A 144,179-nucleotide genomic window follows, 5' to 3' on the forward strand; every position below is an offset into this window, starting at 1 on the left:
TCATGCTTTGGGGCTGTTTCTCTGCAAAGGGGCCAGGACGACTGATCCGGGTACATGAAAGAATGAATGGGGCCATGTATCGTGAGATTTTGAGTGCAAACCTCCTTCCATCAGCAAGGGCATTGAAGATGAAACGTGGCTGGGTCTTTCAACATGACAATGATCCAAAAATCACACCGCCAGGGCAATGAAGGAATGGCTTTGTAAGAAGCATTTCAAGGTCCTGGAGTGGCCTAGCCAGTCTCCAGATCTCAACCCTATAGAAAACCTTTGGAGGGAGTTGAAAGTCCGTGTTGCCAAGCGAAAAGCCAAAAACATCACTGCTCTAGAGGAGATCTTCATGGAGGAATGGGCCAACATACCAACAACAGTGTGTGGCAACCTTGTGAAGACTTACAGAAAACGTTTGACCTCTGTCATTGCCAACAAAGGATATATTACAAAGTATTGAGATGAAATTTTGTTTCTGACCAAATACTTATTTTCCACCATAATATGCAAATAAAATGTTAAAAAAACAGACAATGTGATTTTCTGGATTTTTTTTTCTCAGTTTGTCTCCCATAGTCGAGGTCTACCTATGATGTAAATTTAAATTACAGGCGCCTCTCATCTTTTTAAGTGGTGGAACTTGCACTATTGCTGACTGACTAAATACTTTTTTGCCCCACTGTATATATATATATATATATATATATATATATATATATATATATATATATATATATATATATATATATATATAATGAAACCCGACTTTGGAGCGAAGATCGCCGACCTCCGACCCGATCCCACAGTGGGATCGGGTTTCACGAAACTCGACTTTGCCAAAAGTCGGCGACTTTTGAAATTGGCCTATCCGTTTCGCTCAACCCTAGTCATCACTCCTCAGGGGATAAACATGGAATCTGGTAAGATTCAAGCAATCCTGGATTGGCAAATTTTTATAGACGTTTCATACGAAATTTTTCTGAGATTGTCCGTCCCATCACTTCACTGACTAAGAAGGAGAGATCCTATAAGTGGTCTTCACAGGCTCAGGAGACTTTTGATCGCCTTAAGTCTTGTTTTACCTCAGCTCCGTTATTGATTCATCCAGACCCAGCACTTCCTTTCATCGTGGAGGTGGACTCTTCTGATTGGGCATTGGGAGCCATTCTCTCTCAAAGAACTGGAAAGAAGGCTCTGTTACATCCTTGTGCTTTCTTTTCTCGTAGACTTACCCCTGCAGAAAGGAACTACGACGTGGGAGATAAGGAACTCCTAGCGATTATTGCAGCCTTTAAGGAATGGAGACACCATCTGCAAGGGGCCACACAACAGATCGTAGTGCTGACCGATCATCGCAATCTAGAGTTTCTCAGATCTGCTATGTGTCTGTCTTCACGTCAGGCTCGGTGGAATTTATTCTTAAACCAATTTAACTTTATTATTTCGTACCGTCCAGGTTCACGTAATGGAAAGGCTGATGCTTTGTCCCGAATCCATTCTGCGGATTCTGTACCTGGAGCCCCATCCAAGACCATTCTATCGGATGACAACTTCATTGGAGTAATCCATGATTCCAATCTATGGACAGAGATCAAGGAGGCATATGATGGTGATGTATTGCTTGCTAACCCGCCTGTGGATATCAATCTTGCCTTTAAGGGAGGCTTGTGGTTCCGTGACCGACGTATCTACATTCCTGAGGCCGTACGTCTACAGATCCTCAAGTTTGTACATGACTCCAAGTTGGCTGGTCATTGTTCTGTCCCCACATAAATAATCTTTATTTTTATATAGCGCTAACATATTCCGCAGCGCTTTACTTTTTTTTTTTTTGTACACATTATCATCACTGTCCCCGATGGGGCTCACAATCTAAATTCCCTATCAGTATGTCTTTGGAATGTGGGAGGAAACCGGAGTGCCCGGAGAAAACCCACGCAAACACGGAGAGAACATACAAACTCTTTGCAGATGTTGTCAAGGGTGGGATTAGAACCCAGGACTCCAGCGTTGCAAGGCTGCAGTGCTAACCACTACGCCGCCCTTAGAGGTGGAGCCGCATATTCATTTCTGTAATGAGCGTGTCAGGACTCTGGATTTCCTGCTTCATTTGTGGTACTTTTCGCCCTTTTCCAAGATGGCGTCTGCTGCCTCGCTTCTGCTCATGTGATCCGCCTTCCCTGTCTTTATAACCCTGGTTCACATCCAACTCTTTGCTTGTGTATTCTGCTAGTATTCCTGGCTTGTGCTACAAGAGACTTTCCTCTTCAGATTCTCTGACTCCGCCTCCTCAGCAAACCTGCTCAGCTCTTAGTGGTCTTTGTGCTGCAAGCTGTTTTTGCCTGTGTCTATCTGCAATCTCCTCCTGCCTGCTAGGACACGTAAGCTCTGCCTGCTACAGCCAATCTAGTTTGGTATCCGCTGCCAGTTTGTCTGTTTCTGGACTCAAAGCTCTGCAATGCTTCTGGACTGTTTTCTAATGACTGCCAAACATAGTATGAACTGTGTCTGATTATCTGCTTCACCACTAAGGGAGCTACACCCATAAGACTTTGCCCGCAGCAGGGCTGCAATGAACTACTCCTAAGAAGGACCTCGTTTGCTATTTACTTGAACTGTTGTGCACATGCTGCAACCACGTTTATGCATATGAACACTGACTTTGCTTTTAATCAATTTTATGATCCAAAAATCAACATGTGCTAACTATACTATCAGATTCCATCAGTGTCATCAACTGCAATAAATTGCAATGAGACCGAAAAAGCACAGCATACTCATTATATATATAAATACTTATTTTATTAATTCCAAATATATTAAAATCTTAGACAAAAAATACAAAAAAAACAAAACTATCTCAGATAATGAGGGACCATAGGGTAACCATTCACATATAGCATATGATCCAAGCGTTATAAATATATTATCAAAATAGGCTATATAAATACCACATGTCAAACTATTCTATGCAAGCTGCCGATCAGCCTGGAAGGTATAGGAAATCTAATACCCAATAAATGACAGGATCCAGACTATTTGCAGCTTAAATATTACCTACTAGTGTGTCGAAAAAGGACACATATAAGGACTTGCTGCATGTCCACTTCCTGGTAGAGCCAGAGTATCGGTAATGCCAATAAAACAACGCTATACTTACATAGCTAAGTGAAGAGTCCCGGTCCCTCTAACCCTGACGCGCATTTCGTCCACACTTCTTCAGGGGGCGTGTCGGGGTAGAGGGAAGTCCGGTCTCTTATACTGCCCTGCATCCAATCAAAGTGCCGTCTAAAAAATTGCTGTGCCTCATGGTCATCATGGTGACCCGGCGCGCCGACTCGTTCCCCGGCCGCTGCTAAGTGACTCATCATCCTTGGTCAGGTCACCGATGACACACGTAGCAGCGTCAGCTGCCCACGTGTACCTCAGCTGACTAAGAAGACCGAAGATTTCCGAATCTGCGGCCGAAGAGAGCCGAGCCAGCGCGCACAACCTGAACGCCAATGAGCGCTGCAGAATCGCCGCAATAAAAGGACTCAGTAGGATAAGAAGGTAGCTATTAAAAACAAATAACGCATTCTGTGAACCAAACCTTTTGGCACAGATTATACAAATATTTAGCTACATATAAGTGTTATAATAATAATACAAATATATCCATTTAACTAGTGAATTCACAACAATACCATATATCCACAAATATTATTCTATATTACAGTACAATATACTAGTGCCTTACATACTATGCTATTACATATCATCAAATGTGCTCATTTATATAATAAATAACATATATACCGTATATACTCGAGTATAAGCCGAGATTTTCAGCCCATATTTTTGGGCTGAAAGTCCCCCTCTCGGCTTATACTCGAGTCATATACCCGGGGGTCGGCAGGTGAGGGGGAGCGGGGGTTGTGTAGTTATACTTACCTGCTGCGGCGCGGTCCCTGCAGTCCCTGGCTTCCCCGGCGCTGCAGATTCTCCCTTTACTGAGCGGTCACATGGCACCGCTCATTACAGAAATGAATAGGCGGCTCCACCTTCCATAGGGGAGGAGCCGCATATTCATTGCTGTAAATGATCGGTAACTGTGACCGCTCAATTACAGGAAGAAGCTGCAGCGCCGGGGAAGCAGGGACCGCGCCGGAACAGGTAAGGGGAGCGCAGCGCTGCGCGATATTTACCTGCTCCTCGCTCCGTCTGCAGCGTCCTCTAGCAGTGACGCTCAGGTTAGAGGGCGCGGTGACGTAGTCAGTGCGCGCCCTCTGCTGAGCGTCAGTGCTGGAGACGGAGCCGCACGAGGAGCAGGTAAATATTGAAAGCGCCGGCGTCCTGAGCAAGAGAGGTGAGTATGTGATTTTTTTTTTTTTTATTGCAGCACCAGCAGCAGCATTCTATATGGCACAGCATTATATGGAGCAACTATGGGGCAATAATCAACGGTGCAGAGCAATATATATGGGGCACAGCATTATATATGGAGCATCTATGGGGCCATAATCAACGGTACAGAACATTCTATATGGCACAGCATTATATGGAGCAACTATGGGGCAATAATCAACGGTGCAGAGCAATATATATGGGGCACAGCATTATATATGGAGCACCTATGGGGCCATAATCAACGGCAGGGCTGCCACTAGAAATTTCGGGGCCCCATACTGGCAAAATTTTCGGGGCCCCCTTGAGACTCCGCCCAGGCTCCACCCCAGCCCCGCCTCCAGGCTCCACCCCACGATCTGTCCACAGTCCCACCGCTCTCTCTTGGAAAAACTCCACTTCTCACCTATCACACATTAACAGTTCCCATCACCAGATCACACATATAGCCGGCAGCTTTTGTTTTGGCCAAAAGATTTTTTATGCCGCCACCATAACACAGTAGACACTTTTGGCCGGGCCCTACTCTACTGTAACCTATTAAATATTTGTTAAAATATGCAATACAATTTAGGTATATTTATATTTATTTTTCAATTTTTTAAATGACCAATAATATCACATACAAAGAACAAATACTGCTACACCATTACCAGACCACATATTACCACCACATAGTGACTGAATACTACAATTCTGATCAGTAATAAAAAAAAAAGCACCATACTATCACCATAAGTGCCATTATACACAGGAGATCTGTACTTAGTATGCAGTGTTTGTGTACAGATAATACAGTGATCACTAGTGAAATTATACACAGGAGCTCTGTATACAGTGTATAGTGTCAGTGTATAGGTAACACACTGACTTACCAGTGACGTCTCTAGGTTGAAGTCCTTCATCTTTCATCCAGCACAGACCGCCATCATTTCATCCAGCCAGGACTCGTTTCTGCAGGAAATAACACAGTTATCTCGAGCTCTGCTTGTAGAATACATTAATTAATTTTCCCAACTTCTACATTACACCACATGAAGAAAAAGAGGCGACATAGTATCACTCTACACAGTAACAGGATCGCCCCCTCATTTAAAACAGTATCCTCAAAAAATAAAATAAATACATCACTGCAGTAATAATATCCCTAAATTAGTCCCTATGGTAATAATATTCCCCATCCTGGCCCCGTGTGTCTCATTCCTGGCGTCAGCCATATGTTCTCCCATCCTGCCCTCATGAGTATCCATTCTGCCCCATATGATCTCCCCATCCTGACCCATTTGTCTCCATCATATCAATCCTGCCCCATGATCCTGCAAGATCTGTCTCCAATTCTGCCCCCAGTGTCTCCAATTCTTCCCCATCTGTCTCCAGTCATGCCCCCATGTCTTTCATCATACCCCGTATCTCCATTCTGCCCCTGTGTCCAGCATCTCCTCTGCCCCTGTGTCCAGCATCTCCTCTGCCCCTGTGTCCAGCATCTCCTCTGCCCCTGTGTCCAGCATCTCCTCTGCCCCTGTGTCCAGCATCTCCTCTGCCCCTGTGTCCAGCATCTCCTCTGCCCCTGTGTCCAGCATCTCCTCTGCCCCTGTGTCCAGCATCTCCTCTGCCCCTGTCTGTGTCCAGCATCTCCTCTGCCCCTGTGTGTCCAGCATCTCCTCTGCCCCTGTGTGTCCAGCATCTCCTCTGCCCCTGTGTGTCCAGCATCTCCTCTGCCCCTGTGTGTCCAGCATCTCCTCTGCCCCTGTCTGTGTCCAGCATCTCCTCTGCCCCTGTCTGTGTCTAGCATCTCCTCTGCCCCTGTCTGTGTCCAGCATCTCCTCTGCCCCTGTCTGTGTCCAGCATCTCCTCTGCCCCTGTCTGTGTCCAGCATCTCCTCTGCCCCTGTCTGTGTCCAGCATCTCCTCTGCCCCTGTCTGTGTCCAGCATCTCCTCTGCCCCTGTCTGTGTCCAGCATCTCCTCTGCCCCTGTCTGTGTCCAGCATCTCCTCTGCCCCTGTCTGTGTCCAGCATCTCCTCTGCCCCTGTCTGTGTCCAGCATCTCCTCTGCCCCTGTCTGTGTCCAGCATCTCCTCTGCCCCTGTCTGTGTCCAGCATCTCCTCTGCCCCTGTCTGTGTCCAGCATCTCCTCTGCCCCTGTCTGTGTCCAGCATCTCCTCTGCCCCTGTCTGTGTCCAGCATCTCCTCTGCCCCTGTGTGTCCAGCATCTCCTCTGCCCCTGTCTGTGTCCAGCATCTCCTCTGCCCCTGTCTGTGTCCAGCATCTCCTCTGCCCCTGTCTGTGTCCAGCATCTCCTCTGCCCCTGTCTGTGTCCAGCATCTCCTCTGCCCCTGTCTGTGTCCAGCATCTCCTCTGCCCCTGTCTGTGTCTGTCCAGCATCTCCTCTGCCCCTGTGTGTCCAGCATCTCCTCTGCCCCTGTGTGTCCAGCATCTCCTCTGCCCCTGTCTGTGTCCAGCATCTCCTCTGCCCCTGTCTGTGTCCAGCATCTCCTCTGCCCCTGTCTGTGTCCAGCATCTCCTCTGCCCCTGTCTGTGTCCAGCATCTCCTCTGCCCCTGTCTGTGTCCAGCATCTCCTCTGCCCCTGTCTGTGTCCAGCATCTCCTCTGCCCCTGTCTGTGTCCAGCATCTCCTCTGCCCCTGTCTGTGTCCAGCATCTCCTCTGCCCCTGTCTGTGTCCAGCATCTCCTCTGCCCCTGTGTCCAGCATCTCCTCTGCCCCTGTCTGTGTCTGTCCAGCATCTCCTCTGCCCCTGTGTGTCCAGCATCTCCTCTGCCCCTGTCTGTGTCCAGCATCTCCTCTGCCCCTGTCTGTGTCCAGCATCTCCTCTGCCCCTGTCTGTGTCCAGCATCTCCTCTGCCCCGGGCCCCCTCCCCTGGATCACCGCTACCAAAAAAAAAAAAAAATTCTTACCTTGCCATGCTCCCGCGGCGGGCGAAGCTCCTCCACGCAGGTGAAGGACGCACTCGCCGGCGGCTGACGATGACGTCAGACGCCGGCGAGGTGCGACTGCGCACTGCCGCCGTTCAAGTCAGCTGCCAGCCTCCGACTGGCTGGCGGCGACTGTTAACTATTGACGTGCGGGCACGGGCCCGCACGTCAATAGTGAGCCGCAGCGCCTCCAGGGGGGGCCCGGTGAGCAGATGAGACGGGGCCCGATGCGGGCCCCCTCTGCCCACCGGGCCCCATACGCCAGTCATGGCTGTCATGCCCTGATGGCGGCCCTGATCAACGGTGCAGAACATTCTATATGGGGCACAGCATTATATATGGAGCACCTATGGGGCCATAATCAACGGTGCAGAGCAATATATATGGGGCACAGCATTATATATGGAGCATCTATGGGGCCATAATCAACGGTGCAGAGCATTCTATATGGGGCACAGCATTATATATGGAGCATCTATGGGGCCATAATCAACGGTGCAGAACATTCTATATGGCACAGCTTTATGTGGAGCATCTATAGGCCATAATGAACGGTGCAGAACATTCTATATGGCACAGCTTTATATGGAGCATCTATGGGGCCATAATCAATGGTGCAGAGCAATATACCGTATATGGGGCACAGCTTTATAAGGAGCATCTATGGGGCCATAATCAATGGTGCAGAGCAATACATATGGGGCACAGCTTTATAAGGAGCATCTATGGCGCAATAATCAATGGTGCAGAGCAATATACCGTATATGGGGCACAGCTTTATAAGGAGCATCTATGGGGCCATAATCAATGGTGCAGAGCAATATATATGGGGCACAGTTTTATAAGGAGCATCTATGGGGCCATAATCAACGGTGCAGAGCAATATATATATGGCACAGCTTTCTATGGAGCATCTATGGGGCCATAATGAACGGTATAGAGCATTCTATATAGCACAGTTGCATATGGAGCATCTATGGGGCAATAATGAACGGTATGGAGCATTTATTTTTATTTTTGAAATTTACCAGTAGCTGCTGCATTTTCCACCCTAGGCTTATACTCGAGTCAATAAGTTTTCCCAGTTTTTTGTGGCAAAATTAGGGGGGTCGGCTTATACTCGGGTCGGCTTATACTCGAGTATATACGGTAATAGAAAAAATTACACATAATGTGAATATTAATTAATAAAAATTAACAAAAATTGATACAAAAAACAAACCCATACACTATAAATATACCACCCCTAGTATTCAAATTTAAATAACTACAATCTGATCCCACATAATGTTCTTTTCTGATATATAATTGATAGCAGCTTCACATCGGCAAACTTCCATTTCAGAGCAGACAAAAATATTTCTAAAAGAGACTAAACAAGAACAAAAATTAGCACATAATAACAATAATAACCACAAAGAACAAACCCTCTAAACCCCTAAAATATAAATAAAGAATAAAAACAAGGATAAAGATAAGACAATATAATACTATAAGATAGTTAAAGAAAGGCACTAAATCCAAAGCTTTCATTTAATCCTGCTGGGACTATAGTACCCAGTCTAAAAATCCATTTGCATTCCAGGTTGGCCAAAGTTTTGGCCAAGTCACCCCCTCGAGGCCCCATTTGTACTACAACGATGCCTTTAACTTTCAAAAAACTGGAGTCACTATTATGATACCGATAGAAATGTCGTGGTATGGTTTTGAGCTGAGATGGATCTTCACATTCCCTTGCTTTGTCGATGTCTCTGACGTGCTCTCTTATACGTATGCTTAGTTCACGAGTCGTTAGACCCACATACAGTTTGCCACATGGGCATTGGGCGCTATACACAACTCCTTTGGTGGAACACGTAATAAAGTGTTGTATCTTATATATACGCTTACCATCCGAATTGCAGAATTCCTTACTCTTCATAATATTGGCGCAACCTCTACAATGTCCACACGGAAAACAGCCATTTGTTTCCAACCACGTTTTACTCTTCTGTTTAGAGGGTTCATAGTGACTATGCACCAACAAGTCTTTTAAATTCTTTGATCTTCGGGCTGTAATTAGTGGGGTTGGCGGAAGACATTTCCTAAGGGTGGCATCAGATAGCAGGATGGGCCAGTGCTTGTTGATAATTTCTCTAAACTTTGCCCATTGACTATTGGACGTCGTGATAAGTCGGACCTGACCCCCTTCCTTGTCATTGATTTTCTTATTTTTATAGAGTAACTCATTTCTTGGGGTATGTTTAGCCCGATGATAGCTTTCTCTTATTATCTTCCTGCTATACCCCCTTTCCCTAAATCTCTCCTTTAGGGTCTTGGCCTGCTCCTCAAAGGAATAATCATCCGAGCATACCCTCTTTTCCTATCTCCACGACAGCACCCCTACGAGAGAGGGGATCCGCCCACCTTCTGGACAGGAACCTACAGGATTTAAAGGGGCGGTCCCCTTCATCACTCCAGTTTGGGTTCCTGTCCGGACGGCGGGAGCCTGCAGCAGCAGTCTTACCCGGGCCTCCATGCCTCTGCGTGGTATCTTTAAGGTACGGCAGAATCGGGGGCTCGGAAGCAGCGTCGGGGGTGTCCTGCGTGCAGACCCCCCCTCGTCTGGCCATATGGAGCGCGTCCCAGGAGTCGGGCAGTGCCGTCCTGGTCCGCAGTTGAGCGCGGTGTGCAGCATCCACACCGGCGCTGGTGAACCCGGAAGTAGTTAGTACACTTCCGGGGTAAGCCGGGGGAGGAGCGCTGCAGCGCTGTAAAAGAGCGACGCCTATGGTAGGAGGCGCGCAACCATGTCCTCAGTAGGGGACGCCGAGCACCCTCATGGAGAGGGAACGGAGCAGCGCAGTAAGAGCGGTAGCGGCCGCTCAAGGAGAAGCAGCAGCAGCGTGGTACGGAGGCAGCAGCGTGCGAGCGCCCCAGCGTCACATTTGGATCCCACTCCTCCAGAACCGGTATTCACAGAGTCAGCCTTAATGGTGAGTGTTAACTAAACACCTGGTGCTGATATGGTCTGTTATTTGTGCTTTGTTTTAGGGGGAAAAAAACAGCTAAATCTAAGCACAAGCAATGTGCTCTATGCATGACTCCAATGCCTGACAGTTATATCAAGAGGCTGTGTCAGGCTTGCATCTGTCAGACCTTAGAAGAGGAAGCTCCCCTTTGGTCATCAGACCTTAGAGCGGTCATCAGGGAGGAAATAAGTTATTCCCTTAGAGGCAGCCGAAAGGAAAGGTCGGGCAGGGACTTATCTCCAGGATCTAGCCTGTCCCTGCAAGAAGGGGAATGTTCCCCCTCCTCATCTCCATCCTCCTCAGATGAAGAGGGAAGGCCTTGTTTCTCGGTGGAGAACATGGACATGTTAGTTAAAGGAGTCCGAGCTACCATGGGTGTTGCAGAGAGCAAGGAACCAAGGTCCGCACAGGACATAATGTTTGCGGGCTTGTGCCAGAGGAGTCGTAAAGCATTCCCGGTCGTGGATACAGTGAAGTCCCTTATAAAGCGGGAATGGGATAAGCAGGATAAAGGTTTCCTGCCGTCATCAGCCAAGAGGAGATATCCCTTTGACGACAATGATCTGGCAGAATGGATGAAAGTCCCAAAAGTGGATGCAGCGGTGGCTTCTACGTCTAAAGCCGGTGCTTTGCCGCTGGAGGACGTGGGCCTTCTGAAAGATCCGTCAGATAGGAAGGCGGATATGTATTTGAAAAAAGTATGGGAGTCATCTGCAGGGGCGTTCAAACCTGCCATCTCTAGCACGTGTACAGCTAGATCCGTCATAGTGTGGATATCTCAGCTGGAGGAACAGCTAAAATCCAAGGTGCCCAGAGACAAGATGCTGAACTCCCTTTCGCAAATACGGGAAGGGGTGGCGTATTTAGCGGATGCATCGGCGGATTCTTTAAAATTAGCGGCAAGATCAGCAGGCTTCTCAAACGCTGCTCGCCGCGCCTTATGGCTTAAGACCTGGAAAGGAGATGCCCAGGCGAGAGCTAAACTGTGTACAATACCGTGTAGGGGTGAGTACCTGTTTGGCCCGGTATTGGATGATATCCTAGCTAAGGTGGAAGATAGGAAGAAAGGTTTTCCTAAAGCTTTTAATCCTACCTTTAGGAATACCTTCAGGAGACGCTTCCAATACCGAAGACCTTACCACAACCGAGACTGGGAACCAACAGACCCGAAAAAGAAAGGTTCGGACTTTAATGCCTCATCATCTTCCTCAAGAAGAAGAAGAAATTATCGCTAGTAAAGATCTTCCAGTAGGGGGCAGGTTAAAATATTTCTATGTGCAGTGGGCTAAAATAACTGTGAGTAATTGGGTTTTAGGTATAATTGGTTCAGGATTAAAATTAGAGTTTCGGTAAAAACCTTCTGATTTTTATATCTTAACTGCCCCTGATTCCTTAGACCAACAAAAGGCCCTTGAAAAAAGAGATCCATATGTTAAGACGGAAGGAAGTTATAGTGGAGGTTCCAAAACATCAGCAGGGGAAAGGGTTCTATTCCCCTTTATTTTTAATCTCCAAGCCAGATGGATCCTTTCGAACCATCATAAATTTCCGGAGATTGAACAAACATCTAGAGTATCATGCCTTTAAGATGGAATCTATTAAAACGGCGACTAAACTTCTTTTTCCCAGATGTTACATGACAGTCCTGGATTTAAAAGATGCGTATTACCATCTGCCCATTCACCAGGATCATCAAAAATTCCTCAGAATGGCGGTGCGCTTAAACGACCAGGTCAGACACTTTCAGTTTGCTGCAATGCCATTTGGTCTATCTATGGCGCCGAGGGTGTTTACTAAAGTCATGGCGGAAGTAATGGCCCACGTCAGAGAACAGGATACATTAATTGTACCCTACTTGGATGACTTCCTGGTAGTGGGAAATTCGTTTTTTCAGTGTAGTACTCGCCTAAATCATGTAATATCTTCCTTACAGGACTTGGGGTGGATAGTGAATATGGAAAAATCAAGATTGGAACCATTAACAACTCAGACCTTCCTGGGTATTCTGCTAGATTCGGAAGAGCAACAATGTTTCCTTCCGGAAGAAAAAAAGCAGAGGATTGTGCACAAAGTCAGTACGGTAACAAGGAGGCCAGATCTGACTTTGAGAGACGCTATGTCCCTTCTGGGATCTCTAACGTCTTGCATACCAGCCATCCAGTGGGCTCAATTCCACACTCGGGTGTTGCAGGCCCAAATCTTGGATGCAGAAAGGAGTCTTCAAGGGCAATTAGGCGGAAGACTCAGGTTGTCCGCCGCCACTCTACACAGTCTGAGATGGTGGTTAAACAGGAGACATTTAGGAAAAGGAGTACGCTGGAGTATAGTACCAGATAACACGGTCACAACCGATGCCAGTCCAATAGGTTGGGGAGCTCATATAGGAGATGTTTGGACTCAAGGGCAATGGTCTCTCTTAGAGGCTCAAGAGTCCTCGAATTGGAAAGAGCTCACGGCAGTAAAGAAGGCCTTACTCAGTTTGCTTCCATCTCTGCAGGATTCACATGTAAGAGTCCAGACAGACAACACAACAGTAGTGGCGTATCTCAACCATCATGGGGGTACAATGTCAAGATCCCTAATGAACACCGCCACAGACATACTCAAAGTAGCCGAAGCCCACTTTCGCTCTCTATCAGCCGTTCACATTTGGGGAGAGCTCAACACAGAGGCAGATTACCTCAGCCGTCATTCTCTAGGTCAGGGAGAATGGGTTCTGAATCGTCAGGTGTTCAAACAGATAGTAGACCTATGGGGGCTGCCCGTTATCGATCTACCGTATATACTCGAGTATAAGCCGACCCGAGTATAAGCCGACCCCCCTAATTTTGCCACAAAAAACTGGGAAAACTTATTGACTCGAGTATAAGCCTAGGGTGGAAATGCAGCATTTACCGGTGAATTTCAAAAATAAAAATAGATCATTATTTCCTCATAGCTGTGCCATATAGTGCTCTGCACCGTTCATTATTTCCCCATAGCTGTGCTCCATATAGTGCTCTGCACCGTTCATTGTGCCCCATAGCTGTGCCATATACGGTGCTCTGCACCGTTCATTGTGCCCCATTGCTGTGCCATATACAGTGCTCTGCACCGTTCATTGTGCCCCATTGCTGTGCCATATACGGTGCTCTGCACCGTTCATTGTGCCCCATTGCTGTGCCATATACAGTGCTCTGCACCGTTCATTGTGCCCCATTGCTGTGCCATATACGGTGCTCTGCACCGTTCATTGTGCCCCATTGCTGTGCCATATACGGTGCTCTGCACCGTTCATTGTGCCCCATATCTGTGCCCATATACGGTGCTCTGCACCGTTCATTGTGCCCCATAGAAATCTCTGCCGCCGCTGCTGCAATAAAAAAAAAAAACACATACTCACCTCCCTTGATTGCAGCTCCCGGCGTCTCGTTCCGGCGCCTCCATCTTCCCGGCGTCTCTGCTCTGACTGATCAGGCAGAGGGCGCCGCGCACACTGTATGCGTCATCGCGCCCTCTGCCTGAACAGTCAGAGCGCAGACGCCGGGAAGATGGAGGCGTCGGCCGGGAAGATGGAGCGGCGCCCGGAACGAGGACAGGTGAATATGCTATACTTACCTAGTCCTGGCGATCCTCGCGCTGTCCCTCTGCCTGGTCTTCGGTGCCGCAGCTCTTCCTGTCAGCGGTCACCGGCACCGCTGATTAGAGGAATGAATAGGCGGCTGCGCCCCTATGGGAGGTGGAGCCGCTTATTCATATCTCTAATGAGCGGTCCCACGTGACCGCTGAAGAGGGGAAGAAGCTGCAGCACAGAAGCCCGTGGGACGGCAGGGACAGCGCGAGGATCGCTGGGACTAGGTAAGTATACCTCAGCGCCCTCACCCCCTCACCCGCCGACCCTGCCACCCACATTGACTCGAGTATAAGCCGAGAGGGGCACTTTCAGCCCAAAAATTTGGGCTGAAAATCTCGGCTTATACTCGAGTATATACGGTATTTGCAACGAGAGAGAACAGACAGACCAGGAAGTTCGCTTCTCTTCAGGTGGCGGACAAGCCCTGTATAATAGACTCCCTTCAAATACACTGGGATTTCCCTCTGGCTTATGTGTTCCCCCCAATGTGTCTGATCCCTATAGTACTCAGGAAGATCAGGGAGGAGAGGGCGAGAGTGATCCTGATTGCCCCCTTTTGGCCCAGGAGGGCATGGTTCTCGTTACTCAGGGCAATGTCTGTGTCCGACCCCTGGGTACTGCCGACCAGCCTGGAACTTCTTTCTCAGGGTCCATTCCTTTACCCCAATGTGGAATCCCTGCATCTGACGGCATGGAATTTGAGAGGGAGTTGTTGAGGAGAAGAGGGTTTTCAGAGGCTCTCATATCTACCCTTTTAAATAGCCGGAAAGAGGTTACTACCAAAATCTATGCTAAAACTTGGAAAAAGTTCCTTGCCTTCTACCAAAATCCCTTTTCAGGCAAGGTTCCAATTCCGGCTATTCTGGAGTTTTTACAGAAGGGCCGAGAATTGGGCTTGGCGGTAAATACACTTAGAGTCCAAGTATCAGCTTTGGGGGCATTATATAACAGCGATGTGGCAGGAAATAGATGGGTTTCCCGATTTATTAGGGCCACTGAACGTAGTAACCCAGTGTTTATCCCTAGATTACCACCATGGGATTTAAATTTGGTTTTAGACGCCTTAACAGAACCCCCTTTGAGCCATTAGATTCTGTCTCCATAAAAAATTTAACTTTAAAAACAGCCTTCCTGGTAGCCCTGACCTCTGCTAGGAGAGTGAGTGATTTACAAGCTTTGTCGATAGATCCTCCTTATTTAATGGTCTTTCAAGATAGGGTAGTATTAAAACCAGACCCAGCATACCTACAAAAAGTAGCTTCCAAATTTCATAGGAGTCAAGAAATAATTTTACCATCTTTCTGTGACAATCCGATTTCAGCTGACGAGCAGAAATATCACATGTTAGATGTCAGAAGAACCCTATTAGAGTACCTACACATGACAGAACCATGGAGGCAGAGTAGGGCTCTGTTTGTTTCCTTTCAGAATCCAAGGAAAGTGTAACAAAAGCGTCTATCGCCAGATGGATAAGAGATGCCATATATCTTGCTTATACTGCTAAAGGCCAGACACCACCAGATGGCATCAGGGCCCACTCCACTCGAGCCATGGCCTCATCCTGGGCAGAAAGAGCGGACGTCTCCATAGACATAATATGTAAGGCGGCAACGTGGTCATCTCCTTCCACCTTTTATAGACATTATCGTCTTGACTTATCTTCAGAGGCCAATTTAGTTTTTGGCCGTACAGTACTTAGTGCTGTAGTCAGGGCCGCCATCAGGGCATTACAGCCGTGACTGGCGTAAGGGGCCCGGTGAGCAGAGGGGGCCCGCATCGGGCCCCCTCTTACCTGCTCACCGGGCCCCTACCGGCAGCCGCAGGCTGAACCGGGCCCTTAGCGGCGGCCGGCGCTGCAGCTGTACGCTATTGACATGCGGGCCCGCGCCCGCACGTCAATAGTTAACAGCCGCCAGCCGCAGCGTGCAGGTCGCCGGCGTCTGACGTCATTGTCAGTCGCCGGCGAGTGCACAGTGCAGCTGCGTGGAGAGATCAGGAGCGCGGCAGGTAAGTAGAACTTTTTTTTTTTCTATTAAGAGCGGAGAGCGGAGAGCGGCGATCGGGGGGGGGGGGGGGGGGGGAGGTTTGGGCAGAAGGCTGGACACAGGGGGGCAGAAGGCAGCTGGACACAGGGGGGCAGAAGGCAGCTGGACACAGAGGGGGCAGAAGGCAGCTGGACACAGGGGGGCAGTAAAGCTGGACACAGAGGGGGCAGTAAAGCTGGACACAGAGGGGGCAGAAGGCAGCTGGACACAGGGGGGCAGAAGGCAGCTGGACACAGAGGGGGCAGAAGGCAGCTGGACACAGGGGGGCAGTAAAGCTGGACACAGAGGGGGCAGAAGGCAGCTGGACACAGGGGGGCAGAAGGCAGCTGGACACAGAGGGGGCAGAAGGCAGCTGGACACAGGGGGGCAGAAGGCAGCTGGACACAGAGGGGGCAGAAGGCAGCTGGACACAGAGGGGGCAGAAGGCAGCTGGACACAGAGGGGGCAGAAGGCAGCTGGACACAGAGGGGGCAGAAGGCAGCTGGACACAGAGGGGGCAGAAGGCAGCTGGACACAGAGGGGGCAGAAGGCAGCTGGACACAGGGGGGGCAGAAGGCAGCTGGACACAGGGGGGCAGAAGGCAGCTGGACACAGGGGGGCAGAAGGCAGCTGGACACAGAGGGGGCAGAAGGCAGCTGGACACAGGGGGGCAGAAGGCAGCTGGAAACAGAGGGGGCAGAAGGCAGCTGGACACAGGGGGGCAGAAGGCAGCTGGACACGGGGGGCAGAAGGTTGGACACAGGGGGCAGTAAAGCTGGACACAGGGGGGGCAGAAGGCTGGACACAGAGGGGGCAGTAAAGCTGGACACAGGGGGCAGTAAAGCTGGACACAGAGGGGGCAGTAAATCTGGACACAGAGGGGGCAGTAAATCTGGACACAGAGGGGGCAGTAAATCTGGACACAGAGGGGGCAGTAAATCTGGACACAGAGGGGGCAGTAAATCTGGACACAGAGGGGGCAGTAAAGCTGGACACAGAGGGGGCAGTAAAGCTGAACACGGGGGGGGGCAGAAAGCTGGACACGGGGGGGGGGGCAGAAAGCTGGACACGGGGGGGCAGAAAGCTGGACACGGGGGGGCAGAAAGCTGGACACGGGGGGGCGGGGCAGAAAGCTGGACACGGGGGGGCAGAAAGCTGGACACATGGGGGGCAGAAAGCTGGACACATGGGGGGCAGAAAGCTGGACACGGGGCAGAGTGCTGGACAGAGATGGGGCAGAGTGCTGGACAGAGATGGGGCAGAGTGCTGGACAGAGATGGGGCAGAGTGCTGGACAGAGATGGGGCAGAGTGCTGGACAGAGATGGGGCAGAGTGCTGGACAGAGATGGGGCAGAGTGCTGGACAGAGATGGGGCAGAGTGCTGGACAGAGATGGGGCAGAGTGCTGGACAGAGATGGGGCAGAGTGCTGGACAGAGATGGGGCAGAGTGCTGGGCAGAGTGCTGGACAGAGATGGGGCAGAGTGCTGGACAGAGATGGGGCAGAGTGCTGGACAGAGATGGGGCAGAGTGCTGGACAGAGATGGGGCAGAGTGCTGGACAGAGATGGGGCAGAGTGCTGGACAGAGATGGGGCAGAGTGCTGGACAGAGATGGGGCAGAGTGCTGGACAGAGATGGTGCAGGATTGGAAACAGATGGGGCAGGATGGATACGATGGAGACAGATGGGGCAGGATGGGGAGATCATATGGGGTAGAATGGATACTCATGAGGGCAGGATGAGAGAACATATGGCTGGAGCCTGAAATGAGACACACGGTGGCCAGGATGGCGAATATTACCATAGGGGCTAATTAAGGGATATTATTATTGCAGTGATGTATTTATTTTATTTTTTGAGTATACTGTTTTAAATGGGGGGGCGGTCCTGTTACTGTGTAGAGTGATACTATGTTGCCTTCTTCATGTGGTGTAATGTAGAAGTTGGGAAAATTAAGTAATGTGTTCTACAAGCGGAACTCGAGATAACTGTTTTATTTCCTGCAGAGACGAGTCCTGGCTGGATAAAGTGATGGCGGTCTGTGCTGGATGAAAGATGAAGGACTTCACCTAGAGATGTCACTGGTGAGTCAGTGTTACCTATACACTTACACTATACACTGTATACTATATACAGAGGTCCTGTGTACAATGTCACCAGTGATCACTGTATTATCTATACATTATATACAGAGCTCCTGTGTGTAATGTCACCAGTGATCACTGTATTACCTGTACACAGACACTGCTTACTAATTACAGATCTCCTGTGCATAATGGCACTGATGGTGATAGTATTGTGGGGTTTTTTTGTATTACTGATCAGTATTGTAGTATTCAGTCATTGTTGGTAATATGTGGTCTGGTCATGATGTGGAGGTAATATGTGGTCTGGTCATGGTGTAGCGGTATTTGTTCCTTGTATTTTATATTATTCGATCACTGTGGTGGTAATATGTCATCTGGTCATAGTGCTGTGGTATTTGTTCCTTGTATGTAGTATTATAGGTCATTTTAAAAATTGAAAAATAAATAAAAATATACCTAAATTGTATTGCATATTTTAACAAATATTTAGTAGGTTACAGTAGAGTAGGGCCCGGCCAAAAGTGTCTACCTTGTTGTGGTGGCGGCTTAAAAAATCTTTTGGCCAAAACAAAAGCTGCCGGCTATATGTGTGATCTGGTGATGGGAACTGTTAATGTGTGATAGGTGAGAAGTGGAGATTTTCCGAGAGAGAGTGGTGGGACTGTGGACAGTTCGTGGGGTGGAGCCTGGAGGCGGGGCTGGGGTGGAGCCTGGGCGGAGTTTCAAGGGGGCCCCGAAAATTTTGCCAGTATGGGGCCCCGAAATTTCTAGTGGCAGCCCTGGCTGTAGTCCCTCCCAGGTGATTGATCTTTGAAAATCTCTCGTAGGGGTGCTGTCGTGGCGATAGGAAAACCGGTTTTTACGTACCGGTAATAGGATTTTACGGAGCCACGACAGCACCCGCACATTCCCCCCCCCCCCCCCCGTAGTTATTCACTGGTTTCTGCACCCTTTGGGGAAAGTGTGCTTGTTAAAAAAATCACTCTTTAGAAGGTGATGGTATTTAGTAATGTTTAAGTGTATATGTTTATGTACTAACTCAATGGTGGTGTCCCTTATACTCTGAAACACAAACTGGAGTGATGAGGGGGACCGCCCCTTTAAATCCTGTAGGTTCCTGTCCGGAAGGTGGGCGGATCCCCTCTCTCGTAGGGGTGCTGTCGTGGCTCCGTAAAATCCTATTACCGGTACGTAAAAACTGGTTTAGCCTTAAGAATTGACCTGTGGGTATACCTCTTATAGTGGAGCCAGGGTGAGATGACCTAGTATGTAACAATGTATTGGTTGCAGTTGGCTTCCTATATACTTCCGTGGTCAAATTACCACTAGACGCAGTTCTTATCTGAATATCTAGGAATTCCAATTCCCGCCCCACTTTGTACGTCAGTTTAATGTTCAAATCATTAATGTTAAGCCAGTCCATGAACAAATCCAGATCCTGTCTTGGGCCTTCCCAGATGAACCACACATCATCGATGTATCTCATCCAATGATGTATGTTCTCTGTGCCCAAGACAGGATTACTGGAAAAAATTTCCCTTTCCCAGGCACCCAGAAACAGGTTTGCATATGAGGGCGCACAAGACACCCCCATAGCAGTCCAAATGGATTTTTAGACTGGGTACTATAGTCCCAGCAGGATTAACCCCTTCATGACCCAGCCTATTTTGACCTTAAAGACCTTGCCGTTTTTTGCAATTCTGACCAGTGTCCCTTCATGAGGTAATAACTCAGGAACGCTTCAACGGATCCTAGCGGTTCTGAGATTGTTTTTTCGTGACATATTGGGCTTCATGTTAGTGGTAAATTTAGGTCAATAAATTCTGCGTTTATTTGTGATAAAAACGGAAATTTGGTGAAAATTTTGAAAATTTCGCAATTTTCACATTTTGAATTTTTATTCTGTTAAACCAGAGAGTTATGTGACACAAAATAGTTAATAAATAACATTTCCCACATGTATACTTTACAACAGCACAATTTTGGAAACATTTTTTTTTTTTGCTAGGAAGTTATAAGGGTTAAAATTTGACCAGCGATTTCTCATTTTTACAACGAAATTTACAAAACCATTTTTTTTAGGGACCACCTCACATTTGAAGTCAGTTTGGGGGGTCTATATGGCTGAAAATACCCAAAAGTGACACCATTCTAAAAAATGCACCCCTCAAGGTGCACAAAACCACACTCCAGAAGTTTATTAACCCTTCAGGTACTTCACAGCAGCAGAAGCAACATGGAAGGAAAAAATGAACATTTAACTTTTTAGTCACAAAAATTATCTTTTAGCAACAATTTTTTTATTTTCCCAATGGTAAAAGGAGAAACTGAACCACGAAAGTTGTTGTCCAATTTGTCCTGAGTACGCTGATACCTCATATATGGGGGTAAACCACTGTTTGGGCGCACGGCAGGGCTTGGAAGGGAAGGAGCGCCATTTGACTTTTTGAATGAAAAATTGGCTCCACTCTTTAGCGGACACCATGTCACGTTTGGAGAGCCCCCGCGTGCCTAAAAATTGGAGCTCCCCCCAAGTGACCCCATTTTGGAAACTAGACGCCCCAAGGAACTTATCTAGATGCATAATGAGCACTTTGAACCCCCAGGTGCTTCACAAATTGATCCGTAAAAATGAAAAAGTACTTTTTTTTCCACAAAAAAATTCTTTTAACCTCAATTTTTTCATTTTCACATGGGCAACAGGATAAAATGGATCCTAAAATTTGTTGGGCAATTTCTTCTGAGTACACCAATACCTCACATGTGGGGGTAAACCACTGTTTGGGCACATGGTAAAGCTCGGAAGGGAAGGAGCGCCATTTGACTTTTTGAATGAAAAATTATCTCCATCGTTAGCGGACACCATGTCGCGTTTGGAGAGCCCCTGTGTGCCTAAACTTTGGCACTCCCCCACAAGTGACCCCATTTTGGAAACTAGACCCCTCAAGGAACTTACCTAGATGCATATTGAGCACTTTAAACCCCCAGGTGCTTCACAGAAGTTTATAATGCAGAGCCATGAAAATAAAAAATATTTTTTCTTTCCTCAAAAATGATTTTTTAGCCTGGAATTTCCTATTTTGCCAATGGTAATAGGAGAAATTGGACCCCAAATGTTGTTGTCCAGTTTGTCCTGAGTACGCTGATACCCCATATGTGGGGGTAAACCACTGTTTGGGCGCAAGGCTCGGAAGGGAAGGCACCCCATTTGGCTTTTTAAATGGAAAATTAGCTCCAATCATTAGCGGACACCATGTCACGTTTGGAGAGCCCCTGTGTGCCTAAACATTGGAGATCCCCCACAAATGACCCCATTTTGGAAACTAGACCCCCAAAGGAACTAATCTAGATGTGTGGTGAGGACTTTGAACCCCCAAGTGCTTCACAGAAGTTTATAACGCAGAGCCATGAAAATAAAAATAAAAAATTATTTTCTCAAAAATGATCTTTTAGCCTGCAATTTTTTATTTTCCCAAGGGTAACAGGAGAAATTTGACCCCAAAAATTGTCCAGTTTCTCCTGAGTACGCTGATACCCCATATGTGGGGGTAAACCACTGTTTGGGCACATGCCGGGGCTCGGAAGTGAAGTAGTGACGTTTTGAAATGCAGACTTTGATCGAATGCTCTGTGGGCGTCACGTTGCGTTTGCAGAGCCCCTGATGTGGCTAAACAGTAGAAACCCCCCACAAGTGACCCCATTTTGGAAACTAGACCCCGAAAGGAACTTATCTAGATGTGTGGTGAGCACTTTGAACCCTCAAGTGCTTCACAGAAGTTTATAATGCAGAGCCGTGAAAATAATAAATACGTTTTCTTTCCTCAAAAATAATTATTTAGCCCAGAATTTTTTAATTTTCCCAAGGGTAACAGGAGAAATTTGACCCCAATATTTGTTGTCCAGTTTCTCCTGAGTATGCGGATACCCCATGTGTGGGGGTAAACCACTGTTTGGGCACACGTCGGGGCTCAGAAGGGAAGTAGTGACTTTTGAAATGCAGACTTTGATGGAATGGTCTGCGGGCGTCACGTTGCGTTTACAGAGCCCCTGGTGTGCCTAAATAGTAGAAACCCCCCCCAAAAGTGACCCCATTTTAGAAACTAGACCCCCCAAGGAACTTATCTAGATATGTGGTGTGCACTTTGAACCCCCAAGTGCTTCACAGACGTTTACAACGCAGAGCCGTGAAAATAAAAAATAATTTTTCTTTCCTCAAAAATGATGTTTTAGCAAGCAATTTTTTATTTTCACAAGGGTAACAGGAGAAATTGGACCCCAATAATTGTTGCGCAGTTTGTCCTGAGTATGCTGGTACCCCATATGTGGGGGTAAACCACTGTTTGGGCGCACGTCGGGGCTCGGAAGTGAGGGAGCACCATTTGACTTTTTGAATACAAGATTGGCTGGAATCAATGGTGGCGCCATGTTGCGTTTGGAGACCCCTGATGTGCCTAAACAGTGGTAACCCCTCAATTCTACCTCCAACACTAACCCCAACACACCCCTAACCCTAATCCCAACTGTAGCCACAACCCTAATTCCAACCCTAACCCCAACACACCCCTAACCACAACCCTAACCCCAACACACCCCTAACCCTAACCACAACCCTAATTCCAACCCTAAGGCTATGTGCCCACGTTGCGGATTCGTGTGAGATTTTTCAGCATCATTTTTGAAAAATCAGCGGGTAAAAGGCACTGCGTTTTACCTGCGGATTGTCCGCGGATTTCCAGTGTTTTTTGTGCGGATTTCACCTGCGGATTCCTATTGAGGAACAGGTGTAAAACGCTGCGGAATCCGCACAAAGAATTGACATGCTGCGGAAAATACAACGCAGCGTTTCCGCGCGGTATTTTCCGCACCATGGGCACAGCGGATTTGGTTTTCCATTTGTTTACATGGAACTGTAAACCTGATGGAACACTGCTGCGAATCCTCAGCGGCCAATCCGCTGCGGATCCGCAGCCAAATCCGCACAGTGTGCACATAGCCTAATTCTAAAGGTATGAGCACATGCTGCGGAAAACGCTGCGGATCCGCAGCAGTTTCCCATGAGTTTACAGTTCAATGTAAACCTATGGGAAACAAAAATCGCTGTACACATGCTGCAGAAAAACTGCACGGAAACGCAGCGGTTTACATTCCGCAGCATGTCACTTCTTTCTGCGGATTCCGCAGCGGTTTTACAACTGCTCCAATAGAAAATCGCAGTTGTAAAACCGCAGTGAAATGTGCAGAAAAAACGCGGTAAATCCGCCATAAATCCGCAGCGGTTTAGCACTGCGGATTTATCAGATCCGCAGCGGAAAAATCCGCAGAGGACCAGAATACGTGTGCACATACCGAAACCCTAACCCTAGCCCTAACCCTACCCCTACCCTTAACCCTACCCTTAACCCTACCCCTAACCCTAGCCCTAACCCTAACCCTATTCTAACATTAGTGGAAAAAAAAAAATTCTTTATTTTTTTTATTGTCCCTACCTATGGGGGTGACAAAGGGGGGGGGGTCATTTATTATTTTTTTTATTTTGATCACTGTGATAGATTATATCTCAGTGATCAAAATGCACTTTGGAATGAATCTGCCGGCCGGCAGATTCGGCGGGCGCACTGCGCATGCGCCCGCCATTTTGGAAGATGGCGGCGCCCAGGGAGAAGACGGACGGACCCCGGCAGGATCGGTAAGTATGATGGGGTGGGGGGAGCACGGGAGGGGGGGAATCGGAGCATGGGGGGGTGGATCGGAGCGCGGGGGGGTGGAACGGAGCACGGGGGGGTTGAACGGAGCACGGGGGGGTTGAACGGAGCACGGGGGGGTGGAACGGAGCACGGGGGGGTGGATCGGAGTGCAGGGGGGGTGATTGGAGCACGGGGGGGTGATTGGAGCACGGGGGTGAGCGGACAAGAGCACGGGGGGAGCAGAGCACATGACGGAGGGGAGCCGGAGCAGTGTACCGGACAGATCGGTGGCTTGGGGGGGGCGATCGGTGGGGTGGGGTGGGGGCACATAAGTGTTTCCAGCCATGGCCGATGATATTGCAGCATCGGCCATGGCTGGATTGTAATATTTCACCAGTTTTAATAGGTGAAATATTACAAATCGCTCTGATTGGCTGTTGAAAGTGAAACTGCCAATCAGAGCGATCGTAGCCACCCCCCCTGGGCTAAACTACCACTCCCCCTGTCCCTGCAGATCGGGTGAAATGGGAGTTAACCCTTTCACCCGATCTGCAGGGACGCGATCTTTCCATGACGCCACATAGGCGTCACAGGTCGGATTGGCACCGACCTTCATGACGCCTACGTGGCGTCAAAGGTCGGGAAGGGGTTAAATGAAAGCTTTGGATTTAGTGCCTTTCTTTAACTACCTTATAGTATTATATTGTCTTATCTTTATCCTTGTTTTTATTCTTTATATTTTAGGGGTTTAGAGGGTTTGTTCTTTGTGGTTATTATTGTTATTATGTGCTAATTTTTGTTCTTGTTTAGTCTCTTTTAGAAATATTTTTGTCTGCTCTGAAATGGAAGTTTGCCGATGTGAAGCTGCTATCAATTATATATCAGAAAAGAACATTTTGTGGGATCAGATTGTAGTTATTTAAACTTGAATACTAGGGGTGGTATATTTATAGTGTTTTAATTTTTTCTATTATATATGTTATTTATTATATAAATGAGCACATTTGATGATATGTAATAGCATAGTATGTAAGGCACTAGTATATTGTACTGTAATATAGAATAATATTTGTGGATATATGGTATTGTTGTGAATTCACTAGTTAAATGGTTCACAGAATGCGTTATTTGTTTTTAATTGCTACCTTCTTATCCTACTGAGTCCTTTTATTGTGGCGATTCTGCAGCGCTCATTGGCGTTCAGGTTGTGCGCGCTGGCTCGGCTCTCTTCGGCCGCAGACTCGGAAATCTTCGGTCTTCTTAGTCAGCTGAGGTACATGTGGGCAGCTGACGCTGCTACGTGTGTCATCGGCGACCTGACCGAGGATGATGAGTCACTTAGCAGCGGCGGGGGAACGAGGCGGCGCGCCGGGTCACCATGACGACCATGAGGCGCAGCAATTTTTTAGACGGCACTTTGATTGGATGCAGGGCAGTATAAGAGACCGGACTTCCCTCTACCCCGACGCCCCCTGAAGAAGTGTGGACGAAACGCGTGTCGGGGTTAGAGGGACCGGGACTATTCACTTAGCTATGTAAGTATAGCGTTGTTTTATTGGCATTACCGATACTCTGGCTCTACCAGGAAGTGGACATGCAGCAAGTCCTTATGTGTGTCCTTTTTCGACACACTAGTAGGTAATATTTAAGCTGCAAATAGTCTGGATCCTGTCATTTATTGGGTATTAGATTTCCTATACCTTCCAGGCTGATCGGCAGCTTGCATAGAATAGTTTGACATGTGGTATTTATATAGCCTATTTTGATAATATATTTAAAACGCTTGGATCATATGCTATATGTGAATGGTTACCCTATGGTCCCTCATTATCTGAGAGAGTTTTGTTTTTTTTGTATTTTTTTGGTATTTTTTTGTCTAAGATTTTAACCCCTTCATGACCCAGCCTATTTTGACCTTAAAGACCTTGCCGTTTTTTGCAATTCTGACCAGTGTCCCTTCATGAGGTAATAACTCAGGAACGCTTCAACGGATCCTAGTGGTTCTGAGATTGTTTTTTCGTGACATATTGGGCTTCATGTTAGTGGTAAATTTAGGTCAATAAATTCTGTGTTTATTTGTGATAAAAACGGAAATTTGGCGAAAATTTTGAAAATTTCGCAATTTTCACAATTTGAATTTTTATTCTGTTAAACCAGAGAGTTATGTGACACAAAATAGTTAATAAATAACATTTCCCACGCGTCTACTTTACATCAGCACAATTTTGGAAACAAAATTTTTTTTTTGCTAGGAAGTTATAAGGGTTAAAATTTGACCAGCGATTTCTCATTTTTACAACGAAATTTACAAAATCATTTTTTTTAGGGACCACCTCACATTTGAAGTCAGTTTGAGGGGTCTATATGGTTGAAAATACCCAAAAGTGACACCATTCTAAAAACTGCACCCCTCAAGGTACTCAAAACCACATTCCAGAAGTTTATTAACCCTTCAGGTGCTTCACAGCAGCAGAAGCAACATGGAAGGAAAAAATGAACATTTAACTTTTTAGTCACAAAAATGATCTTTCAGCAACAATTTTTTTTATTTTCCCAATGGTAAAAAGAGAAACTGAACCACGAAAGTTGTTGTCCAATTTGTCCTGAGTACGCTGATACCTCATATGTGGGGGTAAACCACTGTTTGGGCGCACGGCAGGGCTTGGAAGGGAAGGAGCGCCATTTGACTTTTTGAATTAAAAATTGGCTGCACTCTTTAGCGGACACCATGTCACGTTTGGAGAGCCCCCGTGTGCCTAAAAATTGGAGCTCCCCCACAAGTGACCCCATTTTGGAAACTAGACGCCCCAAGGAACTTATCTAGATGCATAGTGAGCACTTTATACCCTCAGGTACTTCACAAATTGATCCGTAAAAATGAAAAAGTACTTTTTTTTCACAAAAACTTTTTTTCGCCTCAATTTTTTCATTTTCACTTGGGCAATAGGATAAAATGGATCCTAAAATTTGTTCAGCAATTTCTCCCAAGTACGCCGATACCTCATATGTGGGGGTAAACCACTGTTTCGGCACACGGCAGGGCTCGGAAGGGAAGGCGCGCCTTTTGACTTTTTGAATGGAAAATTAGCTCCAATTGTTAGCGGACACCATATCGCATTTGGAGCGCCCCTGTGTGCCTATGCAATGGAGCTCCCCCACAAGTGACCCCATTTTGGAAACTAGACCCCCCAAGGAACTTATCTAGATGCATACTGAGTACTTTAAACCCCCAGGTGCTTCACAGAAGTTTATAATGCAGAGCCATGAAAACAAAAAATAATTTTTCTTTTCTCAAAAATGATTTTTTAGCCTGGAATTTCCTATTTTGCCAATGGTAATAGGAGAAATTGGACCACAAATGTTGTTGTCCAGTTTGTCCTGAGTACGCAGATACCCCATATGTGGGGAAAAACCACTGTTTGGGTGCACGGCAGGGCTCAGAAGGGAAGGCACGCCATTTGGCTTTTTAAATGGAAAATTAGCTCCAATCATTAGCGGACACCATGTCGCGTTTGGAAAGCCCCTGTGTGCCTAAACATTGGAGATCCCCCACAAATGACCCCATTTTGGAAACTAGACCCCCAAAGGAACTAATCTAGATGTGTGGTGAGCACTTTGAACCCTCAAGTGCTTCACAGAAGTTTATAACGCAGAGCCATGAAAAAAAAAAAAAAATTTGACCCCAAAAGTTGTTGTCCAGTTTCTCCTGAGTACGCTGATACCCCATATCTGGGGGTAAACCACTGTTTAGGCACATGCTGGGGCCCGGAAGTGAAGTAGTGACGTTTTAAAATGCAGACTTTGATGGAATGCTCTGCGGGCGTCATGTTGCGTTTGCAGAGCCCCTGATGTGGCTAAACAGTAGAAACCCCCCACAAGTGACCCCATTTTGGAAACTAGACCCCGAAAGGAACTTATCTAGATGTGAGGTGAGCACTTTGAACCCCCAAGTGCTTCACAGAAGTTCATAACACAGAGCAGTGAAAATAATAAATACGTTTTCTTTCCTCAAAAATAATTTTTTAGCCCAGAATTTTTTAATTTTCCCAAGGGTAACAGGAGAAATTTGACCCCAATATTTGTTGTCCAGTTTCTCCTGAGTACGGTGATACCCCATATGTGGGGGTAAACTATTATTTGGGCACTTGCCGGGGCTCGGAAGTGAAGTAGTGACGTTTTGAAATACAGACTTTGATGGAATGCTCTACGGGCGTCACGTTGCGTTTGCAGAGCCCCTGATGTGACTAAACAGTAGAAACCCCCCACAAGTGACCCCATTTCGGAAACTAGACCCCGAAATGAAATTATCTAGATATGTGGTGAGCACTTTCAACCCCAAAGTGCTTGACAGAAGTTTATAACGCAGAGCCGTGAAAATAATAAATACGTTTTCTTTCCTCAAAAATAATTTTTTAGCCCAGAATTTTTTATTTTCCCAAGGGTTACAGGAGAAATTGGACCACAAAAGTTGTTGTCCAGTTTCTCCTGAGTAAGCTGATACCCCATGTGTGGGGGTAAACCACTGTTTGGGCACACGTCGGGGCTCAGAAGGGAAGTAGTGACTTTTGAAATGCAGACTTTGATGGAATGGTCTGCGGACGTCACGTTGCGTTTGCAGAGCCCCTGGTGTGCCTAAACAGTAGAAACCCCCCACAAGTGACCCCATTTTGGAAACTAGACCCCCCAAGGAACTTATCTAGATATGTGGTGTGCACTTTGAACCCCCAAGTGCTTCACAGACGTTTACAACGCAGAGCCGTGAAAATAAAAAATCATTTTTCTTTTCCTCAAAAATGATGTTTTAGCAAGCAATTTTTTATTTTCTCAAGGGTAACAGGAGAAATTGGACCACAGTAATTGTTGCGCAGTTTGTACTGAGTATGCTGGTACCCCATATGTGGGGGTAAACCACTGTTTGGGCACACGTCGGGGCTCGGAAGTGAGGGAGCACCATTTGACTTTTTGAATACAAGATTGGCTGGAATCAATGGTGGCGCCATGTTGCGTTTGGAGACCCCCTGATGTGCCTAAACAGTGGAAACCCCTCAATTCTACCTCCAACACTAACCCCAACACACCCCTAACTCTAATCCCAACTGTAGCCATAACCCTAATCACAACCCTAACCCCAACACACTCCTAACCACAACCCTAACCTAAGGCTATGTGCCAACGTTGCGGATTCGAGATTTTTGAAAAATTCGTGGGTAAAAGGCACTGCGTTTTTTTCCTGCGGATTTACCGCGGATTGCAAGTGTTTTTTGTGCGGATTTCACCTGCGGATTCCTATTGAAGAACAGGTGTAAAACGCTGCGGAATCCGCACAAAGAATTGACATGCTGCGGAAAATACAACGCAGCGTTCCCGCGCGGTAATTTCTGCACCATGGGCACAGCGGATTTGGTTTTCCATATGTTTACATGGTACTGTAAACCTGATGGAACACTGCTGCGGATCCGCAGCCAAATCCGCACCGTGTGCACATAGCCTAATTCTAAAGGTATGTGCACACGCTCCCGAAAACGCTGCGGATCCGCAGCAGTTTCCCATGAGTTTACAGTTCAATGTAAACCTATGGGAAACAAAAATCGCTGTACACATGCTGCAGAAAAACTGCACGGAAACGCAGCGGTTTACATTCCGCAGCATGTCACTTCTTTCTGCGGATTCCGCAGCGGTTTTACAACTGCTCCAATAGAAAATCGCAGTTGTAAAACCGCAGTGAAATGCGCAGAAAAACCGCAGTAAATCCGCGATAAATCCACAGCGGTTTAGCACTGCGGATGTATCAAATCCTCTGCGGAAAAATCCGCAGAGGACCAGAATACGTGTGCACATCCCGAACCCTACCCCTACCCCTAACCCTACCCCTACCCCTAACCCTACCCCTAATCCTAACCCTACCCCTAACCCTAACCCTAGTTCTTACCCCAACCTTAGTGGAAAAAAAAAATTTCTTTATTTTTTTTATTGTCCCTACCTATGGGGGAGACAAAGTGGGGGGGGGGGTCATTTACTATTTTTTTTATTTTGATCACTGAGATAGGTTATATCTCAGTGATCAAAATTCACTCTGGAACGAATCTGCCAGCCGGCAGATTCGGCGGGCGCACTGCGCATGCGCCCGCCATTTTGGAAGATGGCAGCGCCCAGGAAAGAAGACGGACGGACCCCGGGAGGCCGGGTAAGTATAAGGGGGGGGGGGAGATCAGGGCACGGGGGGGGGGGGCGTCGGAGCACGGGGGGGTGGATCGGAGCATGGGGGGGTGGATTGGAGCACGGAGCTGGGGATCGCTGTGCGGGGGGGGTGGATCGGAGCACGGGGGAGGGATCGCTGTGCGTGGGGGGATCGCTGTGCGGGGGGGGGGGATCGGAGTGCGGGGGGGTTTGATTGGAGCACGGGGGGTGTGATTGGAGCACGGGGGAAGCGGACAGGAGGACGGGGGAGCGGAGCACAGGACGGAGGGGAGCGGACCACAGATCTGGGTGCTGGGGGGGCGATCGGTGGGGTGGGGTGGGGGCACATTAGTGTTTCCAGCCATGGCCGATGATATTGCAGCATCGGCCATGGCTGGATTGTAATATTTCACCAGTTTTTTAGGTGAAATATTACAAATTGCTCTGATTGGCAGTTTCACTTTCAACAGCCAATCAGAGCGATCGTAGCCACGGGGGGGTGACGTCACCGCTTTGCTTTCCGGCTGCCCGGCGCTCACAGCCAGAGCAGAGAAGCACAGCGCCGGGGACAGACAGCGGTAGGTAAGTATGTAGCGTTTGTTTTTTTTACTTTTAGGATGGTAACCAGGGTAAACATCGGGTTACTGAGCGCGGCCCTGCGCTTAGTAACCCGATGTTTACCCTGGTTACCGGCATCGTTGGTCGCTGGAGAGCGGTCTGTGTGACAGCTCTCCAGCGACCAAACAGCGACGCTGCAGCGATCCGGATCGTTGTCTGGATCGCTGCAGCGTCGTTTAGTGTGAAGGTACCTTAAGGCACTTCTCCTGATATAATCTTGTTTGCTGTGTCTGGACTTGCTCACACCTTGCACCTGTGTTTTTGAATAATACAGACTTTACACTGCACTTTGGTTTTGTTGCCTTATTTGTCTCAAGCCAAGAGATTCCTGAGTGTACCACTATAAGCGTTACAGAGCGATAACTGTGACTGCTCAATACAGGAAGAAGATGCAGCACTGGAAGAAGCAGGGACGCAGCGCCAGCAGTAGGTGAGTATACGGGGGGGGGGGGGGGGGGGGGGCAGCAGTTGGGCATGCGCAAACCACTACGCCACCAACGGAAAGATATGCAAGATCTGGGGGAAGAAACAGCGATGTCACCACGCCCATATGACCAGACCAGCCTGATTGACAGGCGAAAACGGCGACTTTGGTAAGGTATTTCGGCAGCATAGGTGGGGAATCAGGGTACACAAAATACACTATTGTAACGCACAGCTCAGGCCCTATTTAACAGTATTTTTATCTCATACTGAAAAAACGAGGGCGACAGGTTTCCGTAAAACCGCAAGTGCTGCACATGTTCGCAAGTCTCATAGGGAATCAGTAAGGGGTCCAAATCTATGTATATGCCCATGTAGCTCTTTCAAAGACAATTCCAGCAATATTTTTACATGTTCAGTCAATTCATCTGAAATCGGTTTGCATACAAATGAGGGAGTAGATCTGTTACTCCAGCTCTAAGCTCTATACCCCCTCAGTACCATATTATATAGTATATAACACAGCCACATAGTACATAGCACAGCCACGTAGTATATAGCAGCCACGTAGTTTATAACTCAGCCCACGCAGTATATAACTCAGCCCACGCAGTATATAACTCAGCCCACGCAGTATATAACAGCCCACGCAGTATATAACAGCCCACGCAGTATATAACACAGCCCACGTAGTATATAGCAGCCAGGCAGTATATAACACAGCCCACGTAGAATACAACACAGCCCACGTAGTATATAGCAGTGTGGGCACCATATTCCTGTTAAAAAAAGAATTCAAATAAAAAATAGTTATATACTCGCCCCCCGGCGTCCACCGAAGCTGTACCGATGCGCGTGATGCTGCCGCCAGATTCCGTTCCCAGTGATGCATTGCAAAATTACCCAGATGACTTAGCGGTCTGCCATCAGCTTCCGTTCCCAGTGATGCATTGCGAAATTACCCATATGACTTAGCGGTCTAGACCGCTAAGTCATCTGGGTACTTTTGCAATGCATCACTGGGAACGGAAGCTGGTGGCAGCATCGCGCATCGGTGGACGGAGGAAGGTGAGAATAGCACAATTTTTTATTTTTTGTAATTATTTTTAACATTTTATCTTTTTACTATTGATGCTGCATAGACAGCATCAATAGTAAAAAGTTGGTCCGGGATGGGGCGACACACTGGCACTGACAGCTCCGCACACACATAGAGCTTCCCACACACACACACACTGCCCGTGCACGCACACACATACAGCTCTGCTGCCCACACACGCACACATACAGCACCGCACAGACACACACATTCATACAGCTCTGCGCGCACACACACACACACACACAGCTCCGCTGCCCGTTCACACACACATACAGCTCTGCTGCCCACACACACACAGATACAGCACCGCACAGACACACGCATACATACAGCTCCACATGCACACACACACACATATAGCTCCGCTGTCCGTGCACGCAGACATACAGCTCTGCTGCCCGCACACACATACAGCTCTGCTGCCCGCACACACACACATACAGCACTGCACAGATACACACATACATACAGCTCCGCGCGCACACACACACAGCTCCGCTGCCCGTGCATGCACACACATACAGCTCCGCTGTCCGTGCACACACACACATACAGCTCTGCTGCCCGCGCACACACACACACACAGCACCGCACAGACTCACGCATACATACAGCTCCGCGCGCACACACACACACAGCTCTGCTGCCCGCACACACATACAGCTCTGCTGCCCACACACAGCACCGCACAGATACACACATACATACAGCTCCGTGCGTACACACACACACACACATACATACAGCTCCGCTGCCCGTGAATGCACACACATACAGCTCTGTTGCCCGCACACACACACACATTCATACAGCTCCGCGCGCACACTCACACATACAGCTCTGCTGCCCGCACACTCACACATACGGCTCTGCTGCCCGCGCACACATACGGCTCTGCTGCCCGCACACTCACACATACGGCTCTGCTGCCCGCACACTCACACATACGGCTCTGCTGCCCGCACACTCACACATACGGCTCTGCTGCCCGCACACTCACACATACGGCTCTGCTGCCCGCACACTCACACATACGGCTCTGCTGCCCGCACACTCACACATACGGCTCTGCTGCCCGCGCACACATACGGCTCTGCTGCCCGCATACTCACACATACGGCTCTGCTGCCCGCACACTCACACATACGGCTCTGCTGCCCGCACACTCACACATACGGCTCTGCTGCCCGCACACTCACACATACGGCTCTGCTGCCCGCACACTCACACATACGGCTCTGCTGCCCGCACACTCACACATACGGCTCTGCTGCCCGCGCACACATACGGCTCTGCTGCCCGCACACTCACACATACGGCTCTGCTGCCCGCACACTCACACATACGGCTCTGCTGCCCGCGCACACATACGGCTCTGCTGCCCGCACACACATACGGCTCTGCTGCCCGCACACACATACGGCTCTGCTGCCCACTCACACATACGGCTCTGCTGCCCGCACACACATACGGCTCTGCTGCCCGCACACTCACACATACGGCTCTGCTGCCCGCACACTCACACATACGGCTCTGCTGCCCGCACACACATACGGCTCTGCTGCCCGCACACACATACGGCTCTGCTGCCCACTCACACATACGGCTCTGCTGCCCGCACACACATACGGCTCTGCTGCCCACTCACACATACGGCTCTGCTGCCCACACACACATACGGCTCTGCTGCCCGCACACTCACACATACGGCTCTGCTGCCCGCACACTCACACATACGGCTCTGCTGCCCGCACACTCACACATACGGCTCTGCTGCCCGCACACACATACGGCTCTGCTGCCCGCACACACATACGGCTCTGCTGCCCACTCACACATACGGCTCTGCTGCCCACACACACATACGGCTCTGCTGCCCGCACACTCACACATACAGCTCTGCTGCCCGCACACTCACACATACGGCTCTGCTGCCCGCACACACATACGGCTCTGCTGCCCGCACACACATACGGCTCTGCTGCCCGCACACACATACGGCTCTGCTGCCCGCACACACATACGGCTCTGCTGCCCACTCACACATACGGCTCTGCTGCCCACACACACATACGGCTCTGCTGCCCGCACACTCACACATACAGCTCTGCTGCCCGCACACTCACACATACGGCTCTGCTGCCCGCACACACATACGGCTCTGCTGCCCGCACACACATACGGCTCTGCTGCCCGCACACACATACGGCTCTGCTGCCCACTCACACATACGGCTCTGCTGCCCGCACACACATACGGCTCTGCTGCCCGCACACACATACGGCTCTGCTGCCCACTCACACATACGGCTCTGCTGCCCGCACACACATACGGCTCTGCTGCCCGCACACACATACGGCTCTGCTGCCCGCACACACATACGGCTCTGCTGCCCGCACACACATACGGCTCTGCTGCCCGCACACACATACGGCTCTGCTGCCCGCACACACATACGGCTCTGCTGCCCGCACACACATACGGCTCTGCTGCCCGCACACACATACGGCTCTGCTGCCCGCACACACATACGGCTCTGCTGCCCGCACACACATACGGCTCTGCTGCCCACTCACACATACGGCTCTGCTGCCCGCACACACATACGGCTCTGCTGCCCGCACACACATATAGCTCTGCTGCCCACACACACACACATGCAGCACCGCACAGACACACACATACATACATACAGGCACACACACCAGCACTGGCAATGTTTGCTCCTTGGACCCAGATAGAGTGAGTGGGGGTGTATTATACCCCACCCCCACCACTCACTCTCTGGATCTGTCTGCTGGGAGCAAAGATCAAACATTCAAGGGCTGCTATGTTTTCACGGCTCCTCCAGCCTCAGGCACTAGTACAGTCAGAAATGAGGCTGTCGGAATGTGAGGGAAGGGGTGAGGACCGTGAGGTGAGTCAGAGCCGAGCATTGCAGCAGGCAACGCGCGGGCAGGAGCCAGGAGGGAGATCAGATTACAGAGACAGCACACTACTTACTGTGTATGTACTGCTCTACTGCGAGTTCTCCAGGCAGGCAATGTGAGTCCATTACAGGACCCAGGGTCGGGACACAGGGCGCCGCTGCTCCACCTCAGCAGTCACATTCTGCCGGGCACCAGTGAGGCTGACTGTGAGCAGGGGGTCACTGTGTCTCAGCAGGGGAAGTAGGGAGAGTCGGCACCAGCACCACGTGTTCTGGCTGCCGCTCTGCCGCTCCCTGGCTACTCTTCAGGAAGGGACGCACAGGACTAGTATTTAAAAAAAAAAAAACCTTGCTGAGGTGCCGCCCCCTCGCCTGTCCCCGCCCTAGGCACGTGCCCTCAAGTGCCTAGTGGCAAATACGGCCCTGGCAGCACTATATGGGGCAAGTGACTGTACGGAGCATAGGGCAAATATCTCTATGAAGCATCTTATATTACCCTTTATCCAGGATTATATGGGGCATATTTTAATATGGAGCATCTAATGGGGCCCATCAAACTTTATGGAGCATTATATGGGGCTCCTGATTCAATATGGATATTCAAAAACACTTAACCTACTGATGTCTCAATTATTTTACTTTTATTGGTATCTAGTTTTACTTTTGAAATTTACCTGTAGCTGCTGCATTTTCCACCCTAGGCTTATACTCGAGTCATTAAGTTTTCCCAGTTTTTTGTGGCAAAATTAGGGGGGTCGGCTTATACTCGGGTCAGCTTTTACTCGAGTATATACGGTAACTGGATTTGCGCTGCTAGGTTTTTTTCTTTGTTTTTTTTTTTTAATAAAACTCCGGGGTCAAATGCCCGCCCCTCCTCCTCTCTCCCTCCTTCCCGCCCCGCCTCCAGCAGGGACTGTGTGGGGGGCGCCATTTTTCCGATTGCCTCAGGCAGCAGAGAGGCTAGGTTCACCCCTGCTCCCCTCGGCTAAGGGGACTGTGAACTTAGTAACACAGAATATTTTTCGGCTGCATGGGGTCCCAGATGAAGTTATCTCTGACCGTGGAGTACAGTTCACTTCAAGATTCTGGAAGGGGTTTTGTTGTGCGCTTAATATTGAAGTTCGTCTTTCTTCCACATATCACCCTCAGACGAATGGTCAGACCGAGCGAACCAATCAGACTCTGGAGCAATATCTACGATGTTATGTCTGCCACGTTCAGGATGACTGGTTGGAACTGCTTCCTTTAGCGGAATTCTCCTACAATAATTCTCAGAATGCCTCCACCATGGTAACGCCTTTCTTCACTAATCTAGGTTATCACCCAAGCATCTTTCCTAGATCTCCAATGGAAGTTCCAGCAGTGGAGGAGAGATTGGAGGAGAGATTGACTGCTATGAGGGAGAATCTAGAAGTCCTTAAGGAATCCTTAACTTCAGCTCAAGAACGTTACAAGATGTCTGCGGATAGATTTCGAAAGCCAGCGCCCATGTTCAAGGTAGGAGATTCAGTATGGTTATCCACTAAGAATCTAAGACTGAATGTTCCTTCACAGAAACTGGGACAGAAGTTTATCGGTCCTTTCAAGATCAACGGTATTGTGAGTTCTGTGGCTTGCTGTCTAAAGCTGCCAAAGACTATGAAGGTACACCCAGTATTTCATGTCTCTCTACTGAAGCCTGTTTCTCCTAATAGCTTTCAGGGATGCATTTTGCCCCCTCCACGACCCGTACTGGTTGATGGGCAAGAGCAATTCTTGGTGGAGGAGATCCTTGATTCAAGGATCCACAGAAATCGTCTTAAATCTTATAAGATGGCAGGGATATCCACCTGAGAAGGACCTTGTTTGCCATTCTCTTGAACTTATGGGCACATGCTGCACCCACGTTTGTGCATATAAACACTGACTCTGCCTGCAGCAGAGCTGCAAAGAAGCTTCTCCTGGTCCCACGTTTGTTTGCTGTGTGTTGTACTTGCTCATACCTTGCACCTGTGTTTATTTGAATAATACAGACTTTACACTATACTCTGGTTCTGCTGCCTTCTTGTCTCAAGCCAAGAGATTCCTAAGTGTACCACTATAATTGTTACAGTGGGATTTGGTCCACCCACTGCTTGATAAAGGTTACTATCTGTAAGTTGATAACTTTCATACAAGCATCCCACTCTTTCAATCCCTCTCTAATAGAGCTACCGCAGTTTGCAGTAGTGTGCACAGAAACCAGAGGGGTCTCCCTTTGTTGCTAATTGAGCAGACTCTCGCAAAGGGTGAGAGTGGAGCCCAATGTAGCAGCAACATGCTTGTGGTCAAGTTCAAAGACAAAAGGGATATCTTTTTCTTGACAACAACCCATGGTCCCAGCACCACGGCCGCCACCATTCAAGGTACCCCAGCACAGGTCCACAAACTGGACTGTGCCCTGGGGTACAACAAATACATGGGGGAGTTGATTTTTCTGATCAAGTCCTCCAGCCCTATAGTGCCATGCGGATGGCGAAGGTGTGATATAAAAAACTGGCTGTGCACATCATACAAATAGCACTGTAACGCATACGTGCTATCACGATGTGTAGGCCAGACCAAAAACACCTTTCTTCAGTTCCAGGAGGCGGTGATAAAGGCCCTGAGCGGGCCCCAGCAACCCTGGAACTTAAGTTTCCCCTACGGTACCAGGTCAACATTTTCGCTGTGAGGGGAGAGCAAAAAAAGTTGCCGGGTATGCTATAAAAGGGGAATAAGAATTGAAACTCGTTTCAGATGTGAAATGTGTCCTGACAAACCTGGACTGTGTTTGAATGCTGCAGAATTCATCACACATCCGTGGACTAAACACATCCTGACATTCCCCCTACAGAACTCGCCCACACCAGCCTGACTCACCCAACATCTCACACACACACACACACACACACACACACACATACACACACACACCAACCTGACATACACCACACCAACCTGACGTAGAGTCAGGTTGTGTGTGTGGCGTAGTGTACGTCAGGTTGTGTGTGTTGTATACTGCACCAACCTTACGTACACTGCACCACACAGCAACCTGACGTACACTACATACTTTCCGTACACGACATGGTGTCCACTAACGATTGTAGCTAATTTTCCATGCAAAAAGTCAAATGGCGCTCCTTCCATTCCGAGCTCTGCCGTGTGCCCAAACAGTGGATTACCACCACATATGAGGTATCGGTGTACTCAGGAGAAATTGCCCAACAAATTTTAGGATCCGTTTTATCCTGTTGTCCATGTGAAAATGAAAAAAATTGAGGCTAAAAGAAAGTATTTGTGAAAAAAAAGTACTTTTTCATTTTTAAGGATCAATTTGTGAAGCACCTGGGGGTTCAAAGTGCTCACTATGCATCTAGATCAGTTCCTTGGGGAATCTAGTTTCCAAAATGGGGTCAATTGTGGGGGAGCTCCAATGTTTAGGCACACAGGGGCTCTCCAGGCACGACATGGTGTCCGCTAACGATTGGAGCAATTTTTCATTCAAAAAGTCAAGTGGTGCTCCTTCCCTTCCGAGCCCTGCCATGCGCCCAAACAGTGGTTTCCCCCCACATATGGGGTTTCAGCGTACTCAGCACAAATTGAACAACAACTTGTTGGGTCCAGTTTCTCCTTTTACCCTTGGGAAAATAAAAAAAAAATGTTACTAAAATCATTTTTGTGACTAAAAAGTTAAATGTTCATTTTTTCCTTCCATGTTGCTTCTGTTGCTGTGAAGCACCTGAACGGTTAATAAACTTCTTGAATGTGGTTTGGAGCACCTTGAGGGGTACAGTTTTTAGAATGGTGTCACTTTTTCGTATTTTCAGCCATATAGACCCCTCAAACTGACTTCAAATGTGAGGTGGTCACTAAAAAAAATAAAAAATAAAAAAGGTGTTGTAAAAATGAGAAATCACTGGTCAAATTTTAACTCTTATAGATTCCTAGTAAAAAAAAAAAAAATTGTTTCCAAAATTGTGCTGTTGTAAAGTAGACATGTGGGAAATGTTGTTAATAAATAACTATTTTGTGTTGACCAAATTTCCTATTTTATTTTATTTTTTTTCACAAACACAAAAATTATCGACCTAAATTTACCACTAACATGAAGCCGAATATGTCACGAAAAAACATTCTCAGAATCGCTAGGATCCGTTGAAGCGTTCCTGAGTTATTACCTCATAAAGGGACATTGGTCAGAATTGCAAAAATATGGCCAAGTCATTGTGGTCAAAATAGGCTGGGTCATGAAGGGGTTAAAACAAATGCAAACCGAGTATCCCTACCAAAGCAGGAATTAAGATAATAAAAAATGTACTGCCAAAGCACATATACAGGTGCTTCTCACAAAGTTAGAATATCATCAAAAAGTTAATTTATTTCAGTTTTTCAATAGAAAAAGTGAAACTCATATTATATTGGGTCGTTGCAAACAGAGTAATCTATTTCAAGTGTTTATTTCTGTTAATGTTGATGATGATTATTTCTTACAGCCAATGAAAGCTCAAAAGTCATTATCTCAGTAAATTAGAATAATTAACAACAAACACCTGCAAAGGCTTCCTAAGTGTTTAAAAAGGCCCCTAAAGGCCCCGTCACACATAGCGAGATCGCTAGCGAGATCGCTGCTGAGTCACAAGTTTTGTGACGCAACAGCGATCTCAGTAGCGATCTCGCTATGTGTGACACGTAGCAGCGATCAGGCCCCTGCTGTGAGATCGCTGCTCGTGTCGGAATGGCCTGGGCCATTTTTTGATCGTTGAGGTCCTGCTGACATCGCTGAATCGGCGTGTTTGACGCCGATTCAGCGATGTCTTCGCTGGTAACCAGGGTAAACATCGGGTTACTAAGCGCAGGGCCGCGCTTAGTAACCCGATGTTTACCCTGGTTACCATTGTTAAAGTAAAAAAAACAAACGCTACATACTTACCTACCGCTGTCTGTCCCCGGCGCTCTGCTTCTCTGCTCTGGCTGTGAGCGGCAGGCAGCCGGAAAGCAGAGCGGTGACGTCACCGCTCTGCTTTCCGGCCGCTGTGCTCACAGCCAGAGCAGAGAAGCCCAGCGCCGGGGACAGACGGCGATAGGTAAGTATGTAGCGTTTGTTTTTTTTACTTTAACGATGGTAACCAGGGTAAACATCAGGTTACTAAGCGCGGCCCTGCGCTTAGTAACCTGATGTTTACCCTGGTTACCGGGGACCTCGGGATCGTTGGTCGCTGGAGAGCTGTTTGTGTGACAGCTCTCCAGCGACCAAACAGTGACGCTGCAGCGATCCGGATCATTGTCGATATCGCTGCAGCGTCGCTAAAGTGTGACGGTACCTTTAGTCTGTTTCAGTAGCCTCCACAATCATGTGTGAGACTGCAGACTTGACAAATGTCCAGAAGGTAGTAATTGACACACTCCACAAGGAGGGTAAGCAACAAAAGGTTATTGCAAAAGAAATTGGCTGTTCACAGAGTGCTCTATCCAAGCATATTAATGGAAAGTTGAGCGGAAGGAAAAAGTGTGGTAGGAAAAGGTGCATAAGCAACCGGTATAACCGCAGCCTTGAAAGGATTAAGAAAAGGCCATTCAAAAATGGACTGGACTGCTGCTGGATTTATTGCTTCAAGAGCCACCGCACACAGATGTATCCAGGAGATGGGCTACAAGTGTCGCATTCCTTGTGTCCAGCCACTCATGACTAATAGACAACTCCTGAAGTGTCTTAGGCTAGGTTCACATTGCGTTAGGGCAGTCCATTTAGAGCATAGCGCTACGGACTGCGCTAAATGCAATGTCTCAAAAGGGATCGCGTTTGCCGATCCTGCAAGCGCAGATACCCGATCTGCGCTAGCGAGGAACGGACCTCGGATGCTGCAAGCAGCGTCCGCGGTCCGTCCGAAACTAACGGGACATCGCTAGCGTGTGCCGAAAATGGCATGCGCTAGCGATGCGCTAGAGATCCGTTAGCACATTGCCGTCAATGGGTGCGCTAACGGATCCGTTGCATGGCGTTAATTGCGACAATTTCGCCATGTAACGGAGTCCGCTATCATTAACCCATTAACGCAATGTGAACCTAGCCTTAAGGTACCGTCACACATAACGATATCGTTGCTTTTTGTGACGTAGCAACGATATCGTTAACTAAATCGTTATGTGTGACAGCGACCAACGATCAGGCCCCTGCTGGGAGATCGTTGGTCGCTGGGGAAAGTCCAGAACTTTATTTTGTTGCTGGATCTCCCGCTGACATCGCTGAATCGGCGTGTGTGACGCCGATTCAGCGATGTCGTCACTGGTAACCAGGGTAAACACCAGGTTACTAAGCTCAGGGCCGCGCTTAGTAACCCGATGTTTACCCTGGTTACAGTTGTAAATGTAAAAAAACAAACACTACATACTTACATTCCCGGTGTCTGGTCATGTCCCTCGCCTTCAGCTTCCCGCACTGACAGGTGAGCGCCGGCCTGCCGTAAAGCACAGCACAGCGGTGACGTCACCGCTGTACTTTACGGCCGGAGCTCAGTCAGTGCTGGAAGCTGAAGGCGAGGGACATGACCAGACACCGGAAGGTAAGTATGTAGTGTTTGTTTTTTTACATTTACAACGGTAACCAGGGTAAACATCGGGTTACTAAGCGCGGCCCTGCGCTTAGTAACCCGATGTTTACCCTGGTTACCCGGGGACTTCAGGATCGTTGGTCGCTGGAGAGCTGTCTGTGTGACAGCTCTCCAGCGACCAAACAGCGACGCTGCAGCGATCGATATCGTTGTCGGTATCGCTGCAGTGTCGCTGAGTGTGAAAGTACCTTTATTTCGGCCAAGGAGAAAAGAATTGGACTGTTGCTCAGTGGTCCAAGGTGTTGTTTTCAGATGAAAGTAAATTTTGCATTTCATTTGGAAATCTATGTCCCAGAGTCTGGAGGAAGAGTGGAGAGGCACACAATTCAAGCTGCTTGAGGTCTAGTGTGAAGATTCCACAATTAGTGATGGTTTGGGGAGCACTGTTATCTGTTGGTGTAGGTCCATTGTGTTTTATCAAGACCAAAGTCAGCGCAGCCGTCTACCAGAAAATTTTATAGCATTTCATGCTTCCCTCTGCTGACAATCTTTTTGGAGATGGAAATTTCATTATCCAGCAGGATTGGCACCTGTCCACATTGCCAAATGTACCAATACCTGGTTTAAAAACAGCAGTATTAGGCTGCCGTCACACTAGCAGTATTTGGTCAGTATTTTACATCATTATTTGTAAGCCAAAACTAGGAGTGGGTGATCAATGCAGAAGTGGTGCATATATTTCTATTATACTTTTCCTCTAATTGTTCCACTCCTGGTTTTGGCTTACAAATACTGAGGTAAAATACTGACCAAATACTGCTAGTGTGACGGCAGCCTTACTGTGCTTGATTGGCCAGCAAACTCACCTGACCTTAACCCCATGGTATTGTCGAGAGGAAGATGAGACACCAAACCCAACAATGCAGACGAGCTGAAGGCTGCTATCGGGGCAACCTGGGCTTCCATAATACGTCAGCAGTGCCACAGGCTGATTGCCTCCATTCCATGCCACAGTGATGCAGTAATTGATGCAAAAGGAGCCCTGACCAAGTATTGAGTGCATTTACTGAACATACATTTCAGGGGGCCAACATTTTGGATTTTAAAATCATTTTTCAAGCTGGTGTTATAAAGTATTCTAATTTACTGAAATAATGGCTTTTGGGTTTTCATTGGCTGTAAGCCATAACCATCAACATTAAGAGAAATAAACACTTGAAATAGATCACTCTGTTTGTAATGAGTCTATATAATATGAGTTTCACTTTTTGTCTTGAAGAACTGAAATAAATTAACTTTTTGATGATATTCTAATTTTGTGAGAAGCACCTGTATATGTATTAAAAGGAATAGAATAATCAATATGTAAATTCACAATATCAAAAAGAATAAAGCACATGATTGGATCTGACCAAGCCACTCCATTAACCTAGTACAGGGAAATGTCCTCATGTGAGAGAGTGTCAGAGCGTAATAAGGTGCCTTTTGGCCCAGCACAGTAAAGTGCAAGACTTGTAGTATAACAAGGTGCATATAGTGGGCTAGTACTTATTAATATTGATTCATAAGAGGATCGCGGCCTGCCGCCGCTACGCGTGAATTTATTTTCATATAAAGTTGCATGAAAAAATGTAACAAATATATTTGACTTAAAAATTTGTTTCCTTCCCCACCATCCTGTAGAATGTAAGCCCGCAAGGGCAGGGTCCTCTTCCCTCTGTATCAGTCTGTAATTGTTAGTTTGCTTACTGTAAGTGATATCTGTAATTTGTATGTAACCCCTTCTCATGTACAGCACCATGGAATCAATGGTGCTATATAAATAAATAATAATAATGTCCGTGCCCAGATTTATGTTTTTTATGTATCATGAATAAAGATGTACTCTTTCAAATTAACAATGGCAAACATTTAATTTTTATTATTAATAGTTCTCTTTCGGAATATTAAGCTCTCTGTTGTTTTCATGCATTTAATTTAGTTCTTTACAAGAGTATTCCTTTTCTTTTTCAAGAATATGGGCTTTTCATGTAATCAGTTCTGGTATGTTTATCTAATATATTTTAGTTGCAACGTTTTTTAGGAAAGATAGTTTCGAATTTGGTTTAACCCCTTCCCGACCCATGACGCCACGTAGGCGTCATGAAAGTCGGTGCCATTCCGACCCATGACGCCTATGCGGCGTCATGGAAAGATCGCGTCCCTGCAGATCGGGTGAAAGGGTTAACTCCCATTTCACCCGATCTGCAGGGACAGGGGGAGTGGTAGTTTAGCCCAGGGGGGGTGGCTTCACCCCCTCGTGGCTACGATCGCTCTGATTGGCTGTTGAAAGTGAAACTGCCAATCAGAGCGATTTGTAATATTTCACCCATTATAACGGGTGAAATATTACAATCCAGCCATGGCCGATGCTGCAATATCATCGGCCATGGCTGGAAATACTAGTGTGCCCCCACCCCACCCCTCCGATCGCCCCCCCACCCCCCCGATCTGGCCGGTACACTGCTCCGGCTCCCCTCCGTCCAGTGCTCCGCTCCCCCCCGTGCTCGTGCCCGCTCCCCCCGTGCTCCAATCACCCCCCCGTGCTCCAATCACCCCCCCTGCACTCAGATCCACCCCCCCCCGTGCTCCGTTCCACCCCCCCGTGCTCCATTCCAGCCCCCCCGTGCTCCGTTCCACGCCCCCCGCGCTCAGTTCCACCCCTCCCGCGCTCCGATTCCCCCCCCCGTGCTCCGATCCCCCCCCCCGTTGTCCCCCCCCACCCTATCATACTTACCGATCCAGCGGTGGTCCCGTCCGTCTTCTCCCGGGCGCCGCCATCTTCCAAAATGGCGGGCGCATGCGCAGTGCGCCCGCCGAATCTGCCGGCCGGCAGATTCGTTCCAAAGTGCATTTTGATCACTGAGATATAATCTATCTCAGTGATCAAAATAAAAAAAATAATAAATGACCCCCCCCCCCCCTTTGTCACCCCCATAGGTAGGGACAATAAAAAAATAAAGAAATTTTTTTTTTTCCACTGTTAGAATAGGGTTAGGGTTAGGGGTAGGGTTAGGGCTAGGGTTAGGGTTAGGGTTAGGGGTAGGGTTAGGGTTAGGGGTAGGGTTAGGGGTAGGGGTAGGGGTAGGGCTAGGGGTAGGGTTAGGTGTAGGGTTAGGGTTAGGGCTAGGGTTAGGGTTAGGAATGTGCACACGTATTCTGGTCCTCTGCGGATTTTTCCGCTGCGGATTTGATAAATCCGCAGTGCTAAACCGCTGCGGATTTATGGCGGATTTACCGCGTTTTTTTCTGCGCATTTCACTGCGGTTTTACAATTGCGATTTTCTATTGGAGCAGTTGTAAAACCGCTGCAGAATCCGCACAAAGAAGTGACATGCTGCGGAATGTAAACCGCTGCGTTTCCGTGCAGTTTTTCCGCAGCATGTGTACAGCGATTTTTGTTTCCCATAGGTTTACATTGAACTGTAAACTCATGGGAAACTGCTGCGGATCCGCAGCGTTTTCTGCAGCGTGTGCACATACCTTTAGAATTAGGCTATGTGCACACGGTGCGGATTTGGCTGCGGATTCGCAGCAGTGTTCCATCAGGTTTACAGTACCATGTAAACATATGAAAAACCAAATCCGCTGTGCCCATGGTGCGGAAAATACCGCGCGGGAACGCTGCATTGTATTTTCCGCAGCATGTCAATTCTTTGTGCGGATTCCGCAGCGTTTTACACCTGTTCCTCAATAGGAATCCGCAGGTGAAATCCGCACAAAAAACACTGGAAATCCACGGAAAATCCGCAGGTAAAACACAGTGCCCTTTACCCGCAGATTTTTCAAAAATGGTGCGGAAATATCTCACACGAATCCGCAACGTGGATACATAGCCTTAGGGTTAGGGTTGGAATTAGGGTTGTGGTTAGGGTTAGGGGTGTGTTGGGGTTAGTGTTGTGGTTAGGGGTGTGTTGGGGTTAGGGTTGTGATTAGGATTATGGCTACAGTTGGGATTAGGGTTAGGGGTGTGTTGGGGTTAGTGTTGGAGGTAGAATTGAGGGGTTACCACTGTTTAGGCACATCAGGGGTCTCCAAACGCAACATGGCGCCACCATTGATTCCAGCCAATCTCGTATTCAAAAAGTCAAATGGTGCTCCCTCACTTCCGAGCCCTGACGTGTGCCCAAACAGTGGTTTACCCCCACATATGGGGTACCAGCATACTCAGGACAAACTGCGCAACAATTTCTGGGGTCCAATTTCTCCTGTTACCCTTGTGAATCTAAAAAAATGCTTGCTAAAACATAATTTTTGAGGAAAGAAAAATGATTTTTTATTTTCACGGCTCTGCGTTGTAAACGTCTGTGAAGCACTTGGGGGTTCAAAGTGCTCACCACATATCTAGATAAGTTCCTTGGGGGGTCTAGTTTCTAAAATGGGGTCACTTGTGGGGGGTTTCTACTGTTTAGGCACACCAGGGGCTCTGCAAACGCAACGTGACACCCGCAGACCATTCCATCAAAGTCTGCATTTCAAAAGTCACTACTTCCCTTCTGAGCCCCGACGTGTGCCCAAACAGTGGTTTACCCCCACATATGGGGTATCAGCGTACTCAGGAGAAACTGGACAACAACTTTTGGGGTCCAATTTCTCCTGTAACCCTTGGGAAAATAAAAAATTCTGGGCTAAATAATTATTTTTGAGGAAAGAAAACGTATTTATTATTTTCACGGCTCTGCATTATAAACTTCTATGAAGCACTTGGGGGTTCAAAGTGCTCACCACACATCTAGATAAGTTCCTTTCAGGGTCTAGTTTCCAAAATGGGGTCACTTGTGGGGGGTTTCTACTGTTTAGGCACATCAGGGGCTCTGCAAACGCAACGTGACGCCCGCAGAGCATTCCATCAAAGTCTGCATTTCAAAACGTCACTACTTCAATTCCAAGCCCCGGCATGTGCCCAAACAGTAGTTTACCCCCACATATGGGGTATCACCGTACTCAGGAGAAACTGAACAACAAATATTGGGGTCAAATATCTCCTGTTACCCTTGGGAAAATTAAAAAATTCTGGGCTAAATAATTATTTTTGAGGAAAGAAAACGTATTTATTATTTTCACGGCTCTGCATTATAAACTTCTATGAAGCACTTGGGGGTTCAAAGTGCTCACCACACATCTAGATAAGTTCCTTTGGGGGTCTAGTTTCCAAAATGGGGTCACTTGTGGGGGGTTTCTACTGTTTAGCCACATCAGGGGCTCTGCAAATGCAACGTGACGCCCACAGAGCATTCCATCAAAGTCTGCATTTCAAAACGTCACTACTTCACTTCCGAGCCCCGGCATGTGCCCAAACAGTGATTTACCCCCACATATGGGGTATCAGCGTACTCAGGAGAAACTGGACAACAACTTTTGGGGTCAAATTTCTCCTGTTACCCTTGGGAACATAAAAAATTGCAGGCTAAATAATCATTTTTGAGAAAATAATTTTTTTTTTTATTTTCATGGCTCTGCGTTATAAACTTCTGTGAAGCACTTGGGGGTTCAAAGTCCTCACCACACATCTAGATTAGTTCCTTTGGGGGTCTAGTTTCTAAAATGGTGTCATTTCTGGGGGATCTCCAATGTTTAGGCACACAGGGGCTCTCCAAACGTGACATGGTGTCCGCTAATGATTGGAGCTAATTTTCCATTTAAAAAGCCAAATGGCGTGCCATCCCTTCCGAGCCCTGCCGTGCGCCCAAACAGTGGTTTACCCCCACATATGGGGTATCAGCGTACTCAGGACAAACTGGACAACAATATTTGGGGTCCAATTTCTCCTATTATCCTTGGCAAAATAGGAAATTCCAGGCTAAAAAATCATTTTTGAGGAAAGAAAAATTATTTTTTATTTTCATGGCTCTGCGTTATAAACTTCTGTGAAGCACCTGGGGGTTTAAAGTGCTCAATATGCATCTAGATAAGTTCCTTGGGGGGTCTAGTTTCCAAAATGGGGTCACTTGTGGGGGAGCTCCAATGTTTAGGCACACAGGGGCTCTCCAAACGCGACATGGTGTCCGCTAACAATTGGAGCTAATTTTCCATTCAAAAAGTCAAATGGCACGCCTTCTCTTCCGAGCCCTGCCGAGTGCCCAAACAGTGGTTTACCCCCACATATGAGGTATCGGCGTACTCGGGAGAAATTGCCCAACAAATTTTATGATCCATTTTATCCTACTGCCCATGTGAAAATGAGAAAATTGAGGCGAAAAGAATTTTTTTGTGAAAAAAAATTACTTTTTCATTTTTACAGATCAATTTGTGAAGCACCTGAGGGTTTAAAGTGCTCACTAGGCATCTAAATTAGTTCCTTGGGGGGTCTAGTTTCCAAAATGGGGTCACTTGTGGGGGAGCGCCAATGTTTAGGCACACAGGAGCTATCCAAACGCGACATGGTGTCCGCTAACGATGGAAATAATTTTTCATTCAAAAAGTCAAATGGCGCTCCTTCCCTTCCGAGCCTTACCATGTGCCCAAACAGTGGTTTACCTCCACATGTGAGGTATTGGTGTACTCAGGAGAAATTTCCCAACACATTTTAGGATCCATTTTATCCTGTTGCCCATGTGAAAATGAAAAAATTGAGGCGAAAAGAATTTTTTTGTGAAAAAAAAGTACTTTTTCATTTTTACGGATCAATTTGTGAAGCACCTGGGGGTTCAAAGTGCTCACTATGCATCTAGATAAGTTCCTTGGGGCGTCTAGTTTCCAAAATGGGGTCACTTGTGGGGGAGCTCCAATTTTTAGGCACACGGGGGCTCTCCAAACGTGACATGGTGTCCGCTAAAGAGTGGAGCCAATTTTTGATTCAAAAAGTCAAATGGCGCTCCTTCCCTTCCAAGCCCTGCCGTGCGCCCAAACAGTGGTTTACCCCCACATATGTGGTATCAGCGTACTCAGGACAAATTGGACAACAACGTTCGTGGTTCAGTTTCTCCTTTTACCATTGGGAAAATAAAAAAATTGTTGCTAAAAGATCATTTTTGTGACTAAAAAGTTAAATGTTCATTTTTTCCTTCCATGTTGCTTCTGCTGCTGTGAAGCACCTGAAGGGTTAATAAACTTCTTGAATGTGGTTTTGAGTACCTTGAGGGGTGCAGTTTTTAGAATGGTGTCACTTTTGGGTATTTTCAGCCATATAGACCCCTCAAACTGACTTCAAATGTGAGGTGGTCCCTAAAAAAAATGGTTTTGTAAATTTCGTTGTAAAAATGACAAATCGCTGGTCGAATTTTAACCCTTATAACTTCCTAACAAAAAAAAATTTTGTTTCCAAAATTGTGCTGATGTAAAGTAAACATGTGGGAAATGTTATTTATTAACTATTTTGTGTCACATATCTCTCTGGTTTAACAGAATAAAAATTCAAAATGTGAAAATTGCGAAATTTTCAAAATTTTTGCCAAATTTCCGTGTTTATCACAAATAAATGCAGAATTTATTGACCTAAATTTACCACTAACATGAAGCCCAATATGTCACGAAAAAACAATCTCAGAACCGCTAGGATCCGTTAAAGCGTTCCTGAGTTATTACCTCATAAAGGGACACTGGTCAGAATTGCAAAAAACGGCAAGGTCTTTAAGGTCAAAATAGGCTGGGTCTTGAAGGGGTTAAAAAATTGTTTTAAATTAAAAAAAATGCAAATTTTACATTTTCAAGTCCAGTCCAAATGTGATTTTCCAGTCCAGCTTGACAACTGTATGCGCCACAAAACTGTGAGCAATTTTCACAGTTTGCTTTCCGGGTGTATACCTACCAACATAGTGTTTTTTTTTTTTTTTTTTTTTTTTTTTTTTTTTTATATATATGGCCTTTTTATTGATGAGTGGGGGCAGGAGATTACCGTAGTTTTAAAATATAGAAAAGATAAATGAAAAAATATATACTTGTTTAACTTTTTCATACCTGTTTTATCAGTTCAATTTTTCCAACTAAAATATGTCACACCCAATTTGTTTTCTGGTTGTGTATCTACCTAGAATTTTTTTGTATGTTCTTTTTGGGAAGGGAGATTTAATTTTCTTAGCAAAATAGAAAAAAATGTCTTATTTGATTGTGCAAGGTCTGTTTTTGCATACCTATTTAAGTAGTTAAATTTGAGACCTGTACATGCCATACCAATACTACGAGCTGTTGTATTAGGATTTTTGGCCATAACATATGCGTACCTAGTGCTGTTTTGTTCAGTCTTTGTTGCAAAGGATTGAATAACTGGGGTTGAAGATTTTTGGAAACATTAATTATATTTGTGCACCTAGTACTCAAAGAGGTAAGGAAGATATTTCACAATAAAACTTTTCTAATTGATTTATTGGATGAGATGAACAGTTAGCCATTCAATTTGGATGATGTGGGACAAGAGGTAATAGAGGACTCGATTTAAACACCTAGCCCTTTTGCTAGCTCTGTCTGGGGTGGTTGGGGTACTGGCAGCTGTTGTGGCACACTGAGCCAGGGCAAATCTAGAGGTGGGACTTGGGCATGTGGGTAAGGAGTTTAAGGAATTTCCCACACTGAGGCAGCCGTCAGCCAACTCAGGGATGATGATGATGACAGTGTGATGGACAAGTCCTGGAAACCAGGTTGGGGTGGCAAGGAAGTGATAGAGGAGCAGGGTGTCAATCTTGTCAATAAACAACAGAAGCGATATGTGGCCGCAAGACCCTTTGAGGCAAAATCTGTCTCCTCTGGAGACAGGAGCAGGTGATGCTGACATGCTGTTGGTGGGGCGGCTTAACGGTGCCTGAAAGGTCTGGTTGTGGGGCATTTTGGGTATGGGAGCTATTTTCCAAGATGGCAAAGATAAATCTTTGGTAGTATGCATGTTCTGAACCTGAAAATTAGGTGTGGCTGTACATGTGTAAGATACCCAAGCGAGGTAGTCGTGGGGCGAGCTTTGGTCCCCACTTGCTTTGGCATCCTACAGACAAGGTGTATCTCAGTCCCGGTGTGCTGCTAAGTATGCAGTGCTTTCCACTTACTTCTGGCCTACAGGCCTCTTCTGACTCCAGGAATCCTTCTTCTGGAACCAGGGCAGCAATTAATCCAGGAGAAATGTGGTTAATAAAAAACAAACTTTTACTTTGCGAATGGCAATCTGTACAGTATTTACAAGCAGATGCAAAGTATAAGGCCCAACGGGTTATTATCTTTCCCACAAGTACCGGATACAACTTCAGCCCTGGTTCTTGGTATAGGTGGCATGTCCCTCTTGCTGGCTTTCCTAGCTCTAGGGAATCTTCCTCACCTTTAGCAAAATATCCAGATTGCAATACCTTCTGCCCCATGTAGTGTGAGTCCATCTTTCCCTGTATCTTTACAAGCTGAGTGTATCTCCGGCCCCTGGCATCCATCTCGAGATTGCCCCAGGCCATTTGAATGGAATCACACAGAAGGGTATTTGTGGCAATCCACTGCCCCAAATATTAAGCTCACACTGTCCATAGCAGCCTCAGAACTTCTACGTTACTCACTGCTGCCCTCTCACAGACTGATTGTCACTTCCTGCACTTGCCACTAATACTCAGTTCCCCCTCCCAAACTGGCCCAGCCACTACACTTAACCTTGTCCCTGCTATCTGCACCCCAGTGGGGATAATACTTTTATCACATACATGGGGATCAAATAGATTTAACTCTCGAGTGTCAGGGAGCAAGTCGTCAGCTCCCACCACTGTTACACATGTTCAAGTAGACTAGGAACTATGGCTCTCCATTAGAACATGCAGTGACATTACCTGCTTAAATGGGAACACCAACCTATCCAGCAATCTGGGTAAGGTTCTAGTTGTCTTACTACCCCTTCTCCTCACACTTATCTTTCTGGTGGCTAAAGGCCCCTTCACATTAAGCGACGCTGCAGCGATACCGACAACGATCCGGATCGCTGCAGCGTCGCTGTTTGGTCGCTGGAGAGCTGTCACACAGACCGCTCTCCAGCGACCAACGATGCCGGTAACCAGGGTAAACATCGGGTAACTAAGCGCAGGGCCGCGCTTAGTAACCCGATGTTTACCCTGGTTACCATCCTAAAAGTAAAAAAACAAACAGTACATACTTACCTAACGCTGTCTGTCCCCGGCGCTCTGTTTCTCTGCACTCCTCCTGTACTGTCTGTGTGAGCACAGCGGCCGGAAAGCAGAGCGGTGACGTCACCGCTCTGCTTTCCGGCTGACCGACGCTCACAGCCAGTACAGGAGGAGTGCAGAGCACAGCGCCGGGGACAGACAGCGGTAGGTAAGTATGTAGTGTTTGTTTTTTTACTTTTAGGATGGTAACCAGGGTAAACATCGGGTTACTAAGCGCGGCCCTGCGCTTAGTTACACGATGTTTACCCTGGTTACCAGTGAAGACATCGCTGGATCGGTGTCACACACGCCGATCCAGCGATGTCCACGGGAGATCCAGCGACGAAATAAAGTTCTGGACTTTGTTCAGCGACCAACGATCTCCCAGCAGGGGCCTGATCGTTGGTCGCTGTCACACATAACGATTTCATTAACGATATCGTTGCTACGTCACAAAATGCAACGATATCGTTAACAATATCGTTATGTGTGAAGGTACCTTAAGTCGCATCCTCAAGTAGTACCCTGTTGGTGTTATTATCACTATCATTGTCACCCACAACTACTACTTATTTTACTTTGATTACTCCGTCTCCGTTGCACCACCAGATATCCATTCCTTTTTGTGTGTTGAGGAAACAGGGGTGCATAATCCCTGTCACAAACACCATTATCTCTCGACAGATGTGCCTCGGATGATACTGTAAATGAGGACTCCGTTTACCACACCCACTCACCTATTGCAATAGGCTGACAATGAGCAAAATGCACAGCCAGTTCACACACACACCACAGTTTTCACTGCCACCACTCGTCGCCGGAACTGGGTACGATACCAGCACACATACCACCCATCTTTCCCGAGCAATTGACAGATACTCTTCTTGCATTGTAACATACACAGGGTAACACAACCAAGTAGTGATGGGCAGTCTGGCTTTTTTTGGTGATCTGGTTCTCCCTGCTCCGGTCACTAAAAAGCCGTCTCTTTTGTATCGTAAATGGATCTCTATTAAATATGTGTCACGATAGGTTGATGTGGAGAAGCAGCAGGTTAATGTGGAGAAGGACATTGAGCAAGCAGGGAAAAAAAAGTTTCTTCATTTTGCAAACAGCAAACATGCTGTTGATCCCAAAATAACAGGCATAATTTTTGCATGCCATGTTAAGCAACCATTGCTTCTTCTCTTTCCAAAAATCGAAACTCTTGCTGATCTCAAAATAATAACATTTTTGGGAAGGTTGTTAAAAAGCTATAGCTTCTACATTCAACAAGCAACAAACATTTTGCTACTCTTCAAAAAGATAATTTTTGGACCACTGCTTGTTAACCCCTTTACCCCCAAGGGTGGTTTACATGTTAATGACCAGGCTAATTTTTACAATTCTGACCACTGTCCGTTTATGTGGTTATAACTCTGGAACGCTTCAGCGGTCTCAGTGATTCTGACTAGGGTTGAGCGAAACGGGTCGAACATTTTCAAAAGTCGCCGACTTTTGGCTAAGTCGGGGTTTCATGAAACCCGATCCGACCCCTGTGCGGGGTCGGCCATGCGGTACGCGACTTTCGCGCCAAAGTCGCGTTTCAATGACGCGAAAAGCGCCATTTCTCAGCCAATGAAGGTAAACGCAGAGTGTGGGCAGCGTGATGACATAGGTCCTGGTCCCCACCATCTTAGAGAAGGGCATTGCAGTGATTGGCTTGCTGTCTGCGACGTCACAGGGGCTATAAAGAGGCGTTCCCGCCGACCGCCATCTTACTGCTGCTGATCTGAGCTTAGGGAGAGGTTGCTGCCGCTTTGTCAGAAGCAGGGATAGCGTTAGGCAGGGTCCATTAACCACAAAACCGCTTGTGCTGCAGCGATTTGCACTGTCCAACACCACCCTCGGTGTGCAGGGACAGTGGAATTTTTTTTTTTTTTTTTTTTCCCCTCAGCGCTGTAGCTCATTGGGCTGCCCTAGAAGGCTCCCTGATAGCTGCATTGCTGTGTGTACGCCGCTGTGCAAACCAACTGCTTTTTTCAAAGCACAAATCCTCTTGTTCCTTCCTTTCTGCACAGCTATCTTTTTTGTTTGTCCACACTTTTTATTTCATTTGTGCATCAGTCCACTCCTTATTGCTGCCTGCCATACCTGGCTGAGATTACTGCAGGCAGGGAGATAGTAGCTGCCTGCCATACCTGGCTGAGATTACTGCAGGCAGGGAGATAGTAATTGTAGGACATTCCCTGTTTTTTTTTTTTTTTTTTTTTTGGTGGGAGATTAAGATTGGCAATTTGGCATTTCTGCTAGAGTGCCATCCCTGTGTGTGCCATCTCTCTCACATAGTGGGCCATAGAAAGCCTTTTCATTTTTCTGTATTTTTTTTTGTGGGGTGTATAAATTCTCCCTGATAAAAATACAGTGGGAGATTAATATTGGCCTTTGGGCTTGTGTGCCAGTCCTGAGTGTGCCATCTCTCTCACAAATAGTGGGCCATAGAAAGCCTATTTTATTTTTTTTTGGGTTTTATAAATTCTCCCTGAAAAAAAGGGAGATTAATATTGGCCTCTGGGCTTCTGTGCCAGTCCTGAGCGTGCCATCTGTGCCAGTCCTGAGCGTCCCATCTCTCTCACAAATAGTGGGCCATAGAAAGCCTATTTAATTTTTTTTTTGGTTTTATAAATTTTCCCTGAAAAAAGGGAGATTAATATTGGCCTCTGGGCTTGTGTGCCAGTTGTGAGCGTGCCATCTGTGCCAGTCCTGAGCGTGCCATCTCTCTCACAAATAGTGGGCCATAGAAAGCCTATTTAATTTTTTTTTTGGTTTTATAAATTTTCCCTGAAAAAAGGGAGATTAATATTGGCCTCTGGGCTTGTGTGCCAGTTGTGAGCGTGCCATCTGTGCCAGTCCTGAGCGTGCCATCTCTCTCACAAATAGTGGGCCATAGAAAGCCTATTTAAATATTTTTTTGGTTTTATAAATTCTCCCAGAAAAAAAGGGAGATTAATATTGGCCTCTGGGCTTCTGTGCCAGTTGTGAGCGTGCCATCTGTGCCAGTCCTGAGCGTGCCATCTCTCTCACAAATAGTGGGCCATAGAAAGCCTATTTAAATATTTTTTTGGTTTTATAAATTCTCCCAGAAAAAAAGGGAGATTAATATTGGCCTCTGGGCTTCTGTGCCAGTCCTGAGCGTGCCATCTGTGCCAGTCCTGAGCGTCCCATCTCTCTCACAAATAGTGGGCCATAGAAAGCCTATTTTATTTTTTTTTTGGGTTTCAGAAATTCTCCCTGGAAAAAAAAAGGGAGATTAATATTGCCCTTTGGGCTTGTGTGCCAGTACTAAGCGTTCCATCTCTCTCTCTCTCTCAGTCAGTGGGCCATAGAACGCATATTTTTGGTTTTATTTGTTTTCTAAATTCTCCCTGAAAAAATCATTTTATTTTATTTGGTTTCTAAATTCTTCCTGATAAAATCATATTTTTTTTATTATTTTTTTTTCTAAAGTCTCCCTGAAAAAAAAAAAAAAAAAAACAACCAAAAAAAACAGTGGGAGATTAATATTGGCCTTTCTGCTTGTGTGCCAGTCTTGACTCCTGGGTGTGCCATCTCTCTCTCTCTCTCTCTCCAATTGTGGTCCATAGAAAGCCTACATTTTTTTTCCTTGATTTGGGTTCCAAAATCTACCAGAGAAAATAACTCCATCAATCATTGGTAGAAAAATATTGGCGTCTGGGCTTGTGTGCCACTCCTGATTCCTGTGTGCGTCATCTCTCACTCAGTGGCCCATAGAAAGCATATAGTTTGTTACATTTGTTTTCTAAATTCTCCCTGCAAAAATCTATTTTTTTTTTTTTGGGGGGTTTCTAAAGTGTTCCTGAAAAAAATAAAAATAAAAAAAAAATAATAGTGTGACATTAATATTAACATTTGTGCTTCAGTGACAGTCCTGCGTGTGGGGCATCTCTCTAATTTGCAGCCACCAAAAAAAGAGTGTGTAACATTGGGCCTGATTTTCGCTGTGGTCTCACCAACCTGTAAAGGGGTAGCTAAATCATACAGAAGTTATAGCTCACCGTGTAAGTTGTGTGACTGCAACAAATAACGTTAGTTTGGTTACGTTTTTAAAACAATGAGGAAGTCTAGTGGAAGAGGTCGTGGCCGGGGGCGTTCATTGTCAGCTGGTAATGAGGGTAGTGGTAGTGGTGGAGCATCAGGTGGTCGTGGGGGAAAAAATATTGCACCTAAGTCTGGAGCTGTGGAGCCAGGTTCGTCGTCCGGCTACACAAGGCCTCGAACGCTCCCTTTTCTGGGATTAGGAAAACCGCTTTTAAAGCCGGAGCAGCAAGAGCAAGTTTTGGCTTATCTTGCTGACTCAGCCTCTAGCTCTTTTGCCTCATCTCGTGAAACTGGTAAAAGTAAAAGCAGCGCGTCGTTAGTGGATGTTCACGGTCAGGGACAAGTCACTTCCTTGTCCTCTTCAGCAAAAACAACAACAGAGAAGAATGCAGCAGGCGACACAACGGGTTACTCCATGGAGCTCTTTACACATACCGTCCCTGGCTTAGAAAGTGAAGCAGTTAACAGTCCATGCCCATTACAAATTGAATCTGACATGGAGTGCACTGACGCACAGCCACAGCCAGACTACTATGCTGGTCCTTTGACTCAGACCACAACATTGCCCTCGCAGGGTGCTGATCAAGAATCAGACCCTGATGAGACTATGTTGCCCCATCACGAACGCTATACCACCGAACGACACGGTGACACAGACGAAGTTGCGCAGGAGGTACAAGAAGAGTTATTAGATGACCCAGTTCTTGACCCCGATTGGCAGCCATTGGGGGAACAGGGTGCAGGCGGCAGCAGTTCTGAAGCAGAGGAGGAGGAGGGGCCGCAGCAGGCATCAACATCGCCACAGGTTCCATCTGCCGGGCCCGTATCTTGCCCAAAACGCGTGGCAAAGCCAAAACCTGGTGGAGGACAGCGTGGCCATCCGGTTAAAGCTCAGTCTGCAATGCCTGAAAAGGTATCCGATGCTAGAAAGAGTGCAGTCTGGCATTTTTTTAAACAACATCCAATTGATCAGCGCAAAGTCATCTGTCAAAAATGTTCTACTTCCTTAAGCAGAGGTCAGAATCTGAAAAGTCTCAATACTAGTTGCATGCATAGACATTTAACCACCATGCATTTGAAAGCTTGGACTAACTACCAAACGTCCCTTAAGGTTGTTGCACCCTCGGCCAATGAAGCTAGTCATCAACGCAACATCCCTTCCGGCAGTGTAGGACCACCATTTAGCGCACCACCTGCTGTATCTGTGCAGGTATCTTTGCCAGGCCAAAGCAGTCAGGGTCAGGGAATCACCAGTTTCGTAGTAGGAAACACTGCATCTAGGGCACCGGCGGCAACAATACCATCTCCCACCGTCTCTCAGTCTGCCATGTCCACCGGCACCCCCGCTAGTTCCACGATCTCCAGCTCTCCAGTCCAGCTCACCCTACATGAGACTATGGTTAGAAAAAGGAAATACTTAGCCTCGCATCCGCGTACACAGGGTTTGAACGCCCACATAGCTAGACTAATCTCGTTAGAGATGATGCCCTACCGGTTAGTTGAAAGCGAAGCTTTCAAAGACCTGATGGACTACGCTGTACCACGCTACGAGCTACCCAGTCGACACTTTTTTTCCAGAAAAGCCATCCCAGCCCTCCACCAGCATGTTAAAGAGCGCATCGTCCATGCACTCAGGCAATCTGTGAGCACAAAGGTGCACCTGACAACAGATGCATGGACCAGTAGGCATGGCCAGGGACGTTACGTGTCCATCACGGCACACTGGGTAAATGTGGTGGATTCAGGGTCCACAGGGGACAGCAAGTTTGGGACAGTTCTGCCTAGCCCACGGTCTAGTAAACAGTTGTCTGTAGCCGTTCGCACCCCCTCCTCCTCCTCCTCCTCGTCCTCCTGCAGAAGCAAGAGCTCGTCCACAGACCGCAGTCGCACAAACACTCCATCCGCACCTGCCACTGTTGCACACCAGGTCTCCCATTATGGGGCAGCTACTGGCATACGTCAGCAGGCTGTATTGGCTATGAAGTGTTTGGGCGACAATAGACACACCGCGGAAGTTCTGTCCGAGTTCTTGCAGCAAGAAACGCAGTCGTGGCTGGGCACTGTAGATCTTGAGGCAGGCAAGGTAGTGAGTGATAACGGAAGGAATTTCATGGCTGCCATCTCCCTTTCCCAACTGAAACACATTCCTTGCCTGGCTCACACCTTAAACCTGGTGGTGCAGTGCTTCCTGAAAAGTTATCCGGGGTTATCCGACCTGCTCCTCAAAGTGCGTGGACTTTGCGCACATATCCGCCGTTCGCCTGTACACTCCAGCCGTATGCAGACCTATCAGCGTTCTTTGAACCTTCCCCAGCATCGCCTAATCATAGACGTTGCAACAAGGTGGAACTCAACACTGCACATGCTTCAGAGACTGTGCGAACAGAGGCGGGCTGTTATGTTTTTGTGGGAGGATACACATACACGGGCAGGCAGTAGGATGGCAGACATGGAGTTGTCAGGTGTGCAGTGGTCGAAGATTCAAGACATGTGTCAAGTCCTTCAGTGTTTTGAGGAATGCACACGGCTGGTTAGTGCAGACAACGCCATAATAAGCATGAGCATCCCCCTAATGCGTCTGCTGATGCAAAGTTTGACGCACATAAAGGATCAGGCGTCTGCACCAGAGGAAGAGGAAAGCCTTGATGACAGTCAGCGATTGTCTGGTCAGGGCAGTGTACATGACGAGGTACCGGGCGAAGAGGAGGTGGAGGATGAGGAGGATGATGGGGATGAGTATATTTTTAATGAGGAAGCTTTCCCGGGGGCACGGGAAATTGGTGGCGTGGCAAGGCCGGGTTCTGGTTTTTTGAGGGACACAAGTGACGTAGATTTGCCTGCAACTGCCCCTCAACCAAGCACAACCGCAGATTTGACAACGGGAACTTTGGCCCACATGGCGGATTATGCCTTGCGTATCCTCAAAAGGGACACACGCATTACAAAAATGATGAACGATGACGATTACTGGTTGGCCTGCCTCCTTGATCCTCGCTATAAAGGCAAATTGCAAAATATTATGCCACATGAGAACTTGGAACTAATATTAGCAACAAAACAATCAACTCTTGTTGACCGTTTGCTTCTGGCATTCCCTGCACACAGCGCCCGTGATCGTTCTCACACGAGCTCCAGGGGCCAGCAGACCAGAGGTGTTAGAGGGGCAGAAATCAGAAGTGGCGTTGGACAGAGGGGTTTTCTGACCAGGTTGTGGAGTGATTTTTCTATGACCGCAGACAGGACAGGTACTGCAGCATCAATTCAAAGTGACAGGAGACAACATTTGTCCAGTATGGTTACAAACTATTTTTCATCCCTTATCGACGTTCTCCCTCAACCGTCATTCCCATTTGATTACTGGGCATCCAAATTAGACACCTGGCCAGAATTGGCAGAATATGCATTGCAGGAGCTTGCTTGCCCGGCAGCTAGTGTCCTATCAGAAAGAGTATTCAGTGCTGCAGGTTCAATACTAACAGAAAAAAGGACTCGTCTGGCTACCCAAAATGTAGATGATCTAACCTTCATTAAAATGAACCACAACTGGATTTCAAAATCTTTTGCCCCACCCTGCCCGGCTGACACCTAGCTTTCCTATGAAAAGGTCTTGCCTGTGGACTATTCTGAATGACTTTTCCAATCTCGTAATTTTCTTCACCTGATTGTCCAGCATACGACATGTTTCCACCTCACGAAATGGCCAAACTCCCCACACGGGGCCGTGCTATCGCCACTTTGCGCTTGGACCCTTGAGAGTGCTGTTTGTCTGAAGAGGTGGGTGTGGCCGCTTTTGGTCGACGGCACTGCCACTGGGTCCCTCATAGTACAATAAAGTGTCTCTGGCGGTGGTGGTGCGCACCCAACGTCAGACACACCGTTGTAATATGAGGGGCCCTGTGCCTGTACCGCCGGCCACAAGACAGTTCCCCCCCCCAGCTCAAACAGTGCTCTACCACTAGCAAAATTATCTCTCACAGCTTCACCAATGTGTAGTCTAGCCGCTGACATCCTTCAATGCCTGGCACTGACAATACCATTGTTTTGACATTTTTGTTATGTTAGGCCTTCGAAGCCTGTCTGCGGTCCCTTCTTTCTACAACTACTACACTGACCAGGCCACTGCTGGCCGTGTTACCCTGGAACCAATTTAAAAGTGCCTACAGTCAGCCCAATTTTGTTATGTTAGGCCTTCGAAGACTGTCTGCCGTCACTCCTTCCACTAGACTTCCACTGACCATACACTGCTGCCCATGTACCCCTGGAACCAATTTAAAGTGCCTACAGCCAGCCCAATTTTGTTATGTTAGGCCTTCGAAGCCTGTCTGCGGTCACTCCTTCCACTAGACTTCCACTGACCAGACCACTGCTGCCCGTGTACCCCTGGAACCAATTTAAAAGTGCCTACAGCCATGTGTTATTATTTTAGGCCTTCGATGCCTGTCTGCGGTCACTCCTTCCACTAGGCCTCCACTGACCACACCACTGCTGCCCGTGTACCCCTGGAACCAATTTAAAATTGCCTACAGCCAGCCCAATTTTTTTATTTTAGGCCTTCGATGCCTGTCTGCGGTCCATTCTTTCAACTACTACTACACTGACCAGGTCACTGCTGCCCGTGTACCCCTGGAACCAATTTAAAATTGCCTACAGCCAGCCCAATTTTTTTATTTTAGGCCTTCGATGCCTGTCTGCGGTCCATTCTTTCAACTACTACTACACTGACCAGGTCACTGCTGCCCGTGTACCCCTGGAACCAATTTAAAATTGCCTACAGCCAGCCCAATTTTTTTATTTTAGGCCTTCGATGCCTGTCTGCGGTCCATTCTTTCAACTACTACTACACTGACCAGGTCACTGCTGCCCGTGTACCCCTGGAACCAATTTAAAATTGCCTACAGCCATGTGTTATTATTTTAGGCCTTCGATGCCTGTCTGCGGTCACTCCTTCCACTAGGCCTCCACTGACCACACCACTGCTGTCCGTGTACCCCTGGAACCAATTTAAAATTGCCTACAGCCATGTGTTATTATTTTAGGCCTTCGATGCCTGTCTGCGGTCACTCCTTCCACTAGACTTCCACTGACCAGACCACTGCTGCCCGTGTACCCCTGGAACCAATTTAAAAGTGCCTACAGCCAGCCCAAGTTTGTTATGTTAGGCCTTCGATGCCTGTCTGCGGTCCATTCTTTCAACTACTACTACACTGACCAGGTCACTGCTGCCCGTGTACCCCTGGAACCAATTTAAAATTGCCTACAGCCAGCCCAATTTTTTTATTTTAGGCCTTCGATGCCTGTCTGCGGTCCATTCTTTCAACTACTACTACACTGACCAGGTCACTGCTGCCCGTGTACCCCTGGAACCAATTTAAAATTGCCTACAGCCATGTGTTATTATTTTAGGCCTTCGATGCCTGTCTGCGGTCACTCCTTCCACTAGGCCTCCACTGACCACACCACTGCTGTCCGTGTACCCCTGGAACCAATTTAAAATTGCCTACAGCCATGTGTTATTATTTTAGGCCTTCGATGCCTGTCTGCGGTCACTCCTTCCACTAGACTTCCACTGACCAGACCACTGCTGCCCGTGTACCCCTGGAACCAATTTAAAAGTGCCTACAGCCAGCCCAAGTTTGTTATGTTAGGCCTTCGATGCCTGTCTGCGGTCCATTCTTTCAACTACTACTACACTGACCAGGTCACTGCTGCCCGTGTACCCCTGGAACCAATTTAAAAGTGCCTACAGCCAGCCCAAGTTTGTTATGTTAGGCCTTCGATGCCTGTCTGCGGTCCATTCTTTCAACTACTACTACACTGACCAGGTCACTGCTGCCCGTGTACCCCTGGAACCAATTTAAAATTGCCTACAGCCAGCCCAATTTTTTTATTTTAGGCCTTCGATGCCTGTCTGCGGTCCATTCTTTCAACTACTACTACACTGACCAGGTCACTGCTGCCCGTGTACCCCTGGAACCAATTTAAAATTGCCTACAGCCATGTGTTATTATTTTAGGCCTTCGATGCCTGTCTGCGGTCACTCCTTCCACTAGGCCTCCACTGACCACACCACTGCTGCCCGTGTACCCCTGGAACCAATTTAAAATTGCCTACAGCCAGCCCAATTTTTTTATTTTAGGCCTTCGATGCCTGTCTGCGGTCCATTCTTTCAACTACTACTACACTGACCAGGGCACTGCTGGCCGTGTACCCCTGGAACCAACATCAGAAAATATAAAAATAAGTATTTTGCTTATAAAAAAGAAAATACTGGTGAGATATCAAATGCAGACATTTTAACATTAAAAACAAACACACAACTCTAATCTGGTACAGTACTAAAAATGGCCACCAGCTACAATTACTTTCTCCTGCAAGTAGTTAACTGAAAGTTTTTTTAAATTGAAAACACACATATGGCATCCACCGAGTGTTGTCCTGTCGCGTCTTCTTTATATTATTGCCGAGAAGATGCAAAATAATGAAAATAATAAAATCATTAATTACCAAAATAATAGAGAAAGTCAACACCACATTGCAAATAAACATTCATTCCAAATAAAGAAGCAGGGCGCGTCCGAGGGTGAGTATATACCTAATAAGAATATAATCACCCTCGGACGCGCAATGCTTATTTCCAACAGCCTTCCTTCCTAAGAATCAGCCCTTCCGTCGTGTAGAGAGACGTTGTGTTACACTCCAAGGTGTTCCCCAGGTTGCCTTTCCTGAGCTTCGATCTTCCGGCTCTCGTTTAGTAGTTCTTGGAAACTACTCTGCATTAGGCCTTCAAATTGGGTATGGGGTGTAGAGAGATGGTGTGTTCCACTCCAAGGTGTTCCCCAGGTTGCCTTTCCTGAGCTTCGATCTTCCGGCTCTCGTTTAGTAGTTGTTGGAAACTACGCTGCATTAGGCCTTCAAATTGGGTATGGGGTGTAGCGAGAGGGTGTGTTACACTCCAAGGTGTTCCCCAGGTTGCCTTTCCTGAGCTTCGATCTTCCGGCTCTCGTTTAGTAGTTCTTGGAAACTACACTGCATTAGGCCTTCAAATTGGGTATGGGGTGTAGAGAGAGGGTGTGTTACACTCCAAGGTGTTCCCCAGGTTGCCTTTCCTGAGCTTCGATCTTCCGGCTCTCGTTTAGTAGTTGTTGGAAACTACGCTGCATTAGGCCTTCAAATTGGGTATGGGGTGTAGCGAGAGGGTGTGTTACACTCCAAGGTGTTCCCCAGGTTGCCTTTCCTGAGCTTCGATCTTCCGGCTCTCGTTTAGTAGTTCTTGGAAACTACACTGCATTAGGCCTTCAAATTGGGTATGGGGTGTAGAGAGAGGGTGTGTTACACTCTAAGGTGTTCCCCAGGTTTCCTTGCCATTGCTTCGGTCTTCCGACTCTCGTTTAGTAGTTGTAGAAAAGTACACTGCATTAGGCCATACAAAATGGGTATGGGGTGGAGAGAGATGGTGTGTTACACTCCAAGGTGTTCCCCAGGTTGCCTTTCCTGAGCTTCTATCTTCAGGCTCTCATTAAATTGTGGTTAAATGGAACAACTGCATTTGGCGTACTAGTTGGTTTGGGGCCTACTATCGGTGTCTGCCACTCCTTGCTGTTCTCCTGGTTTCCTGTCCTGAAATTCCATTTTCAGCCTCTCGTTAAGTAGTTGTTAATGTTAGACTGCATTTGGCCTACTTGTTGGGTTGGGGCCTACTATCGGTGTCTGCCACTCCTTGCTGTTCTCCTCCACTGAACAAAGCTGTGCCGCCTGTTTACTACGGTTGCCAATTTTGAACTGCATTTCGACTACTTACTGATTTGGCCCTACTCTCTGTGTCAGCCTCTCATTCCAGTTGTCCTCCACTGCAATGCCCCCTGGTTATTCCTGTGTTACCAATTTTGAACTGCATTTAGCCCACTTTCTTCTTTGGGCCTATATCTGTGTTTCCACTTCATCGTGCCCATTGCCCAGCCAGTGATAGATGAGTCTGCTGGTACATTGACCCATAACGCAACATTCCCCGTGCACGCTACACAACAACATTGTGACCCTGCTGAAAGTCAGGTTGCTCTTCCCGCATACCATACCACCTTACACGGGGACAAAGAGGAAGGTGCAGATGAAAGTGCAGGTTCCTTCATCAGGTGGGGGGAGGAATACTAGTTGGCGACGTCACTGGCACAGGGCCTCTCATAGTACGCAAAAGTGTTGCTGCCGGTGGGAGGCGCCCCCGCCGTGCAAACACACCGCTGTACTTTGAGGGGCCCTGTGCCAGTGCCAATGCCAACGAGTGGGCCCCCCCTGCTTGCTCAGGTTCACAGCACTTGCAAAGTTGAAATACTTACCTCTCCCTGCTCCACTGCCGTGACGTGGTCCAGATTTCCTGGGCCCACTAATTACTTGAACCAGCCCTACCCCCCACAACTTTAGCCAAATGACCCCCAATTTCAAATGCCTTCCAATTATTATAAGGTAAATTACGCTTGACAAGCTTCATTAAGAAGAATGGATGGTTTTGACATTAAAATGGCCACTCTAGGTGTTTTCCTGGCCCCCACTCACTGCCGACTATGCTGCCCCATTGACTTGCATTGGGTTTCGTGTTTCGGTCGATCCCGACTTTACGTCATAATCGGCCGATTTCACTCGACCCGACTTTGGACATAGTCGGGTTTCGCAAAACCCGGCTCGACTCTAAAAAGGTCAAGGTCGCTCAACTCTAATTCTGACATTGTTTTCTCATGACATATTATACTTCATGATAGTGTCCACATACACACAAAAAAAACAATGATACTGGGTCAATAGTATACAGAAATAACAAATTTTTTAATTAATAATCTTACAAACACAGGTGCAAGGGAATAAATATGCAGAACATCACTGCCACATGTGTGACGTGCACAGCTCCAAGGTTATTAGCAGCAATATAAGAATAGTTAATACAACGCCACTACCCTTGTCTTATGTTATCAGCATACAGTGGTTGTTTAATATATCCAGGTATATAACAAGAAGAGATGGCAAAATCCTCCCTGACGTAGGTAACTTACCAAAAAACGTGCGTTGGAGATGGTGCGCACCTCCTCGTTACCTGGCCTACACCCTGCTCTCAGTAACGACCATGTTTGCAATTTCCATCCCCTTTGGTGGATGTTCCACAGATATAGTTATATGGGGTTATACATATAAAATGGAGTAGTAGGGGCTGTGGGTTAGGCTCCAGCATTTGGCCATCTCCTCTTGTTATATACCTGGATATATTAAACAACCACTGTATGTTGATTACATAAGACAAAGGGAGTGGCATGGTATTATCTATTCTTATATTGCTGCTAATAACCTTGGAGCTGTGCACTTGCAGGTCACACATGTGGCAGTGATGTTCTGCATATTTATTCCCTTGCACCTGTGTTTGTAAGATTATTAATAATAAAAATTTGTTATTTCTGTATACTATTGACCCAGTATCAGCGTGTTTTTTTTGTGTATGTGGATGTGGTTCAGTGATGATTGTCACTATAGTCCTGATATATATGCACATGGAGTCCTACTGTAGGCTACGGTGTGGGTGCACCATGTGTAATGGTCTGATAGGCTGTTTTCTTTCTCTTCATGATAGTGGTAAAATTTCTTTGATATGACTCACGTTTATTAGGTTCTGTAGAAGGACGTAGATCTGGGGATTTATTATGATAGAATATAGGCTGAACTGGATGGACAAATGTCTTTTTTCGGCCTTACTAACTATGTTACTATGTTACTATGTATTTGTGAAAAAATGGAAATTTGGCGAAAATGTAGCAATTTTCCAACTTTCAATTTTCATGCCCTTAAATCACATACCATATATACTCAAGTATAAGCCGACCTGAGTATAAGCCGACCCCCCTAATTTTGCCACAAAAAAACTGGGAAAACTTAATGACTCGAGTATAAGCCTAGGGTGGAAAATGCAGCAGCTACTGGTAAATTTAAAAAATCAAAATATGTACCAATAAAAGTAAAATTAATTGGGACATCAGTTGTTTAAGTGTTTTTGAATATCCATATTGAATCAGGAGCCCCATATAATGCTCCATACAGTTCATGATGGTTCCATAAGATGCTCCATACAAAATACGCCCCATATAATGCTCCAAACAGTTTATGATGGACTCCATAAGATGCTCCATATTAAAATATTCCCCATATAATGCTGCACAAATGTTGATTATGACCCCATAAGATGCTCCATGCAGACATTTGCCCCATACAATGCTCCACAAATGCGGATTATGGCCCCATAAGATGCTCCATAGAGATATTTGCCCCATATTATGCTGCATATGGCCCCATAAGATGCTCCATAGAGATATTTGCCCCATATAGTGCCTCACATGGCCCCATACAGATATTTGCCACATATAATGCTGCACATGGCCCCATAAGATGCTCCATACAGATATTTGCCCCATATAATGCTGCACATTGCCCCATACAGATATTTGCCCCATATAATGCTGCACATGGCCCCATACAAATATTTGCCCCATAAAATGCTGCACATGGCCCCATACAAATATTTGCCCCATATAATGCTGCACATGGTCCCATAAGATGCTCCATACAGATATTTGCCCCATATAATGCTGCACATGGCCCCATACAGATATCTGCCCCATATAATGCTGCACATGGCCCCATAGGATGCTCCATACAGATATTTGCCCCATATAATGCTGCACATGGCCCCATAAGATGCTCCATACAGATATTTGCCCCATATAATGCTGCACATGGCCCCATAAGATGATCCATACAGACATTTGCCCCATATGCTGTTGCGGTGATTAAAAGAATAAAAAATTACATACTCACCTCTCTGGCCCCCGCCACTTTCTATATTCACCTGCTCCCCGTTCCAGTGCTGACCGCCGCTGAGTCTTCCCAGTCCTCTGCACTGACTGTTCAGGCAGAGGGTGGCGCGCACACTAATCGCGTCATCGTGCCCTCTGACCTGAGCATCACTGCAGAGGATGAGGAAGACACAGCGGCACCGACGGTGGAACCGGGAGCATGTGAAAATCGTGCACTGCCCCCATCATACTCAACTGCTCCTGGCGCTGTCCCTTCATGTCTGTTGCCCGGCACCGGCAGCTTCTTCCTGTAGTGAGTGGTCACATGGTACCGCTCATTACAGCAATGAATATGCAGCTCCACCCCTATGGGAGTGGAGTCGGGTCCATAGTCATTGCTGTAATGAGCGGTACATTGTGACCGCTCACTACAGGAAGAAGCTGCCGGTGCCGGTGAACCAGGGACCTGCAGGGACTGTTGTTATGAACAGGTGATTCAGAACCACAATGGACCTAGTGGTTAAGAGCACACAAAGTGACCTGATAGTTACTAACATAGGACGAGCTCTGAGACGTGGGAACTCTGCTGACTGCAATCCCTTATCCTATCATACCACACTAGAGGTAGCCGTGGAGCGCTCCTGACCAGACCTAGGCGCCTCGGGCACAGCCTCAGAAACTAGCTAGCCCTGAAGATAGAAAAATAAGCCTACCTTGCCTCAGAGAAATTCCCCAAAGGAAAAGGCAGCCCCCCACATATAATGACTGTGAGTAAAGATGAGAATACAAACACAGAGATGAAATAGATTTTAGCAAAGTGAGGCCCGACTTACTGAATAGACCGAGGATAGGAAAGATAGCTTTGCGGTCAGCACAAAAACCTACAAACAACCACGCAGAGGGGGCAAAAAGACCCTCCGCACCGACTAACGGTACGGAGGTGCTCCCTCTGCGTCTCAGAGCTTCCAGCAAGCAAGAAAAACCAATATAGCAAGCTGGACAGAAAATATAGCAAACAAAGGTAACACAAGCAAAACTTAGCTTATGCAGGGCAGACAGGCCACAAGAACGATCCAGGAGAGAGCAAGACCAATACTGGAACATTGACTGGAGGTCAGGAACAAAGAACTAGGTGGAGTTAAATAGAGCAGCACCTAACGACTTAACCTCGTCACCTGAGGAAGGAAACTCAGAAGCCGCAGCCCCACTCACATCCACCAGAGGAAGCTCATAGACAGAACCAGCCAAAGTACCACTCATGACCACAGGAGGGAGCTTGACCACAGAATTCACAACAGACTGTGCCAGAAGCAGGTGAGTATTATTACACAGCTGCCGCTCCCCCTCCCCTGCCGACCCCTGGGTATGACTTAAGTATAAGCCGAGAGGGGCAATTTCAGCCTAAAAAAATGGACTGAAATTCTCGGCTTATACTCGAGTTTATATGGTAGATATGTCACACAAAATACTTAATAAGTAACATTTCCCACATGTGGACTTTACATCAGCACAATTTTGTAAACAAAATTTTTTTTTGTTAGGGAGTTATAAAGGTTAAAAGTTGACCAGCAATTTCTCATTTTTACAGCACCATTTTTTTTAGAGATCACATCACTTTTGAAGTCACTTTGAGGGGTGTATATGATATAAAATACGCAAAAGTGACACCATTCTAAAAACTGTACCCCTCAAGGTGCGCAAAACCACATTCAAGAAGTTTATTAACCCTTCTGGTGCTTCACATGAATTTTTGGAATGTTTAAAAAAAAAGAACATTTATCTTTTTTTCACAAAAAAATTACTTCAGATCCAAATTTTTTCATTTTCCCAAGGGTAACAGGAGAAATTGGACCCCAAAAGTTATTGTGCAATTTACCCTGAGTACACTGATACCCCATATGTAGGGGGGGACCACTGTTTGGGCACATGGCAGAGCTCGGAAGGGAAGGACCGCCGTTTGACTTTTTAAACCAAAATTGGCTGGAATTGAGATCGGACGCCATGTCGCATTTGGAGAGCCCCTGATGTGCCTAAACAGTGGAGACCCCCACAAATGACCCCATTTTAGAAACTAGATCCCCAAGGAAAGTATCTAGATGTGTGGTGAGCACTTTGAGCCCCCAAGTGCTTGACAGAAGTTTATAATGTAAAGCCGTAAAATTAAAAAATCATATTTTTTCTACAAAAATGATCTTTTCTCCCCCAATTTTTTATTTTCCCAAGGGTAACAGAAGAAATTGGACCCTGAGAGTTATTGCAATTTGTTCAGAGTACGCTGATATCCAATGTGTGGGGGTAAACCACTGGTGGGCACATGGCAGCGCTCAGAAGGGAAGGAGCACCAGATTTTATGGTTATGGATTGCAGGTGCCATGACCCACTGGGAGAGCCCATCAGGTGCCAAAATAGCAGAAACCCCCATAAGTGACCCTATTTTATGAATTACACCTCATCTAGGGGTGCAGTGATCATATTGGCACCATGGGTGTGTCACAGAATTTTATTCCATTGGGCAGCCATGGAAAAATCCGTTGAAGCGCCGGAGCGGCGCAAAATGGCCGTCGTTTGAGCTTGCACACTTCCTTGGATATGCACCCCCGAGCCGTGAAGACTGTCATGCAATAAAGATTTAGCTGCACTGAAGATTGGCGAGTGCTGCCGCTTCTTTCCTCATTCGAGTTAAGGTTTTTATTGGTACCATTTTCGGACACATGACTTTTTTTTATCGCTTTTTATTCCGATTTTTGTGAGGCAGAATGAACAAAAACCAGCAAATCATGAATTTCTTTTGGGGGTGTGTTTATACAGTTCCGCGTGTGGTAAATTTGATAAAGCAGTTTTATTCTTCGGGTTAGTATGATTACAGCGATACCTTATTTATATAATTTTTTATGTTTTGGCACTTTTATCACTTTATTCTGAGAGCAATTACTTTTTTATTTTTCCGCTGATGGAGCTGTATGGGGGCTTGTTTTTGCGGGACAAGATTATGTTTTCAGCGGTGCAATGTTTATTTACATCCATTTTTTTGATCACGTGTTATTCCTCTTTTTGTTTGGCGGTATGATGATAAAGCATTGTTTTTTGCCTTGTTTTTTTTATGGTGTTCACTAAAGGGGTTAACTAGTGGGACAGTTTTATAGGTCAGGTCATTACAGATGGGGGGATACGAAATATGTGTACCTTTATTATTTAGATTTTTTTTTGGAAATATTTATTTATTGTTTGAATATTGATTTTATTATTATTTTTTATTATTTTTTTTTCAATTTTTAAAAACATTTTTTTTTATTTCATTCTTACTTTTACACTTTGTCCCAGTATGGGACAATCACTTTGTGCAGGCTGATCGCTGCTATAGCATGCAGATCTACATGCTATAGAAACTGTTAGTGCTGCATGGATTTTACACTGATCTGAGAGACTTCCTGATCATCACTGCACGTGACAGGAAGTCTCTCAGCTCTGGAGACCTGAATATCTGTGACCACACCTGTCACATAGTGCCGGGCGTCAGCTGTGAGAATCAGCTGACAACCGGCCGCGATCGGCCGCACACCACTCGTGTGCGCGGCCGATAGACCATAGTCACACGGGCCCAGGGTACATGGACGGGATAGTACATCAGGATTTTTCTTTGCACACCACCTGTGTATAAACATCAGCCAAGGCAGGCATCTTCCCCAAAAAGGCATCATTTTGGAACATTTTTAAAATTTAAAAACCTTAAAAAATCTGTTAGTGCACTTTGTATTAAACAGGCTGTTGCTTACCACTGGTTACCATCCATTTACCCTTAGCCAGACATGTTAAGGTTTCTTTGACTTTTCTAAAGATGTGTTTGCATTAAAGAGCTTGAAATGTGTTCAGTACAGTCCTAGAACACCTCAGAGTGTTAAACACATGTTTTCAGAGCATCTGTGGGCTTTGTAGTACTTGTCATCTGTAGCAAATTGATTCTGTGAACTAAATACTTGGCAAAATTTTGTCGAGCAGGCATATTCGAGTTTCAAAAGATTTGATAATCTTTACTACGCACTGATAATAAAAATGCATGTCATATGTAAGGAACCTTTTAAAACTTTTTCACTTAGTCCCACTGTGTTGCATAAATATTTTTACTATGATCATTTATTTCATGCATTGCAATACTCGTGTACTGCCGCGCATGAGGCGAGTCAGTTTCTAATTGATTCAGCCTGTTAGACTCTGCTTTACAACGATAACCTCAGGGTGTCATGACAACTATTGGCACCCACGATAACGAATGTGGGGAGGATGATAGTGTTTTAACCACTTAGATGCTGCTGTTGTGAATGACAGCAGCATTTTAGGGGTTATCTGTCCTGATCGACTCTAAAACCGATGCCGCAGTGTGAGCTGTCATATACAGCTGTCATCCATCTGATTTTCACCCAAGGGGGGCTATTCATTTATTTCTCATTACCGTTTTAAAACATCAATGAGGAATAAGGCCCCTTAACAGCCATCATTTAACTGTGCATCTGCGGTCATTTAATGGTTTTCTTGTTACAATGTTGGTGCCATCTGTCATATGGAGTCTCTGCTTCATTGGGTCAGAGCTGTTTTGCCAACACAAGTGGGCACATACAAAAGGGCAGTCAACCAAAAATATGTAGAGAACAAAAGTAAGGGTTGGTGGTTTTCATTTTATGGCTGAACTTATTAATATATTGAGTATTATATATTCAAATAAAATGTAAGTTTCTCAGTCGCCCATGACAGCACTACCAGAGAGAGGGGATCCGCCCTTCAGGGACAGGAAACCTATAGGATAAAAGGGCGGTACCGCTCTCCTGCGTCAGTTTGGTTTCCTGTCCCTGACAGGGAACCCTCTAGGATCGGTACCTGAGATCTGGAGCCGGCCAGTCGAGCTATGACGGCGGGGAGGCCACTGTCACGGCTGGTGCGGTGTCCGACGCCACCACTTCTGGGTCCGAAGGGTCTGCAGAGTGCACGGAGGGAAGCGCGGCCGCCTCCCCAGATTGGGGTAGGGGCTTCAGGGACCCGGTGTGCCTCAGACGGCTCCACACAGAGGCACTTCCTGATTCGGGGCGGGCGGCTCGGTGTGCGAGCTGCACCAAGATGGCCACCTCTCCGGATCTAATGCATTTTACTTCCGGGTCCCAGGCAGCGCGCGCATGCGCAGATCGAGATAAGGGATCAGCGCTTCCCTATGACGCAGCCCTGGAGGAGGGGGTGGATCGGCACCAAAAAACGCTTTTTAAAGACCGCTGTGGAGTTGCTTCTTGCTGCATGCAGTCCCAATAATGGAGGACAGCGATCAGCAGCTCCAGGCGCCGCAGCCATTACAGCCGCAGCAGCAGCAGCAGCGTCACCACCAGCGCAAGCCAGATGCGCAAAAGAAAAGATCCTCTGCCAGCACTCGCAGTACTCGCTCCAGCAGTCATTCCACGCCGCAGAGTAAAGTCTCCAGCATGGCTAACCAGCCGACACCACCGACTACAGATCTTATACAGGATCCTATACCTCCTCCAGAACCGGTACCTGTGGCTGCGCAAGATGGATGAGTGATCTTCGTAAAAGTTCACCAAATAATTGGGGTCCCCTTTTCCGTTTATTTTTAGGCAAGAAAAAAAAACAGAGAAAACTAAGCATAGGTCCTGTCCCCTGTGCAGAAAATCCTTGTCACAAACCTGGGATAAGAAATTGTGTGGTTCCTGTATAGGACAAGTCCTTTGTGAAGAAACCCCTAGTTTCGCCTCTGAATTACGATCTGTAATCATATCAGAGGTAGAAACAGCATTTAAATCCCTTAAAGGGGAAGGGGTTAAAGAGAAAACACCTGTACCCTATTCTCACTCCGATTCCTCTAGTTCTGAAGAGGGTGCTTCAGACAGGCGGGGTTCCTCCTCCTCCTCGGATTATGAGAGCGGAGGTCACCACTGCTTCCCTTTAGATGAAGTCGATGCCCTTGTGAAGGCTGTAAGATCGACCATGGGAGTCCTAGATCCCCGTCCTGACAAAACAGTACAGGACATCATGTTTGGAGGCCTAGGCCAGAAAAGGCGCAGAGTCTTTCCACTTAACAAAAATGTTCAAGATTTAATTAAGAAGGAGTGGGAGAAACCAGAAAGAAAAAATTCATCTGTACCCTCCCTTAAAAGGAAGTATCCCTTCGAGGAAGAGGCTTCTACGTCATGGGATAAGGCCCCTAAACTTGACGTAGCAGTAGCTAAGGCCTCAAAAAAATTTGCGTTGCCCTTTGAGGACATGGGAACTCTGAAGGATCCCCTCGATAAAAGAGCTGATACCTTCCTTAAAGGGGCCTGGGAATCGGCAGGGGGATGTTTAAGGCCTGCAATAGCAGCCGCGTGTACTTCCAGGTCTCTAATGATTTGGATAGACAACTCAGAGAAGCAACTAAGAGATGGGGTATCTAGGAATAAAGTGATTGAATAGATTCCCATGATTAGAGGGGCAGCAGCCTTTTTGGCGGACTCGTCAGCCGATTCTATTAAACTCACTTCCAAATCGGCAGCTTTATCTAATGCAGCTCGTAGGATGCTATGGCTAAAAAGTTTGCCAGGCGACCTACAGACTAAACAAAAACTTTGTTCAATTCCATGTGAGGGAAAATTTTTGTTTGGAGAGACTCTAGATGACATTTTACAAAAGGCCGGAGATAAGAAGAAAGGGTTCCCTAACCTGGCCACACCATTCGTTAAGCGGCCCATTCGGAGTAGGAAGTTTTTCCGGAGACGTCCCCCAAGGGAACAGAACAGATGGGATGATGGGAGAAGGAGGGATAGGGGCTTCCTCTTTGGTAATTCCCCAAGGGATAAAAAGACCCTTAAGTGGCACCTCCCCCAGGGTGGGAGGGAGATTATCTCAATACCTTCCAGCCTGGGAAAAAATCTCAACCAGCACTTGGATTTTAAACTTGATAAAAATGGGACTTCAAATAAACTTTACTTCCCTTCATCCCCCAAACTATGTGGTCACTCCACTAAAACCCTCACCTCAGCAACAACAGGCATTGGAACAGGAAATTTCAAAGCTCATAAACAAAGACGTCATTCAAGAAGTTCCCCTACTGGAAAGAGAAACGGGTTTTTTTCCCCCACTATTTCTGGTTCCAAAACCGGATGGTTCCTTCCGCACAATAATAAACTTGCGGAAGCTAAACATTTATGTAAAGAATCAGAGTTTCAAAATGGAATCAATAAAATCAACAATCAAAAACTTGTTTCCGAATTGCTTCATGATAGTGTTGGATCTCAGCGACGCGTATTATCACGTCCCCATCCACAAAAACTCCCAGAAATACCTCAGACTAGCAGTGGTCATGGGAGGGAAAGTAAGGGAATGCCAGTACAAAGCCCTTCCCTTTGGCATTTCAGTGGCACCCCGTATATTTTACCAAATTGGTAGCGGAAATGATGGCCCATATAAGAGAAAAAGACATTTTAATAATACCATACTTGGACGACTTTCTAATTGTCAGCAACTCAGCCCAACACTGTCGCCAACAATGCGACAGAGTAGTAAAAACTCTAACGGAGTTAGGCTGGCTTCTAAATCTCCAAAAATCAAAACTAGAACCGACCAGAGTTCAAGAGTTTTTGGGCCTAACTTTGGACTCGATAACACAGGAATGTCGTCTTCCAGACCAGAAAAAAACAAAAAATATTAAATCTTGTGTCAAGAGCTTGCTCAAACCCTCATATGACCTTGAGAGGGGCGATGTCACTACTGGGGTCCCTTTATGCCTGTCTTCCAGCAATACAGTGGGCACAAATCCACACGAGGGACCTCCAGTGGGATATTCTGAGGAATCAGATTACACTGGGGGGACACCTAGAAGGACACATGACTCTAAGTTCAAACACTAATCGTTCCCTACCTGGTGGCTGGATTCCAACAACCTATCAAAGGGGTTCCTTGGGTAATAAACATATCTCGGATAGTTACCACGGATGCCAGTCCAATGGGGTGGGGAGCTCACCTGGGCAACAGTGTCACTCAGGGAGTCTGTATAATATATAAATACAGGGTGCACTCAAGCCGTAGATCAATATATTAATAAAGAGGGTGCCAGGCCAAGTCCACTAAATGATAATACATAACAGAAAGAGAACAGAATGGACTAAACCAGGCCTGCACAACCAAATACTCGAAATAACAAGACATGTTTATTGAACACCATGACAAATATAAAAACACTTAAAATACACCATGTGTAAAAAACACCCCACTAATACCTGAAGAATAGATAACGAACTGCACATTTGATATATTGTCACATCAGCCTGGAAATACAAGACATGTATATACATACAAGCCTACACATAACCCAAGAGAAATATACTAACGCGATATAAATATCGTAGTTAGGTGAATAATACACAGAAGATAGAAACTCCTAGGTATGAAAAGACTGTCTAAGTCAATGAAAGCATGCAAATAATGTATCCAGGACTGAGACAGAGCGCAGTTTACCTAAATAGGCTCCAGATGTAACCTGACCCAAATGGGTGGGCTCCCAATGAAAAGACTCATAGAAGGAAAGCTGTAAGGCAAATACTCAGCTATGCCAAGATGTAAGAAAACGGAGCCAAAGAACCCCAGGGGGCTCAACAGAATGCTGCGGAGCCGCACATGAAAAGTGCTAAATCAAATGGACAGGAGGGGGTGTGAGAACCAAGCCCCACGCGTATCGCCGCCGCCGCGGCTTCGTCAGGGGAAGTAGGGTCTATGGTGTCCAAACCACGTATAAATAGAAGCTAACGATCATGTAAATACATACCGGTGTGTCAAATCAAACGACCAGGAGGAGAGGACGGCGCCAGCACAGCCGCGTATGTGAGAAGTGAGATACGGAGGCCTCCGTGGGACAAGTACAGCGCGTGCGCAGATGCGGCTCAAAAATGAGCCGCACTGCGCCTGCGCCGATGATCTAAACTGGAACGCTGAAGTCCAAGGGACCAGCCAAAGTACAGGGGAGAAATGGCTGTAGCGATAAAGGAAGAAAGGAATAGGGCAGAAGAAAAGAAGAAAGGGGGGGGGGAAGAAAAAAGAATATATAATACAATACAATGTAAATGACTAATATTAATGTAAGTTAAACAACCCCAATACCAACCTCCCATACAATGACTGCAAATAGGAAATGCAGATCATGAAGACACCGGGCTGCCAGGGAATCGAATGTTTAACCCAAAAATAAACATACATAAACAAATAAATGAATACAAAAGTAACCCCCATATAAAGATATCCAGGGCAGAGAAGACTCAAAATTGAAGAGACATATGTCTCAATTTACAGATCCCATAGGGAAGAACCATATAGTCAAAGAGCACAGAATCATTTGTATGAGCAAAGCATATGTGAATGGGAACTCAAAAATATATACAAATGAAGCCCCAGATACAGATTCCAAGTGTCTCTGTTATAAAGTCCGGGGAGAGAGCAAATGTTCATATAACCGCCCAAGAAGTAAGGGCAAAGTACTTGAGTTTGTTCGGGCTCTATAAAATATGAGACCAGATGCTCCGCCAGGTCATGTACAGGAGAAGTCCAGCAATAGAACAATAAATCCAGTGAAGACAAATGCAGTGTCCAAAAATACAATTCAGATCTCATGTTGCAAGTAGAGCAGATCCATCCATCGGTAATCCTCAAAACTTCCATCTGTGGTTTGCAGCGCAGAGATATCTCTCAAAAAAGGCCACAACTCCAAGTAGGTAAGAGCCTTCAAGAGCCGAACTTCAGGGGCCAAGGATAAATCCGGATCCAGAAGATGGCTAAAGTGTGAAACAACATAGGTAAGTAAAGACACACCATATCTTATTATCGATGAGAGATGCAAATAGCCAGGCGAGATGAACTAGAGCCAGGCAAGAGGGAGTGTGAATAGTGCATAAAATACGCCTACGCTCCATAGGAGACTACACTAACCCAGGAACCCTGTGAAAAGGAGCTCTTCATTTAGGCCCATGGGAGTCACTGTATTCAACTGAAAAATCCATCTGGACTCAAATTGGAGCAAGAGTCTCCGTTTATCTCCCCCTCTCTCATTTGGTACCAACTTCTGTAATCCCACCACCTTCAAATTGGCAGAAGAACCACCATGTTTGGATATAAAATGCTCAGCCACTGGGGTAAGAGCCCTACCCTTCCTCTGGTCCGACATGGCCAAATGTATTGTGGAGATATGCTTTTGAACCCGTTTTCTCAGTTCTTGGGTAGTCTGCCCAACGTAGACCATCCTGCAAGGACAAATGAGGGCATAGATCACATCCCTAGATCTACAATTAATGTAGGATCTCAACGAATGTTTACTGAAACGGGTAGGGTGCATAAAGAAGTCACGGGTCAACATCATGTGGGGACAGATATTGCAATCCCCACATGGAAATGACCCTCTCAAGATAATGCCCCTATTGAGTTTGACCGTCGGACGCTGGTAATGACTCCGGGTAAGGAGGTCCCTAAGGTTTGGTGCCCGTCTGGCTGTCAGGAGGGGTCTATCGCCCGTAACCTCCGAGGTTTGCAGGTCTGTCCGAAGAATCTGCCAATGCCTATGCAGAATGTCACTAACCTGTGTCCAATTGCCGTTGAAATCGGTAATAAATCTGGTCTGGCTTTCCCGATCATGCCTCCTGGAAGATAGAAGCGATCTCTGATCCTGCGTCCTTGCTCGTTGATAGGCTGTGGAGATAATACGCTTGGGGTATCCTCTATGACGAAACCGATCCGACCGCTCACGAGCTTGGATGGAAAAATCGGTATCGAGAGTACAATTTCGTCTGACACGTAGAAATTGTCCGGTGGGAACACCCACCTTAGTGTGCCATGGATGAAAGCTTGAAAACTCCAAAAGTGAGTTCGTTGCTGTCGGTTTTCTAAAGAGATCGGTAGCCAAATGCTGTTCGTTCGGGAATACCCTCAGATCCAGGAAGGTGGTGTCACTGGCAGAAATGGAAAACGTCAGAAAAATATTAAAAGGATTAGAGTTTAGATTGTCAAAAAACGTTACACATTCCTCCTCGGTCCCCTTCCAGATGATAAAGACATCGTCTATAAAGCGATACCAGGCGTGAACGTGGGCTGCAAATGATGGGGAGGGATAGACGAATTTCTCCTCCCACCAACCTAAAAAAATGATGGCATAGGCCGGTGCACATTTTGCGCCCATCGCCACGCCTGATCGCTGCAAATAATAGACTCTGTCAAAAAGAAAAAAATTTTGATGAAGTACAAAGGACAATAGATCGAGGAGAAACGAGTCGTGACCTCTATCCATAGAAGACCTTCTGTCGAGAAAATACGTTAAAGCCTCTAACCCATGACGATGATCAATGTTCGAATAAAGTGATTCCACATCACAGGTAACAAGCAGAAAGGTAGTAGGAAGTACCACCTGACTGCACATCCCAATAAAGTGTGCGGAATCACGAATGAACGAGGCAAGGGACGAGGCAATGGGCTGGAGGAAGAAGTCTAGATATTCGCCTGCCCTCTCACACATACTGCCCACACTCGACACAATAGGTCTACCAGGAGGTCTGGTCCTGTCCTTGTGAATTTTCGGCAACATGTAAAATGTTGCCGTTCTTGGATTAGCCACCCATAGATATTGTTTCTCTTGTGGGGAGATGATACCATGTTGTAAAGCCCTGCAGAGCAATTGTTCATACTTTGTGAGAAAGGTAGAGGTGGGGTCAGAGGGCAACTTCTGGTAATATTGTGTGTTGTTCAGTTGTCGTTTGGCCTCGATTTCGTAGAGTTGATTTGACCATAACACCACATTACCCCCCTTATCCGCCTCCTTAATTGTGAAATCCTTATTGCTCTGTAGGGCAGTGAGGGCACGACGTTCTTCCCTATTTAAATTAGATGGTCCACTTACCCGAATAGGCATAGCCAAGATGTCCCTCTTGACCACCTCGAAAAAAATCTTAATGGCTGGTACCAGTGAGAAAGAAGGAGTCCTAAGAGATTTAGTCCTATTTGGAAATCTCCTTCTGTTCAAATCAGATTCGTTTTCTTCCAGTAGTTCGAGTAGATCTTGGAATGTTTGTCGTTCATCGCTGGGAATTGTATGCAGAATGTCGGGTCTCCTGTACATGACCTGGAAAGTGAGCTTCCTACAAAACAAATACAGATCTTTGATAAGAGTAAACTTATCTGCAGCATGCGTGGGGACAAAAGACAAGCCTTTTTGAAGCACAGACAACTCAATGGATGTGGGAACATATTCGGAAAGGTTGATAACCTGTAATGCTGTTGAACTAGATGTATGTCCTGGCATATCAATGTGGCTGGTCTCCATGTCTTCTACTTCCGTCTGGTGGGGTACTTGTGGCGATGGGGAGATGTGTAACCCCTGTGTCGTACGAACCGTTTTGTCACGTTTCTTGCGTTTGCCCCCTCGTCTGGTCCGTGATCGACCTCGCTCCCAGCGGAATACAAAAAATCACTGGAGCTCTCCTCCCTATAGGGGGGGCCCATGGCCACAGAAGGGGGATCGCCCCTATGTGTTTTTGGTCCGCGTGTATTTCCCATATGCCTCCATTTATAGGCCGTGCCTCGTTCAAAGTCAATTTTGTCCCTCTGGAATTTTTTCTTTTTACGCTGTGTGATTTCAACCTCGTATTTATCAAGAGTATCTTTTAATCTGTTTTTAAAGGATAAAACAAGGCCCTCATCAAAACCGATCAATTTAGTTTCCAACTCCTTAATTAGGGTTTTGGTTGACGAGAATAGCGTTTTATCATGCTCCAGCAAAAGATTAATCAAAATACCCGAACATCGGGAGAGTCCCTGTTCCCACACTTTTTTAAAAGCATCAGAAGGTTCCCAGGCAGGAAAAATGGATATACGAAGGCCTCTGGGAATAAAGCCAGATTTAGCATATTCCTCCAAACTCCTCATATTCCACCAGAGCCTAACACCAGTCTTGTGGGCCCTGGTCAAGTCTGAACATAGTACTGAAAAATCATTGTCCACTTGGGGCATAGAAGCTCCGACCGAATCAAAGACACTCGAAGATTTGGCTAACCAGGCCGCTTCCCTAGCCTCCCAGTCCATGATGACTATCACCAATATGAAAATGCAAGAATATATGCAAAAACGTATAGTATCGGCACCACGCCAATCGGTGTGTGCAACCCTATAGAAAATGCCCTGGAACACAGGGCTAGACAACTACCATATAATATATAAATACAGGGTGCACTCAAGCCGTAGATCAATATATTAATAAAGAGGGTGCCAGGCCAAGTCCACTAAATGATAATACATAACAGAAAGAGAACAGAATGGACTAAACCAGGCCTGCACAACCAAATACTCGAAATAACAAGACATGTTTATTGAACACCATGACAAATATAAAAACACTTAAAATACACCATGTGTAAAAAACACCCCACTAATACCTGAAGAATAGATAACGAACTGCACATTTGATAGGGAGTCTGGACAGATCGAGAATACGGGGTATCCTCAGATCAAAAAGAACTTTGAGCAGTGAGCCGCGCTCTATGATTTTTCCTTCCCAGCCTGCAGGGGCATCATGTCCAGGTTTTTTCAGACAATCAGGTAGTGGTAGCCTACCTGAACCACCAGGGGGGGACCAGATCCCAAGCCCTAATGAAGGCCACTTCCCAAATCTTCACCTTAGCAGAAAATAACTTCCTATCCCTCTCTGCGCTACATATAAAAGGGGTAGAGAACCAAAAAGCAGACTTCTTAAGCCGTACCCGGTTAAAACAGGGGGAATGGACACTGAACCAAAGCGTCTTCGATCAGATCACCAAACTATGGGGGGTCCCTGTAATAGACATTTTTGCCAGTGTAGAAAACAGAAAAGTAAAGGAATTTTGTTCTCTGAACCCCAGAGGGGGCTCTCGGGCACTGGATGCATTTGCGATTCCCTGGACTCAGGGTCTCGCATATGCCTTTCCCCCTCATATACTTATCCCGGCAGTTCTGCGGAGACTTCAGACAGGACAGGGCGAGACTCATCCTAATAGCCCCCTAGGGCCTGGTTTTCCTGGCTGAGAATCCTATCGGTCACCGATCCCTGGGTTCTTCCAGACCTTCCGGACCTCTTATCACAGGGACCGGTGTTCCACCCTCAGTCAGCAAATCTCCACTTGACAGCGTGGAACTTGAGAGGTCACTACTAAAGGCAAGAGGCTTATCAGATAAATTAGTGTCTACGCTATTAAAAAGTAGCAAAACAGTAACAACTAAAATCTACAGTAAAACCTGGAAAAAGTTTCTGTCCACCTCTGGGGTAAAAGTACAAGATGGGGTCCCAGTTGTTAAAATATTAGAATTTCTACAAAAAGGCTTCAGATATGGGCCTCTCGGTGAGCACCTTAAAAGTGCAAATAGCGGCTTTAGGTGCATTATACAGTGAGAAAATTGCCACTAACCCATGGGTAACAAGGTTTATTAAAGCTGCTGTACGGTCTAAACCCATAAATATTAAAAGACTACCAACCTGGGACTTAAATTTAGTCTTGTCAGCTCTGACAGAACCTCCGTTCGAGCCCATAGATTCGATACCACTTAAAATCCTATCACTTAAAACGGCCCTTCTCACAGCTTTAACATCTGCCCGTAGAATAAGTGATCTCCAGGCTCTATCTGCAAATCCTCCCTTCACGCAAAGCATGGATGATAGGGTAATACTAAGAACAGACCCCACTTATCTACCCAAGGTTGCTTCCAATTTCCACAGGTCCCAGGAAATAATCCTTCCTTCCTTCTGCCCAAATCCTAAAAATAAGAAAGAGGAAAGATTCCACACATTAGATGTGAGAAGGTGTCTAATACATTACTTAGAATCCACCCAACAGTATAGGATGGAAGGGTCTCTCTTTATCTGTTTTCAGGGACCTAGGAAAGGACTCAAAGCCTCCAAAAGCACTATAGCTCACTAGGTAACTGATGCGATAGCCTTGGCGTACTCATCCACTGGAAACACAGTTCCTGAGGGGCTAAAAGCGCACTCTCAAGAGCTATGGCGACCTCCTGGGCCGAAAGGTCGGAGGTACCAATAGCCAAAATCTGTAAGGCGGGCACCTGGTCATCACCTTCAACCTTTTTTAGGCACTACCGCTTAGACCTAGCCTCTTCATGTGACTTAACCTTCGGAAGAAGTGTCTTGCAGGCTGTGGTCCCTCCCTAAAGCAATAATCTCTGCAATTCTCTCTGGTAGTGCTGTCATGGGCGACTGAGAATAACATCGTTACTTACCGATAACGGTATTTCTCAGAGCCCATGACAGCACCTGCTTATTCCCCCCCCCCCCCCCTCCTCATGTGTGCGGTGAGCACCTTATTATAAGAAGTGTGTTTTTTTTTACTTTTAGACACGGTGTAATCCTGCTAAGCATTTTTGTTAAAATTGTATTTTTTCCTGTTGTTGTCACTAACCTGGAGGACCTCTGATGCTCTGTAAACCAAACTGACGCAGGAGAGAGGTACCGCCCTATTATCCTATAGGTTTCCTATCCCTGAAGGGCGGATCCCCATCTCTGGTAGTGCTGTCATGGGCTCTGAGAAATACCGTTATCGGTAAGTAACTATGTTATTTCATATGGTAATGATTTGCATAATGGTAGAATATAGGAAAGGAGAATCAATAAAGGCAATGGATGGACAGACGTGAAATAAACACTAAAGAGGTATAATTGAAAAATGCAATATTTTACTGAACTAGAGAACAACTTAACAGCACACTTGGATGAAAAAATCCCAATATCATGCTCATACAGAGATGGAATATCAATCCAAGACATTTCTTTGACACAGGGTTGCTCCTAAAAGCGACACCCATTGTGGAGACAGAGCAAAAGATTGCCATGGGGAAGACATTTCTAGGAACTCTGGGTGTATTCGCAATAACAGTTCTGCTGTGTGTGTGTGTTCAAGCTGTGCACAACGTGTTTTGAATCTGCATATCTCCACCTATTTTAACACACCCTCCATCCCCCTTTTGCTCTAAAGTGTGCAAGTGACTGCGAGAAAGAGGGGGAAATTCAAAAAACAGACAGGCGAGCAGTTGTCTTCCTGGCTCTCCTGAAGCTGGGCACAGACCACCCCCCTACCATGTGGTCTGCTGCTGCTCCAGCAGCAGACTGAAGACAGCGCCATTTTACACTGCCTGATATAGGCCAAGAGCACATTGTGACATGTGAGAGTTCCGGAGCCCATTGTGAGACGTGAGAGTTCCGGAGCCCATTGTGACACATGAGAGTTCCGGAGCCCATTGTGACTGCACGTGAAGGTTCCGTGCCCAGATTCTATCTCCTGCAGGCAGCGCACCTGATTGGTCAAAAGCATTAGAATACTCAAACAGGTGTAGATGGACAAGACTAGCATATTCTACATCAGAACAGGCACCATTTTTTTTTTTTTTTTTTTTTAAATACATATAATACAACACATTTAAAAGTCAGTGGTCCACAAGAGGGAGACAATGCTTTACAAAATAATTCATGTGGTCACAAATGTGGTATGTATGGTAGAACAGAACAACTCTTTGGATACTTCCATTTAAATACCAAGTGCTGACAGCACAGGGCCTAATTTTGTAGATGGCACAGTATATTTGCAACACTGTAACAAAGGCCTAATACAGGCCTACATCTTAACACACCTGTTGCAACCAGTAAAGACAAATTGATTGATTGATTGATTGCATATTGAATGCAATACAATGCTTGACATACATAGATGAAAGCAAGGCCAGGCATACTACACTGGATCTTGAGCGGGGGGACTTCGGCCGCACCAAGGACTAAAACCGACACCCATTGTGGAGACAGAGCAAAAGATTGCCATGGGGAAGACATTTCTAGGAACTCTGGTTGCATTCGCAATGACAATTCTGCTGTGTGTGTGTGTTGAAGCTGTGCACAACGTGTTTTGAATCTGCATATCTCCACCTATTTTAACACACCCTCCATCCCCCTTTTGCTCTAAAGTGTGCAAATGACTGCGAGAAAGAGAGGGAAATTCAAAAAACAGACAGGCGAGCAGTTGTCTTCCTGGCTCTCCTGAAGCTGGGCACAGACCCCCCCCACCATGTGGTCTGCTGCTGCTCCAGCAGCAGACTGAAGACAGCGCCATTTTACACTGCCTGATATAGGCCAAGAGCCCATTGTGACATGTGAGAGTTCCGGAGCCCATTGTGAGACGTGAGAGTTCCGGCCCATTGTGACACATGAGAGTTCCGGAGCCCATTGTGACTGCACGTGAAGGTTCCGTGCCCAGATTCTATCTACTGCAGGCAGCGCACCTGATTGGTCAAAAGCATTAGAATACTCAAACAGGTGTAGATGGACAAGACAAGCATATTCTACATCAGCACAGGCACCATTTTTCCTTTCTTTTTTTAAAAATACATATAATACAACACATTTAAAAGTCAGTGGTCAACAAGAGGGAGACAATGTTTTACAAAATAATTCATGTGGTCACAAATGTGGTATGTATGGTAGAACAGACCAACTCTTTGGATACTTCCATTTAAATACCAAGTGCTGACAGCACGGGGCCTAATTTTGTAGATGGCACAGTATATTTGCAACACTGTAACTAAGGCCTAATAAAGGCCTACATCTTAACACACCTGTTGCAACCAGTAAAGACAAATTGATTGATTGATTGACTGACTGACAGACTGATTGATTGCATATTGAATGCAATACAATGCTTGACATACATAGGTGAAAGTAAGGCCAGGCATACTACACTTGATCTTGAGCGGGGGGACTTCGGCCGCACCAAGGCCTAAAACCGACACCCATTGTGGAGACAGAGCAAAAGATTGCCATGGGGAAGACATTTCTAGGAACTCTGGGTGTTCTGTCCTCACTAGCTGAGGCAGGCTCATACGTAGCTATACAGTCAGCTAAACCGCTATACCGGGGTCCAATAAGGAGACTGTGGTTGAGTCTGTGCTTTATTAAACGTAGTGGTATATTGATGCGGTGAAACTGTGAACAATGATATACATAGAATCAGTGCATGGCATAGAACAGATACATAATACACATGATATACATTATGCATAACATTTAGAAAGCTAGTGACTAAACTGGGAGTACAACTGGTTAAACTAAGCTAATATAGAGCAGGAATATCTATATGAAGCATAAAGACATACCGGCAATGCAATCGCAAGGGGGATGAAGTGAAGCGTCTTTCCTTGAGGGCAAACTGAAGAAAGTGAAAGGAAAAATGGAGGGAAATGGAGGCTGAGCTACCATAATGCATTGCAAAGGAGGAGGAGAATCAGACATGGATAATACAAAAACAAGATTGAACTGCCAACATAACTCTGACCGCTAGAGGGAGCCAAAGCATCACAGATGAATAAAGGCATGAATATATCAATACTGTATACTGAGGAAACTGCAATTATGCAAGCAAATAATCAGGGTAACAATATTAGATGGCGGAGACAGAACACTCCCCGTCTGGCATCAACGGATGTCACTACTCCTTTCTTCCGAAGGCAACAATAGGACCAGTTCAGATACCGGTCTGGAAAATGTCTTAGGTTCATTCCCTTTGGTCATCCTTAGCTCAACTTTGCGGACGTTGCCGTCCTTGCTCGGGAACGTTGCGGTAACTAGACCAAGTGGCCACTGGTTCCGGTGAATCTGACAGTCTTTCACAAGAACAAGGTCACCTATGTTCAGATTAGGTTTAGTAGATTGCCACTTCGTCTGTGGCTGCAGGGTAGACAAATATTGTTTGCGCCACCTGTCCCAGATAGTATTTGCAAGACTTTGTACCTGTCTCCATTGGCGCTTGTAGAGGTCCTTCGCGTCGAATCCTCCTGGAGGGGCACTGGACAGTCCCGTTTTCTGGGTAAGTAGAGTAGCTGGAGTCAATAACAAGGGCTCCTCAGGGTCGTTAGGAACTGGAACCAGGGGTCTTGCGTTAATTATAGCTGCAGCTTCAGCCATGAAGGTGATGAGACTTTCATGGGTGAGCCTCGCTGCTCCTTTACATTTTTCTGTGCCACGAGTTCTGGTAGCCATGAATGAGCGAGCTATATGTGTCAGGCAGGTAATGGCTCGAGTAAGTGACTTCCAACTTGAGAATCTGTCTAACCTGCAAGATCCAAGCTGGATAACAGAGGTCATTGTATGTAGTGTAGACACCTGAGGGCGGATTTCAGCATCTGAGTCCTCTCCTGCAAGTTTGAAGGTGTCTGGAAAACATTCCTCAATGTACAATAGTTTTGGTCCAGAGAGCCACGTTGTGCTTCCTAGTCGACTTGCGTCAACTGCTCTAGTTGCATGATCTGCGGGATTCTGGTCTGTGGGTATGTAATGCCACTGCTGTGGGTGAACTGATCTCCTGATTCGTAGCACTCTGTTATTGACATAAACGTAGAATCGCCTGGTTTCGTTGTGGATATATCCCAGGACTACTTTGCTGTCTGAGTAGAACTTGGCTTGTGTCAGGTCGATATCCATTTCGGATGCGATGAACTCCGCTAACTCAACGGCTAAGACTGCGGCACAAAGCTCTAACCTGCGTATAGTGTGCTCTGGTTGTGGTGCGAGTTTGGCCTTTCCCATGCCGAAACCAATGTGGCACTGACATTTTGAGTCTACAGTTTTGAGGTAGGCAACAGCGGCAATTGCTTTGACAGAAGCATCTGCAAATACGTACAGTCTTTGGCTCTGTATCTCAGTAGATGGCACAGGGGTGTATGGTCTTGGCATATGCAAGTTGGAGAGTGCCGCTAACGAGTTCTTCCACTCTTCCCACTGGATCCTCTTATCAGGTGGCAGAGGTGCATCCCAGTCAGATGTTTCCCTAGTTAAGTCTCTTAGTAGGGCCTTGCCTTGTATAGTAACAGGAGCTGCGAAACCCAAGGGGTCGTACAGACTGTTGATGGTAGACAGGACGCCTCTACGTGTGAAAGGCCTTTCTTCCTGGCTGACTTGAAAGGTGAAAGTGTCTGATTGTAGATTCCAGAGAAGCCCGAGGCTGCGTTGCATTGGTGCGGGGTCTGACCCCAGGTCCAGGTCTCTGAGACCATTACATAGGTCCTGAGAAGGGAACGCTTCCATGAGTTCTTGGCTGTTTGAGGCTATTTTATGAAGCCTAAGATTCGAGCAGGCAAGCATGTCCTGAGCTCTCCTGAGAAGACTGATGGCAGTCTCATTTGAAGGCATGGCTTTTAGACAGTCGTCGACATAAAAGTCCTTTTCTATGAATTGTCTGACATCTGCTCCGTATTCTGCTTCTCCTTCCTGAGCCGACCTTTTGAGTCCGTAAATGGCGACTGCAGGTGAAGGACTGTTGCCAAAGATGTGCACTCTGATGCGATACTCTGTGACTTCTTTAGTAGGATCATTGTCTCTGTACCAGAAGAATCTTAGGAAGTTCCTGTCTCTCTCTCTCACAAGGAAACCATGGAACATTTGCTGGATGTCAGCGATGAAGGCAATGGAATCCTTACGGAAGCGCATAAGTACACCCAGTAGTTTGTTATTGAGGTCTGGTCCTGTCAGTAGAACGTCATTCAGGGAGACATCATTAAATTTAGCACTGGAATCAAACACGACTCTGATCTGGCCTGGTTTCTTAGGGTGGTATACTCCGAACATGGGTAGGAACCAGCATTCTTCAGAGTCTTTGAGAGTGGGAGCTAGTTCTGCGTGACGGTTTTCAAAAATCTTTGACATGAAGGAGAAAAAGTGATCTTTCATCTCTGGTTTCTTTTGCAGATTACGAATGAGAGAGGAGAAACGTTGTAATGCCTGATTTCTGTTGTTCGGTAGACGTGGTCTGTGGGTTTTGAAGGGAAGAGGTGCGACCCAGCTGTTGGTCTCATCTTTAACGAGTCCCTTGTCCATTACCTCTAAGAACAACTTGTCCTCTACCGACATTGCCACTTGGTTGTCCTGCTTAGTTCTCTGGAAGACTGTGCCCTGTGAAGAGCAGAACAAAAATGATTACCTCAATGAACAAAAATAAAAAAAAAAGAATTTGTGATAAATATTGACCTGTCCATTCAAGGACATTTTAGCTATAGTATGAAATCCTGTTTTTCTTGTCTGTGGAATTGCCTTTGTACTGTTTGTTGTGAAACTGCCGCCCACGAAACTGTTTTCTTTTCTTTTCTTTCTTTCCTGTTTTGTCTCTTTGTTTAAACATGCAAAACTTGTATAACCACTAAACCTACTGAAACAACTATATAAAGAAGGGATAGCACTTTGAAGGGAGGCGTGCTTCAGAGACTTCCCAGTGATACACTATACAAGACGTGTCTTGTGTATTATTTCTGGTGATTCCCCACTTCCAAAGGCTGCTCCGACTGAGTGTGATCCCGACATTTCCTGGCGCCTGAACAGGGACCCGAGGTCTGTGTATTCCTTCAAGAACACCGGCAGAATACGAACGAAAAGAGAATCTGGGATAATGGATGGCAGATGAACAAAAACCTGGCCAGGTAAGAGATACTGTTAGATCTCTTATATCTGCCCTGCACTGTCCGTAAGATTTTCTGTGTCGTGTTCTTTAGCGGGTAGTTCTAGTAGAGGAGGATACCTATAGCTCGGGTTCTTGAACTATTTAGGAATTGATCACCTCACGGAGTACGGCATTGAATGAGAGTGAATGTGAATAGAAGGTGTGTGGAAGTTGGGAATAGCCCTATAAGCCGCCCAGGGGGTTGAAACAGAAGAAGTGACTGTCCCACTGGGCAACGTGGTTGCGTCCTTTCGGGGAGACCTCCGCGCCTATGTTCAATCTCTGATCCTGTCTTTGACAAAAACCTGGTGACGGATAAGTGTATGATAGTATGAGCCCAGGACAGATAAATTAGCCTGGGACAAGAATACGTTGTATGTGATAGTATAAGCCCAGGACAGATAAATTAGCCTGGGACAAGATACGTTGTATGTTCTTTTTCTTTTTCTGTCTGGTTGCATTTGTGTTGTTTGCTGTAGGTGTAGGAATCAGGATTTTCTTACATCAACACAGTTTAAACATCCTAGCTCCTTAGGAAGAAGGTAACGAGGTATTCTCATACCCAAACGCCACCTAGGGCAAGAAAAAGACATCCTAGCTCCTTAGGAAGAAGGTAACGAGGTATTCTCATACCCAAACGCCACCTAGGGCAAGAAAGCTCAGGATAAGAAAATGGGGAATAAGCAAACAAAGTCGGAACCAGAAGAATTAGATATCTATACTATCATAAAGGAGAGAAGTGGTGAAGATGCCACTAAGGGGCTGAAAAAGATTTTTAGTAAGTTTGGAGTTACTAGGGCAGAAGCTTTTAGTAGAAAACTATGGGAAGGAATTCAGGAAAGGAAAAAAGGCATAATCAGAGACAATAAATGGATAGATCAGATCCAAGCATTGATTGATGTCTCTAGGGTAGCAGAAAATGAGGGATGGACATATAATCAACAGAGTAAAAAGTGGTGTATTAGACCCACAGGCTGTGGAGAAAAACAAAATGTGGAATCTAAAAATACCCCACCCCCATACCTTAACCCACATGCCCCATCTTTTCTCCAAACACCACCTCAAAGTTTAGCCGGACCAGGAGGATGGGTATGTCCGCACTGTGGACAACAAAATCCAGACTGGAGAAATGATTGCCTAGCCTGTGGTACACCTAGACATGGCGCTGTACTTGCCCCTGTTAGGGTAGTACCAAGACCCTTTAGGGAACCTGGTGCTGACGGAGTAATGGGAACTAGATATCACCAAACTCGACAATATTTCCCTTGGTCCCCCGCTGAAGGCATGTCTCTCTTGCATAACGCACCAGATCCCACCCAGTGTCCAGTTAGATTTGCACAATATATACAGCAAATTATGCAGACTCACGCTGGAGTTTGGGCAGATGGAGAAGAATTATGTAGAATGAAAATGACTCCTGGACTCTTCCAGGAGCTATTAGCAAATCTACAGGTACATAGGCCCCAAGCAGGAGATGGTGCCTTACAAACGATAGAATCAGGTACACAATTTGTAGATCACTTAATGGTTTTCATGAGGGAGAGACAGAGGCAGAGAGGAACAACGGGAGTGGTGGCTCAGAAATCTGGACAATCAGTAGACGAATATTATCTAAGTGTAGAAAATAATTTCAGAGATGAAGGCATGGATCTAACCGCTCCAGGAATGATGAGGTTAGTTACAAAAACCTTTATAGATGGATTGTCTCCAAAAGTGAAGGAAAAGCTTAAGGCCGCAACCCCTGATTGGAGAACCTTGGAAGACCCACACCTGGCTAGACAGAAAGCTGTAGGGATAGAAATGGACTTAAGAGAAAATTCTAAGCCAGTAAGAATTGCACAGGCTAATACTGCTCTGCTAATCAAAAGTTTACTTGTCATTACTGTAAGAAGCCAGGACATTTCCAAAGGGAATGTAGGAAGAGAAAAACAGATATAGATTCAGGAACCTTTGTACCCAAAAATAGGATAAATAACCCAGTGCCTGATCAAACAGACAGCTCAGAATGACTGAAAGTTATGCAGGTCTCTCTTCCTTCTAGAAGACCAATAATACAAGTTGAAGTTGAGGGTAAAAATGTACCTTTTATGATAGATACGGGAGCAACATCCTCCATTTTAAATCAGGACTTTTTACCATATCCTGACAATATATCCTCAAAGGTTACATATGCAGAAGGGTATGATGGTAAAATTCAGGCGTTGCCCTTTACAAAACCTTTAAATGTGAGCTTTGGCCCTAAAACTTTTGTATCCAAATTTTTATTTGCTAAAGGTGCACCTACCTGCTTGTTGGGTACTGATGTCTTAAGTAAAATGCATGCAAACATCCATTTTAGAGAAGATGGCACAGTTATGCTGACCATCCCTGAAGATGCAGAAACTCTGGAACCATATGTTAGAATACAGGCAATGGAGGATTTTCCCGAAATTTACACTCAACAAGCAAAAATTGACTTGTCTCGGGTTCCTGACAGCCTATGGGCAAAAGGAGACACTGATGTAGGATTTTTATCAGTAGCTCCTATACTGTTAGAAACTGCCCCGGGAACCATATTACCTCAGCTTAGGCAATACCCCATCAGCGCCCAGCAAGAACAGGAGATTTCTCAACAAATTCAGGATTATGTGTTACAAGGTGTTTTGGTAGAAATCAGGTCACCCGCCAATACACCCTTATATCCTGTTAAAAAGAAAGTGTCCTCCAAAGAAACTATGGTGAAATATCGCATGGTGCACGACTTACGGGAAATCAATAAGGTTTTGGCACCGGTCACCCCTGTGGTACCGAATCCTCATACCTTACTGTCTCAAATTCCCAGCACTGCTGCATATTTTACGGTAATTGACTTATCAAACGCATTTTTTTCTGTGCCACTACATAAGAACTGTTGGCATTTGTTTGCCTTTACATTCAAGGGTAAACAATTAGCATGGACAAGATTGCCACAAGGTATGGTACACTCACCAACTTTGTACTCTGAAGCAATGCAGACCGTGCTAAAAAATTTCATCCCAGAACCAGGAGTAGTCATTCTACAGTATGTAGATGACTTATTTGTTGCCCTGATGAGCAGACGGCAGTTACCTCAACTGTTAATTTCTTAATTTTCCTAGCGCAAGAAGGCTGTAAAGTAAATAGACAGAAACTCCAGGCTTGTCAACAAACAGTCGTGTTTTTAGGTCACTGCATATCACAGGGCATCTGACACCTCACACCTCAACGTACGGAAGCCATACGTAACATGCTTGAACCCAGGAATCACAAACAGCTGCGTGCTTTCCTAGGTATTGTTTCACACTGTAGACAGTGGATCATACATGCAAGTCAACTCATGCAGCCTTTATATGACTGTATTGCCAACACACCATATTCACTCAGTGAAGAGGCTAAACAGTCATTTTCCTCTTTGAAAACAGCACTGGTATCAGCTCCGGCTTTGGGACTCCCAGACTACACTAAACCTTTTCAATTGATGGCAGCTGAGATATCCTCACATGCTACAGGGGTGCTCACACAAAAACATGGAAACAAACAGAGACCTGTGGCATACATATCAGCTCATCTGGACCCTGTAGCTAGAGCCGCACCTTCTTGTGTAAGAGTAGTAGCCGCAATTTCACTGTTATTAGATAAAGCTTCTGAGATTGTTCTTGATCACCCACTTCTAGTTCAGACCACTCATGATGTACATGGCATTCTTAACCAGGTCCAACCTAAACATATTTCAATGGCCAGACACCTCCGTCTCCAATGTTCCCTACTACTGCCGCCCAACATTTCCTTTGCCAGGATTCAGACTCTTAATCTCGCGTCTTTGCTCCCTTTAGAGTCTGAGGGGGGTACCATACCTGAGGAAACTGCACTCTCCAACTCCTTTGAAACTGCACTCTCCAACTCCTTTGACCCATCAAAGTCAATGCATGATTGTGTACAATTAATGGAACAAGAGACTCAGGGCTTATGTAATGTACGTGACAAGCCACTCTGTAATGCTACATTTGAACTTTTCATAGATGGCAGTAGATATGCAGATATGAATGGACAATTTCATACAGGTTATGCGGTAGTAACTCAGCATGAAGTGCTGAAAGCAGAACCTCTCCCTGCTAATCAGTCTGCACAAGAAGCAGAACTTACGGCATTAGATGAAGCTCTAAAAATAGCCAAAGATCAGACAGCAAACATATACACTGATTCTAGATATGCACATGGCATTATTTTCGATTTTGGCGTAATATGGAGAGCCAGAGGTTATATGACTGCTTCAGGCCAACCTGTTAAACATGCCTCCCTCATTAGACAGATTCTGGAGGCAGCACAAGAAACTAAAGAAATAGCGGTGATAAAGGTAGCTGCACATGTGAGACTCGACACCGAGGAAGCCAGGGGTAACGATAAAGCCGATAAGGCAGCAAAACAGGCAGCACGTAAACCCTTACATCATGCCCACACACTAGATAGCTCTGAAGATGATGAGGAAAGATTGAAGGAAGCTCAGAAACAGGTAGACGACGAAGAACGAGGGCAGTGGCAGATAAAAGGGGCAGAAGATCAACAAGGATTATGGAAAAAAGGAACTTTGTTGTGTTTACCCAGAGCCTGGTACCCCGCAGTGGCAAGTGACCTCCACCTACCCACGCATGTGTCGGCAAATGGTATGACGCTCAAGGTAAAAGAAAGGTGGTTGGCTCCAGGCTTTGGTAATTTTGCTCGGAACATGTGTGCTGCATGCGCTATATGCCTGGCACACAATCCAGGTCATACCATTAAAACCCCAACCAAGCATCATGTAAGACCACTGTATCCCTTTCAAAGACTCCAGATCGACTACATCCAACTTCCTAGGTACAATGGATACGAATATGTGCTTGTGTGTGTGGACATGTTCTCAGGGTGGCCAGAGGCTTATCCAGTTCGTAAAGCCTCAGCAAAAACTACTGCCATTAAAATAGCACATGAACTGATACCCCGTTACGGCATGCCTGAGGTGATCGAGTCAGATAGGGGTACCCATTTTACTGGGGAAATATTCCAGAATGTTATGAAAATGTTGGGAGTAGAAAACCAGTTTCACACTCCATATCATCCACAGAGTTCAGGTAAAGTGGAAAGATTAAATGGGACAATAAAATTAAAAATCCAGAAGGCCATGGCAGAAACAGGAAAGCCTTGGACCGAGTGTCTACCACTTGCCCTGTATTCCATCCGAAACACCCCAAGGGGGAAGGCTAAGCTGTCACCACATGAGATTCTTTTTGGTAGAGCAGCAAATTTGGGTTGTTATTTTCCACAACAACTGATGTTGAATACTGAGACTTTAACTGCTTATGTACAAGAATTACAAAAACGTTTAACTAAAGTGCATTCGCAAGTTTTTGCTTCCCTTCCAGATCCAGAAAATCTCGAAGGAGGCCACAAGTTGGAACCTGGTGATCAAGTCTACGTGAAAAGACACACCAGAATGACTCTGGAACCGAGATTTGACGGACCTTTCCAAGTCCTGTTAACAACTCCAACAGCAGTCAAGCTTGAAGGAAAGGCATCATGGATACATGCAAGCCATTGCAAAAAAGCAGTATAAGACTCATGATATTGATGTTAATAATGTTAACCTCAACGGAGGCATGGGAAAGACTGAATTCTCTAGCCCCTTTGAACAATAGATTCGTACAACATCATAGAAAATTAGTGCATGACTTGTTAAATAATACGCAACCCCTGGCAGATTGTTGGATCTGTACCCATTCACCAGTATCAGCCACAAGTATACCTTTTCTAGCAGTTCCCGTGTCAGCTGAAGAAATATTCGCTTGGCCTAATTGTTCAGACAACCTGGCCAACAACCCACCTGGCAATACTAGACTATGGAATACTACAATCGCCATACCAATTGTGGGATGGGTAGAATTTCCTTGGTGGCAGGGCAATCTTACAGGAAAAATAGACAACTTACAATATTTAGCATTCAAGGGAGGAAAATGGGTACCTAGGAATAAGACTGGATTAACTGATTTAGGACAGGTCCCCACTGAAAATCTACAGCTCAGTTTCAGTACAACCACCCCTTCCTCTGATGCTTTCAAACCTACAGTATTGGAAAGATACATACATAATAGAAAATGGGAACATTCTGAGTTGTTCCCCCAAGGTGATGCAAACAGTTGTACAAGTAAGCCGGGGAACCTGGTTTGTAATGAATCCAATGAGTATGTCAACGGAATGCATGTATGTGGGAATCCCGCAGCCGGGTACTGTAGCCCCTTGGGACAAAAACCCTCTTGGTGTATGCTTCAGAATGTATCTAGTTTTGTGAATTTGGCTCACAGATTGGTATTGCAGCACTCAGCTTTGTGGGATCTGCCTGAGGGTACATTTTGGATATGCGGAGAAGGAGCATATAAATGGCTTCCCGTAGGTATAAAGGGTACTTGTACATTAGGACGCCTAACCCCGGCTACTTTCATAATTTCAAATAAACAAGTGAATATGCAAGCCGTGCCCAAGCACACACTGTATAAAAGAGCTGCAGATAACTCACCACGTCGCTCGGGGAGGCCGCATATAGTACAAATGGGAATTCCCAACAAAATTGCTAGTACCATTTTTATTTATCCTATGTTAACACAAATGTGGGATAAATTAGTTAGAGCCACGGATTATCTAGATGATCAGATTTGGGATATATTGGACATATTAAATACTAGTATAGCTGTACAGAATCAGCTTATAATAGTCACTAACCAACATACCCTGGTATTGGATTACCTAACTGCCTCACAAGGGGGTATGTGTCAAATCATCGGACCCACCTGCTGTCATTATATAGACCCGAATAGTACTATGAGTATGAGATTTAAATTAAAAGACGTACAACGACTCAGGGATCAGTATGACAAAGACAATGACCAAAATAAGGATAGCTGGTGGTCAGATACCTTTTCTTTTCTTAACCCGGCCAATTGGTTCAGAGGGATCGGTGGGTGGGTTACCGGGATTATGCAAAGCCTAATACATACAGTTATGGTTATTGTAATTATATATGTATTATTCAAGGTTGTACTCAAGGGTATCTCGGTATGCACAAATAAATTTTGTGTAATGGATGCGAGAATATAAAGTTTTTTTTTTTGTAATATCACAAAAAGAATGACTAAAATGATCGACAAGGTTTTGAATGGAATATGTCAAAGGGGGGATTGTGAAGAGCAGAACAAAAATGATTACCTCAATGAACAAAAATAAAAAAAAAAGAATTTGTGATAAATATTGACCTTTCCATTCAAGGACATTTTAGCTATAGTATGAAATCCTGTTTTTCTTGTCTGTGGAATTGCCTTTGTACTGTTTGTTGTGAAACTGCCGCCCACGAAACTGTTTTCTTTTCTTTTCTTTCTTTCCTGTTTTGTCTCTTTGTTTAAACATGAAAAACTTGTATAACCACTAAACCTACTGAAACAACTATATAAAGAAGGGATAGCACTTTGAAGGGAGGCGTGCTTCAGAGACTTCCCAGTGATACACTATACAAGACGTGTCTTGTGTATTATTTCTGGTGATTCCCCACTTCCAAAGGCTGCTCCGACTGAGTGTGATCCCGACAGCCCCCTAACTGATCCTCATAGCTTCCCGACACTATACTGCTGTCGTGAGTAAAGTCTATTAAATGGTTGGGCAGTTGGATGCTGTGTGGCAGTTCCCTGACATGGAACTCATTGTTACAAGGTTGAAACAGAGATGGACGTCCTTTCTCCAATGTATTTGTCAGCATGTTTGTCACAGAAGATGGGGTGTGCATGCGTCCCAAGCATACGTTGCCAATTATGACCCATCCTAGGTCTAGCCTTTGGGCATAGGGAGCATTGTGGAGTCCGTTGATATGACGTCTCACTTTATGAACCTGTAGGATATCTCTCCCCAACAGCAGAATTATCTGGGCCTGATGGTCGAGTTCCGGTATGAGGTGTGCTATTTGTTTTAAGTGAGCGTGATGGATTGCTACATCTGGCGTAGGGATTTCAGATCTGTTGTCTGGGATCTGGTTACATTCGATGATCGTAGGTAGTGGTAGGCAGAATTGTCCGTCTAAAGACTCGATCTGGTAGTCAGTAGCTTTCCTGCCTGCTGTTGTCACAGTACCTGCACACGTCTTTAAGGAGTAGGGAGTGCTTGGTCCTTTGATGTTGAATAGGTCAAAGAACGTTGATCTAGCCAAGGATCGATTACTTTGGTCATCTAAGATAGCATACAGTCTTACAGCTTGGTCTCTATGGCCCTTCGGGTATACTTTGACGAGGCATATTTTTGAACAGGACCTACTGTCTATTGTCCCTTTGCAGACCTCGGTACATTGTGAAGTGATCTCTGGCGTAGCTGTATCAGTGCTCCTTTCCTCCCCGCCATGCTCACTGTCAGCTGGTGTGTTCTGTGTAATCCATGGAGCTGGGCCAGGGTGTAGAGCGGTGTTATGATCTGTGGTGCCACATTAGATGAAAGCTATGACTGGGCAGTTAACTTACAGGGTTACAGTCTGTTTAGAAAGGATCGTAAAAATCGGAGAGGAGGAGGGGTTTGTCTCTATGTAAAGTCTTGTCTAAAGTCCACTTTAAGGGAGGATATTAGCGAAGGGAATGAGGATGTCGAGTCCATATGGGTTGAAATTCATGGAGGGAAAAATGGTAACAAAATTCTCATTGGGGTCTGTTACAAACCCCCAAATATAACAGAAACCATGGAAAGTCTACTTCTAAAGCAGATAGATGAAGCTGCAACCCATAATGAGGTCCTGGTTATGGGGGACTTTAACTACCCGGATATTAACTGGGAAACAGAAACCTGTGAAACCCATAAAGGCAACAGGTTTCTGCTAATAACCAAGAAAAATTATCTTTCACAATTGGTGCAGAATCCAACCAGAGGAGCAGCACTTTTAGACCTAATACTATCTAATAGACCTGACAGAATAACAAATCTGCAGGTGGTTGGGCATTTAGGAAATAGCGACCACAATATTGTGCAGTTTCACCTGTCTTTCACTAGGGGGACTTGTCAGGGAGTCACAAAAACATTGAACTTTAGGAAGGCAAAGTTTGACCAGCTTAGAGATGCCCTTAATCTGGTAGACTGGGACAATATCCTCAGAAATGAGAATACAGATAATAAATGGGAAATGTTTAAGAACATCCTAAATAGGCAGTGTAAGCGGTTTATACCTTGTGGGAATAAAAGGACTAGAAATAGGAAAAACCCAATGTGGCTAAACAAAGAAGTAAGGCAGGCAATTAACAGTAAAAAGAAAGCATTTGCACTACTAAAGCAGGATGGCACCACTGAAGCTCTAAAAAACTATAGGGAGAAAAATACTTTATCTAAAAAACTAATTAAAGCTGCCAAAAAGGAAACAGAGAAGCACATTGCTAAGGAGAGTAAAACTAATCCCAAACTGTTCTTCAACTATATCAATAGTAAAAGAATAAAAACTGAAAATGTAGGCCCCTTAAAAAATAGTGAGGAAAGAATGGTTGTAGATGACGAGGAAAAAGCTAACATATTAAACACCTTCTTCTCCACGGTATTCACGGTGGAAAATGAAATGCTAGGTGAAATCCCAAGAAACAATGAAAACCCTATATTAAGAGTCACCAATCTAACCCAAGAAGAGGTGCGAAACCGGCTAAATAAGATTAAAATAGATAAATCTCCGGGTCCGGATGGCATACACCCACGAGTACTAAGAGAACTAAGTAATGTAATAGATAAACCATTATTTCTTATTTTTAGTGACTCTATAGCGACAGGGTCTGTTCCGCAGGATTGGCGCATAGCAAATGTGGTGCCAATATTCAAAAAGGGCTCTAAAAGTGAACCTGGAAATTATAGGCCAGTAAGTCTAACCTCTATTGTTGGTAAAATATTTGAAGGGTTTCTGAGGGATGTTATTCTGGATTATCTCAATGAGAAAAACTGTTTAACTCCATATCAGCATGGGTTTATGAGAAATCGCTCCTGTCAAACCAATCTAATCAGTTTTTATGAAGAGGTAAGCTATAGACTGGACCACGGTGAGTCATTGGACGTGGTATATCTCGATTTTTCCAAAGCGTTTGATACCGTGCCGCACAAGAGGTTGGTACACAAAATGAGAATGCTTGGTCTGGGGGAAAATGTGTGTAAATGGGTTAGTAACTGGCTTAGTGATAGAAAGCAGAGGGTGGTTATAAATGGTATAGTCTCTAACTGGGTCGCTGTGACCAGTGGGGTACCGCAGGGGTCAGTATTGGGACCTGTTCTCTTCAACATATTCATTAATGATCTGGTAGAAGGTTTACACAGTAAAATATCGATATTTGCAGATGATACAAAACTATGTAAAGCAGTTAATACAAGAGAAGATAGTATTCTGCTACAGATGGATCTGGATAAGTTGGAAACTTGGGCTGAAAGGTGGCAGATGAGGTTTAACAATGATAAATGTAAGGTTATACACATGGGAAGAGGGAATCAATATCACCATTACAAACTGAACGGGAAACCACTGGGTAAATCTGACAGGGAGAAGGACTTGGGGATCCTAGTTAATGATAAACTTACCTGGAGCAGCCAGTGCCAGGCAGCAGCTGCCAAGGCAAACAGGATCATGGGGTGCATTAAAAGAGGTCTGGATACACATGATGAGAGCATTATACTGCCTCTGTACAAATCCCTAGTTAGACCGCACATGGAGTACTGTGTCCAGTTTTGGGCACCGGTGCTCAGGAAGGATATAATGGAACTAGAGAGAGTACAAAGGAGGGCAACAAAATTAATAAAGGGGATGGGAGAACTACAATACCCAGATAGATTAGCGAAATTAGGATTATTTAGTCTAGAAAAAAGACGACTGAGGGGCGATCTAATAACCATGTATAAGTATATAAGGGGACAATACAAATATCTCGCTGAGGATCTGTTTATACCAAGGAAGGTGACGGGCACAAGGGGGCATTCTTTGCGTCTGGAGGAGAGAAGGTTTTTCCACCAACATAGAAGAGGATTCTTTACTGTTAGGGCAGTGAGAATCTGGAATTGCTTGCCTGAGGAGGTGGTGATGGCGAACTCAGTCGAGGGGTTCAAGAGAGGCCTGGATGTCTTCCTGGAGCAGAACAATATTGTATCATACAATTATTAGGTTCTGTAGAAGGACGTAGATCTGGGGATTTATTATGATGGAATATAGGCTGAACTGGATGGACAAATGTCTTTTTTCGGCCTTACTAACTATGTTACTATGTTACTATGTTACATTCTGTGCATTTTACACTGACCTTGCAATCCTTGGCGAGATGAGCTGTGGACGAGCAGCACTTGTAGCAGATACCGTTTTCTTTCAGGAAGCTTCTGCGATCTGGCATAGATTTTCCTCTGAAGGCTCTGCATTTCAGGAGAGGATGAGGCTTCTGATGAAGTGGGCACTGCTTGTCAGGGTCCTGCACCTTTGTCTCTGATTGGGAGCAGCCAGCAGACCTGTAATTAGAACCTGGAGAAGAAACATAAGTCTTGTGTACTTCCACAGATGTTCTGCGTGGATTTGCAGGTGGTGACGGTGTGGCATATGGTATTGCAAAGTCAAAGCTGGGATCGTTTCTAATTCTTGCTTGTTGGTGTATGAAGTCAACAAAAACGGAGAAGGGAGGGAATGGAACGCTGTGTTTGTATTTGTACGTGGAACCATGTGTGAGCCACCTCTCCTGTAGATTGTAGGGCAACTTCTGGACTATAGGGTTAACACCTCTGGCTGTGTCGAGAAATGCAAGTCCCTGTAGGTCGTCCTCGTATTTGGCAACTTGGACTTCCTTTAGCAAGTCGCTTAGCTCTCTAAGTTTCTGGAGACCTTTGTTAGATATTTTAGGAAAGTCATTGATTCTTTTGAACAAGGCTCTTTCTATTACTTCTGCTGAGCCGTAACAGTCATCCAGCCTTTTCCAGATCTCTTTGAGGCCAGTCTCAGGGCGGTTTATATTAATGTCTCTGATCCTTACTGCGTGTTTGACTGACTCTTCTCCCAGGTATTTGACTAACAGGTCTATCTCTTCCCTGTGTTGTAGCCCCAAGTCTCTAATGGCTTTCCAAGCTCTGTAACCTTCAGCTCGGTCAGTGAATTTCATGAGTCCCTTGGCAACCAGTTCACGTCGTGTGAAGAACTTGGCAAATTCTGTCGTGAACCGGTTGTCAGCAGAGTATACTGGTGATGGGTCGCCCTGATAATGATGTGAGGTGCGTTCATACCTGTTAGTGTCCTCAGGGTGGCGCCAGCCGGTGTCGTATTGCTTCGGTCTGACGTAAGGTGTGTCAGCAGGGTGATTCATGTTGGTTACCTGGTGAGGGGCAAGGTAGTCATTAGCAGAGTTGTTTTGCCTCACATTTTCGAGTTTGTTTCTGTCCTGAGCCTCGTGACGACTCTCGCTCACTTCGCTGGAGGTGTCGTATTCTGGTTTTGGTACTGGTTCAGGGTTATAGTTTGGATCAGGAAGGTCATTAACATACTGAGATGTGCGTTGTGGTGAGTCTTGCAGTGGAAACTCCAGACTCGACGTACTGCTTTGGCTATGCAGCTTGGGATTTTGCGCGGCTTCTAGCGATTCTGCTTCGGCGAGGGCTGCGGCAGCTTCCCTTTTTGCTGCTAGGCTTTCTAAGGCGGCATCCACACGTGCCTTCTCTAACTGCTTTCTTCTCTCTTGGTCGGCTCTCTCTAAGCGTGACCTTCTCTCTTGCTCGTCTCTCTCTAAGAGTGACCTTCTCTCTTCGTCATCTAGGCGTGTTTTTCTAATTAAAAGTTGCATCTCTTGGTCAGCAAAGCTCGCTCGTATTTTGGCGGCTTCAGCATTTGCGCGGGCAATGGCGACCGCGCTGCTGATGGATGTTGTCTTTGAGGAGACGGAAGTAACAGATCTTGTCCTATGTGATTTGTGAGACATGGTGTCTTGGGAGAGTTCTTGGCTGTGCAGAGATTGCTGCAGCTGTATTCAGTCTCTGTGTAGCCGGTGACTTGAATCCCACTAGTTGGATGGCTGCCGTTTCACTGTTCTGTCCTCACTAGCTGAGGCAGGCTCATACGTAGCTATACAGTCAGCTAAACCGCTATACCGGGGTCCAATAAGGAGACTGTGGTTGAGTCTGTGCTTTATTAAACGTAGTGGTATATTGATGCGGTGAAACTGTGAACAATGATATACATAGAATCAGTGCATGGCATAGAACAGATACATAATACACATGATATACATTATGCATAACATTTAGAAAGCTAGTGACTAAACTGGGAGTACAACTGGTTAAACTAAGCTAATATAGAGCAGGAATATCTATATGAAGCATAAAGACATACCGGCAATGCAATCGCAAGGGGGATGAAGTGAAGCGTCTTTCCTTGAAGGCAAACTGAAGAAAGTGAAAGGAAAAATGGAGGGAAATGGAGGCTGAGCTACCATAATGCATTGCAAAGGAGGAGGAGAATCAGACATGGATAATACAAAAACAAGATTGAACTGCCAACATAACTCTGACCGCTAGAGGGAGCCAAAGCATCACAGATGAATAAAGGCATGAATATATCAATACTGTATACTGAGGAAACTGCAATTATGCAAGCAAATAATCAGGGTAACAATATTAGATGGCGGAGACAGAACACTGGGTGCATTCGCAATGACAGTTCTGCTGTGTGTGTGTGTTCAAGCTGTGCACAACGTGTTTTGAATCTGCATATCTCCACCTATTTTAACACACCCTCCATCCCCCTTTTGCTCTAAAGTGTGCAAGTGACTGCGAGAAAGAGAGGGAAATTCAAAAAACAGACAGGCGAGCAGTTGTCTTCCTGGCTCTCCTGAAGCTGGGCACAGTTCCCCCCCTACCATGTGGTCTGCTGCTCATCCAGCAGCAGACTGAAGACAGCGCCATTTTACACTGCCTGATATAGGCCAAGAGCCCATTGTGACATGTGACAGTTCCGGAGCCCATTGTGAGATGTGAGAGTTCCGGCCCATTGTGACACATGAGAGTTCCGGAGCCCATTGTGACTGCACGTGAAGGTTCCGTGCCCAGATTCTATCTACTGCAGGCAGCGCACCTGATTGGTCAAAAGCATTAGAATACTCAAACAGGTGTAGATGGACAAGACAAGCATATTCTACATCAGCACAGGCACCATTTTTCCTTTCTTTTTTTTTTTTTTAAATACATATAATACAACACATTTAAAAGTCAGTGGTCCACAAGAGGGAGACAATGTTTTACAAAATAATTCATGTGGTCACAAATATGGTATGTATGGTAGAACAGAACAACTCTTTGGATACTTCCATTTAAATACCAAGTGCTGACAGCACGGGGCCTAATTTTGTAGATGGCACAGTATATTTGCAACACTGTAACAAAAGCCTAATACAGGCCTACATCTTAACACACCTGTTGCAACCAGTAAAAACAAATTGATTGATTGACTGACTGACTGACTGACTGACTGATTGCATATTGAATGCAATACAATGCTTGACATACATAGGTGAAAGCAAGGCCAGGCATACTACACTTGATCTTGAGCAGTGGGACTTCAGCCGCACCAAGGACTAAAGCCGACACCCATTGTGGAGACAGATCAAAAGATTGCCATGGGGAATGGGGAAGACATTTCTAGGAACTCTGGGTGCATTCGCAATAACAGTTCTGCTGTGTGTGTGTGTTTAAGCTGTGCACAACGTGTTTTGAATCTGCATATCTCCACCTATTTTAACACACCCTCCATCCCCCTTTTGCTCTAAAGTGTGCAAGTGACTGCGAGAAAGAGAGGGAAATTCAAAAAACAGACAGGCGAGCAGTTGTCTTCCTGGCTCTCCTGAAGCTGGGCACAGACCCCCCCTACCATGTGGTCTGCTGCTTCTCCAGCAGCAGACTGAAGACAGCGCCATTTTACACTGCCTGATATAGGCCAAGAGCCCATTGTGACATGTGAGAGTTCCGGAGCCCATTGTGAGACGTGAGAGTTCCGGCCCATTGAGACACATGAGAGTTCCGGAGCCCATTGTGACTGCACGTGAAGGTTCCGTGCCCAGATTCTATCTACTGCAGGCAGAGCACCTGATTGGTTAAAAGCATTAGAATACTCAAACAGGTGTAGATGGACAAGACAAGCATATTATACATCAGCACAGTCACCATTTTTCCTTTCTTTTTTTAAAAAAATACATATAATACAACACATTTAAAAGTCAGTGGTCCACAAGAGGGAGACAATGTTTTACAAAATAATTCATGTGGTCACAAATGTGGTATGCATGGTAGAACAGAACAACTCTTTGGATACTTCCATTTAAATACCAAGTGCTGACAGCACGGGGCCTAATTTTGTAGATGGCACAGTATATTTGCAACACTGTAACAAAGGCCTAATACAGGCCTACATCTTTACACACCTGTTGCAACCAGTAAAGACAAATTGATTGATTGACTGACTGACTGACTGATTGATTGATTGATTGCATATTGAATGCAATACAATGCTTGACATACATAGGTGAAAGCAAGGCCAGGCATACTACACTTGATCTTGAGCGGGGGGACTTCGGCCGCACCAAGGACTAAAACCGACACCCATTGTGGAGACAGAGCAAAAGATTGCCATGGGGAAGACATTTCTAGGAACTCTGGGTGCATTCGCAATGACAGTTCTGCTGTGTGTGTGTGTTCAAGCTGTGCACAACGTGTTTTGAATCTGCATATCTCCACCTATTTTAACACACCCTCCATCCCCCTTTTGCTCTAAAGTGTGCAAGTGACTGCGAGAAAGAGAGGGAAATTCAAAAAACAGACAGGCGAGCAGTTGTCTTCCTGGCTCTCCTGAAGCTGGGCACAGACCCCCCCTACCATGTGGTCTGCTGCTGCTCCAGCAGCAGACTGAAGACAGCGCCATTTTACACTGCCTGATATAGGCCAAGAGCCCATTGTGACATGTGAGAGTTCCGGAGCCCATTGTGAGACGTGAGAGTTCCGGCCCATTGTGACACATGAGAGTTCCGGAGCCCATTGTGAATGCACGTGAAGGTTCCGTGCCCAGATTCTATCTACTGCAGGCAGCGCACCTGATTGGTCAAAAGCATTAGAATACTCAAACAGGTGTAGATGGACAAGACAAGCATATTCTACATCAGCACAGGCACCATTTTTCCTTTCTTTTTTTAAAAATACATATAATACAACACATTTAAAAGTCAGTGGTCCACAAGAGGGAGACAATGTTTTACAAAATAATTCATGTGGTCACAAATGTGGTATGTATGGTAGAACAGAACAACTCTTTGGATACTTCCATTTAAATACCAAGTGCTGACAGCACGGGGCCTAATTTTGTAGATGGCACAGTATATGTGCAACACTGTAACAAAGGCCTAATACAGGCCTACATCTTAACACACCTGTTGCAACCAGTAAAGACAAATTGATTGATTGATTGACTGACTGACTGATTGATTGCATATTGAATGCAATACAATGTTTGACATACATAGGTGAAAGCAAAGCCAGGCATACTACACTTGATCTTGAGCGGGGGGACTTCGGCCGCACCAAGGACTAAAACCGACACCCATTGTGGAGACAGAGCAAAAGATTGCCATGGGGAAGACATTTCTAGGAACTCTGGGTGCATTCGCAATGACAGTTCTGCTGTGTGTGTGTTGGGAGTCGGGTTTCCTCTGCTGCACAGGGGGAATCTCGATCCGTCTCCACTGCGGTCTCCCATTCTCCTCCAGCCGCAGTGGAGTCTGCTCAGCAGGGACGTCGCTCCCGGTGTCTTGCTCGCTCTCACTCTGTACAGAGAGTTATTGCTGCTTCTTCAGCTCCTGCCATTAAAGTCAGTGCTGGTCAGCGGCGAGCGGACTTCCCTGGGACTAAGTCCTTGTTTGCGCACACTGAGCATGCCCAGAGCAAGATCTCCCGTTGGAGATCGAGGGTCATGTGCTCTGGCTCTGCAGCGCATTCCATTGGTCCTCTTGGCAGGCCCTGGAAGGGCAAAGTTTCTGTGGCCACTTCCTGTCCTGCAATTATATAAACTGCGCATGACCGCACGGCCATGCGCTAGTGTACAATTGAATACGTGTGTTTGTTGTGAGTGCAAGTCGTTCATTAAATACCCCTACCCTATTGTATGACTGTTCGCGTATGGAGTATGGCTGCTATCTAGCGCCCGACAAATCACTCAACGTGTCACACACGTATCAGCGTCTATTGCTGTGACAGCTAGTGCGGCGCCACGCGCTAGTAGTGCGCTTCCTGACCCACGTCTGGGTGCTTAGTGGTGCCTGCCAGCACGGCACAGTTCGCACTTCGGTGCTCTAATTATAAGAGTTGCCTAACACACCCTGTTGCGGTGTTGTGTCAGCAAGTGGTCTAATCAGACTTCAATCCTAGTTGGGGTTAAGTTCGCTGACTGCTTGCTCGCCTTCTATGTGCGGTACCGCGATCCTGTGACGCAACAGGATCGCTTCCTTCACGTTGGGTGAAGTTTAACCCACGCGAGTATACTTATGAGTACCGCCATATAGTCCGTCATTACTCAGCAGCAGGTTCCATCTCTGCACGGTGGACCCCGGGCTACGAACGCACCGTACACTATCAGTCTTATTATTTGGTGCGTTCCGCTAGCCCTAACAGTGTGTGTGTTCAAGCTGTGCACAACGTGTTTTGAATCTGCATATCTCCACCTATTTTAACACACCCTCCATCCCCCTTTTGCTCTAAAGTGTGCAAGTGACTGCAAGAAAGAGAGGGAAATTCAAAAAACAGACAGGCGAGCAGTTGTCTTCCTGGCTCTCCTGAAGCTGGGCACAGACCCCCCTTACCATGTGGTCTGCTGCTGGAGCACACTTGATCTTGAGCGGGGGGACTTCGGCCGCACCAAGGACTAAAACCGACACCCATTGTGGAGACAGAGCAAAAGATTGCCATGGGGAAGACATTTCTAGGAACTCTGGGTGCATTCGCAATGACAGTTCTGCTGTGTGTGTGTGTTCAAGCTGTGCACAACGTGTTTTGAATCTGCATATCTCCACCTATTTTAACACACCCTCCATCCCCCTTTTGCTCTAAAGTGTGCAAGTGACTGTGAGAAAGAGAGGGAAATTCAAAAAACAGACAGGCGAGCAGTTGTCTTCCTGGCTCTCCTGAAGCTGGGCACAGACCCCCCCTACCATGTGGTCTGCTGCTGCTCCAGCAGCAGACTGAAGACAGCGCCATTTAACACTGCCTGATATAGGCCAAGAGCCCATTGTGACATGTGAGAGTTCCGGAGCCCATTGTGAGACGTGAGAGTTCCGGCCCATTGTGACACATGAGAGTTCCGGAGCCCATTGTGACTGCACGTGAAGGTTCCGTGCCCAGATTCTATCTACTGCAGGCAGCGCACCTGATTGGTCAAAAGCATTAGAATACTCAAACAGGTGTAGATGGACAAGACAAGCATATTCTACATGAGCACAGGCACCATTTTTCCTTTCTTTTTTTAAAAATACATATAATACAACACATTTAAAAGTCAGTGGTCCACAAGAGGGAGACAGTGTTTTACAAAATAATTCATGTGGTCACAAATGTGGTATGTATGGTAGAACAGAACAACTCTTTGGATACTTCCATTTCAATACCAAGTGCTGACAGCACGGGGCCTAATTTTGTAGATGGCACAGTATATTTGCAACACTGTAACAAAGGCCTAATACAGGCCTACATCTTAACACACCTGTTGCAACCAGTAAAGACAAATTGATTGATTGACTGACTGATTGATTGCATATTGAATGCAATACAATGCTTGACATACATAGGTGAAAGCAAGGCCAGGCATACTACACTTGATCTTGAGCGGGGGGACTTCGGCCGCACCAAGGACTAAAACCGACACCCATTGTGGAGACAGAGCAAAAGATTGCCATGGGGAAGACATTTCTAGGAACTCTGGGTGCATTTGCAATGACAGTTCTGCTGTGTGTGTGTTAGGGGTCGAGTTCCCGCTTCTGCACAGGGGGAATCTCGAGCCACCTCCGCTGCGGTCTCCCATTCTTGTCCAGCCGCAGTGGAGTCTGCTCAGCAAGGACGTCGGTCCCAGCGTCTTGCTCATTCTCACTCTGTTCTGAGAGTTACTGCTGCTTCTCCAGTCTCTGCTATTAAAGTCTGTGCTGGTCAGCAGCGAGCGGACTTCTCTGGGACTAAGTCCTTGTCTGCACGTACTGAGCATGCCCAGCGTAAGGTTTCCCGTTGGAGATCGAGGGTCATGTGCTCAGGCTCTGCAGCACATTCCATTGGTCCTCTTGGCAGGTCCTAGAAGGGCAAAAGTGCTGTGGCCACTTCCTGTGCTGCTGCTATATAAACTGCGCATGACCGCACGGCCATGCGCTAGTATTGTCAAACAATTGCTAATGTGTGTATGTTGTCAGTGCAAGTCGTCCTTGGATACCCCTACCCTATAGTATGACTGTTCGCAGAAGGTGTATGGCTGCTACCTAGCGCCCGACTTATCCTACAGCACTAGTCACACATTATAGCGTCCAGTTGCTGTGACCGCCAGTATGGCGCCATGCACTTCCTCTGTGCTTTCCTTACCCAAGCCTGGGTGGTTAGTGGCGTTCGTCAGTGCGGCACTGCATGCTCTTCTGTTTCATTTCACACCCAGTTGCGGTGTTGCGCCAGCAAGGGTCTAATCGGACTTCAATCCCAGTTGGGGTTGAGTTCGCTGACTACTTGCTCGCGCTTTAGGTGCGGTACCGCGGTCCTGTGCCTTAACAGGATTGCTTCTTTCACGCTGGGTGAGGTTAACCCACGCGTGTATACTGTAGTGTACCGCCATATAGTCTGCTAATTGCTAGCAGCAGGTTTTCACCTGCACGGTGGACCCCGGACTGCGAACGCATCTATACCATCTGTCTTGGTGCGTTCCGCCAGTCCTAACAGAATACTAGCGCCAGGGTCTGGCTAGTAAAATGGCGGACGACCAGCGTTTACAGCGGTACATCCAGTAGCTGGAGGGAAGGTTGGCGGCTCTTGAGCGTTCAACCTCAGCTGTGGATGTTACTGCTGTCGCTGTTCAGGCTGCAAGTGTGGCTGCAGCTACCTTGTCCACTGCCGCTCCTGTACCAACGCTATCTCGCCTCCCGCTACCAGTGAAATTTTCTGCTGACAGTAAGTCCTGTAGGGGTTTCGTGAGTCAGTGCTCAATACATCTCGAGCTTCTGGCCTCTCGTTTCCCTACAGAGCGGGCTAAGGTGGGCTTTATAATTTCCTTATTGTCGGACAGGGCGTTGCAGTGGGCTACGCCGCTGTGGGAGCGTGGCGATCATGTGGTGCAGAGTGCTCCGTTATTCCTGAGCACTCTGAAACAGGTCTTTCTAGGACCTCGTGTCACCCATGACACGGCGCTCCAACTGTTGGCACTGACTCAGGGCTCGTCCTTGGTCAGCCTTTTTGCCGTCCATTTCCGCACTCTGGCATCTGAGCTGGAGTGGTCGGATAAAGCCCTAATCCCTATATTTTGGAGAGGGCTGGCTGACCACGTTAAGGATGCTCTGGCCACTAGGGAGATTCCCGCCACACTGGAGGAGTTAATAGCAGTATCTACTCGCATTGACCTCCGTTTTCACGAGCGGAGGTTAGAGCGAGCCCAGTGTAGGCAGAGGTTTCGGCTGGCTCCCACCTTCGCCAAACCTTTGGAATCTCCAGTCCAGGCTCCTGAGTTCCAGGAACCTAAGGTGGTGTCACGAGCGGGATCTAAGTCCCAGACCGCTCGTGCACTCCAGGGTTGCCATGTTTGCCAACAGTCAGGACATCTTGCCACCAGATGTCATCAGCGGTCGAGGAAACGTCAGGGTCTAGTGGTAATAGGTGGAGGTGCACTAGACACTGCGACGTTTGCCTCCAAATTGTCCTTTAAGGGGACAATTACCTTTGGCTCATCCTCCCACTCGGTAGACCTCTGCGTGGATTCTGGGTATGGAGGGCAATTTTATGTCTTCTGCCTTCGCCCAACGTCACGCAATACTCCTAGTTATGCTATCTCAACCAGTAACGGTACGAGTGGTGAATGGGTCGACACTCCCCGCAGAGATAACACATCAGACCATCCCTGTTACTCTGTCCCTGTCGCCATCCCATCAGGAGATTATTTCTCTGCTCGTCATTCCTGAGGGTATTGATGAGGTCTTGTTGGGGATACCTTGGCTACGGTACCACTCTCCTCACATCGAGTGGTCCTCAGGCAGAATTCTGGGATGGGGTGAATCATGTGGGGGTAGGTGTCACCGAGAGTGCGTTCAGGTTGCTACTACTGAGGTACCCACAGATCTATCCTCTCTCCCCAAGCAATATTGGTCTTACGCAGACGTGTTCTCCAAGAAGGCGGCGGAGACCCTTCCGCCCCATCGCCCCTATGACTGTCCTATTGATCTCTTGCCTGGTGCTGAGCCTCCCCGGGGCCGAGTTTATCCATTATCTCTCCCGGAGACGGAGGCCATGTCTCAGCACATTCAAGAGAATCTGGCAAGAGGGTTTATCAGGAAGTCAGTGTCACCTGCTGGGGCAGGGTTCTTCTTCGTGCAGAAGAAGAATGGGGAGCTACGTCCATGCATAGACTACAGGGGTCTTAACGCTATCACCGTTAAGAACAAGTATCCTTTGCCCTTGATATCTGAGCTCTTCGATAGGCTTCGGGGAGCAAGGGTATTTACTAAATTAAATCTGCGGGGTGCTTACAACCTGATTCGCATCCGTGAGGGGGACGAATGGAAAACGGCGTTTAACACCAGAGATGGGCACTATGAGTATCTGGTGATGCCCTTCGGGCTCTGTAATGCCCCAGCCTTTTTTCAAGACTTTGTCAATGACATATTCCGGGATATGCTTTCCACCTCATTTGTAGTCTATCTGGATGATATTCTCATCTTTTCTCCAGATATTGACTCCCACCGGAGAGATGTTGGCAGAGTCTTCGACCTCCTACGGGCAAACTCTCTTTACGCTAAGTTGGAGAAGTGTATGTTTGAGCAGGAGTCTTTGCCGTTCCTGGGCTATATCATCTCCGCCCAGGGATTGGCTATGGATCCTGCCAAACTACAGGCTGTGATGGACTGGCAAGAGCCCCATTCTCTTAAAGCGGTGCAGCGCTTTATGGGGTTCATTAATTATTACCGCCAGTTCATTCCCCACTTCTCAACTCTGGTAGCTCCCTTGGTAGCCCTCACCAAGAAGGGAGCGAATCCTAAATTGTGGTCGGAAGAGGTCTCCAAGGCCTTCACTTCTATTAAGTCCCACTTTGCTAGCGCTCCCATCTTACATCGTCCCGATGTGGATAAGCCATTCCTAATGGAGGTGGATGCCTCGTCCGTTGGTGCTGGAGCAGTCCTCTACCAGAAGGATGCTCAAGGTCGGAAGCATCCATGCTTCTTCTTCTCTAAGACTTTCTCGCCAGCGGAGAGAAACTACTCCATCGGGGATAGGGAGCTGCTAGCAATGAAGTTGGCCTTTTCAGAGTGGAGACATCTTCTGGAAGGTGCGCGGTTTCCCTTCCAGGTTTACACTGACCACAAAAATTTGGTCTACTTACAGACAGCCCAGCGGCTAAATTCTCGCCAAGCCAGATGGTCCTTGTTCTTTTCCCGGTTCCACTTTTCTCTTCATTTTCTCGCCGGGGAGAAGAATATTCGTGCTGATGCTCTCTCTCGCTCCCTTATGTCAACTGAAGAGGAGGAAGAGGAGCCTCGGCTTATTGTTCCCTCTGAGAGCCTGAGAACCGTAGCACCGGTTTCGCTTGAGTCTGTGCCTCCGGGCAAGACTTTTGTGCCCATTAATTTGCGACCGGAGGTTCTCTCTTGGGCTCATTCGTCCAGAGTGGGTGGACACTTTGGGACAAAGAGGACATCTGAGCTACTGGCGAGGACGTACTGGTGGCCGCATATGGTCCGGGATGTCAGGGATTATATTCTGGCGTGTGTCTCCTGCGCCAAAAATAAATCTCCGCGTCAAAGGCCAGCTGGGTTGCTCTATCCCTTGCCGGTGGCAGATAGGCCCTGGGAGATGGTCGGGATGGACTTTGTCGTGGGTTTGCCCAAGTCTCGCGGCTGTACCATCATTTGGGTCATCACCGATCATTTCTCGAAAATGGTGCATTTGATGCCGCTACCACGGTTACCTTCTGCACGGGCCTTGGCTGCGTTGTTCATTAAGCACATCTTCCGCCTACATGGTATGCCTGACAAAATTGTCAGTGACCGGGGTCCCCAGTTTGCGTCTCGGTTCTGGAGAGAGCTGTGTCGTCTTCTCAGTATTGAGTTGAATCTCTCTTCCGCTTATCATCCCGAGACGAATGGGTTGGTAGAGAGGGCCAACCAGACCTTGGTCACATACCTGCGACATTTTGTTTCAGCCAGGCAGGATGACTGGGCATCCTTGCTATCATGGGCAGAGTTTGCGCTGAACAACGCCGTAGCCGACTCCACTGGACAAACCCCATTCCTCCTCAACTATGGTCAGCATCCACGGGTACCTGTGCCTATGCCCGTGTCTTCCGCAGACTCCAGGGTGGCAGACTGGGCTGTGGAGGCACGGGATATTTGGGACCGCACTCAGGATGCCATTCGGGCCTCTAAGGAGAGAATGAGGTCCTCCGCCGATGCTCATCGGCGCCCCGCCCCGTCCTTTGCTCCTGGCGACTTGGTGTGGCTCTCCGCCCGTAACATCAGGCTGCGAGTTGAGTCCACTAAATTTGCTCCTCGCTACTTGGGTCCCTTCAAGGTCCTCGAACAGGTTAATCCTGTGGTCTATCTTCTGGCCCTTCCTCCACGCCTTGGTATCACCGACACCTTTCATGTGTCCCTCCTTAAGCCCGTATACATGTCTCGGTTTTCTGAGTCATCTGCCGGGACATCGGGTTCGTCTACGGACGATTTCGAGGTGAACGCTATCTTGGGGTGCAAGGTGGTACGTGGCAAAAATTTTTTTTGGGTGGACTGGAAGGGTTACGGCCCTGAGGATAGGTCCTGGGAGCCTGCTGAGCACATTCGGGCTCCGCAGCTCATTGCTGCCTTCGAACGTAGCGAGGCCCAAGGAGGGGGGGGCCCTATGAGGGGGGTAATGTTAGGGGTTGAGCTCCCGCTTCTGCACAGGGGGAATCTCGAGCCACCTCCGCTGCGGTCTCCCATTCTTGTCCAGCCGCAGTGGAGTCTGCTCAGCAAGGACGTCAGTCCCAGCGTCTTGCTCATTCTCACTCTGTTCCGAGAGTTACTGCTGCTTCTCCAGTCTCTGCTATTAAAGTCTGTGCTGGTCAGCAGCGAGCGGACTTCTCTGGGACTAAGTCCTTGTCTGCACGTACTGAGCATGCCCAGCGTAAGGTTTCCCGTTGGAGATCGAGGGTCATGTGCTCAGGCTCTGCAGCACATTCCATTGGTCATCTTGGCAGGTCCTAGAAGGGCAAAAGTGCTGTGGCCACTTCCTGTGCTGCTGCTATATAAACTGCGCATGACCACACGGCCATGCGCTAGTATTGTCAAACAATTGCTAATGTGTGTATGTTGTGAGTGCAAGTCGTCCTTGGATACCCCTACCCTATAGTATGACTGTTCGCGGAAGGTGTATGGCTGCTACCTAGCGCCCGACTTATCCTACAGCACTAGTCACACATTATAGCGTCCAGTTGCTGTGACCGCCAGTACGGCGCCGTGCACTTCCTCTGTGCTTTCCTTACCCAAGCCTGGGTGGTTAGTGGCGTTCGTCAGTGCGGCACTGCATGCTCTTCTGTTTCATTTCACACCCAGTTGCGGTGTTGCGCCAGCAAGGGTCTAATCGGACTTCAATCCCAGTTGGGGTTGAGTTCGCTGACTACTTGCTCGCGCTTTAGGTGCGGTACCGCGGTCCTGTGCCTTAACAGGATTGCTTCTTTCACGCTGGGTGAGGTTAACCCACGCGTGTATACTCTAGTGTACCGCCATATAGTCTGCTAATTGCTAGCAGCAGGTTTTCACCTGCACGGTGGACCCCGGACTGCGAACGCATCTATACCATCTGTCTTGGTGCGTTCCGCCAGTCCTAACAGTGTGTGTGTTCAAGCTGTGCACAACGTGTTTTGAATCTGCATATCTCCACCTATTTTAACACACCCTCCATCCCCCTTTTGCTCTAAAGTGTGCAAGTGACTGTGAGAAAGAGAGGGAAATTCAAAAAACAGACAGGCGAGCAGTTGTCTTCCTGGCTCTCCTCAAGCTGGGCACAGACCCCCCCTACCATGTGGTCTGCTGCTGCTCCAGCAGCAGACTGAAGACAGCGCCATTTTACACTGCCTGATATAGGCCAAGAGCCCATTGTGACATGTGAGAGTTCCGGAGCCCATTGTGAGACGTGAGAGTTCCGGCCCATTGTGACACATGAGAGTTCCGGAGCCCATTGTGACTGCACGTGAAGGTTCCGTGCCCAGATTCTATCTACTGCAGGCAGCGCACCTGATTGGTCAAAAGCATTAGAATACTCAAACAGGTGTAGATGGACAAGACAAGCATATTCTACATGAGCACAGGCACCATTTTTCCTTTCTTTTTTTTTTTTAAACATACATATAATACAACACATTTAAAAGTCAGTGGTCCACAAGAGGGAGACAATGTTTTACAAAATAATTCATGTGGTCACAAATGTGGTATGTATGGTAGAACAGAACAACTCTTTGGATACTTCCATGTAAATACCAAGTGCTGACAGCACGGGGCCTAATTTTGTAGATGGCACAGTATATTTGCAACACTGTAACAAAGGACCAATACAGGCCTACATCTTAACACTCCTGTTGCAACCAGTAAAGACAAATTGATTGATTGATTGACTGACTGATTGATTGCATATTGAATGCAATACAATGCTTGACATACATAGGTGAAAGCAAGGCCAGGCATACTACACTTGATCTTGAGCGGGGTGACTTCGGCCGCACCAAGGACTAAAACCGACACCCATTGTGGAGACAGAGCAAAAGATTGCCAAGGGGAAGACATTTCTAGGAACTCTGGGTGCATTCGCAATGACAGTTCTGCTGTGTGTGTGTGTTCAAGCTGTGCACAATGTGTTTTGAATCTGCATATCTCCACCTATTTTAACACACCCTCCATCCCCCTTTTGCTCTAAAGTGTGCAAGTGACTGCAAGAAAGAGAGGGAAATTCAAAAAACAGACAGGTGAGCAGTTGTCTTCCTGGCTCTCCTGAAGCTGGGCACAGACCCCCCCTACCATGTGGTCTGCTGCTGCTCCAGCAGCAGACTGAAGACAGCGCCATTTTACACTGCCTGATATAGGCCAAGAGCCCATTGTGACATGTGAGAGTTCCGGAGCCCATTGTGAGACATGAGAGTTCCGGCCCATTGTGACACATGAGAGTTCCGGAGCCCATTGTGACTGCACGTGAAGGTTCTGTGCCCAGATTCTATCTACTGCAGGCAGCGCACCTGATTGGTCAAAAGCATTAGAATACTCAAACAGGTGTAGATGGACAAGACAAGCATATTCTACATGAGCACAGGCACCATTTTTCCTTTCTTTTTTTTTTTTAAACATACATATAATACAACACATTTAAAAGTCACTGGTCCACAAGAGGGAGACAATGTTTTACAAAATAATTCATGTGGTCACAAATGTGGTATGTATGGTAGAACAGAACAACTCTTTGGATACTTCCATGTAAATACCAAGTGCTGACAGCACGGGGCCTAATTTTGTAGATGGCACAGTATATTTGCAACACTGTAACAAAGGACCAATACAGGCCTACATCTTAACACTCCTGTTGCAACCAGTAAAGACAAATTGATTGATTGATTGACTGACTGACTGATTGATTGCATATTGAATGCAATACAATGCTTGACATACATAGGTGAAAGCAAGGCCAGGCATACTACACTTGATCTTGAGCGGGGGGACTTCGACCGCACCAAGGACTAAAACCGACACCCATTGTGGAGACAGAGCAAAAGATTGCCAAGGGGAAGACATTTCTAGGAACTCTGGGTGCATTCGCAATGACAGTTCTGCTGTGTGTATTGTGTGTTCAAGCTGTGCACAACGTGTTTTGAATCTGCATATCTCCACCTATTTTAACACACCCTCCATCCCCCTTTTGCTCTAAAGTGTGCAAGTGACCGCGAGAAAGAGAGGGAAATTCAAAAAACAGACAGGCGAGCAGTTGTCTTCCTGGCTCTCCTGAAGCTGGGCACAGACCCCCCCTACCATGTGGTCTGCTGCTGCTCCAGCAGCAGACTGAAGACAGCGCCATTTTACACTGCCTGATATAGGCCAAGAGCCCATTGTGACATGTGAGAGTTCCGGAGCCCATTGTGAGACGTGAGAGTTCCGGCCCATTGTGACACATGAGAGTTCCGGAGCCCATTGTGACTGCACGTGAAGGTTCCGTGCCCAGATTCTATCTACTGCAGGCAGCGCACCTGATTGGTCAAAAGCATTAGAATACTCAAACAGGTGTAGATGGACAAGACAAGCATATTCTACATCAGCACAGTCACCATTTTTCCTTTCTTTTTTTAAAAATACATATAATACAACACATTTAAAAGTCAGTGGTCCACAAGAGGGAGACAATGTTTTACAAAATAATTCATGTGGTCACAAATGTGGTATGTATGGTAGAACAGAACAACTCTTTGGATACTTCCATTTAAATACCAAGTGCTGACAGCACGGGGCCTAATTTTGTAGATGCACATGACTGCGTATTCCAAAATGGGACCTCCGAGCTACCAGGCCTCTCTTACCACATTGATCCTTGTACCCCCCTGCTAGGACCAATTAATGCCCCCTTAAATAAAACACAACAATTAATTTCTTTGGATAATTTTGGCCACAGCGGCCATTTTATTAAATAACCAACATAACAACCATTTATACATTTGTATAAAAACTTGAGGGGAGGGTTCTTGGAGCTAATAAATCTGGCACCTAATAGGCAAAGCCCAAAACCAACATGGAAAAACCCCTTCTTTACCCTCAGCCATAACCACCAGCTCGAGGGCACCATGTAACCCGTTTACCGGGCAAACCAACCCCAAAGCTCCCGAGGTCAAATCCCCGTCCAGAGCCAGTAAACTAGCCAGATCAGCCCCATGAAACCAACTCCAAGAACCCCGCCATCCGCCAACCAGCCACTGTGACAAGAATGCAATAACGACCTTTACAAAAACAAATTCAGCACCTAAAATCCCCAACTATTCCCTCATTACACCAAAAAACAAGGGAGGGAGGGTGGGCTTCTCAGGTCAGATGCTCAAACAGTAATGGCCCCTTTCCCGCACTTTCCACGACCCGCCCCCACCCCCACTAGGCCACCCCTCTACTCCTCCCCATCCCCTGATCCAATCCCTTTTCCCTGCCTTATTATTTAAAAATTGCTCCCCTGCGTTCCCTTGGCAACTCAGTCATGGGGGGGCTTTCGTTAACTCCGTTCCTCCAGCCCCCCCTCTTGACTGCGTATTCCAAAATGGGACCTCCGAGCTACCAGGCCTCTCTTACCACATTGATCCTTGTACCCCCTGCCAGGACCAATTAATGCCCCCTTAAATAAAACACAACAATTAATTTCTTTGGATAATTTTGGCCACAGCGGTCATTTTATTAACCCCTTTCTGCCATTAGACGTACTATTGCGTCCATGTGGGGTGGGCTTTACTTCCCAAGGACGCAATAGTACGTCATATGCGATCGGCAGCGCTCACGGGGGGAGCGCCGCCGATCGCGGCCGGGTGTCAGCTGTTTATCGCAGCTGACATCCGGCACTATGTGCCAGGAGCGGTCACGGACCGCCCCCGGCACATTAACCCCCGGCACACCGCGATCAAAGATGATCGCGATGTGCCGGCGGTACAGGGAAGCACCGCGCAGGGAGGGGGCTCCCTGCGGGCTTCCCTGAGCCCCCCGCAGCAACGCGATGTGATCGCGTTGCTGCGAGGGTCTCACCTCCCTCCCTGCTCCCTCCAGCCCCGGATCCAAGATGGCCGCGGATCCGGGTCCTGCAGGGAGGGAGGTGGCTTCACAGAGCCTGCTCAGAGCAGGCACTGTGAAGCAGCCTGCACTCCTATCAGATCAGTGATCTGACAGAGTGCTGTGCAAACTGTCAGATCACTGATCTGTGATGTCCCCCCCTGGGACAAAGTAAAAAAAAAAAAATTTCAAATGTGTAAAAAAAATAAAAAAAAATATTCCAAAATAATGAAAAAAAAAAAAAAAAATATTATTCCCATAAATACATTTCTTTATCTAAATAAAAAAAAAAAAACAATAAAAGTACACATATTTAGTATCGCCGCGTCCGTAACGGCCCGACCTATAAAACTGGCCCACTAGTTAACCCCTTCAGTAAACACCGTAAGAAAAGAAAAAAAAAAACGAGGCAAAAAACAACGCTTTATTATCATACCGCCGAACAAAAAGTGGAATAACACGCGATCAAAAAGACAGATATAACTAACCATGGTACCGCTGAAAGCGTCATCTTGTTCCGCAAAAAACGAGCCGCCATACAGCATCATCAGCAAAAAAATAAAAAAGTTATAGTCCTGAGAATAAAGTGATGCAAAAATAATTATTTTTTCTATAAAATAGTTTTTATCGTATAAAAGCGCCAAATCATAAAAAAATGATATAAATGAGGTATCGCTGTAATCGTACTGACCCGAAGAATAAAACTGCTTCATCAATTTTACCAAACGCGGAACGGTATAAACGCCTCCCCCAAAAGAAATTCATGAATAGCTGGTTTTTGGTCATTCTGCCTCACAAAAATCGGAATAAAAAGCGATCAAAAAATGTCACGTGCCCGAAAATGTTACCAATAAAAACATCAACTCGTCCCGCAAAAAACAAGACCTCACATGACTCTGTGGACCAAAATATAGAAAAATTATAGCTCTCAAAATGTGGTAACGCAAAAAATATTTTTTGCAATAAAAAGCGTCTTTCAGTGTGTGACGGCTGCCAATCATAAAAATCCGCTAAAAAACCCGCTATAAAAGTAAATCAAACCCCCCTTCATCACCCCCTTAGTTAGGGAAAAATTTAAAAAATGTATTTATTTCCATTTTCCCATTAGGGCTAGGGTTAGAGTTAGGGCTAGGGTTAGGGCTAGGGCTAGGGTTAGGGCTAGGGCTAGGGTTAGGGCTAGGGTTAGGGTTAGGTTTAGGGCTAGGGTTAGGGCTAGGGTTAGGGCTAGGGTTAGGGTTAGGGCTAGGGTTAGGGTTAGGGCTAGGGTTAGGGTTAGGGCTAGGGTTAGGGCTAGGGTTAGGGCTAGGGTTAGGGCTAGGGTTAGGGCTAGGGCTAGGGCTACAGTTTGGGTTGGGGCTAAAGTTACAGTTAGGGTTTAGATTACATTTACGGTTGGGAATAGGGTTGGGATTAGGGTTAGGGGTGTGTCAGGGTTAGAGGTGTGGTTAGGGTTACTGTTGGGATTAGGGTTAGGGATGTGTTTGGATTAGGGTTTCAGTTATAATTGGGGGGTTTCCACTGTTTAGGCACATCAGGGGCTCTCCAAACGCGACATGGCGTCCGATCTCAATTCCAGCCAATTCTGCGTTGAAAAAGTAAAACAGTGCTTCTTCCCTTCCGAGCTCTCCTGTGTGCCCAAACAGGGGTTTACCCCAACATATGGGGTATCAGCGTACTCAGGACAAATAGGACAACAACTTTTGGGGTCCAATTTCTCCTGTTACCCTTGGGAAAATACAAAACTCGGGGCTAAAACATATTTTTTGTGGGAAAAAAAAAGATTTTTTATTTTCACGGCTCTGCGTTATAAACTGTAGTGAAACACTTGGGGGTTCAAAGTTCTCACAACACATCTAGATTAGTTCCCTGGGGGGTCTAGTTTCCAATATGGGGTCACTTGTGGGGGGTTTCTACTGTTTAGGTACATTAGGGGTTCTGCAAACGCAATGTGACGTCTGCAGACCATTCCATCTAAGTCTGCATTCCAAATGGCGCTCCTTCCCTTCCGAGCTCTGCCATGCGCTCAAACGGTGGTTTCCCCCAACATACGGGGTATCAGCGTACTCAGGACAAATTGGACAACAACTTTTGGGGTCGAATTTCTCCTCTTACCCTCGGGAAAATACAAAACTGGGGGCTAAAAAATAATTTTGGGGGGAAAGATTTTTTTTTTTAATTTTCACGGCTCTGCGTTACAAACTGTAGTGAAACACTTGGGGGTTCAAAGCTATCACAACACATCTAGATGAGTTCCTTAGGGGGTCTAGTTTCCAAAATGGTGTCACTTGTGGGAGGTTTCTACTGTTTAGGTACATTAGGGGCTCTGCAAATGCAATGTGACACCTGCAGACCATTCCATCTAAGTCCTCATTCCAAATGGAGCTCCTTCCCTTCCGAGCCCTCCCATGCGCCCAAACAGTGGTTCCCCCCCCACATATGGGGTATCAGCGCACTCAGGACAAATTGGACAACAAATTGTGGGGTCGAATTTCTCCTGTTACCCTCGGGAAAATACAAAACTGGGGGCTAAAAAATAATTTTTGTGGGAAAAAATTTTTGTTTTATTTTTACGGCTCTCCATTATAAACTTCTGTGAAGCCCTTGGTGGGTCAAAGCGCTCAGCACACATCTAGATAAGTTCCTAAGGGGGTCTACTTTCCAAAATGGTGTCACTTGTGGGGGGTTTCTACTGTTTAGGTACATTAGGGGCTCTGCAAACGCAATGTGACACCTGCAGACCATTCCATCTAAGTCTGCATTCAAATGGCACTCCTTCCCTTCTGAGCCCTCCCATGTGCCCAAACAGTGGTTCCCCCCACATATGGTGTATCATCGCACTCAGGACAAATTGGGCAACAAATTTTGGGGTCCAATTTCTCCTGTTACCCTCAGGAAAATACAAAACTGGGGGCTAAAAAAATAATTTTTGTGGGAAAAAAATTTTGTTTTATTTTTACGGCTCTGCATTATAAACTTCTGTGAAGCACTTGGTGGGTCAAAGTCCTCACCACACCTCTAGATAAGTTCCTTAGGGGGTCTACTTTCCAAAATGGTGTCATTTGTGGGGGGTTTCAATGTTTAGGCACATCAGTGGCTCTTCAAACGCAACATGGCGTCCCATCTCAATTCCTGTCAATTTTGCTTTGAAAAGTCAAACGGCGCTCCTTCCCTTCCGAGCTCTCCCATCCACCCAAACAGTGGTTTACCCCCACATATGGGGTATCAGCGTACTCAGGACAAATTGTACAACAACTTTTGGGGTCCAATTTCTTCTCTTACCCTTGGGAAAATAAAAAATTGGGGGCAAAAAGATAATTTTTGTGAAAAAATATGATTTTTTATTTTTACGGTTCTACATTATAAACTTCTGTGAAGCACTTGGTGGGTCAAAGTGCTCACCACACCTCTAGATAAGTTCCTTAGGGGGTCTACTTTCCAAAATGGTGTCACTTGTGGGGGGTTTCAATGTTTAGGCACATCAGTGGCTCTTCAAACGCAACATGAGGTCCCATCTCAATTCCTGTCAATTTTGCATTGAAAAGTCAAACGGCGCTCCTTCCCTTCCGAGCTCTCCCATCCGCCCAAACAGTGGTTTACCCCCACATATGGGCTATCAGCGTACTCAGGACAAATTGTACAACAACTTTTGGGGTCCAATTTCTTCTCTTACCCTTGGGAAAATAAAAAATTGGGGGCGAAAAGATAATTTTTGTGAAAAAATATGATTTTTTATTTTTACGGTTCTACATTATAAACTTCTGTGAAGAACTTGTTGGGTCAAAGTGCTCACCACACCTCTAGATAAGTTCCTTAGGGGGTCTACTTTCCAAAATGGTGTCACTTGTGGGGGGGTTTCAATGTTTAGGCACATCAGTGGCTCTCCAAACGAAACATGGCGTCCCATCTCAATTCCAGTCAATTTTGCATTGAAAGTCAAATGGCACTCCTTCGCTTCCGAGCTCTGCCATGCGCCCAAACAGTGGTTTACCCCCACATGTGGGGTATTGGCATACTCAGGACAAATTGTACAACAATGTTTGGGGTCCATTTTCTCCTGTTACCCTTGGTAAAATAAAACAAATTGGAGCTGAATTAAATTTTTTGTGAAAAAAAGTTAAATGTTCATTTTTATTTAAACATTCAAAAAATTCCTGTGAAGCACCAGAAGGGTTAATAAACTTCTTGAATATGGTTTTGAGCACCTTGAGGGGTGTAGTTTTTAGAATGGTGTCACACTTGGGTATTTTCTATCATATAGACCCCTCAAAATGACTTCAAATGAGATGTGGTCCCTAAAATAAAATGGTGTTGTAGAAATGAGAAATTGCTGGTCAACTTTTAACCCTTATAACTCCCTAACAAAAAAAAATTTTGTTTCCAAAATTGTGCTGATGTAAAGTAGACATGTGGGAAATGTTATTTATTAAGTATTTTGTGTGACATATCTCTGTGATTTAATTGCATAAAAATTCAAAGTTGGAAAATTGCGAAATTTTCATAATTTTCGCCAAATTTCCGTTTTTTTCACAAATAAACGCAGGTACTATCAAATAATTTTTACCATTGTCATGAAGTACAATATGTCACGAGAAAACAATGTCAGAATCACCAGGATCCATTGAAGCGTTCCAGAGTTATAACCTCATAAAGGAACAGTGGTCAGAATTGTAAAAATTGGCCCGGTCATTAACGTGCAAACCACCCTTGGGGGTAAAGGGGTTAAATAACCAACATAACAACCATTTATATATTTGTATAAAAACTTGAGGGGAGGGTTCTTGGAGCTAATAAATCTGGCACCTAATAGGCAAAGCCCAAAACCAACATGGAAAAACCCCTTCTTTACCCTCAGCCGTAACCACCAGCTCGAGGCCACCATGTAACCCGTTTACCGGGCAAACCAACCCCAAAGCTCCCGAGGTCAAATCCCCGTCCAGAGCCAGTAAACCAGCCAGATCAGCCCCATGAAACCAACTCCAAGAACCCCGCCCCCGCCAACCACGAGCAGCACTGACAACCTCAGGCTCGCGAGTGCCCCACTACCGCCATGGCCCTCTCCACCCCTTCTTGTATTGCCAACATCCACAAATCCAAACCGATATCATTCAAATGAATGCCATCACTCCTCCAGTAATTTCCCACACCAGCTTCCAACTCAAAATGGCGAACCGCCATCCCCCCGTTACGAGAAACAAAACTCGCCACAGCCCTGTTTAGCTTCACCCGGGCCCTATTGATACCCCTCAAAGAGCGTGCTTCCCTCCACGTTTTCCTGGGCACAATGTCGGACCACACCGTAACCATCCCTCAATTAAAAGCAACAATGCCATCTCCCTATCACCATCCGATTCGACTGAACCCAACTGTTCCAACCACCCTTCCCACAAATGCCATGACGCCTCATAACCTGACCACGTCCTTCCCGACACTGACGACTGTATCAGCCGACCTCCTCGTCTGCAACAATCTGCCACAAATGAAAAGGGCATGTCGTTCCTGCATCTTCCGCTTCTGGAGCCAACTCCCGGAAACGCTCCCACTGCAAACGAGACAGAGCATCGGCTATAGAGTTTTGCACGCCAGGAACATGTACAGCTGAAATCCATGCATTCAACTCCAAGCACCGCAAATCTAACTCCCGAACCAATTTGATTACCGGAGGGGATGAAGAAGACAGACTATTGATCACCGACACTACACTCGAATTGTCGCAATGAAAACGTATCCGCCTATCCTGAAACGTACTGCCCCAAATGAACACCGAAACCACAATTGGAAACAGCTCCAACAACGCCAAATTTTTTGTAAACCCCGCTTCGCGCCACCAATCCGGCCATCCCCCAACGCTCCACCTTCCAGCACAATAAGCCCCGTATCCAATACTACCAGCCGCATCCGTAAAAATTTCGCAATCAAAATCGTTCAAATCCTCCTGTTGGATCAGGGACCTGCCATTTTAGTTGTCCAAAAAACGCCTCCAAACTACCAAATCCTCTCTGTGCTCTTTTTTCAAGCGTACAAAATGATGCGCGGACCGCACTCCGGCCGTAGCTCTTGACAATCTCCTACAAAATATCCTGCCCATCGGCATAATCCGGCACGCAAAGTTTAACCGCCCCAACAGTGACTGAAGCTCTTTCAACGTAACCTTGCGCAGCTTCTCACATCTCATTACCTCTTGCCTTAAGGCTACCAACTTCTCCTCAGGCAAGCGACACTCCATCTTCTCTGAATCTATGAGAACTCCTAAAAAACTCAACACCGTAACAGGTCCCTCCGTTTTATCACGCGCTAAGGGCACCCCAAACTGAGCTGCTACCCACTTCATCGTAGCCAACAAATTGCCACACAACAAAGAATCCGGGGGGCCAACGAACAAAAAATCGTCTAAGTAATGAATAACCGACGGAACCTGGGAAACATCCCGAACGACCCACTCCAGAAAAGTACTAAAGGCTTCAAACAGCGAGCAGGAAATTGAACAACCCATCGGCAAACACCTATCCAAGTAGAACCCCCCATTCCAAAAACATCCCAACAGCGGGATACTATCGGGGTGAACCGGAAGCAGACGAAAAGCCGATTCAACATCTGTTTTAGCCATTAACGCGCCTGTGCCATACCTACGCACCCATTGCACGGCCGTATCAAAAGAGGTATAAACCACAGAGCAGAGATCATCCGCTATCCCGTCATTAACTGACTGGCCCTTTGGATAAGACAAATGCTGAATAAGGCGAAACTTGTTGGGCTCTTTTTTAGGGACAACCCCAAGCGGCGAAACAACCACCCCCTCTACAGGTAAATCACTAAACGGCCCCGCCATACGCCCCAACTCAACCTCCTTTGCCAATTTTGCCGTAACCACATCCGGCTGCAAGTTAGCCGACCTCAGGTTCTTCTTAGAAAAGGGGATAGCATGAGCCGGATGAGGAATTCTAAACCCCTCAGAAAACCCATCACACAGCAACCTAGCCTTTTCCCTATCCGGATACCTACTTAGATAAGGGGCCATCCTTAGAACCTTCACCGGTGTCACCCCCATGACCGCCTCCCAGTCCTGGTTTACCCCTCGCTTTCTTAAAACACTTGGCCGCTCCATGTGAGGCCCCTCTGCAGTGGGAACAGGCATGCTTGAACTTGCATGTGCTGCCATATTTGCATTGGCCGTCATTGAACTGCCAACACGTCCCTGTTTTGTCCTTAACCCCTTGTGACCCCAGTCCTCCACTTCCCTGTCCCGACTGCTGACCGCTACTCCCTCCACCCCCATGAAAGGGCTGCCCAAACCTCGTCGGAGCCATTACCTTCAACCACAAACCTATATCTTTTTGTTCCCACTTTATCTCGGGTCTAATCGCCTTCCTTTGCCGAAACTGCTCGTCGTAGCGTAACCACGCCTGGCCCCCATACGCCCTGTATGCTTCCCCTATCGCATCGACATAGCAGAACAAACCTGTACAGTAACTCCAGCCAAAATAAAAAACGCCTGTTGCCAATTCGCAAACGTCTGCGGTATCAATCGCCAACGCCTCTTCTCCTCCTCCTCCTTTTTGCTATCCTCTTTCTTACCCTTATCCAAATTAAACTTCTCCAGGGGCAACAGGGAAAAAATCTCTACATATTCGTCCTTCCATATTTTCTCCTTAACCTCTTTCTTTAAATGAGCCCCCAACGGCCCCTCAAAACACACGTAAACCTCCCCCTTAGCTCTATCATCCAACTTGATTCTATCCCTTTTTTCCTTATCCGTCTGTACCGACACCGACACCCCCGCCGATGACGCCTGTTCCACCCCACTCGCCCTATCAGATTCGACTCCCCCTCCCGAAACCGTACCAGAAACCGGCAACCAAGCCCCTAACGGAGACGACCGCCCACTACCCCGGCACTCCCCATCCAATCTCCTCAAAATCTGAGACATACCCGCCAAAAGCTCTCTAACCCCCGGGACCCTCGCGGTGCTGGGCCCACCACTCCCCGCCAAATCGACCCCACCATACCAACTATCCCCAACCCGAGCACCACTATCCCACCCCGCAACAGAATCATTTTCATACTCACCAAGCTGCGCGGGTGCTGTGTCCCCGCCAGCCGTGCGATCACCGAACTCCCTCGGGTCGCTCCTGGAACCGGAATCCTCCGCGCCACTGTGTTGCAACAGGCCCGCGCCCCTGGCCTCCACGTCACCAGGGGGGACCAGAGCAGGTGAGCTGGAACTTTCCCTGGACCTTCTGGGTGACCTGGACCTGGCCGCCACCAGCCTGACTCCGGACCTGTCTTCTTGCCGGGCTCTCCCACGAGCCCCGGCAGCAGCCGACGTTCTTCCACGCCGTGCTGGGCCAGGCTGCGGGGTTGAGGTGCGCCTGCCCGTCGCTCTGCCTCTTGCCGCGCCGCCTCTGCCAGGCACCCGGGGTGATCCAAACCCCAAGGTACCCGCCGCCACTCCGCTGCTGCTCTCTTGTCCCACCGCTCCCTGAGTCCTGCTCCTCGTCGCCGGTGATGTCGCCGGCGCCGCAGACACCGCCGCTGCCCTCCGGGTACCGCTCCTGCTGGGCGCCACCATATTGGTGCCGCGAACCGGAAGTCCTCCGGGCACTTCCGGTGCGGCCTGCTCTCCTCCCTGGGCCTGTGCCGCCGCTGCTCCCGGCCGCCGTCCAGCGCCCGCAACACCGGCCGGTGGATTCCTGCCGGAGGACGAGCCGGAGGGGGTAGGTGACCGCCAGCCCGAACGCTCCGCAGGGTCCCTGGAGGGGCTCCGTGGCCGGCGGTTGCCGCGCCCTCCTATCTCCGGCGACAGTCTCTCTGGGGGACGGGTCCTCCTGGATCTGGTCCCCTGGGCTCCCGGGCTGCCCAGCAACGACGCCAGCTGGTCCTCCAGCCAGCCTCCCCGCCGCGATCTCGCCATCTCCCGCAGCTGTCCCATGATCGCGTCTACGGAGGCCATCCTGCACCCGGTCAGCTGTCACGTCTTCTCAGGTCAGATGCTCAAACAGTAATGGCCCCTTTCCCGCACTTTCCACAACCCGCCCCCACCCCCACTAGGCCACCCCTCTACTCCTCCCCATCCCCTGAACCAATCCCTTTTCCCTGCCTTATTATTTAAAAATTGCTCCCCTGCGTTCCCTTGGCAACGCAGTCATGGGGGGCTTTCGTTAACTCCGTTCCTCCAGCCCCCCTCTGTATATTTGCAACACTGTAACAAAGGCCTAATACAGGCCTACATCTTAACACACCTGTTGCAACCAGTAAAGACAAATTGATTGATTGATTGATTGCATATTGAATGCAATACAATGCTTGACATACATAGGTGAAAGCAAGGCCAGGCATACTACACTTGATCTTGAGCGGGGGGACTTCGGCCGCACCAAGGACTAAAACCGACACCCATTGTGGAGACAGAGCAAAAGATTGCCATGGGGAAGACATTTCTAGGAACTCTGGGTGCATTCGCAATGACAGTTCTGCTGTGTGTGTGTGTTCAAGCTGTGCACAACGTGTTTTGAATCTGCATATCTCCACCTATTTTAACACACCCTCCATCCCCCTTTTGCTCTAAAGTGTGCAAGTGACTGCGAGAAAGAGAGGGAAATTCAAAAAACAGACAGGCGAGCAGTTGTCTTCCTGGCTCTCCTGAAGCTGGGCACAGACCCCCCCTACCATGTGGTCTGCTGCTGCTCCAGCAGCAGACTGAAGACAGCGCTATTTTACACTGCCTGATATAGGCCAAGAGCCCATTGTGACATGTGAGAGTTCCGGAGCCCATTGTGAGACGTGAGAGTTCCGGAGCCCATTGTGACTGCACGTGAAGGTTCCGTGCCCAGATTCTATCTACTGCAGGCAGCGCACCTGATTGGTCAAAAGCATTAGAATACTCAAACAGGTGTAGATGGACAAGGCAAGCATATTCTACATGAGCAGAGGCACCATTTTTCCTTTCTTTTAAAAAAAAAAAAAAATACATATAATACAACACATTTAAAAGTCAGTGGTCCACAAGACGGAGACAATGTTTTACAAAATAATTCATGTGGTCACAAATGTGGTATGTATGGTAGAACAGAACAACTCTTTGGATACTTCCATTTAACCCCTTCCCGACCTTTGACGCCACGTAGGCGTCATGAAAGTCGGTGCCAATCCGACCCATGACGCCTATGTGGCGTCATGGAAAGATCGCGTCCCTGCAGGCCGCGTGAAAGGGTTAACTCCCATTTCACCCGATCTGCAGGGACAGGGGGAGTGGTAGTTTAGCCCAGGGGGGGTGGCTTCACCCCCCCGTGGCTACGATCGCTCTGATTGGCTGTTGAAAGTGAAACTGCCAATCAGAGCGATTTGTAATATTTCACCTATAATAATGGGTGAAATATTACAATCCAGCCATGGCCGATGCTGCAATATCATCGGCCATGGCTGGAAATACTAATGTGCCCCCACCCCACCCCACCGATCGCCCCCCCATCCCCCCGATCTGTCCGGTATACTGCTCCGGCTCCCCTCTGTCCTGTGCTCCGCTCCCCCCGTGCTCTTGTCCACTCCCCCGTGCTTCAATCACCCCCCCGTGCTCCGATCACCCCCCCTGCACTCCGATCCACCCCCCTCCGTGCTCCGTTCCACCCCCCCGTGCTCCGTTCTACTCCCCCATGCTCCGTTCTACCCCCCGTGTTCCGTTCCACCCCTCCCGCGCTCCGATTCACCCCCCCATGCTCCGATCCCCCCCCCGTGCTCCCCCCCACCCTATCATACTTACCGATCCTGCCGGGGTCCGTCCGTCTTCTCCCCGGGCGCCGCCATCTTCCAAAATGGCGGGCGCATGCGCAGTGCGGCCGGCAGATTCGTTCCAAAGTGCATTTTGATCACTGAGATATAATCTATCTCAGTGATCAAAATAAAAAAAATAATAAATGACCCCCCCCCCTTTGTCACCCCCATAGGTAGGGACAATAAAAAAAATAAAGAATTTTTTTTTTCCACTAATGTTAGAATAGGGTTAGGGTTAGGGTTAGGGGTAGGGTTAGGGGTAGGGGTAGGGTTAGGGCTAGGGTTAGGGTTAGGGCTAGGGTTAGGGGTAGGGTTAGGGTTAGGGCTAGGGTTAGGGCTAGGGGTAGGGTTAGGGCTAGGGTTAGGGCTAGGTGTAGGGTTAGGGGTAGGGTTAGGGGTAGGGTTAGGGTTTCGGTATGTGCACACGTATTCTGGTCCTCTGCGGATTTTTCCACTGCGGATTTGATAAATCCGCAGTGCTAAACCGCTGCGGATTTATGGCGGATTTACCGCGTTTTTTCTGCGCATTTCACTGCGGTTTTACAACTGCGATTTTCTATTTGAGCAGTTGTAAAACCGCTGCGGAATCCGCACAAAGAAGTGACATGCTGCGGAATGTAAACCGCTGCGTTTCCATGCAGTTTTTCCGCAGCATGTGTACAGCGATTTTTGTTTCCCATAGGTTTACATTGAACTGTAAACTCATGGGAAACTGCTGCGGATCCGCAGCGTTTTCCGCAGCGTGTGCACATACCTTTAGAATTAGGCCATGTGCACACGGTGCGGATTTGGCTGCGGATCCGCAATGGATTGGCCGCTGCGGATTCGCAGCAGTGTTCCATCAGGTGTACAGTACCATGTAAACATATGCAAACCAAATCCGCTGTGCCCATGGTGCGGAAAATACCGCGCGGGAACGCTGCGTTGTATTTTCCGCAGCATGTCAATTCTTTGTGCGGATTCCGCAGCGTTTTACACCTGTTCCTCAATAGGAATCCGCAGGTGAAATCCGCACAAAAAACACTGGAAATCCGCGGAAAATCCGCAGGTAAAACGCAGTGCCTTTTACCCGCGGATTTTTCAAAAATGCTGAAAAATCTCACACGAATCCGCAACGTGGGCACATAGCCTTAGGGTTAGGGTTGGAATTAGGGTTGTGGTTAGGGGTGTGTTGTGGTTAGGGTTGTGATTAGGGTTATGGCTACAGTTGGGATTAGGGTTAGGGGTGTGTTGGGGTTAGGGTTAGGGCTGTGATTAGGGTTATGGCTACAGTTGGGATTAGGGTTAGGGATGTGTTGGGGTTATGGTTAGAGTTAGGGCTGTGATTAGGGTTACGGCTACAGTTGGAATTAGGGTTGTGGTTAGGGTTAGGGGTGTGTTGGGGTTAGGGTTGTGGTTAGGGGTGTGTTGGGGTTAGGGTTGTGATTAGGGTTATGGCTACAGTTGGGATTAGGGTTAGGGGTGTGTTGGGGTTAGTGTTGGAGGTAGAATTGAGGGGTTACCACTGTTTAGGCACATCAGGGGTCTCCAAACGCAACATGGCGCCACCATTGATTCCAGCCAATCTCGTATTCAAAAAGTCAAATGGTGCTCCCTCAATTCCGAGCCCTGACGTGTGCCCAAACAGTGGTTTACCCCCACATATGGGGTACCAGCATACTCAGGATAAACTGCACAACAATTACTGGGGTCCAATTTCTCCTGTTACCCTTGTGAAAATAAAAAAATGCTTGCTAAAACATCATTTTTGAGGAAAGAAAAATGATTTATTATTTTCATGGCTCTACGTTGTAAACGTCTGTGAAGCACTTGGGGGTTCAAAGTGCTCACCACATATCTAGATAAGTTCCTTGGGGGGGTCTAGTTTCTAAAATGGGGTCACTTGTGGGGGGTTTCTGTCATGATCCCAATGGCAGGGGATCACAAAAATGACAAGCACAGATACAAACAAGCTCTAGGGCGATGGAACCTGAGCTGACCGCGACCCTAAACCTAACACACAAATAAAAGTAGCCGGGGAACGTGCCTACGATGATCCTAGACGTCTCGCTCCAGCCGAAGATCTAACTTCCCCTATCAGAAGAAACACAGACCTCTCTTGCCTCCAGAGAAATACCCCACAGCAAATAGCAGCCCCCCACATATAATGACGGTGAAATGAGAGGAAAGCACATACGTAGTATGAAAACAGTTTCAGCAAAATGAGGCCCGCTTAAGCTAGATAGCAGAGGATACAAAAGTGAACTGCGCGGTCAGCGAAAAACCCTTCAAAAAACCATCCTGAAATTACTTGAACTCATGTGCCAACTCATGGTACATGAAATTTCAGCCCACTAGAGCAACCAGCAGCAGAGAATCACATATCTGCAGGCTGGACTAAAAACCAAATTAAGCAAAACACAAAACAGGAAAATCCAAACTTAGCTTGTCCAGAAGGTTCTAGGAGCAGGGAGCAGAGGTAACAAGACACACTGGATACATTGATAACCGGCGAGGAAATGCCAGCAAAGCCAGGTTAAATAGGAAACTCCCATATGCTGATGGAACAGGTGGAACCCAGAAACCCAGGAAAGACAAGTCACCCAGTACCATCAGTAACCACCAGAGGGAGCCCAAAAACAGAACTCACAACAGTACCCCCCCCTTGAGGAGGGGTCACCGAACCCTCACGAGAACCACCAGGGCGACCAGGATGAGCCCTATGAAAAGCGCGAACCAAATCATCAGCATGAACATCCGAGGCAACCACCCAAGAATTATCCTCCTGACCATAACCCTTCCACTTGACCAAATACTGGAGTTTCCGTCTGGAAACACGAGAATCCAAGATCTTCTCCACAACATACTCCAATTCTCCCTCCACCAGCACTGGAGCAGGAGGCTCAAGCGAAGGAACAACAGGTACCTCATACTTCCGCAACAACGACCGATGGAACACATTATGAATAGCAAACGATGCCGGGAGATCCAAACGAAACGACACAGGGTTAAGAATTTCCAAGATCCTATAGGGACCGATGAACCGAGGCTTGAACTTAGGAGAAGAGACCTTCATAGGAACAAAACGAGAAGACAACCACACCAAGTCACCAACAAGAAGTCGAGGACCCACGCGGCGACGGCGATTAGCAAACTGCTGAGCCTTCTCCTGGGACAACTTCAAATTGTCCACCACATGACTCCAAATCCGATGCAACCTATCCACCACCATGTCCACTCCAGGACAATCAGAAGGTTCCACCTGACCAGAGGAAAAATGAGGATGAAACCCCGAATTACAAAAGAAAGGAGAAACCAAGGTAGCAGAACTAGCCCGATTATTAAGGGCAAACTCGGCCAGCGGCAAAAAGGTAACCCAGTCATCCTGATCAGCAGAAACAAAACACCTTAAATAAGTTTCCAAGGTCTGATTAGTTCGTTCAGTCTGGCCATTCGTCTGAGGATGGAATGCAGACGAAAAGGACAAATCAATGCCCATCTTAGCACAGAACGTCCGCCAAAATCTAGACACAAACTGGGATCCCCTGTCAGATACGATGTTCTCAGGAATCCCATGCAAACGAACCACATTCTGAAAAAACAGAGGGACCAACTCAGAGGAGGAAGGCAACTTAGGCAAGGGTACCAGATGAACCATTTTAGAAAAGCGATCACAAACAACCCAAATGACCGACATTTTTTGAGAGACAGGGAGATCCGAAATAAAGTCCATGGAAATGTGCGTCCAAGGCCTCTTCGGGATAGGCAAAGGTGACAACAATCCACTGGCCCGAGAATAGCAAGGCTTAGCCCGAGCGCAAACCTCACAAGACTGCACAAAAGAACGCACATCCCTCGACAAGGAAGGCCACCAAAAAGACCTGGCCACCAAGTCTCTAGTACCAAATATTCCAGGATGACCTGCCAACGCAGAAGAATGGACCTCGGAGATGACTCTACTGGTCCAATTATCCGGAACAACCAGTCTCTCAGGCGGACAACGATCAGGTCTACCCGCCTGAAACTCCTGCAAAGCACGTCGCAAGTCTGGGGAGACAGCAGACAAAATCACCCCATCCCTAAGGATACCAGAGGGCTCAGAATTTCCAAGGGAGTCAGGCACAAAACTCCTAGAAAGAGCATCCGCCTTCACATTCTTTGAACCTGGCAGGTATGAAACCACAAAATTGAAACGAGAGAAAAACAGTGACCAACGAGCCTGTCTAGGATTCAGACGCCTGGCAGACTCAAGGTAAATCAAATTTTTGTGATCAGTCAAGACCACCACACGATGTCTAGCACCCTCTAGCCAATGACGCCACTCCTCAAATGCCCACTTCATGGCCAAAAGTTCCCGATTACCAACATCATAATTCCGCTCAGCCGGCGAAAACTTTCTAGAAAAAAACGCGCATGGCTTCATCACTGAGCCATCGGAGCTTCTCTGTGACAAAACCGCCCCCGCTCCAATCTCGGAAGCATCAACCTCAACCTGAAAAGGGAGCGAAACATCTGGCTGACGCAACACAGGAGCAGAAGAAAACCGGCGCTTAAGTTCCTGAAAGGCCTCCACAGCCGCAGGAGACCAATTAGCAACATCAGCACCCTTCTTAGTCAAATCCGTCAAAGGCTTAACAACACTAGAAAAATTAGTTATAAAACGACGATAGAAATTAGCAAAACCCAAGAACTTCTGTAGACTCTTAAGAGATGTAGGCTGCGTCCAGTCACAAATAGCCTGAACCTTGACGGGATCCATCTCAATAGTAGAAGGGGAAAAAATATACCCCAAGAAAGAAATCTTCTGGACTCCAAAGAGACACTTTGAGCCTTTTACAAACAAGGAATTGGCCCGCAGGACCTGAAACACCTTCCTGACCTGCTGAACATGAGACTCCCAGTCATCAGAAAAAACCAAAATATCATCCAAATACACAATCATAAATTTATCCAGATATTCACGGAAAATATCGTGCATAAAGGACTGGAAGACTGAAGGAGCATTAGAAAGTCCAAAAGGCATTACCAAATACTCAAAATGGCCCTCAGGCGTATTAAATGCGGTTTTCCACTCATCACCTTGCTTTATTCGTATAAGATTATACGCACCCCGAAGATCAATCTTAGTGAACCATTTAGGCCCCTTAATACGAGCAAACAAATCAGTCAACAATGGCAAAGGATACTGATATTTTACGGTAATCTTATTCAAAAGACGATAATCTATACAAGGCCTCAAGGAACCATCTTTTTTGGCCACGAAAAAAAAACCTGCTCCCAAAGGGGACAAAGATGGACGGATATGTCCCTTTTCCAAGGACTCCTTAACATAATCCCGCATAGCAGTATGCTCTGGCACTGACAGATTGAACAAACGACCTTTAGGAAATTTACTGCCTGGAATTAAATTTATAGCACAATCGCAGTCCCTGTGAGGAGGAAGCGAACTGAGCTTAGGCTCCTCAAAAACATCCCGATAGTCAGACAAAAACACAGGAATCTCAGAAGGAGTAGATGAAGCGATAGAAATCGGAGGTGCATCATCATGAACCCCCTGACAACCCCAGCTTAACATAGACATTGATTTCCAGTCAAGGACTGGATTATGAGTTTGTAACCATGGCAGACCAAGTACTAGAACATCATGCAAATTATACAGTACCAGGAAGCGAATCACCTCCTGATGAACGGGAGTCATACACATGGTCACTTGTGTCCAGTACTGAGGTTTATTCATAGCCAAAGGTGTAGAGTCAATTCCCTTCAAAGGAATAGGGACTTCCAGAGGCTCCAGACTAAACCCACAGCGATTGGCAAATGACCAATCCATAAGACTCAGGGCAGCGCCTGAATCCACATAGGCATCGACGGAAATGGATGATAATGAACAAATCAGAGTCACAGACAGAATGAACTTAGACTGTAAAGTACTAATGGCAACAGACTTATCAACCTTTTTTGTGCGTTTAGAGCATGCTGATATAACATGAGCTGAATCACCACAATAAAAGCACAACCCTTTTTTCCGCCTATACTTTTGCCGTTCACTTCTGGACTGAATTCTATCACATTGCATTATCTCAGGTGACGGTTCAGACGACACCGCCAAATGATGCACAGGTTTGCGCTCCCGTAAACGCCGATCAATCTGAACAGCCATAGTCATAGACTCATTCAGACCAGCAGGCGCAGGGAACCCCACCATAACATCTTTAATGGCCTCAGAAAGGCCATCTCTAAACTTTGCAGCCAGAGCGCACTCATTCCACTGAGTAAGTACCGACCACTTCCGAAATTTTTGACAATAAATTTCTGCTTCATCTTGCCCCTGAGAGAGGGCCAACAAAGCTTTTTCAGCCTGAATCTCTTGGTTAGGTTCCTCATAGAGCAAACCCAATGCCAGAAAAAACGCATCCGCATTAAGCAACGCAGGGTCCCCTGGTGCCAATGCAAATGCCCAATCCTGAGGGTCACCCCGCAGGAAAGATATAATTATCTTGACTTGCTGAGCAGGGTCTCCAGAGGAGCGAGATTTCAAAGAAAGAAACAACTTGCAATTGTTCCTAAAATTCAGAAAACGAGATCTATCTCCAGAAAAAAACTCTGGGACAGGAATTCTAGGTTCAGACATAGGAGCATGTACAACAAAATCCTGTATATCTTGAACCTTAGCGGCAAGATTATTCAGGCTGGAAGCCAAACTCTGGACGTCCATGATAAACAGCTGAGATCAGAGCCATTCAAAGATTAAGAGGAGGAGGAAGTAGCCAGGCTGCAATAAGGCTAGGCAGCAAACTCTGAGGGAAAGGGGAGAAAAAAAAAAAAAAAAAAAAACTTCCTCAGACTACTTATCCTCCTACTTCAGCCAATACAATTAACACTTTGTGGGCCGGTTATACTGTCATGATCCCAATGGCAGGGGATCACAAAAATGACAAGCACAGATACAAACAAGCTCTAGGGCGATGGAACCTGAGCTGACCGCGACCCTAAACCTAACACACAAATAAAAGTAGCCGGGGAACGTGCCTACGATGATCCTAGACGTCTCGCTCCAGCCGAAGATCTAACTTCCCCTATCAGAAGAAACACAGACCTCTCTTGCCTCCAGAGAAATACCCCACAGCAAATAGCAGCCCCCCACATATAATGACGGTGAAATGAGAGGAAAGCACATACGTAGTATGAAAACAGTTTCAGCAAAATGAGGCCCGCTTAAGCTAGATAGCAGAGGATACAAAAGTGAACTGCGCGGTCAGCGAAAAACCCTTCAAAAAACCATCCTGAAATTACTTGAACTCATGTGCCAACTCATGGTACATGAAAAGCAATTTCAGCCCACTAGAGCAACCAGCAGCAGAGAATCACATATCTGCAGGCTGGACTAAAAACCAAATTAAGCAAAACACAAAACAGGAAAATCCAAACTTAGCTTGTCCAGAAGGTTCTAGGAGCAGGGAGCAGAGGTAACAAGACACACTGGATACATTGATAACCGGCGAGGAAATGCCAGCAAAGCCAGGTTAAATAGGAAACTCCCATATGCTGATGGAACAGGTGGAACCCAGAAACCCAGGAAAGACAAGTCACCCAGTACCATCAGTAACCACCAGAGGGAGCCCAAAAACAGAACTCACAACAGGTTTCTACTGTTTAGGCACACCAGGGGCTCTGCAAACGCAACGTGACGCCCGCAGACCATTCCATCAAAGTCTGCATTTCAAAAGTCACTACTTCCCTTCTGAGCCCCGACGTGTGCCCAAACAGTGGTTTACCTCCACACATGGGGTATCAGCGTACTCAGGAGAAACTGAACAACAACTATTGGGGTCCAATTTCTCCTGTAACCCTTGGGAAAATAAAAAATTCTGGGCTAAATAATTATTTTTGAGGAAAGAAAACGTATTTATTATTTTTGCGGCTCTGCATTATAAACTTCTGTGAAGCATTTGGGGGTTCAAAGTGCTCACCAAACATCTAGATAAGTTCCTTTCGGGGTCTAGTTTCCAAAATGGGGTCACTTGTGGGGGGTTTCTACCGTTAAGCCACATCAGGAGCTCTGCAAACGCAATGTGACGCCCACAGAGCATTCCATCAAAGTCTGCATTTCAAAACGTCACAACTTCACTTCCGAGCCCCGGCATGTGCCCAAACAGTGGTTTACCCCCACATATGGGGTATCAGCATACTCAGGAGAAACTGGACAACACCTTTTGGGGTCAAATTTCTCCTGATACCCTTGGGAAAATAAAAAATTGCAGGCTAAAAGATCATTTTTGAGAAAATAATTTTTTTTTTTATTTTCATGGCTCTGCGTTATAAACTTCTGTGAAGCACTTGGGGGTTCAAAGTCCTCACCACACATCTAGATTAGTTCCTTTGGTGGACTAGTTTCCAAAATGGGGTCATTTCTGGGGGATCTCCAATGTTTAGGCACACAGGGGCTCTCCAAACGTGACATGGTGTCCGCTAATGATTGGAGCTAATTTTCCATTTAAAAAGCCAAATGGCGTGCCTTCCCTTCCGAGCCCTGCCGTGCGCCCAAACAGTGGTTTACCCCCACATATGGGGTATCAGTGTACTCAGGACAAACTGGACAACAACATTTGGCGTCCAATTTCTCCTATTACCCTTGGCAAAATAGGAAATTCCAGGCTAAAAAATCTTTTTTGAGGAAAGAAAAATTATTTTTTATTTTCATGGCTCTGCGTTATAAACTTCTGTGAAGCACCTGGGGGTTTAAAGTGCTCAATATGCATCTAGATAAAGCTCCCAGGCTTTCTAGGCAAGTTCCCACGATCTATAAACAGCCAGCAGAGGGCGCCTCACCGCAAATGAAGCTAAATATAGCTCATTGATCTATATTTAGACTCATTCTCCGGGGTTTTGCAGCGAGGAGTAGCATTGCTTTAGCAAAGCTCCTTGCTGCAAAATGTTTTAACCCCTTCAGAAGGATTTACATCGTTGGACGTTACAGATCTGCGGAGGGTAAGTATATTGTTGGTTTATTATGTTTTTTCTTTCACAGAACGAGGGTCTTCAGTGATTGGATTGGGCGTAGAATAAAATACTCCAACAACCATTGTTTTTATTTCATTAAAATAATTTTAAATAATGTGTTTGTGTTTTATTTAACCCTTTCATTCAATTGGATTAATAATGGATAGGTGTCATAATTGACGCCTCTCCATTATTAATTAGGCTTAATGTCACCTTACAATAGCAAGGTGGCATTAACCCTTCATTACCCCATATCCCACCGCTACACGGGAATGGGAAGAGAGTGGCCAAGTGCCAGAATAGGCGCATCTTCCAGATGTGCCTTTTCTGGGGTGGCTGGGGGCAGATATTTTTAGCCAGGGGGGGGGCCAATAACCGTGGACCCTCTCCAGGCTATTAATATCTGCCCTCAGTCACTGGCTTTACTACTCTGGCGGAGAAAATTGCGCGGGAGCCCACGCCAATTTGTTCCGCCATTTAACCCTTTATTTTAAGAGCTAGAACGGCCAAATTTTGCAGATACACACTACTGACATTAGTAGTGTGGAATCTGCAAAAAAAATGGAGAGAAGACATGGTTTACTGTATGTAAACCATGTCTCAAATCATGTCGGGTTTTAAGAAGGAGAAAGAAAAAGCCGGTAATTGAATTACCGGCTTTCAAGCTGTATAGCGCTGGAATAAATATTAATATATATACATATATGTGTCTAATGACATATATATATATATATATATATATACTAGATTGTGGCCCGATTCTAACGCATCGGGTATTCTAGAATATGCATGTCCCCGTAGTATATGGACAATGATGATTCCAGAATTCGCGGCAGACTGTGCCCGTCGCTGATTGGTCGAGGCAACCTTTATGACATCATCGTCGCCATGGCAACCATTAGGACATCATCGTCGCTGTGCCCGTCGCTGATTGGTCGAGGCAACCTTTATGACATCATCGTCGCCATGGCAACCATTATGACATCATCGTCGCTGTGCCCGTTGCTGATTGGTCGAGGCCTGGCGGCCTCGACCAATCAGAGACGCGGGATTTCTACGTCGATGCTGTGCCGGTCTCTGATTGGTCGAGGCCTGACGGCCTCGACCAATCAGAGAGCCGGGATTTCCAGGACAGACAGACAGACAGACAGACAGACAGACAGACGGAAAAACCCTTAGGCAATTATATATATAGATATATATATATAGACAGTATATATATATATTTTTTTCTTTTTGGGACACATGGATCATTTCTATAGCGGTATGTTGGTTTTGCAAGCCTGCGAGAAAACCACGCAGTACGGATGCCATACGGATTACATACGGAGGATGCCATGCGCAAAAAACGCTGACACACCCTGCCTACGGAGGAGCTACGGACCACTATTTTCGGGACATTTCAGCGTATTACGGCCGTAATATACGGACCGTATTTTCATACGCTGAGTGTGAAGCCGGCCTAACAATTGGAGCTAATTTTCCATTCAAAAAGTCAAATGGCGCGCCTTCCCTTCCGAGCCCTGCCGAGTGCCCAAACAGTGGTTTACCCCCACATGTGAGGTATCGGCGTACTCAGGAGAAATTGCCCAACAAATTTTATGATCCATTTTATCCTATTGCCCATGTGATAATGAAAAAATTGAGGCGAAAAGAATTTTTTTGTGAAAAAAAAAGTACTTTTTCATTTTTACAGATCAATTTGTGAAGCACCTGAGGGTTTAAAGTGCTCAGTAGGCATCTAAATAAGTTCCTTGGGGGGTCTAGTTTCCAAAATGGGGTCACTTGTGGGGGAGCGCCAATGTTTAGGCACACAGGAGCTTTCCTAACGTGACATGGTGTCCGCTAACGATGGAGATAATTTTTCATTCAAAAAGTCAAATGGCGCTCCTTCCCTTCCGAGCCTTACCATGTGCCCAAACAGTGGTTTACCCCCACATATGAGGTATCAGTGTACTCAGGAGAAATTGCCCAACAAATTTGAGTATCCATTTTATCCTGTTGCCCATGTGAAAATGAAAAAATTGAGGCTAAAAGAATTTTTTTGTGAAAAAAAAGTACTTTTTCATTTTTACGGATAAATTTGTGAAGCACCTGGGGGTTCAAAGTGCTCACTATGCATCTAGATAAGTTCCCTGGGGCGTCTAGTTTCCAAAATGGGGTCACTTGTGGGGGAGCTCCAATTTTTAGGCACACGGGGGCTCTCCAAACGTGACATGGTGTCCGCTAAAGAGTGGAGCCAATTTTTGATTCAAAAAGTCAAATGGCGCTCCTTCCCTTCCAAGCCCTGCCGTGTGCCCAAACAGTGGTTTACCCCCACATATGAGGTATCAGCGTACTCAGGACAAATTGGACAACAACTTACGTGGTTCAGTTTCTCCTTTTACCATTGGGAAAATAAAAAAATTGTTGCTAAAAGATAATTTTTGTGACTAAAAAGTTAAATGTTCATTTTTTCCTTCCATGTTGCTTCTGCTGCTGTGAAGCACCTGAAGGGTTAATAAACTTCTGGAATGTGGTTTTGAGTACCTTGAGGGGTGCAGTTTTTAGAATGGTGTCACTTTTGGGTATTTTCAGCCATATAGACCCCTCAAACTGACTTCAAATGTGAGGTGGTCCCTAAAAAAATGGTTTTGTAAATTTCGTTGTAAAAATGAGAAATCGCTGGTCAAATTTTAACCCTTATAACTTCCTAGCAAAAAAAAATTTTGTTTCCAAAATTGTGCTGATGTAAAGTAAACATGTGGGAAATGTTATTTATTAACTATTTTGTGTCACATAACTCTCTGGTTTAACAGAATAAAAATTCAAAATGTGAAAATTGCGAGATTTTCAAAATTTTCGCCAAATTTCCATTTTTATCACAAATAAACGCATAATTTATTGACCTAAATTTACCACCAACATGAACCCCAATATGTCACGAAAAAACAGTCTCAGAACCGCTAGGATCCGTTGAAGCGTTCCTGAGTTATTACCTCATAAAGGGACACTGGTCAGAATTGCAAAAAACGGCAAGGTCTTTAAGGTCAAAATAGGCTGGGTCATGAAGGGGTTAAATACCAAGTGCTGACAGCATGGGGCCTAATTTTGTAGATGGCACAGTATATTTGCAACACTATAACAAAGGCCTAATACAGGCCTACATCATAACACACCTGCTGCAACCAGTAAAGACAAATTGATTGATTGATTGACTGAATGACTGATTGATTGATTGCATATTGAATGCAATACAATGCTTGACATACATAGGTGAAAGCAAGGCCAGGCATACTACACTTGATCTTGAGCGAGGGGACTTCGGCCGCACCAAGGACTAAAACCGACATCCATTGTGGAGACAGGGCAAAAGATTGCCATGGGGAAGACATTTCTAGGAACTCTGGGTGCATTCGCAATGACAGTTCTGCTGTGTGTGTGTGTTCAAGCTGTGCACAACGTGTTTTGAATCTGCATATCTCCACCTATTTTAACACACCCCCCATCCCCCTTTTGCTCTAAAGTGTTACGTCTCGAGTTCCCGCTTCTGCACAGGGGGAATCTCGAGTCATCTCAGCTGCGGTCTCCCATTCTTATCCAGCCGCAGTGGAGTCTGCTCAGCAGGGACGTCGGTCCCTGCGTCTTGCTCAGTCTCACTCTGTACAGAGAGTTACTGCTGCTTCTTCAGCTTCTGCCATTAAAGCCAGTGCTGGTCAGCAGCGAGCGGACTTCTCTGGGACTAAGTCCTTGTCTGCACACACTGAGCATGCCCAGGGCAAGATCTCCCGTTGGAGATCGAGGGTCATGTGCTCAGGCTCTGCAGCACATTCCATTGGTCCTCTTGGCAGGTCTTGGAAGGGCAAAGTTTCTGGGGACACTTCCTGTGCTGCAACTATATAAACTGCGCATGACCGCACGGCCATGCGCTAGTGTGCAATTGTTAATGTGTGTATGTTGTGTGTGAAAGTCGCTCTTTAAATAACCCTCCCTATTGAATGTCTGTTCGCGGAAGGTGTATGTTTGCTTTCTAGCGCCCGACTTATCCTACAGCACTAATCACACATTACAGCGTCCAGTTGCTGTGACCGCCAGTACGGCGCCGTGCACTTCCTCTGTGCTTTCCTTACCCAAGCCTGGGTGGTTAGTGGCGTTCGTCAGTGCGGCACCGTATGCACTCTTGTGCCCTAAATATTGTTATTTTCCTTACACACCCAGTTGCGGTGTTGTGCCAGCAAGGGTCTAATCGTACTTCAATCTTAGTTGGGGTTGAGTTCGCTGACTACTTGCTCGCGCTCTATGTGCGGTACCGCGATCCTGTGACGCAACAGGATCGCTTCCTTCACGCTGGGTGAAGTCTAACCCACGTGTGTATACTTATGAGTACCGCCATATAGTCCGTCATTACTTGGCAGCAGGTTCCATCTCTGCACGGTGGACCCCGGGCTGCGAACGCACCATACTCTATCTGTCTCATTATTTGGTGCGTTCCGCTAGCCCTAACATTACACTAGCGCCAGGGTCTGGCTAGTAATGACGGACAAACAGCAATCCTTGCGGTATATCCAGCAGCTGGAGGGTAGGTTGGCGGCTCTTGAGAGCGCAACCTCAGCTGTGGATGTTACCGCAGTTGCTGTACAGGCTGCTAGCGTGGCTGCAGCAACCCTGTCCATTGCCACCCCTGCTCCGACATTTTCTCGCCTCCCGCTGCCAGAAATTTTTTCTGGTGATAGCAAATTTTGTAGGGGATTTGTGAGTCAGTGCTCTATTCACCTCGAGCTCCTGGCTGCACGTTTTCCCACAGAGCGGGCTAAGGTGGGATTTATAGTGTCTCTCTTGTCGGACAGGGCGTTGGAATGGGCTACGCCGCTGTGGGAGCGTGGCGATCATGTGGTGCAGGGTGCTCCGCTGTTTCTGAGCACTCTGAAACAGGTCTTTTTAGGACCTCAAGTCACCCATGATACTGCGCTCCAACTGCTGGCATTAACTCAGGGTGAGTCCTTGGTCAGTCATTTTGCCGTCCAATTCCGCACTTTAGCTTCTGAGCTGGATTGGTCGGATAAAGCTCTTATCCCCATATTTTGGAGGGGCCTGGCTGACCACGTTAAGGACGCTCTGGCCACTAGGGAGATTCCTGCCACACTGGAGGAGTTAATAACTGTCTCCTCTCGAATTGACCTCCGTTTTAACGAGCGGAGGTTAGAGCGAGCCCAGTGTAGGCAGAGGTTTCGGCTGGCTCCTACCTTCGCCAAACCTCTGAAATCTCCGTTCCTGGTTCCTGAGTCACATGAGGCCAGGGAAGTGTCACAAGCGGGATCTAAATCCCGGACCGCTTGTGCACTCAAGGTCTGTCATGTTTGCCAGCAGTCAGGACATCTAGCCCCCAGATGTTTTCAGCGGTCGAGGAAACGTCAGCATCTAGTGGTAGTAGGTGGAGGTACTCTAGACACGGCGACGTTTGCCTCTAAATTGTCCTTTAAGGGGACAATTACTATAGGCTCATTCTCCCACTCGGTAGAGCTCTGCGTGGATTCTGGGGCGGAGGGCAATTTTATGTCTTCTGCCTTCGCACAACGTCACGCAATACCCCTGGTTATGCTAGCTCAACCAGTAACGGTACGAGTGGTGAATGGGTCGACACTGCCCTCACAGATAACACACCAGACCATCCCTTTTACTCTGTCCATGTCGCCATCTCATCAGGAGATTATATCTCTGCTCGTCATTCCTGAGGGAATTGATGAGGTCCTGTTGGGAATACCTTGGCTACGGTACCACTCTCCTCATATCGAGTGGTCCTCTGGCAGAATCCTGGGATGGGGCGAATCTTGTGGGGGTAGGTGTCAGAGGGAGTGCGTTCAGGTTGCTACTACAGAGGTACCCGCAGATCTTTCCTCTCTCCCCAAGCAGTATTGGTCTTATGCAGACGTGTTCTCCAAAAAGGCGGCGGAGATCCTTCCGCCCCATCGCCCCTATGACTGTCCTATTGATCTCTTGCCTGGTGCTGAGCCTCCCCGGGGTCGAGTCTATCCGCTATCTCTCCCGGAGACGGAGGCAATGTCACAGTACATCCAGGAAAATCTGGCAAGAGGATTCATTAGGAAGTCAGTGTCACCTGCTGGGGCAGGGTTCTTCTTCGTGCAGAAGAAGAATGGGGAATTGCGTCCATGCATAAACTACAGGGGTCTTAATGCCATCACCGTTAAGAATAAGTATCCTTTGCCCTTGATATCTGAGCTCTTCGATAGGCTTAGGGGAGCAAGGGTATTTACTAAACTAGATCTGCGGGGTGCTTACAACCTGATTCGCATCCGTGAGGGGGACGAATGGAAGACGGCTTTTAACACCAGGGATGGGCACTATGAATATCTGGTGATGCCCTTCGGGCTCTGTAATGCCCCAGCCGTTTTCCAAGACTTTGTGAACGATATCTTCCGGGATATGCTTTCCACCTCGGTCGTAGTCTATCTGGATGATATTCTCATCTACTCTCCAGATATTGACTCCCACCGGAGAGATGTTTGCAAAGTCTTCGACCTCCTACGGGCAAACTCTCTCTATGCCAAGTTGGAGAAGTGTATGTTTGAGCAGGAGTCCTTACCTTTCCTAGGCTACATCATCTCTGCCCAAAGATTGGCTATGGATCCTGCCAAACTACAGGCTGTGATGGACTGGCAGGAACCCCATTCTCTTAAAGCGGTGCAGCGCTTTATGGGGTTCATTAATTATTATCGCCAGTTCATTCCGCACTTCTCAACTTTGGTAGCTCCCTTGGTTGCCCTCACCAAGAAGGGGGCGAATCCCAAATTGTGGTCTGAGGAGGTCTCCAAGGCCTTTAACTCTATAAAGTCACACTTCGTTAGCGCTCCCATCCTACATCGCCCCGATGTTGATAAGCCATTTATCATGGAGGTGGATGCCTCTTCTGTTGGTGCTGGAGCAGTCCTCTTCCAAAAGGATGCTCAAGGTCGGAAGCATCCTTGCTTCTTTTTCTCCAAGACCTTCTCACCAGCAGAGAGGAATTATTCCATCGGGGACAGGGAGTTGCTAGCCATGAAGTTGGCTTTCTCGGAGTGGAGACATCTCTTGGAGGGAGCACGTTTTCCCTTCCAAGTCTTCACAGACCATAAAAATTTGGTGTACCTGCAGACAGCCCAGCGGTTGAATTCTCGCCAGGCCAGATGGTCCTTATTCTTCTCCCGGTTTCATTTCACGCTCCATTTTCTTTCTGGGGAGAAGAACATTCGGGCCGACGCTCTCTCTCGCTCTGTTGTGTCATCTACGGAGGAGGAGGAGGAGCCTCGGCTTATTGTCCCCACCGAGAGCTTGAGAACTGTGGCCCCGGTTTCGCTAGAGTC

This window comes from Ranitomeya imitator, chromosome 4, assembly GCF_032444005.1.
Source record: "Ranitomeya imitator isolate aRanImi1 chromosome 4, aRanImi1.pri, whole genome shotgun sequence".
NCBI lineage: Eukaryota > Metazoa > Chordata > Amphibia > Anura > Dendrobatidae > Ranitomeya > Ranitomeya imitator.